General features: G+C 45.4%; 6 protein-coding genes and 2 long non-coding RNA genes across 14 annotated transcripts; 5 read left to right on the top strand and 3 right to left on the bottom strand.

Annotated features, from left to right (window-relative positions):
* The first annotated feature begins 3691 nt into the window (after positions 1-3691).
* MTHFD1 (methylenetetrahydrofolate dehydrogenase, cyclohydrolase and formyltetrahydrofolate synthetase 1) lies at positions 3692-47523 on the top strand. The gene is made up of 28 exons (XM_076345615.1): positions 3692-3850; positions 12546-12630; positions 15008-15067; positions 15765-15818; positions 16184-16320; positions 16459-16559; positions 16892-17028; positions 18435-18546; positions 23157-23284; positions 23941-24038; positions 24761-24934; positions 25463-25599; positions 25891-25937; positions 28033-28140; positions 28242-28316; positions 30106-30208; positions 31406-31482; positions 32442-32582; positions 35483-35551; positions 36095-36206; positions 36395-36534; positions 36969-37010; positions 38074-38174; positions 39122-39299; positions 40710-40817; positions 42044-42196; positions 46295-46403; positions 46579-47523. The coding sequence occupies exons 1-27, from the start codon at positions 3810-3812 to the stop codon at positions 46382-46384; spliced, it is 2808 nt and encodes a 935-aa protein (XP_076201730.1). The 5' UTR covers positions 3692-3809; the 3' UTR covers positions 46385-46403; positions 46579-47523.
* A 3213-nt stretch (positions 47524-50736) lies between these two features.
* Positions 50737-56482, top strand: AKAP5 (A-kinase anchoring protein 5). Of its 2 annotated transcripts, none has more exons than XM_076345612.1 (2): positions 50737-50779; positions 52044-56482. In XM_076345612.1, exon 2 carries the CDS (start codon positions 52694-52696, stop codon positions 54089-54091), a length of 1398 nt encoding a protein of 465 aa, XP_076201727.1. In that variant the 5' UTR covers positions 50737-50779; positions 52044-52693; the 3' UTR covers positions 54092-56482. The 2 variants fall into 2 exon arrangements, with proteins under 2 accessions (XP_076201727.1, XP_076201728.1); XM_076345613.1 differs by lacking the exon at positions 50737-50779 and adding an exon at positions 51288-51353.
* Positions 56483-64431: 7949 nt separating this feature from the next.
* Positions 64432-68265, bottom strand: ZBTB25 (zinc finger and BTB domain containing 25). Of its 2 annotated transcripts, none has more exons than XM_076345610.1 (3): positions 68206-68265; positions 67258-67437; positions 64432-66026 (listed from the first exon to the last, which is right to left on the bottom strand). In XM_076345610.1, exons 2-3 carry the CDS (start codon positions 67428-67430, stop codon positions 64889-64891), a joined length of 1311 nt encoding a protein of 436 aa, XP_076201725.1. In that variant the 5' UTR covers positions 67431-67437; positions 68206-68265; the 3' UTR covers positions 64432-64888. The 2 variants fall into 2 exon arrangements, with proteins under 2 accessions (XP_076201725.1, XP_076201726.1); XM_076345611.1 differs by lacking the exon at positions 68206-68265 and adding an exon at positions 67515-67797.
* Positions 68266-72035: 3770 nt separating this feature from the next.
* Positions 72036-85234, top strand: ZBTB1 (zinc finger and BTB domain containing 1). 2 transcript variants are annotated; one of them, XM_076345603.1, is made up of 2 exons: positions 72036-72113; positions 81965-85234. In XM_076345603.1, the coding sequence occupies exon 2, from the start codon at positions 81985-81987 to the stop codon at positions 84118-84120; it is 2136 nt and encodes a 711-aa protein (XP_076201718.1). In that variant the 5' UTR covers positions 72036-72113; positions 81965-81984; the 3' UTR covers positions 84121-85234. The 2 variants fall into 2 exon arrangements, with proteins under 2 accessions (XP_076201718.1, XP_076201719.1); XM_076345604.1 differs by lacking the exon at positions 72036-72113 and adding an exon at positions 72279-72342.
* On the bottom strand, positions 76438-101795 carry LOC143163759 (uncharacterized). Its single transcript, XR_012995959.1, has 5 exons — positions 101713-101795; positions 96789-96872; positions 93244-93340; positions 92437-92601; positions 76438-77398 (listed from the first exon to the last, which is right to left on the bottom strand). It is a non-coding gene; the product is annotated as an uncharacterized LOC143163759 (long non-coding RNA).
* A 1035-nt stretch (positions 101796-102830) lies between these two features.
* HSPA2 (heat shock protein family A (Hsp70) member 2) lies at positions 102831-105229 on the top strand. Its single transcript, XM_076345602.1, has one exon. It carries the CDS (start codon positions 102920-102922, stop codon positions 104822-104824), a length of 1905 nt encoding a protein of 634 aa, XP_076201717.1. The 5' UTR covers positions 102831-102919; the 3' UTR covers positions 104825-105229.
* A 218-nt stretch (positions 105230-105447) lies between these two features.
* PPP1R36 (protein phosphatase 1 regulatory subunit 36) lies at positions 105448-139408 on the top strand. 4 transcript variants are annotated; one of them, XM_076345606.1, is made up of 12 exons: positions 105448-105468; positions 111499-111625; positions 119067-119131; positions 120333-120413; positions 121097-121218; positions 121340-121406; positions 122323-122421; positions 126315-126455; positions 135168-135207; positions 136485-136681; positions 136769-136957; positions 138247-139408. In XM_076345606.1, the coding sequence occupies exons 2-12, from the start codon at positions 111560-111562 to the stop codon at positions 138485-138487; spliced, it is 1308 nt and encodes a 435-aa protein (XP_076201721.1). In that variant the 5' UTR covers positions 105448-105468; positions 111499-111559; the 3' UTR covers positions 138488-139408. The 4 variants fall into 4 exon arrangements, with proteins under 4 accessions (XP_076201721.1, XP_076201720.1, XP_076201723.1 ...); XM_076345605.1 differs by lacking the exon at positions 105448-105468 and adding an exon at positions 105587-105813; XM_076345608.1 differs by lacking the exons at positions 105448-105468; positions 126315-126455 and adding an exon at positions 105588-105813.
* On the bottom strand, positions 113335-114192 carry LOC143163760 (uncharacterized). The gene is made up of 2 exons (XR_012995960.1): positions 114023-114192; positions 113335-113695 (listed from the first exon to the last, which is right to left on the bottom strand). It is a non-coding gene; the product is annotated as an uncharacterized LOC143163760 (long non-coding RNA).
* Positions 139409-140071: the final 663 nt, after the last annotated feature.

Here is a 140071-nt window from a genome sequence, read left to right as displayed (position 1 = left end):
AGCAGGAAAGGTTCCCTGTAAGTGTTTGAAAAATCAAAGCCTAATACTGTTTTTCTGGTGTGCGCTTGCAAACAGGCTTTCTCAGAATCTCTTTTCTGACAAGGTTTATGAAGGTAATCGAAGTTTTCTGTTCCTCCTCCTTTACTGGAGGCAACGTCCTATCCTAACTGTCCCACCTAATGGGTGAAGCAAAGACTAATGTTCTTCCTTAGTTTGCTGGTTCGGGATCAGCTTCTCATAACAAATTGCAACTTCTGGGGCCCTGTGCCATCAGAGGCATAGCTGTTAGCTCATCAGTAACAATGAAAGTCTTTCTGGCGTGCACCTTGCAGCCTTCGTGGCTTTTTTAAAGAACAAGCTCCATGACTTTTGACATGTTGGGTAAGAGGGGGTGGATGCAAAGGTAAACAATCAAACTGTAGGAGTTGCCAAATCAAACCCAGGGATGCCTGGCAGGGAGGTGAGTGAGGCAGAACAACTGTTCTGGGGCAACACTCAGAGCAGAGAGGTGTCTCTTACTCTGAGACTTCAGCCTATCCTGAAGTAACTGGTTTTATCCTTCTTCATCCTAACAGCCATTAGAAAATAAGTCTGCTTTGGTACAAAGCAGACTATACTCAGAGCTGTCTGTTCTTATCATGGCATTGTTTTTTTTCTCATTCTTTTGCATCATTATGGTCAAAAGAATTGTATTGAAAGCATAAAACATTGATTGTTGCTGTCAACTTTGAAAACAATTTCACAATGTTTGTCTCCTTTGCCCCCATGTTTCTCTGAGATTTCCTACATGTGAATAGTAGCTTTAACTTTTTTACTGCATTTCGGGGCTGGATTTGGCTCTGATAGGAACTGAGCAGAAGGGTCTCTTCAGCCATTTCTCATCACATAATCCCTTTTCTGTTCCCCTCCCATCCCATTCCCAGTATTTCGACCTCAGGATGACAATTAAGAATGAATGTTAAAGAACATCTTCTTACATAAAGGTATGACACACACAACTTCTGAGTAACAATCTCAGTTTTAGTACCTGACTGCCACATGAGACAAGTTAGAAATACAAAAGAACTTCCTGCTATGAAAAAAGGAGGTTAGCAGGTCTGATTTTCTGGCACAAGCATTTAAAATTCATGAGCCTGCCCCTTCCCAGAAATGAGAATCTGGATCAAAAAGAATTAAATAATAAAAGAAGTTGTTTAGGGTTATTTTTATTTCCTTCCCTATTTTTTAGACTCTGCAATAAATTCAGGTCATTTTCAAAGTTTTACCTGTCATCATGAGACATCTTTTTTTCAGGAGCTGGGGCATTATTAAAACCAGCAAGTGACGTTAATGCTTACACACACATGCGAATCATGCCAGTTAGCAACTGGGTAGGAATCTACAGCTCCTGACGGCAATAGCTTCTTCTGCTCACTCTGCAGATAAGGTCATCTGAATATTTTTAAAGAAGGTGGCTTTCTTCTTTTTCTATTCCTGCCTGATATTTTTACACTATCATCCCGAGTGCCAAATCTTTTGTGGCAAAAGCTGTTGCTGAGAGTTTATCCTGTCCTTAACTGAAGGAGTCTGTCTTTTGCATTTTTTTTAAAACAGTTTGGTTTTTTTCCCCCAAGAGTTCATTCAGGCCTCAGATAAAGGCAACAGAAGAAACAAACAAGGCACAGAATTTTAAGCAGCCTAGAAAAATCCCTTCTTTCAGTTAATTGAGTAATCTCAGTTTTGATTGTATAATACTGCAACTGCCTGTTGGAACATTCCACGAAATACAAGGAATACATAATGAAAGACGAGAAAAATAAGTTCTTTCTAGCTTTTTTTATTTAACATATAAAAGCCTGAAAATGTCAAGTTTTCCCTCTTTTCCAAGTCACTTTTAAAGAGAAATTTCTGACCTTTAATCCTACAATTACAACACGTTGTTAACTTAAGGTGGTTTAACCGCTCACGGTAAGAAGCTCTCCTCTGAATAGAAAAGAAAGCAGAAAAGACATCACTTGTTAGGCTATGAAAGGAAACACAAAGAAAAGCATTATCCTCAGAGAAGTTTTGAACTATGTATGGTTTATACTGCCCTCCTAGAACACCAGAGAAGCAACCCTAAGGCTTCTGAGCTTCTGAAACAGAAGGGCCCATAAATTTCCATCCTCATAGTTTCGTGCCCTAGGCAGAAGCTGCGAGGCCTACACTTCTCCCTTCTCAAAATCTGACAGTTCCCAAAATCCCTTTGTGAACTGACTACTACTAGGGAGTAACAGGATTGAATGCTTTCTCAGCAAACTCTTTGGAATACGCACTTTCTTCTTCCAAACCTCTGCATTCTATGTAAAGCAAAAATCTACGTGAAAGCACTTCACACAGGCCTTTTACGTCTCAAATTCTCAGCAGGAACACTGCTGTTGTAGCATCTAACCCCTATTCTCCATAGCTTGTTAATTTGCAGTGGTGTTAGCCCGTTTCTTTGCTGTACTGCCACCACATGTGGCAGATGTGGCTAGGTCCCAAAACAGTAAGAGTACTGCTTTACTGCAGGCACAGGAACGTACTACTACTCCCCAACAGCAACCTAATGCTGTGGGTCCACCCCATCATCGATCCCAATTTGCCAGTTCCCTGCCCCTGATCTTTTTGTCACTGGTTTATTGAATTGCAGACCTGTTCTCTAACCACGTACTAGATACTAGCAGGAAAAACTGACAACTTCCTTAACTTCTCTGGGTCATGGCACTATCTTGCCTGAGCAAGTCTGCCCCAGCACCATGTAATTGCTTTTCCAATCTCCAACTCTGGCTGGACCCTAACCACTTATTTGCCATGTGTGACAAAACCACTGAAAGCTGACTCTCTCCACAAGGTCCTAAAACGTCTGTGCTGGCCTGCAGAGTAAGGAAAAGCCTTGGTTATGTAAGTAACAGTACACATGGAGGACTGCATGGATCCGAGTAGCTGCCTGACAGGAAACTACACCTTCATCAGTCCTAACGGGATTACTTACTTCAAGTACATCCCTTGGAGGCGACAATTAGGAACCTGTTTCTCACTCTTCACAACTCCTGTGAACTTTAGGCCACAATCCTGCCCTCATCTTCACCGCCCTTTTTCCACGCTGGCTAGCCAGCAGTTTGGTGACTTTATGTCAGACAAAGGTGTTGAAATCCTGAAGAATAAAAATTACTCTTAGCATAACCTCTGAGGAGTACCACAGTACTACTACTCCAGGACATGAAACACAGAGCTTATTCTTATACTAATTTGCAATTTTCGTCAAGATACGACCAGGAATTCACTGTGCAGAGCCCACCACCCGCAGACCGGCACTGCCAGCCCCTCCGGACCGGCGGGCAGCGTCCCACCGCCGCGCACTCCTCAGCCCCCAGCTCCGGAGGCAGATTTCGCCCTCCCCTCCCAGCGCCTGCAGCCGACCCTGCCGCCCAGGCCCCTTCTCCGCAGAGCAGGAAGCCGGGAAAGGCCGGGGCCGGGAGCGGCGCCTCTAAAGAGCTTTGGCGGCCATTTCGCCGCGCCGCTCAGCCCTGCTCCCCTCAGCGGCGGGCGGGTACAGGGCGCCTCACGGCGGCGGGAGGGGCAGGGGAGGAGACACGGCACCGCCGCCCCCGCGGGGGGAGCCCATAGCCGCCTCTCGGTGCTCCTCTCCTCCCTCCTCCGGGGCGGGGGCAGCGCTTGCGCGGTGGGGCCGGCGGCCCCGAAAGTTTGGGGCCACGTGGGGCGCGGAGTAGGGCAGTCGTGGGGGTAGCCCATCCCGCAGACGCTCCGGGAGTCCCGCCGCGTTCGGCCGCTGCCTCCCCGCCCTCGCCATGGCCCCCGCCGAGATCCTCAGCGGGAAGATAGTCTCCGCGTACGTACCCCGGGGCCGCCCGCCCGCCGTTCCCGCCATGCGCCTGGGCGCTGCGCGGGGCGGGGGTTTCCTCGGGCGGGGAATGTCTGTGGGGAGCCGCGGGGGTTTTTACCCCGCGGGATAGCCGCGATCGGGAAGGAAACCGGTGCGGCTGGCGGGCTGGGGGGAGCCCCGGGGGACCCAGCCCTGCTGGCCGGGGGAAGGGGGCTGTGGTGGCCTTTGCCCTGGCTCTGCCGGGACGAAGCAGGTTTGAAGACACCCTAAAGCTTTTTCACTACGTTGCATTCAAAGCTCACTTCTTCCTGGCTGGAAACGGTGCGAGTTATTAAATGAAGGTAGTATTAAAGATCTTCAGAAGAACCTAAAGTGCTGTCACGGCTGCGTTGCCCCCCATAAACCCAGCCAGTGTGTCTTCTTGGTGCAGCATCAGCCCTGCAGAGCAGCTTGTGATTGTTCAGCATCTCTGCGCCGAGATAAGTGCCCAGGCAGGTGTGAAATGGCTAGCTGACTTACAGGTTTTGTGTACTTCAGCGGTGCTGTTAGGATGCTTTACGAGCAGGAGTTGGGAACCAGTGCTTTAGCTGTGGTTTCCGTGTTCGTAATGTACAGGCATTGGTCACTCCTTTCTAAAGCAAGATAAATTAATCAATGTATTGGATAATGTCAAGATGAATGTTCACAGGTGTCCTGCCAAAGGTATTTGAAAGATTTGGCAGACCCTAAAGGAAAAGGTTGTCTTGTGCTTTTCAGGTTTTACTTAGCTGGCGAGCTCTGAGTATAGGTGACCCTGCATTGTGTCTTTTAGTTTGCTTATTTTTCCTATTGCTGCTATACATACATCTCCAGTAAGAAAGCTAAATGGATTTCTCTAACCTAGGAAAATGCAGTGTTTAGCAAAGGGTAAGACTTCTGTTATGTTCTGTGCAAACAGGGTTTGGTTAGGTAGGTTTGTTGGGTACCTCCTCTCTATATAACCAGGGAATTCGGACAGAAAGTATAAATTTGAAATGGTCTAAAGTAATCTCGGAAAAGTTGTTAGACCTGATCTTAGGTATTGCTATGTACGAGACATCTACATCTAACTGACAGTGGAGCATTTCTGAAAAGTAGGCCTAATATGTCTTGAATCTGAATATCCATGTTGAAAGGCTGCTTGCGTATTTTTTACCCGGTAATTTTTGGGCCAGTACCACTTCGGTATTGCAGTCTCTCAGTCTTGTGTGCTTCATTACATCTTACGCTTTTGGCAGTCTTGGAGCCAGCACATTCTGCAATGCCTATGTGTGGTGCTAGTGGTACTTAGTGACCTGTTGCAGGTTTCCTTTTCCTTTTTCTGGCATAGAAAGTGCCCCTGAAGTGTAGTAGGTCCTTTCAAGCTACATGTTATTGCAATTTTAGAGTGACTAGAAATCTGGAAAGATGCTAGCTTGGGTACAATGAGTCTGTTTTGGAGGTGTTCTGAGCATTCACCTTAAAACTTCTAGCTTCCTTGACAGTGTGTATTGCATTAGTTACTTTCTTTAAATTTATAGATACAGTGGTGAAGTTTTTTATTTGTTTGTTTTCTGTATTATAGTAGCAGCTGTTTTCAGAGATGAGGACCTTCATGATGTGAAAATGCCTGGGAAGGGGCATAAGCTTTTAATAGGCACATACAGGAGAAAGGATTGCTTAGTTTCCAGCACATCTCTAAGGTGTTTGGCTGAAGCCTGTCTTGGCTCCAAAGGCATCAAATCTTGACCTGAAGACAACACAAAATGGAAAAATAATTGCGGCTGTACAGCTGTCCTCCTTCAGTTCCTTTATTTCTGCTGTATTTATATCCAGTGTAGCAAAACCATCGTGTGCTCCACAGGAATGGGCCTTACCTAGTTCTGCTTTTTCCTAGTGGAGTACTTGAAGGAGGCATGAGGAAATGGGCTATCCACCCTGCAGACACCTGTCCCTTTCTTCCAGACCCTCTAGAGAAGTGCTGATCCAGAGGATTCTCATTGTCCAGAGTTCACCTCCAGGCCAAGAGTCTGGCAGCAGCAGAAGCAGCAACAGGCATGTGGTTTTGCTAGGAATTTTCAGCTGAATTGCCTGTTGTAGAAGGGGAGTGTTCCTGACTTTACACCAACTGCAAAATCTTTTCAGTTACTATCTTGTAGGGGGCGTTTCTTTGTTACTTTATCATTAAATTGAGAAAAGTGTTTGTTTGTAAGTCAGTCAAATATTAACAAATGAGGTGAATCAATCAAGTAGTGTTCCAGCTATGTAATTCTGGGTTTCTGTGTGTGTCTTAAATCAAAACTCGTAAGTATTGTGAACTTTCTTCTCCTGCCACCAAGCACTCCTTCCCCAAAGAGAGGTGAAAAAAATACCTAATTCAGAGTCATGCCAGTTATTTAAACAAAAATCAGGTAGATAGTGGCATTCTTATTTTTGTGAAACATGTAAAGAGAATAAATACTTTGAGAGAGAGAGAGAGAGCTTCCTTGTCTCTATAAATAAGGAAAACTTGATAAGGAGGTAAAGCTAGTTCACACCTAGAAAGTCTTGGAAGGCTCAGAAGAGGTACAAAATAGACATTTTCAGTGGCTTTGAATATTACCTGTGAGGATAGTAAATGTGGTTATGTTGTGCATGGGAAGGAGAACATACAGGGCAGCAGACATTGTTGTGTGTGTAGGATTTTGGTGTTTAAGTTAATGCTTCTGTGGCTAAGGCTGCTTATTTCAGTAGAAACCTGGACACTCTGTGAAAGATACTAGATGTTGGATATGCATCAATCTGAGCTGGCTAGTTATCTCTGAGTGGCTTTCCTCTACTTCTCTGAATGGCTGTTTAGTAATTCAGCCTTAGATTTTGCTGCAAGTTAAATTTGCCTCATTGTCAAATGAGTTGCAAAAGATGTGTTATTGTGTAACAACACAGTAAACAAATTACTAATAAGAGGCAGAGAAACAGTGCTTTAAGTATGCAGAATATGGAGGGTTGGAGGGAAGCAAAATACAGTATTCTCAACCTTTTTTTTTTTTTTTTTTGTTACTAGTATTCCTTTAAAATAAAGATACTCTGTTTCTGTGTCTGAAATGGATACTAAGAGCAAAACATTGTAGTGGCTCTTCTTTACAGCTTATGTCTGCTGCAGTGGGCGGTGTGTTCAGTCGTTACCATCTGAAGTAGCCCAGGTTTGGAAACCCCTGACTTGGCCTGAATTGGCTGATAGCACCAGGAGTGGACCAACATTCCTGGTGTGGATGAGTGGCTGATGAGTTGTGGTGGCAGGGAAGACTTAACACCACTCCCAGCCCCTAGGGATGGGCCAGGTAGTGCTTTGAGTTTAAAGTACTGTTAAAGTACTGGATATAGCGATGATCAGGCTCAGCTTATAACTGGAGGTAACAATGCAGTAAATCAACTATTCAGCTTTTTCAGGCTGGGCCTCAGAAGTTTTCTGGAGTTCCTGTTGAAACTCCAGCTAAATCTAGTCTGAACTGAAAAAACTCCAGCTAAATCTAGTCTGAACTGAAAAAATTCCCCGATCTGTGAGATCTCATTTAACAGATCCTACCCAGAATATTTCAGGCATGCACTGAAGGGTACCACACTGCAGATGTGCTAAGTTAAAGTGAACTGTGTGGTCCAGTACTGCTCAGTGCCACTGAGCAGCCCCAAATGTGAGCAAGAACCCCTTGTGTTAGGTGCTGTACAGACACAGAATTAAAAAAATGGGACCCTGCTCCAAAGAGGTTATAAGCTAGGAGAAGACATTGTCTGGTGGACAACAGGGCCACAGTGCTGTCATCTGTGCACATCAGTACCAGGTTACATGGAAAGGGGGAGTCCTAAGAGAAAGAACATGTAAGGGACTGCCATGTCCCCTTTGTGGAAGGAAGAAAACCTTAATATTACTCTTTGTGAAGACAAACTATTGTAAATATGGCCTAGAGTATTGTCTGAAGTGCTTGCAGCCCCATAAACCTGGTTTGAGTCCTTATCTATTTCTGTTATGTTGTCCTCCGATTAAATCACCTGATAGTTGGCGGTTGTATGTGGTAGCCATTTTGGCATGCGGACCTGATTGGTGTGATTGACGCAGCAAGGGAAGCTGGTCATGCCAGTTCATGGTATTGTAACTCATGTTTGAGGCAAACTCTTCTGTGTAAGTTTTAAAGACAGCTTTATGTGAAACTTAAACTCTGTTGTTCTGCTGGTCACATTTGAGGAGTTCCTCAAATGCTGTCTGTCCCATCTCCTATGGATGATTGCTTCTTCAGCTCAGCCATTTTGTGGCCCTCATTGGACTAGGGTTCTGGACATGACAAAAAAGCCTATAAAAAAGCAAAAGCATCTTCATGTATTTGTCTGGTCTGAAGAGTGCTCAGAGGAGTATTTGAGCTGACACAAGCAAAAGAGTGGTTAAAAAATGTGGGAGTGTGGAAGTCGTAGAAAGAAGCAGGCAGTTCCCCTATGAGATAATGACAGTGTGCCAGGATCATGCAGTGGTGGGGCAGGAGACTTGTGAACAGATTCCAGCGCTGTTCTCTAAACAGTGTCTTCTCTTAACTGGAGCCATCTGTTGAATTACTAGCAGTGTTCAGATAGACTTTCCCAAGGCAATTCCCATCCTGGTGCCACTCCATTGGGACAGCCAATTTGTGACTCTCCCGCCCCCCCAGGAGAGGCTCCTTTTTGTCTCTTCTTTGGGGTGCCAGTAGGATGTTCTGTGGCACGCTTGCTTGCAGCCTCTTCACAGTATTTGAAGATAAAGCAGTTGTCCTGCTAGCTAGGACATGGTGCCATGGAGGTTTGCAATGTGGAGAGACAAGCTTCCCCTTCTCCAGTTTCATTTCTTTTCTTCTCGTGGGGACAACAGAAAGTGAGCAGTGGCAGTGCTGCAGGCGCTAAGGAGGAATGGCTACAGGGACAACAGCCCTGAGCAAGATAGTGCAGGACCTGGGGAGGACCATCAGCCTTATACAGTCATTTCTGGAGGGCTGCAGCAAGAGCACTTCTGATGCACGTTTCTGAAACTTTTGGGAAATCTGTGATCGAGGCAGTAAGGCCAAACCCTCCTCTTTGGGGGCAGCCCTCTTCTAGACCATCTTTGTCTCTGAAGGAGGTATTTGCCAGGTCATATGTTTGGCAATATTCACATAGACCCAGGGCCCTATTACCCAGAGAAGGGACAGAAACGCAGCCTGGGGTCATCTTCAGTGTGGTGATGTGTATGCTTGCACCACAGCCACCCGAGCCATTGTGTGTACATAATCCCATAGGTGTAGTGGTGGGGTCTGCCTGAGGAGGCGCTAGCATGGGAGCTGTGCATCTCTCCATTTACAGCAGAGCTGGAGGAGTGTGGTTTGTCCTTTGTTGTTCTGGGAAATTCACTTAATAAATTTAAATTCAGCTCACTGTTGCAGCCTAGAGAAAGAAAGGCTAACAGGTTTTTTTACTCTTTGGAGCTGGCTTTTGTACTGTGTGCTTAGAGCCATGTACTGTCCTTAACCTGTGTGGACCCTGGACCCTTGTTTGCAGTGTGAGTTTGTTTGTGGAAGAGTGTGTGAGCACAAGAGGGGTCTTAGTGTCAGAGTGAAGGCTTTTGGAGGAATAGCCATGTACAATTGCAAATTTGTTTGAAGACTTAAAAGTGTTTTCATACAGCTAATAAAAAATGTTGTTGATTTATCAACATCAACTTTTATCTTTGTGAAGACCTGAAGTCCACAGTAGAATTCTACAAACTGTATCACTAAATAGCTGCTGGCTTGCAAAGTTTATTTAGTAATGTATTTGTAAGTCTGCAGAGTAAAAACAAGGATTTTTAATTTTTTTTCCTTAATTTTCTCTCAAACCTTTGCACCTGTGGCTTTTCTGGTAACTAGAGAGCAGTGGTAGTTAACACTAGGTGGCTGTCTAACAAGTGATTTCTTGAATTAAGGTTCCTAAAGCAAATCAGCTGTGACAGCACCACTTCATGTGCTTGTGCGTGTTACCTTTCTTCTGTAGCTGAAGGGAAAGTGAACTAGTGCTTAATTGCAGAAAATGACAGCAATATAATACATGAACAGTCATGGCTGCTGGGGGTGAAAGCACACCACAGCCCTGCTTCACAGAGGACAGAGGGAAACTAGACCCTTGGGTGGGCCTGGTTCTCCTTCACTGAGAAGACTGGATTAAAAGTAAAACCCAGATCTGAGACCCTTTCGAGTTGACTGTCCCTTATGAGGGCTTTACTGTGTCATAAATTCTGGTATGTTTCACATTTGTTTGCATTTCTTTTTGTTTGCAGGCCACAAACCAGTGCTGTGCCTTTCTTACTGGCACACTGGAGGCTGTTCTCAGAAATAGCTCCCTCAAAGAGCTGGCCTGCAGCACCTGCTCAAAGGCCACGCACAGTGGGTTTCTGATGCTCCTTGAGATCACTGCATTGTTCTTTCAGGCTGCTCGTGAGCTCAGGCCCTGTTGCATCTGCAGCTGTAGATTTGGTGCCTTCCCTAGGGGCTTACAGCTGGAGTGTAAGGAGAGGCAGTTGGTGCTTTGCCACCCAGCAGTTGAACTTTTGTCACTTCAGCATGAAGAATTGCTAGGACAAGGCTTGTTATGACACTGTTTTCTGAACTCATCAGCCAGTCTTAGCATCAAGTCTTTTACAGAGGTGATAGCTAAAGAAAGCCTAGGAACTTCTATTTCTTAAGTAAGGTTGAAAACAACCTCTTTTACCATAGCTTGTTAAGAGACTTTGAACAGCTTGGCCAGATGCAAACACCTATAAATACTCTGAACCCACTTCTCAGGTGCAGTGGAGTTCTGATTGCGTGATTTGGGATGCAGCAGGAGAGATGCATGATTTGGGACAGAGCAGGAGGCTGAGTCCCTTGAGATAGGACTTAGAACAGCCTCAGGGCTGCTTCTGGCTGGGCCAGCTGCAACTGTCCCCTGGGATCAGTGCTGCTGGGTTGCAGCAGAGCCATGTGCTGCTCCCATTTCCCTTTCTTCTTGCCTCTGGCATTTCTGATTCGGAGCTCACAGTTGCAGGGTAGAGTTGGCTTCACTGGTATCTGTCATCCTAGAATTTCCCTTTATGGCAGGAATCACAGCCTCCCAGCTGGCATCAGCTACTTACTCTGTCCCCGTACCCTTGATGTTCGTGTTTTTAATGAACTGGCACCAACAGCACATCCTCCAGTCTGGGAATTCTGGTTCCACTTGGGAAGTAGCAGACTTTGTGATACTGATTTGAGGGTAGGTGAGCACAAGGGCACCATCTGTGTTTTAAACAGTAGGGTGTTTGGAGCAGTGTAGATTTGCTAAGCGTGATGGTAGCACCTTCTCATCTGTTTGAGAATAGTGGGTGGGACACGGGCTGGAGATCACATGGAGGAGGACAGACCTGTCAAGCCTCTAGCGTCCTCTGAGGTTTGCTTACTCACTCAGATGCAAAAGCCAGGTATCTCCTACATTTGCACTGAAGTGCCACAGCCTCCTTCCAGCTCCCTGAGCCCATGAGATGGGCACGACTGGTCAGTTCTTTTCTCTGAATCCCGACTGCCTCTGGTGAGGAGACAGACCAGTGGTGTTGGGGCTGCACCCAGGCTTTTGGCAGAATTTCAAATTCGAAAGAGCAGTTGGGCCTGGCACCAGGACCTCTTCCCCACCACCTTCCCTGGTGAAGGATCATGCACATGAGGCTAGACAGTGATTGAGAAATTAGAGGAGTGCAAGGCTGGGGAGGGTGGTGACTGGCTTTTGAGCTGTCTGTGGCTAATTTATCAGTGATAGATACTAGTTATCTCTAAAACATGGCATAGTAAACTGGGTATGAGTTGACATCTGAGCTAGATTAACTAATCAGTGAATCCTCTCATGCTTCCATTTCAAAGTTTTGTTTTAATTATTGTATCCTTAAACTTGTCTTCACTGAAGAGTCGACCTGAGCTGTCTACCAGGGTTTAGCTAATTTTCCTCATTGCTTCACCTCTGTCCACCTCCCTTTCTCCTTCCTGCTCCCATGGAAAAATCTTTGCCTTGTTTGGAAGCCCTCAGGCTGGGGGCATTTTCCCACATGAGTGTTGGCAAGCGCAGAAGCAGACTGGGGGCAGGAAGGTGGGTGTAGGACTGCAGCCTACTCCGCCTAGGTTAGGCCAAGCAGACAGAAAATAGAAACACATAGTGTTGACCAACTGTAGAAGAGGTGGATCTTTGGGTACCTCCTGTTTGTTTAGCTATTTTCCAGAGTTTTACCACTGTAGGTTCATCATCCTTTACCAGGACAGCATGTGTGACAGTGTTGACTGGTGCCTGTGGAAGACAGGTAGATTTGATATGGCATATGTGGAAAGAGGATTTGCTTTTGAGTAGGGAGTTTGAAATCCCAGGAGTTTCCATGCCAAATTTTGTACTTTTTTTTTACCCTTGTATCTTTTGAGACCATGAAGAGGAGGGTAAATAAGCACAATGTGGACTTTAAAAAAAAAAAAAATAAAAAAAAAATTAAATAAGTTTGAATGAAAATTCCAAAGTGTCTTAATGATTTATGGACATCAATCTTATTTGGAGATTGCTGGGACTTGTGTACTCAGGGCATAAGTAAGTGTTTGCCAGTCTGCCCATCTGTCATCTTTTCAACTCCTGACTTATCACTGTATGAGAATTCAGTCTCTTGGTTAACTTCTACCTTGTTTGTTTTTTTTTTTTATCCCCTCTTCAGACAAGTGAGAGAGAGACTAAAGAAGCAAGTTGTTGAGATGAAAGAGAAATTTCCAGGCTTCAGACCAGGACTCGCAATTTTGCAGGTATTGTTTTCTTTAATGACAGCTACAGAAAATCTATGTTGCTTTGCAATGGTAAGTGCACAGCTGATGAGCTTCATCAAAGCTGCCTTGCAATGGTGATGTTTTATAAGGAATAGAAGAGCAGAGTTCCCTGTGGGATGGTAACACAGTTCTGTGATGTCTTTTCCCCAAGTACCGGGGCCCAGAAACATTTTGGGGGTTTTCGGTTGTTTCTTTTCTTCTTTCACCAGACCCTTGCAGTTCTCTGTTTGAGCATTATGTTTGTGAAATGGTGAAAGTAGGCTTCTGGCCTATTAAGAGGAAGCAGTGCTTGTAGACTCTATTCCAAGTCTCTGCATTTGTGTGAGTCCCAAAGCCTGTCAGCTTTTGAGATGTGTTTGTACCAGAAATCTTTGAAATGGGGTGTTTATTAAGGGATTTCATCTGCTGTTACATCAGAACATGGAGAGAGGCGGGGGGCAGGGGGGGAACCCAACCAAAAACACCTTTGGCCAAGAAGACTTTGAGTGCAGGGGATGAACAAAATCCCATTGCTGAATTTGATGTCTGTCAGAAGTGTGAGTAAGTGCTAGAGTCTACACAAAAACACTTGCGGAGGAAAAAAGCACTCATCAGTACAGGGTTTTAGCCTGTGTTTGGCAAAATTAAGGTGATTTTTTTTTTTTTCCTTGCAGCTATAAAAAATGCAAACTCTTTGTGCTTAGATCAGGTGACTAGCAGTAGCAAGTGTCATGTAACAGGAAGGAACTGTGTGTCCACAAAGGACTGATGGAATGCAAGTGGCTGCTTAGAGAAGTGGCTTCTGTCCTTATTCAATATTTTGGGTCCCTGAAGTGTTCTTGTTGCCTGTCTCTGGATTCCATTGCTAAGACCACTATAGTACACAAAGACCATGCTCCTCTTCAATGCCAGGAACAAATTTGTTTGTGGTTTGTTTGTTTTTTTTTTTTTTTCTGGTTTTCTTTTCTATTGGCTTTAAGAAGATCCTCTCTACAGAAGACTCGTCTTCAGGTGTTTAGAAGGGAGGAGGAAGGTCTTTTATTTAAAATTTACTAAGGATGCTTTGATGGAAGTTGCCGAACTGCTGGCCATGTAACCTGTCTTAAAAATTGCTGTCTTGTAGTGTTATTGGAATTTTTTCTCGGTTGGCCTGTGTTCTCTTCAATCCTGGGTTGTCTCAGAGTCCTTTACAACCTGTTTGCTTTTTGGCTCTTTGACACTTTTGTAAGCTACCAAACAGTCTGGACTTGGAGTTCATCTCCTAATGCTGATATTCTCAGCTGCCTATTTTTCAGTTAAGTCAGGATGATTAGCTGTTTCTGATATGTAGCACTCCACACAATATGTGCTCTTTTCTTGGGAGGTATCTGGTGTCCTCTGAGCTCAAACAATAAGTCAGTTAATCTTTATTTTTTGTCCTGTAGTCAGGAATGTCCTCTTTTGCACAATATACGTGGTTTGTTTGCTGACATCTCCTGATGACCGCTCTCTTCCTTCTTTTCTGCTCTGTATGAGGCATACCTTTTCCTAAATCCAGCAGATTTTAAAGGGGAGACAGCCCCTTTGTCTAACCCTAAGGAAGAAGAACCAGTGTATGCTGGGTGATCAGGTAATGCAGTCACCCCTGCAGCTTGTAATCTGTGTGAGAACCAGGTATAGCTACCAGGGAACGGGGTTTCAAGAATTTGCTTACCAGCTTTTCTTTATTTGCCCCTCATTTTCTTATGATTACAAGGAGCATTACCTTTAACAAAACATACTGGATGTTGCAAGCAGTCTTCTGAAATGCAGTTGTGCTGTAATCACCCGATACTGCCAAAAACTACAGGCATTTGTTCCACTTGCTGCTTTCTCTTTGTGCATCACTTTGTTCTTGTTCTGTTGGTTTTTCTTTGGCAGGAAAATTCTCAAGGTACAAAACAGCAGTGGAAGAAATCTCTCCATCAAGGCACATGTATGTGCATAAAATTAAGATTCCTGGGTATCAAAGCCCAACTTTTCTGAAAGCCTTAATCAGATAATTGGATGTTATCAGCACCTGCTGATCATGTTAATTAGCTAGCGATTTAACTTTCTCAGATGAGATGGCAGGCAGTATTTTCTGCTGTGGAGAACAATGTGTTTCTAAGGTTTTTCAACAGGTGTAAATAGTGTTTATGCAGGAGATCAGACAACTTGTCTTTAGCTGCCTCTTACTTGAAAGAACACTTTCCTGCTAGCTCCAGCTACTTATAGCCTCTATCAATGTGTTTTACAGTTATTCAAGAATACCTCTGTCTCCTTGGTGTAGCTCAAAGGAAGCCAAGGGTTAAGCCCATCTCAGCCTGTGAACGGGTCTCTATTCTGCAACGTGACTCAACTGTCTTTTCATCCTTAGGTTGGAAATAGGGATGATTCGAACCTCTACATTAATATGAAGCTGAAGGCTGCTGCTGAGGTAATGCCCAAACTCTTAGTATTTCTTTTTACCCTCCTATAGTAGGTCAAATCTGAATATGAAAAAAAAAGATGCAAATCAAATAGTTTTATCTAAGCCTTGCCTGTATTGGAGAAACCAGTGTTGGCCTGAATTCTTTGTTATAAGGAAGGTAACCTGACACGTAGCGAAGTGGGGTAACAACAGTGTGGGTTGGTGCCACTTTTTGTGTGATCATCTCCTAGATTACACGTGTCTGAAGTGCTGATGCTCTGTCTTTCCTGACCTGTGGCCATGTGCTTACCTTCCCTGAATGCCTTGTACCTGCAGTTGCCTTGCATCTCTCACCAAGTGGTACATTACACGCTACAGCAGGGCTGGGAATGTAGATGAGTCCCTGTTTCCCTAGGTGATAGCTGGCATCTTCTCTGCTGGCATTTCAAGGCAGTATGCTGTCAAGCCAAGATCTTGTTGTTCATGTCAAAAGGTGAATAGGACAGTTAAAGTACGGACCAATCTAAGTAGGCAAAGCGCTAATCTTTTTTCTTGTCTTCTGTTGATGATATTTCCAAATAATAAGACTGTAGCCACAGGAACAGGAGATAGACCTGGGAAATGTGACAGAATGTAGCTGTGACTGGGCTGGACTGAGAATAGCCAGATCAATCTCTGATGTCAATTCAGAAATCAGATAATTTGTTGGTATTCTCATTTGCAGATTGGGATCAGTGCCAATCACATAAAACTGCCAAACACAGCAACAGAAGCTGATGTAAGTAATATAGCCAATAATGAAAAATACATAATTTTGGTCTTGAGCTCAAGAGATGAACTTATATTTGCCCTCTCATTTTATAAAAGAAGACTGCTTGCCCATAGATATTAACTCATGAAAAAAGAAATGGAACCTGCTGAGATTTTATTTTTAAAAGAAAACTAAAGCATTACAAAGTAAAATTTAGAGACTTTAACAGGTATTTTTCTAAAAATAAAAAATGTGAGTCATTTATACTCTTGGGTAGAAAAACTAAACATATTGTATGTGTCTTTTAATCCAGACAGGATTGTGCTTTTTCCTTTGCATCAGTCATATTTCAGTTTATCAGCCATTAGGTTTTTGATCTTTACTTCTTGTAGGTCCTCAAGTGCATTGCCTCTTTGAATGGAGACCCTGCTGTTCATGGCTTTATAGTGCAGCTGCCACTTGACTCTGATAAACCCATCAGTACAGAAAAAATAACCAATGCTGTTGCACCTGAGAAGGATGTAGATGGGTAAACTGCTTCACCCCTGGAGAGCATGACAGCTACTCCAGAAAGAAACCTCTTTTTTTTTTTTTTTCTTTTCTTTTCTTTTGAATGGTGATCATGAGGCTGGGAATCTTACTTGGCCTTTATTCTTTCAAAATACAGCTTAAGTAGCATCAATGCTGGGAAACTCTCTAGAGGGGACCTTGGAGACTGCTTTATTCCCTGTACGCCAAAAGGATGCATGGAACTTATCAGGCAGACAGGTAAGGATGTTTCCATCCATTATTCATGAATGCGGTAGTCTTCAATAAGAGGAGAAATTGTGCACCTCGCAAGGCTATGCTTCGCATTGAAACTTTTGTTAAGATGCCACATTTCATCTCTGCCTTTTCAGATAGGAAAAGAGCTAGTTTTAAAGTGGTCCGTCCTTCCTCCCTTCCAATTCCCTAGCACACACAACCCAGAAGAAAAATAATATCTTGAAGTAGCAGAGCCAAACTTAAACTGACCAAAAGACTCCAGAGCTGTTTGAGTTAGTTTGTACTAGAATGCACAATGACCTATTTTTACTTTCTCCTAACTTTCTGTGGTGCAGGCATCCAGGTTGCAGGGAAAAGAGCTGTAGTGGTTGGTCGCAGTAAGATCGTTGGTGCTCCCATGCATGACCTGCTGCTGTGGAATCACGCAACAGTAACCACTTGCCATTCAAAGACCTCAACGCTGGCTGAGGAGGTAATGACAGGATGGATGCGTGAGGCTGTAATTATCTGCTGCAAGCCAGTGCTGCTGCTGCATATTGCTACTCAGTGTATTGCTACCCTAAGTCATTGGGTCTGGGTTGTCTTTCATCTGAAACGGTTTCCCAGTCCTGTTCATTGGATGGTTGTGTAAATACTTCTGCTGGAATAGGATCCTGATTATTTTTGGCCCTTAATTAGAGGCTTTTAATTATAACAATAAAATTATTATTTTTGTTTTCTTTGGGCAAGTGCTGAGAATTTAATCATCCCTTCCTAATCTCCAAGTAGTGGCCTGCAAGACAGCATATGTTTTTGTTTTTTCCCGAAAAGGCCAGGTGGTCTTTTGCTTTAATGGCTGTGAAATGCTAGACCAAATGTTTTCTCCAGGGTTTTTTTTTCCAGTCTATTTTCTATGGCTGGGAGTTGGTACCATTTTCCTCTTTAGCAGTGAGAGTGACAGAAATAGTGTGTTGCTGTGCTGCCACCTACTTGGATTTCGTAGAGCAATCAACACTACCAGGCTCTGTAGGCAAGTATTAAAGCTGAAAAGAGGGTAGGTGTATTTGAATATAACTCACAAGGAAGATCAGAAACACTGCAGTGCTTCACGCCATTAAGTTGCTGTTCAATAAGACTGTCATTAGGTTGATTAACAGTTGAAGTGCTAATTCTTAACGAAATCTTAAAAATAGTTAATCGCCCTTGAAGATTAAAAGAAAAAATTCCAAGGGATAGCAGCTTCCTAAGCAAACATGAATGAAGCAGTGCAAGAACTGACAACGAGCTTCAGTCAGAGTCTCTAGCACCAGCTTTGTGACCAGATCTGTGAAATTTACTGAGTACTGTCTGAAGGAATATTAGTGCTGAATTACAATCAGCTTTCCCTGGAGTTGCATGTTACACAGTCCTGGACTTAAAAACCACAAGGCAATGCTGCCACAAGCGCTGCTTAGAGTTCTGTGCAGGGGTTGTTTCTGGCTGCTGTCTGATGAGTGCTGAGTATATTCGTAGCATTGAAAAGAACAGCTGAATATGCAGGGATATTTGAAGGGAGTGAGATAAGAATATGCAGAAGGCTTTAATTTTATCTAAAAGTAGTCTGTGTGATCCACTTGGGAATCATGGAGGAGTTCAAAGGAGGTTGTGAAGTGTTGACTAGCAATAGTTCAGGGTAGGAGTGTGAAAATAGGCCATAATTTCTGGCTGCAGGAATTTGTGCTTGCCAAGGAACTGCTAGCTACCTTTAATTGTTGACGATGCCCTTCCACCCCTCCAATGGCAATGAGTGAGCACACAGTTTTACTGCAACTGAAGCTGATCTAAGTTGCTGCTGAAGCAGCCCTGCATTTTTCCACTGCCGGTGTGATACAGAGTTGTTTATTTGGTTTTTTTTCATAGGTTGGTAAAGCTGATATCCTGGTGGTTGCAGCTGGTAAAGCTGAAATGGTAAAAGGTGAATGGATCAAACCTGGTGCAATTGTAATAGACTGTGGAATTAACCATGTGCCAGGTGCGTGGGTAAGGTATAAAGAGTGGGGATGTGTTTATTTGTATATAAATGCAGTTACTAAGTAAGTACATGGATACTGTTTCCTTGGTGTTTCTAGTCAATGCAGACTTATTTCTCTTTTAAGCCTGTCTTAGGTAATGATAGCAACCTCTGAAGATGCCAGAATACAAAAAGGTTGGTTTGAAGTACTGCCCTAAAGCAGATCAGTGGCAGTTCTGTTTCTGTCTTCAATGAGGCTGATGATCAGTAGAGGAAAGAGGAGGCCTAGGAAATACTACAGCAGAATATCCATGTAATTTGCTGCAACTACATAGTGAAGTCTTGCTGCTGTTGTCACTTGTGAGTGTGCAGCTTTGCTGTCATTACTTTGCAGTTAGATCTGATTAAGCTGTTCTGTTTGAAATACATAAATGGCAAGCAGTCTCTTAAAGTAGCTGTGGATTTGTTGAATCACAACATTAACTTCTTAGGCTTGAATGGCTGTTGCCTTGAGACAAAGCAGCTTCTGCAAGAGTATTGGTGACAGTGGCTCTGGCATAGAATAAAGTGCTTGAACATAATGGATTTTAGGGTAGGGTTTCACTTAGCTACTGCTTCCTTACAAAGGAGGAACAGACAGTCTGGCAATTTCTGGTTTCATCTTATTTTAAATCCAAATTACAGATATTGAATGATATGGAAAATTAGTCACCATCCAACTATCTCTGTGCTACACCCACAAGGCTTTTAAAAGGTAGTTTTCATAATTAATCAGTCGTTTTGTTGCCATTATTTAATGGAATGTAAAGAAATTTCTGTTCAGCAGTCTTGTTCCTCAAAGATGACACTGGGTTGCATTTAAAAACATTAGTCCTCTGTCTAATTAAAATTAAAAAGTCATCTGCTGTTGCTGTTTGTTGCTTGATGTATTTGTGCCAAGTTACCCAAACTGAGGCAATTTGCCAAAACCCACAGGGTCGCTGCTGATTTGCATGAAGCAGAATGGCTTGGAGTCTCCCCCACTAACATGTTGCAAATAAAACTACCATTGTGTTTCTGACATATGATGGTATGACCTTTTTTCAGGCTTGATGTGAACTGCATCTCTGAGGGGACATCCCTGTTTCTTTGCAATTAGTCTGCCTTGGGCAGTGCACTGGGATCTGAGCTTCTTGTACACCCAGACTAGCCAGCATTGCATGGCAATATACTTAATGGCGTTGTGAGACTCAGTAATCGGGGCTTGATAGAGTACCGTGGAAATCGTCAGACTTCAAAATGATGGATGCCACAGACTTCTGTGGTTTTCTGAAGCTGTTGAGTTTTCCTGCCTCTTTCTTCCCTTCTGATTGGTTGCGAAAAAGCTTTCAGATGAATCTTTTGGGAAATCAGTGCCAGAATTGTGGGAATTGCAATGCTACAGAAAGAACAGCAGCTAGTTTGCCAGCTTCTCTAGCTACATCACTGTACAGATAGAATATTGCTGCTAGCTGTGATGGTGCTTTGAACGTGGCAGGGGGAGAAATATCATAGTTGCCATACATCTTACCATAGCTGTTAGTGTAGCCAGCTAGGTGCCCCCTAGGTGTACATGTGAGTTGCAGGTGGAGGACGTGGCAATCTCTGGATATGCCTATACTTTGCAACTCGGGGTGTCCTGTACAGGCAAATCCCAATACGATTTGACATACCAGGGCATTAACTTCATGCAGGCTTGCCAAGTTGGAGTTAAAAAAAGTTATAGCCATGTAGCACCATGCAAACGCAGCTGTTGTGCTTTCGAATGGAGGGTGGCCTGTATACTCCCAAGGCTGCCAGTTTGGAGGCTAGAATGGGCAGTTTAGGCACATCTGGCTTTGCGTTCATGTTTACTACAGCTGAACAGAATTTCTTCCAGGTCTCCAGGTAGAGAGAGAGGAAGAGAGGATCTCCTGAAACCTCTATTAGAGCAGACAAGTGTGTCTTATTCCCTTTCCAAACTGGATTGTATTTGTCTTTCTCTCCCCACTGCTGCAGTTGGAGGGCTACTCCAGCAAAAATTCTAAATGCTTTATTCCAGGCCTGTAGAAATTGCTCTGCTACAGGAAGGGAGAGCAGTGCAGGTAGAGGATATTCCCAGAGATGGCATAGTCTCTGGAGTGTCCCTTTCTGAGTCCTGGTGGAGGAAGCAACCCTGTTCAAAGTCCTTCTCTGCTATGGGATTTTGCAGCCCTAGCCAACAGGGAACCTTGAACAGTGGGATATGAGAGCAGCAAAGGAGGATCAGCCTCTGAGGATCTCGGTGCCATGCTCTTCAAACACCAGAGGAGCTAGAAAGATATAGAAAGCCTTGACTTGGCACTCTGTTTATATCTTCATGTACTGGGAATCAAGCTGGCATCACAGGCCTATAAGATCAGATTTTGTTGGATCCCTCATGAAACACCTTTCCTAGTGGTGTCCAGAAAAAGCAGTAGACTGCAAGCAGCTGGTCTCATGTTTTATAGATGAGGGTCATGTATGGTCTTGTGTGTTTGCAGTCATATATCTACCAGAAACGTGTTACAGTTGCATGTACATTGGCACAAGTTTGCTTGGAAGTCATGTGGATATTCCCAGCCCTTGTCTGGCGGAAGTAGGACTGTGAATTAGCTCCGATCCAGAAGCTGCACTCAGGCTCTCTCTCATGCAGCTGTCTCTGGAGATAGATGGAGATCATCATACCTGTTCATTCCATATGTGTAGCATGTCCTTAATTTCTTTGATCTCAAAGTCCTTGGATGCTCGCTCTCATGCGTTCCAGCTGGCTAGAGAACCTACTGGACCAAAGAAGACACAGGCACTGGGAATGGTTATAGTGTCACTGATACTCTCTGTAACTAGTTTGGTTTTTTTAAGAGTGGGATGATGAATATTGAGAAGGTGAAATTATGGGGAGAGCCGGAAAGCGTTGTACGTGAGCTTTCCTTCAAAAGAATATTTTAAAGGTAATTGAATAGCTCCTAAGTTGTGCTCTGCAGTGCTTGGCGTGAGGTGCGGGATGCAGAGGCAGGGACTGGAGGTTTGTTTGGCTTGTGCTCATCACTGCGTCTGTGTAACATGTTTGTGTGTGGAGTGCCTAATTCATCGCTTGTTTTCTTCATTCTTGGGCCTGGAGTCTTCCTGGCCGGGGTGGCTGGTAAGCCTGCTTGGTATCCTTGGAAGAAAATATGATTATGTTATTTGCCTTTTGCAACCTTAATTAAACTGATCTCTAGACTGGAAGGACAGATTGGTCTGCAGTTCAGGCAGCAAAGCTGACAGTGGCTGCTGTGATGTTGTTCAAGCTTTGAGCTTTAGGGAGAAGAAGTGTTGCTTAAAACACAAACACAGCAAAACATCCAAGCTGCTAATTGTCAGTAACAATGCAGCTGAAAATTAGTGTTGGCAGGAGCTGCTTTTGCTCCCTCTTTAGTTTTAACATAATCAGCTGTTTCGGAGTTTGGTTTCTCTTCCTCTCCTCCCCCTCACCAAATGTATGTTAAAGTTATTGATTGTGTTCTGATCAAACATACACTTACTGTATCCAATATAATATTTCAATGTAACAACGTTAAAATCTATCTTCAGGTTTTTCACACTGCTTAAGTTCCCTAGAGTCCTCATATCTGAAATGAGGATCTGCCACTCTAGGAGAAACTTAAATTTTCTTTTTTTGATATGCTGTGTCTATAATCAGCGAGTTCCTTAGATGATTGTGCTAGTTTTACTAATGCATTTTGTCTTTTTCTCTCCTTATGTGTGAGCTTAAAGGTCACCACTGGAAAAAAGTGCTATATCTGTTTCTGAATTGTCAGGTCATGTAGTGCAGCAGGATATAGCAATTTCTTTTGCCAGGGAGAAAGGAGATTATTCTACTGGAGCTCTCTTAAGCCACCTATGAGGTTTGTTTTGACAAGACTCTGATCTCTGTGAACTGCAGTATTTACAGGTCCATCATTAGAACGGCAACGAGTAATTGAAAAGCTCAGCACTTTCTGTCTTCATTTTCTGTAAATGCAGGTGATTTTATTCAATAGTAAGGCCTAGATGTCCTCCAAAATGGAACAGAGCAAATGTAAACCTGGGTTTTTGGAACAAGTCAGCCATGTTTCTTCTCTCGCTTCTACTAGACCATTGATATATATCTCCTTCAAATTGGAAACTGTACTAATCCTTCAGAGCAATACAGCAGGAGCTGTGAGAGGATGTTTCAGGTGACATCTCTATTGTATGTCCCATTTGTGTTTTATTATTGCACAGATGTAAGACTTGGTCTGTGTTTTGGTCCCCCTGCATTTGTTTTGGAGTCATCTTCAGACTGCCCTGTGGGCCACGTGCCATGAGAAAATACTTGCATGCTCAAGGAAAGGGGGAATCTATCTGGCTGAGGATAAATGGCACTTAATGGGAAGATATGTTGCATGAGCTGTTGACGCTCTGAGTGAAACATGATGATAACAGCTTCATCTTGTGATGTTGTTTTTAACTTTTTATCTTCCTTTACAGCTTCCTGGGTACTCAGCTTCTGTTTTGTTTACTCCAACAGAGGAAAAGACTTCAATTTAGTCAGTGCTGCCTCCTCTGTTTTGGTGAAATGTGATGTGTAACTTACTTTTTCCTTAAATCCCCAGACAGCACAAAGGCCAGTGGAAAAAGAGTTGTAGGAGATGTGGCGTACAGTACAGCAAAGGAAAAAGCTTCCTACATCACCCCAGTTCCTGGTGGCGTTGGGCCTATGACTGTGGCCATGTTAATGCAGGTATGTGGGCAGACTGTGAGACTGGTGGTCATCTCCTCTACGTTTGCCTTTGGGGTATGTTGCTGCTGACCATCATCACGCTACCAAGGCTGGTGCTTCCTTCTTGCTCTTACAGAGGTTTAGTTGGATTTCCAACTTCTAGCCCAAACAGTTTGGATTCAGTTAACTGAGGAAGAAGGTGGACCTTAAGGAAATGTTAGGACAGAGGTTTTTTGGTTGGGTTGGGGGGGGGGGGGGGGGGGCGGGTTTGAGTGTGGTCCCTCAAAACAGTGAGAAATGGGCTTGTCTTACAATGGCTGTAATTCTAAAACTATCTGTAGGGTGATTGGATAAAAAGGAGTGTAACAGTATAAGCCAGCTCCCTTTGTTTCCTGCTTTGCTTAATAAACCCCACTGACACAGAACACCCCAAAAGATCCAGCACACTGGAAGATAGATAGGTAGATGGATAGATAGATATGGTGGGGTTTTTTTCTTTTTAAGAAAACTATGAGCAGAGTATCATTTTGGATTGTTAGCAAATGCTTTAATCAAAGCACTTTGTGTTAATCCCAAACTGAGACAGGTGGGAGGGGAAAACCTTTCTGAGTCTCTTTGTTAACCAGCATGGTTCATACAGTGGTGGTTGCTATAATGCATTCTCGTGCTTATTTTAGAGCACAGTGGAGAGTGCGCAGCGTTTTCTGGAGAAGTTCCAGCCTGGAAAATGGAACATCCAATATAACCAGCTTACCCTAAAGGTGCCTGTTCCAAGGTAATGCTTTCAGATGAAGCCACTGGCAGTATTCATGCAGTATAGCATTCACTTCTGTTCCCAAGCTTTGTGTAATATGGGGCATACATGTATGTAGACTGTAGCTGGCATTGAAGTTTGGAGAGAAGTAGAGAGAAAGCACTGTGAGGCCTTCCTAAGGGAGCAGAGCTAACCTGCAGTGGTGCTGTGACATATGTTGAAGTGTAAGCTTGGGTCATCCTGATAGTACTAAGGCATAAACATGGACTTCCACAGACTCTTTAGGACAACTAGATAGTTGTTGATTCAGCAAATAGCGAGACACTTGTATTTTGGAAAATTTTCAATCTGACACGGCAAAAACCTAGCATCTTGAAGTAGGAGTTGTTGGTGTCAAGTCCCCAAGGAGCAGTTGAAAATATACAAAATACCATAAGGGAGCATAACACGCTGCCTACAAAAAGGCATTCTTGGGGTAGGAGGAGTCGGGGGGGGGGGGGGGGGGGGGTGTGTGCTGGTTTTTTTGTTTGGTGGTTTTTTTTTTTTTTTAAAAAAAAAGGCAACTCTGAGGATGTGTCTATTCTAATGTAGCCAATATCAGTGGGATTGATTCATTTAACTAGGAGGGGTTAAATCTTCCCTTTTAAAATATAGATTAGATGTTTGTAGTTTATGCCATCCGGAAGCAGGGAATTTGTGAGATGTCTTTGACTTATAAATTGACCTTGCGCTCTTTCTTTAAGTGATATTGAAATATCGCAGTCTTGCATACTCAAGCCCATTGATCAAGTTGCAAAAGAAGTTGGCCTGCTCCCTGATGAAGTGGAGCTCTACGGCCAAACTAAAGCCAAAGTTCATCTGTCAGCTCTGAAACGGCTGAAGAACCAGCCAGATGGCAAATACATTGTTGTTACTGGGTAGGTACTTCCTTAACTGAGGCATCACTTACATGATGTCAAGGTGAATAGAAATTTTATTAGCATGGCTTGTTGTTGTATTGTCTTTTGGTAAGGTGACTGTATGGAGTGTTCTGGGTTTTAGTAAATCACCCTGTGAAAATCTAGTGGTTTGGGAAATAGATTTATCTCTTGTGGCAAATAGTGGGAATGTAGTTTAACATTTCTGTCCTTGAGATGAATTATTTTGGTCCGCAGGTCAGGGTTATGAAGGGCAGACTGGATCGTAGTCAAAGTTCTCCTAGTCTAGTAGCCTGCCTTCAACAGTAACTAGCAAGTTGTTTCAGAGGACAGTCTTCGACAGTTATGTGATAATTTGCTAATATCATTCTAGTTTCGAACTGATGAAGATTAGCTGAAGTATGAGCCAATCCAGAATTTGAATTTGCGTTAACTGCAATCACTGGGTGACTGTTTTATCCCTGTAAGTGTTTCGAGTCTCACCCACTGCAAGGGTTTAATTGTGTCTGTTCTGCTTTTTCACTGCAGGATAACTCCTACTCCCCTGGGAGAGGGGAAAAGCACCACTACTGTTGGTCTTGTTCAAGCCTTAGGAGCACACCTTCACCAGAATGTCTTTGCTTGTGTTCGGCAGCCTTCTCAGGGGCCAACCTTTGGTATAAAAGGTATGAGCTGTTCTGTTGCTTGCAGTTGGACTAAACGGGGAAAGATGTCATTCAGAGATTTTATTCTGCTACATTGTAGTTTTACATAATTCTCAGTTACAATTGCATTTCTTAAAAGAAAAGAAAAACCTTGGGTAAGTTCTTCAGTGTTGTCTTCAAGTGCTGTGCTGGGATTTAAACTATGCTGCTTGACAGTAGCTGCCTTCTTAAAGCCATTAAGCAAGCACATGTAATACCACTCTGGGCTAGAGAGACCTTTATTTGCATTATTTGACTATTGTCTCTCTGTAGGTGGAGCTGCAGGTGGTGGCTATTGTCAAGTTATCCCCATGGAAGAGGTAATTCTTTATACAAAGCCTCATTGCACATATAACTCAGACCTTGAAGAGATACTACAGTCAGATAACTTACAAAATCTTTTTTGTTTATGGCCCAGCATAGCACTACCAAGAACTGGATGCTTCATTTCAGCAAAGCTTTTTTTTTTGTTTAAAAAAAAACCACAAAACAAACATCTTTGGTTGTTTCAGAAGGGTGCCTGCATGGTCAGGGAAATTCATAGAACTGGGAATTCCCAGTTCCTCTGTTCCCTTCCCTTCTTTGCCCTGAATTGCTGTATACCTTTGAGCAAAGTACATCCTGTGCCTCTTTTTCCCAGCACTGAAATGAAGAAGATAATGACTTAATACGTTTTGGAAGCATATTAAGTAGTTCTGTCAGCAGCGGTGGTCACCGACTCTTTCTGTGAGCTATTTTGGTGTACTTGTGTTTTAGATTACTAACATGAAATGGGAAAAGGGAAGTTGGGAATCGGTAATGCCAAGACCTCAGCCTGTGGGGGACTGGCACTGCAGCATATTTCTGATGTGACTTGGCAACAAGTAAAATCCTGTGTCTGGGGGCAGGGAATTGAAAGGCACGTGTAGCACGTGCTCTCATGCTTCTTTCAACTCTCAAAGTAATTGCCTGTAGAATTCTACCTTTGTCTTGTGCACTATAGATTGACACAGGGCAATTTTAGAAAGAAAAGCAGAAATGATCAAAAGGGCTGTTCATTCCAATTGATGCAGCAAGTCCATAAAAGATAAAAATGTTAAGGAGGCAGAATGTTGATTTTAGTCAGGTGCCAAGGACATGTGTGAATGATAGATGTGATAGGAAGAATAATCTCCTCCTCTTTGGGAGTGTTAATAAGACGAGCCAAAATACTTGACTGTGTGCAGCAGCGGGAAACAGCCCCACTCTTGGAACCAAACTGGCTGAAAGGACTTTCTTTAAGTATGACCTACGTGGTATGAATACACATACTTTTGTGGGGGTGTTTTAATCAGTGCATGTCTCATAAAATTGAAGTATCTGGAGTCACTAGTTACAGTAATGACCTTGATACATCATTTGATATTTCTGCATGCAACTTTTATCCTACAAAAAGATTAGCAAGTGAAAAACTTTAGAGTTCATACTGCAGAACCAAGGTAGTAATAATTGCTTCTTGTTGCATGTATGTAGAATGAGGCAACAATTAGCATTTACTAATTCGGATTTATAATCAGTGTGTGACTAGCTGCATTCTGCTTTTAGCTATCTAGTTTTTAAGACCACAGTAGCAAGGCTTCAGCAAAATGGTATTGTAAGGTCTTCTGTCATATCACCTCTTCTAATGTCCCCTTTTCATCTTCCTCCTTTGCTGCTCTGCTACAGAGGAAAAGGATTGTTTTAACCACACCTTTTATTCCCCTGTCATAATGCAGGTTTGTCACTTAAGCTGTATGTCCCAAGCCATTTGTCAGTATAGGTACAGTGCAGCCAGATGACTCATGTAGACAAATCCCCTCAAACTATCTTTTAATGAGATAGAACCAAGAAAACTACTAGCAGTGTCACTGTGTAGTACGTGGTCTACAAGTTCTGCCTACGATACTGTGTGTTTGAGTGGTTAGCTTATGCAGAGCTCTGTGCAACCACAGCTCTACTGCTAGCACTACACAAGGTTGCTAGTTTCAATTTAGCTCAGATATCTTTGTGGGAGCAGCAGCAGCTTCAGCTAATATATGTGTGAAACCTGTTGTGCAAATAATGAGTGGGTCAGAAGGAAGGTGAAGGAGGAGCAATGCAGATGTGCCATACCATGGTCTTCTCAGGTGTCAATGAGCCTGTGACAACTGTTCTTGTGGAAAAAAAAAAACAAAACCTTTTTATTTGGAAGCTTCATTCTGGAAGTTTGTAAAATGACATAAATGTGGGGGAGGCATTTTTCTGTTTTGGAGAAAATCTTTCCTCTCTTCCACATACTATACTGAGCAATCTCTCTCCCTCCACCCTCACCCACTTTAACATTGCTATTAATACTTCTCTTTCCATCTGTCTACGATGAATTGAAATAAATGAAAATTGCAGCAGGATGAGGTAACTGATATGTTTTATCTCCTCTAGTTTAACCTTCACCTCACCGGTGACATCCATGCTATCACTGCAGCCAACAACCTGGTCGCTGCTGCAGTCGACGCACGTATATTCCATGAGCTAACTCAGACTGACCAGGTATGATCCTTTCTTATGATGTATTTGAGCCCAGCCCACTTTGGCCAGGATGTTTTGGGTGTGCCAGCAGTGCTAATTAACTACCTGTTTCATTTTGCAAGGCTCTCTACAACCGTTTGGTGCCTTCTGTCAATGGTGTTAGGAAGTTCTCAGACATTCAGATCCGAAGACTACAGGTAAGTTCACTGGTTTCGCATTGGTTTCTGGTTCTGTTCCATTTACTCATCCTTTACGTAGGCAGAGCTGGGTTACAGAAACCCTCATGTTGTCCTCTAGGTCATTCTGCTGGCATTTACTTTTTACATAAAGTGTGCAGAAGTGTGGTAGCCCTTCTTACAGCACAGAAAACAGTGAGATGCAGCCCCAAGGGGAAGAATCATTGATGTAACTCTCTTTATCATATGCTGTATGAGTAACAGAGTGGGAAGAGGCAAAGGGATTAGTGCCCTTTATTAACAGTGTCAATTCAGTGTCCTTAAAGCAGTTTAAGAAAGGACCAGAATCAGTCTCTGTACCTCACACCTAGATGATGTATAGCTAGAGATGAATAGTTCCCATGTGACAGCTATATAGATAATGCAGCACAAAAAAAGGCAATTTATAATATTCAGCAAAAAGAGAACATAGAGAATTTTTTGTCTTATCCAGATTGAGAAAACAGAGAAAAATGGAAAAAATACCTGTCCCCTACATTGCCCACTCCTTATCTCTCCAAAAAAGAATTCCCAGTTAGATGAGTAGCCCTGTCATTGAGTGGCAGTCCCTGAGCAGACCACAACTCCTCTGATCCTCAGAAATTAATGTGAGCTAGCATGTGTCCCTGACTTCTGCAAAAATGAGGATTAACAGAGGAATAGTTTTGCACTGGGCTTGGACCTTCTGGCTAGGAGGACAGCCTGGGGCTTGCTAAGCTCATTCAAAGTACAAACCTGTTTGTACAGTATTCAGGCTGGATCAGTTGCCCATTTGGAAGTCAGCAGCAATAGTCAGACTACTTAGGAAGCTAAAACTCCGATTTATTAATTGGCTATGCCTCAACCATTAGAGAATGTGTGGTTTGCTTCCACTGCTGAGCAAAGAAGCTGTGTCATACTGCTTGGTGTTCCTGACGGACTGCTGAAGGAACTCTACCCTAACCACTCTTATTAACGGTTATTAAATGTTGAGATGTGAACGAGATGCTAATACTCCAGAAAAATGATATCTTTTTTTGATTGTTTGTTTATTTCTGTTTCTAAATGATGTGCTTGAAGAGGAAGAGAACAGACTTTCTTCTTCCCTGCTGTTCTTCAGGAGAAAAATACGACTTAGCTGTCTAGTTAATTAAAAAAAGCTTGCTTGTTCATAAATCAACTCAATCGTTTTCCTCATTCCTAAGCTTGCGCTTGTATCAGGCTTCTTGAGATAATTCTTCTCTCAATTAAGCAACTTGGCAAACTGCCCATCCTCTCAGTATGTTCAAGATCAGCTTTCTGGGATGCTGACAGCCTTGTGACTGAATTGTTTAATTCCTCCTTTGTGCTGCTTAACCAGCATGCTGAAAGCAGTGTCTTAAATACGTATGGCTGTGTGCAGTGACCCTAGGCAAACTAATGAGAAATGGATGTAAGCATGTGAGACTAATGATTAGAACAAGGCGTGTAAGGAATTGCAGAGCTTGCTCTCTTACTCTTTCTGTAGATGCCTTGCGCAAAGCTTGGTGACAACCTGCCCTAATGAGCTCTATTGTTTGCCTTGCCCTTTACTAGCTGGCCAGCAGCAAGCTCTGCTTCCAGATACACACTGATACGGATCATCTTACGTTGTTGTAGGGTCTAGGAGAAGGGGCACCAAAAAGGCAACCCCTCCTTATTTCTGAATTTGCAGATGCTGCTGCCGAAGGCTCATTGCTCTAGTGAAAGGTTCATTTCTGTGAATCTTTTCATTATACCTTTTTTTTCTTTTATTTGTCCTTTCTTCCCATAGAAATTGGGTATTAACAAAACTGATCCTACAGCTTTGACAAAGGAAGAAGTAAACTTATTTGTGAGATTGGACATTGACCCAGGCACCATAACATGGCAAAGAGGTACAAGAGCTATTAAATGAAAGAATTGTTAAGAAACAAAATGTGCGTCAAAAGAAAGGTTTGCAAGTGCAGCAGGAACTGTGGTTCCTGGGAAAATGGGAAAGAGGGCAGGGCTGGCCTCTCCTTCTGAGTGTTTGGTGGGATAGAGGCCTGCAGCTGGGATCCCATTTCTAAAGGGTCTGACGCAGGGGCTTGAATCTGCTCTGAATTCACAAAGATTAAGACTTCACTAATTGGTGCAAGTTTGTGTTTCTGGATTTGTCAGTCACTGAGAGAGTTGAGTTTGGCAACTGTAACCAACAGCCTTTTTACCTGACTGAGAAAGCTCTGTGAGCAAGGAGAGGGTTCTGCTCTGGGATTAAACTCAGTTTTAATCTGCCCACTTGCTCTGTTGGGGAGTGACAGCAAATAAAGGCCAGATTTTTAAAAGGTTTTTAAAGATACCTGAAGGTAAGATCATTCTCTGGTCTGGCAGATTTAATATTTCACTAGCAAAAGAAATTTCAAATATGGACATGTTTTCCTGATTTAGATCCCGAGAGTGAGTATTGTTTTTTCTTCTTTTTATTAAAACACAGTGTGAAACGTATTCTCCAAAATTTGCTTCATAACCTGTAATGGGGCTAAAGTAGTCTGCCTCATGGGAAATATTTTATAAAATACTTAGAATTTTTCAAGCATGTAGTAAGAAACAGCAAATTTAAGCCAGCATTTTATAGTTTGTGTTTCCAAGGTAATTTGAGTTAATGGGGCTGTGTGAAACTAGTCTCACTAAAATGGTAGAATCTGACCATTTTATCACATAACTTATAAAATGATAATTTTTTCTTTGGGGTTGTAATAATTTCCTGATTTCACATTGACTAATGATGGTGAAAAAGCAATTGGAATAATACTAGCAGCTCTGCTTTTCAGAGAGGCTTTGGACTTGTGGTTAATGCACGCGAAGGGAGGTAGACTCCCTCTGGATGCAGTGCAGGGTCTGCATGTGGCTGTGAGTATCTTAACTTAAAGGTTGCAGTTCAGTTTTGGGGAAGAATCACATTGAGTAGCACTCACCATTCTTTAGGAGAGGATGGTATCTCAAACTGCCATTCTCTCTTCCTAGGTGATCTAGCTGAGTGTTTGTAATAGGGCATAGATGTGACTTATGACTTGCAACGTGACTTCTCATCTTTCTCTCTGCATTCCTCACAGTACTGGATACAAATGACAGGTTCCTTAGGAAAATCACTATTGGACAGTCTCCAACAGAAAAAGGCTTCTCACGAATGGTAATTGTTCCCTTTTCTTGCATGTTTTAAAAAGTATTTTGAAAAATGTGGTACTAAAGCAAGTTTCTGTAACTCCAGATATTTCCATCTTTTACCAGTACCTTGTTAAAGAGAAAGCAGAGAGTCCCTTCAACCAAGCAGTTAAATTTGCTACCGGTGCAGTGTTTAGTTCTATTGTCTGTTCCCTCCTTCCCTGTTCTCTCCTGAATGTTGGCTTCCCAAACTGGGATGACTGTGGCATGATAACAGTGGTACACAAGTGCCCTCTGTAAATGTGATGCATGGCAATGGCTAATCTTCACCACTGCAGATGCTTTGTGTGGGATGTATCTGGCCAAAACTAGACACAATATCTGAGCTTGTTGTCTAGATTCATTATATAATCAATAGAGTAAAATAGGCAATCTATGCTGTGACTCCTCTCATCCCTTAAGTAACTGTCAAATTAATAGTTCAAATGAATTGTGCTCAGAAAAGCCTCTTGCTATTGACTTGAAATGTCCCTAGAGTGCTTAGCTTTGATGGAGGTGTCTGCGTTATGTCAGATGAATTCTACCCTTCATTTCCTATAGAATCTGATTTTTTTTTTTTTGTCATTTACTGTACTGTTTAGTGATAGTCAGATGAGTTAGTAAGCTCAGTCTTCAAAAATATAATTTGTTAGTGTTAAGTGTTCTTACATGAATCACTAATGTATGTGCCAGGGGAGAGTCATGTAATAGCAATGGAATAAGTAGTTTTTACTTAATTTTGCAGAAAAAAAAATCCAGTTTAAAATGGCCAAATTAAATGAAGCATGTTCTGAGAGTAATGCTTTGGATTTCTTTTGTATTTGTATGTCTGTATTTTTATTTTTTTTTATGATGGTGATGATTAGCCTTGTTTCAAGAATTTAACGGAGGTAAGGAGTGTTGCTAGGGAATCTTGATGAGTTCACATTCTTTATTCATCTCTTGCAGGCTCAATTTGACATCACGGTGAGCAGTGAAATCATGGCAGTTCTAGCACTCTCTGATGGGTTGGATGATATGAAAAAGCGACTGGGCAGAATGGTAGTAGCTTCTAGCAAGAGAGGAGAACCAGTTACAGCAGATGACCTTGTAAGAGAGTCATTCAGTTCTTAAATGCTTTTTCCTATTACTTCTGAAGGTCCTTGGATTGAAAAGCACAGAGACAGTTCTGTACAGAAAAGTCCTTAGCATATAGAAGATCAAAGATGAAATCTTAGCCCCTGGAGTTAATGAGTTTTTTACTTCAGTGTGGCTAGCACCTTACCCAGAGAGTGTGTGTGTGCATGTGACCTGGGCATGGAAAAAGAGTCCTGTGTGATGTGCTGTGTGTCAAGTTGAAGCTAGCACCATAGGAATTAATGGGGAAATACATGGTGGCTTCTAGATAAAAGCATATTTACGAATCGGAAGAACTCAAAATGCATCCTGCTGGCCATCCTGTTTCTCAGGCTCCCTGGAGTGAGGAAAACATTGAGCAGGAACAAAGCCTCATGCAATTTTAATTACAGATGATGAAATATCTTATTCTGGGAGGCTGTGAATGCTATAAAAGCCAAACCCTTTGCAAAAAGTGCAAGGTCTCTGTAAGGCAGCCTTTGACAAGGGACACAAATCCTTTATTTCCACTGCATGAAATGCTGAATGTAGTAGCACTGGTGATGTCTATTGCCGGTACATAAAGCAGTCCTAAGCAGCAGTTGCAAGCTGCAGCCCTGTCTTGCAGCTGTCCATACAATAATTATTACTACAGTTCTTGGCATGTTTGTGGAGTGTGTCAACTAGCGCTCTCACAAATGGTGCTTCAGCGTGGTTTCAGGGGAATAGCCTGTGCCCCAGACACTTCTTCCAATAAATGTTTTGAAGATGGCAACCCTGTTTGGAGACAGGAAGGGAACTGAGCCCTGTATGTGAACTGTGCCCTGCCACTTGGCCTCAAGACAGAACAGGCTCAGGACTGTTGCACTCGTCAATAGAGATATGATATTGGTGCTTACTGCTGTCCTGTATAGAAGGTATTTCACAGCCTGCTTTGCAAAAGACAAGAGTATTACAAATTTGCATGATGTGGTGTTAATGAGGTTTGTCTTGCATTTTCTGAATGAACATTTCCAGTGGGATAGAAGAATCTGCAGGGTGGGTATCCTGACCTGTGTTTCCAGCAAGGTGGGACACAGCACTAAGGCTTACCTAGCTCTTGCTATCTTGATGTGGGTGTTTTTGTTTTCTTGTGTGTTTGGGGGACTTTTTTGGTTTGTTCTACTTCCTCCCAGGATAAACCTAAGCAACAGTAGATCAGCAATGTGGCCTGACTCTGGCCTTGCAGGACAAGGGCTAGACTGGGAACCATTTATCTGTAAATGTTCTTATGTGAGACGTTTGTTGGGAATGAGGGCGGGCATGTGCCAAAGTTCTGTAGGCAGCTTTGAGATGTTAATTCCTACTGCTAGCATGCTGCCAGTTTAACCTTAACTACCTGAGTTACACCCTGCTCTGGAAAACAGGAGTCTCTCCTGCCTGCCCATCAGCAGTGGAGGCAGATGGTGCTTGGGTAGGGAGTTGCTTTGAGTTTTATGCAGAGTCCAGGTGATAGAAGTCTTTCATCTCAAGATTTTTTTACCTTTTTTTTTTTTAAATCTAATTATATTTAATTTTGTCCATTGCAACTGCAGAATGGAGGATGGTATCAGACCTGTCCAACAGGTTCTCTTGAATGTTATATGTTTGCACTGATGGCAGCCATTGGCTTGCATCATTAGGACTGTGTTACATACTCCTCATGCAGGCAGAAACGTGGTGATTACAGAGACCAGACTGACACAATAAGATGTCTGGGTCCTTCTGCTGTGATATAATCAATGTCATGAGTGTGCTACCACGAAGCACAAAGAAACTGGGAAGAAATGTGGAATCAAAAACTGACTACAGGTTTTTAGAGATGGGATGTATTGAAGTGCCGTTGAGTGACACAGGCCTGAAATGTCTCCATGGAAATGTTGCTCTGTAGTTTTCATTATTCTGGAGATGACTGAAGTTTAAAACTTATCCATTAAATGTTAAATAAGCTTTCATGTGGCAAGATTGAAACTAATGAAACAGAGCAGTGAATGTCTAAAAAAAAAAAAATCTTTCATATAATTGAGTGCTGCAATCCAATTGAAATTAAAAGGGAAGAAAAAGAAATCATGGTTCAAAGTTTTCATAACTGCTGTGAATGTTTGGCTCAGTACCCATGATAGCAATTCTAGTTACTTTTACAAGTGCTGGGTAACAACCAGTTTGGTTTCCACTGGACTGTGTCAGTCACAAGGATGACCAAACCCTCATTTTCTCTTCCCAAAGCAGATGTGGATGAAATCACAAGCTTTCACTTTGCAGGAAGCAGAATTGCAGCAGGGTATTATTGCTGCACCTCAGAGAAAACGTGGGCTCCAGTGTTTGCCCTTCATGATGTCAGCCTGGTCTTTCTCACGAGCACAGGGGTTCACTTTAAAAGATATTTCCGCACAAGAGACTTGGGCAGGATGTAGCAGCTTGTTATGACATTTTAAGGCCAGTGGAGCCTAGTTGCTGAAATGAGGAAGGAAAAAAGTCCAAGACAAATCTACCTGCAAAACCTAAGAACACTGCTTTGTGCCACTGAATAGGCTACAGTAAATCATATGTACCTAAGGGTTACTCTCTCGCTGCTATTGTTTACTAACCTTGTTACAGCATTGAAACAGCAATTGTTCTTTATGCCTTCAATACAAAGTGATGGCCAAGCAAGGTCACAACCAAGAGGCTGCCCCCAGCAGAAATCACAGATCCTCTTACAAGAACGTAAAGGTCATTATTCTGCTTTGCCCTGGTTAGAGTTAGTTATATCTAGAGCAACTGCTGGTTCTGGTCCTGAAAGCTCACCAGGACAAAAGCAGAGCCTTGACACTGCATAGGAACTGTCTCAAGGTCTCAGTACATCTGGAAACTGATTGCCCTTTTTTTTCTTTTAGGGAGTGACTGGTGCTCTGGCTGTCTTGATGAAAGATGCTGTTAAACCAAACCTCATGCAGACACTAGAGGTGAGCACAGATGATTTGCTGTACCTGCATTCTTAGAGCCAAGAAGCAACCGGTTTAGTTTATTCATCACAATCGGCATGGGATTACTCGGCTTAGAGTTGGAGGTCTATTGTGGTTTCCTACCTAAGGTTCAGGGCTAGGGGAGAAGGCTAGCTTCTTTCTAGGTCTGCCATTGGCATGTGGGATGACCCCGAGGAAATGCACCAAACTTTGCCGTGTCTCTGTTCTGTTGTCTTTAATGCCAGGAAGTGTTTTGGGAATCTAAATGGTGTGGATGCAGGAGAATGGCAAAGAGTTGCTGGGATTTAGCCATCCTTTTCCTAAGTGGATTAATATCTCCACTTGTGCAGATTATTATAATCCTGTTTGCCCTGTAGTCTGTATTACGGATAACAAATGTTTGATCAGGAGGCTTTAAGATCTGTCTTCTAAAAGAGTTTTTCTTTACCTTCAAGTACTGTAGTACTTAGCTCCTGAAGTGCCGCAGATTTGCTAAATTGTACCCTCTGATTCTCTTTCTCTCCCACACACCCCCTTTTCTAGGGAACACCAGTGTTTGTTCATGCTGGACCTTTTGCCAATATTGCACATGGGAATTCTTCAGTGTTGGCAGACAAAATAGCACTGAAGCTTGTGGGTAAAGAGGGATTTGTCGGTAAGTGTGTGGGGTGGTTTTTTGTTTGCTGTTTGTTTGTTTGTTTTGCAGGGAGGGATCTGCCTTTTTTGTTGTGACTGTCTTTGGTTTTTTTGTCTTGGAAGAAGCTTCTGATTTATATAATCAGAGCATGATTTCTCCACCCAGCAACCTCTCACAAGCTTCTTTTCTTTTAATTCCTACTCTAGTTACAGAAGCAGGATTTGGTGCAGACATAGGCATGGAGAAATTCTTTAATATTAAGTGCCGCTATTCCGGTCTCCGGCCTCATGTGGTGGTGTTGGTTGCTACTGTCCGAGCTCTGAAAATGCATGGAGGAGGGCCTGCAGTAAGTACTAGGCAAGGTTTTCTTTAGGCTTGAGGGGCTGTTACTGTTGTTCTGATCCAGTCACTTAAAGCCCTGTAGGGTTTGATCTGCTTGTAATTGTCTTGAGATTTGCAGTTGTAAGAGGAATCCATATGTCCCTGTTGCTTGTAAGCTGCTTCATTGTAGTATGTTACAGGTACATACCTGCTTGTTTTATTGTCCTAATGAAGTGCTTGTATGCTGGGGCACTTGTGATACTACCACAGTCATTTGTTGTATTGTGAGTGCATCTTGCAGTCTTTTATTCTTCCTTTTTTTTTTTCTTAGAAAAAAGGATCAGCCTGGAGTAGAATGTTGTAACTTGAAGCCATTTAATAAGAATCAAGCACAAATTGCTGTCATGGATAAAAATCTTGTGGAGTTCCATGTTTTTTCTTTTTTCTTTTTTTTCCCAGGTCACTGCTGGGGTACCTTTACCAAAGGAGTACATGGAAGAGGTAACCTTCTTTAGCTGTTGTGACAGTTGACCAACTAACTGCGGTCGTGATGCGATATTGTCATGCAGTGCATGCCTGGATAGCTAGTGTGTCATCTCTTTTTAGCTGCCAGGGAAATGCTTCCTCATACAACCTGTAATGTTCAGGGGCTTTTTTGGTGTGGTTTTTTTTTTTTTTAATGATGTTACTTTGGCTCTGCTCTTTCAAGCATTTATTGTACTTGACCTAGCCAGTATTCAGAGCCTTTTCGTTTCTCCTGAGCTCGTGCAATTGTCTGTGCACTCAATTTTTCATAGTAATATCTACTCTGTGTCCCCTGACCCTCTCAGTATAGAGTAATTGCTTGGCTGAAATATTGTCTCTGAAAATATTCAGAGTGCCTCTCTAATTACTCTCTTCTTAGCAGCAGCAGTTTTTGTTTTTATTCCCCCCTCCTCCTTTGCAGGCAGAGAGGAAAGTGAACTAAAGTCTCAGCTTCTATCCTTGTGCCTTGAATGGTTGTGTACACTTGGCTAATTGGTCTGGCTCTCTATATTGCTGCAGCTTTTTCACTTGTGGAGCTTCTGTATGGATTATCCTTTGCATAGGAAGGGATGAAATGTCTGTATTTCCATGAATAGTCTCTGATGCTGCAAAATGTAAATATGTGTAAACTGAAAGCTGTTGCCACAGGCTTCAAACAAGTGTCATGAAATTCACTGCTAATGATATTTAATGCATAAAGAGGAATGCGTCAGAGAGGAAACTGAGGCTTTACTGTGAGGAGTTAATGAGCACGGGTATTAACTTACTAAGAATAACAAAAAAATGATAAAAAGTAATTTCTCTTACCTTGGCTTGGCAGCTGAAACCAGTGATCATTAGAAGTAGTCATTCTTTTTCCTGTCTTCCATCCAAGAGCATGCACTGGTCTGGACTGTTCAGAAAGCAGCACTAGGGATTTGCCTTTATTGTTTCATTCCTGTTTTGACATTTTTATCATTAGCTGTGGACATAGTGGATTTGGAACAAAAGTTTCACTGCCCTGATAAAACGTGCTTTTTGCTTGCTGTCTTCTTTACAGAATCTTCAACTGTTGGCAAAAGGCTGTAGTAACCTAAACAAGCAAATCCAAAATGCACGGATGTTTGGTGTCCCAGTAGTAGTGGCTGTCAATGCTTTCAAGTAAGTGAGCGGGGACATAGAAGTCATGCATGGGAATAAAATTGTGGCACTTTATATGCTATGTTTAACACAAACTCTTGTTTTCAGTACTGTCAATGTACTGTTTTGCAGCATTTTGCATTGTTGGAAGATGCTGAATAAATAGGGGAGCTCTGCTTAGTCCTTTCAAATGCATTGCTTAGTTTAAATTAGCTCAGGATTTTATGATCAGTGACTATTACCTGCCATCACTTAGACCCTGACTGGCCAAATTACTGTGGACAAAAGGTGCCTGTGACTATGTGGAATCTAAGCTTATAATAGATGGTGAGGTGCCTGTGCTGTCGACCACACTGTTCAGTGGTCTGCTGTATGGAATAATTGTGTCCCTCTAAGAAGCATTTTGGGCTCTGCATGTTGTACTGCACAGGAAATAGAATCTGTGTGTGGTCTTTTTATGCAAGCAGAAGGGCTTTGAACTGGTGTGTTAAAGCTGATGCCAGCTAAGGATTCTTCATCTGAAGTAAATGCATATTGGCTGATTTAGAGCAGTTACGGTTTTTAGCTTGTTGTGTGCATGTGAGAGAGAGAGAGAGAGAGAGATCTATCACCTCTAAATCAGCAATACTAACACCTTTTTGAGTTTGCTTCTGAAAACAGGAGTTGCATTGCCGATACAGGACAGATACAACAGGAAGTCTGGAACGCTGCTCTGTCAGTAGTCACGGGTTTCTGCACATAGTTCCAGAGCTACCTGTTGCTGTCTGTTCCTCTGTGGAGTAGCTTCCTTCACCAAGGTGGAGAAGGCTGTGGTGGCTAGCCCCTCAGCAGCTTCCTCGTGGCTGGATTCTGTAATTTCTTTAGACAGCTTTTGGATGTTGTCAACAAGAGTGAAAAATGGTTAGAACAAACAGTTAATTTACTGTGTGTGCATTCTGGTACAAATGCACGAACTTTTCTCCTTGCAGAACAGATACAAAGGCTGAACTGGCCCTTGTAGTACAACTGGCAAAGGAAGCAGGAGCATTCGAAGCTGTGGAGTGCACTCACTGGGCAGAGGGAGGTAAAGGAGCGGTTGCACTGGCCCAAGCTGTTCAGAGAGCATCGCAGACACCCAGCAACTTCAGGTTCCTCTATAATGCGGAGGTAAGAACTTGCAGTATTACAGAGGTACTTTGTAAGGTGGAGATCAGTTGGTTTCACTAGCTTAAGTTGCTGAAGGCTGTCTGGAAGGCTGCTCTGAGAAACTGAGAAATGTTATGTTTTAGAACATAACACTTATTCCACCAGTCTCAAAGACCTAGTTACTCCGTTCTTGTTCTTCTGACTACCAAGTGAAATATTGTTTACTTTTGACACTGAAGGATGCTGCTGTGACTCTGCTAGAGATGACAAACAGGTTTCTACCATGGCGCCTATGTTCCAGGGTAGCGGGAAGTTTACTTGAACTTGAGACATGCATTCCTGTCTGCATGGACTGGAACAAGCCTGACCAAACCTGTTACCTTACCGCGGAGCTTCTGGGTGCACTTGTTGCTCAGGATGGGAATCTATCCAACAGGCTATGGAACAGAACTTGTCCATTTTTAACTTTTTTTCTTCTCTGCAAGTAAGGCTTATGGAGTCACACTACAAGTCAGGGTGGAAGAGTGTGTGTGTATTTCTAATAACTTTGTACTTAAGCAAATTTGACAGATGACTTGGAGGTAATGAATCATAGAATACCAGGTTGGAAGGGATCTCAAGGATCATCTGGTCCAACCTTTCTTGGCAAAAGCACGGTCTAGACAAGATGGCGCAGCACCCTGTCCAGCCGAATCTTAAGTGTCCCATGTTGGGGAATCCACCACTTCCCTGGGGAGATTATGCCAATGGCTGATCGTTCTCATTGTGAAAAATTTTCTTCTTGTGTCCAATTGGAATCTCCCCAGGAGTAACTTGTACCCATTACCCCTCATCTTTTCCATGAAGTCACTGTTAGTTCCCAGGTTATGACCTGAATCCTCCTTTAATAGCAAGCACCTATTCAAGAACCTAATGAGGTACAGAGCTATGTCATTATATCTATTTTAGCTCTTTAACAGATGCTTTCAATTTTTCTTCTTTAACCTGTTTTATTTGTGCTTTATTTAACCATTAACTTGCATTCCCTCAGATTATTTTTGTCTGCTTTTTGACTTAGACTTGAGAAACAATAAAGATGTCTCTTTTGCAGCAAGGGTAATTAACATGCAAGCACAGCTTATAAGAAATAACTGGTTTGTATCTTTTTGTTTCTGACTGTAGTAAACTAGCTTTGCCCTCTTGCCAAGAGAAACAACTGCAACAAGATAAATGAAACCTGTTCTGAAAACCCTCAAATTACTGTATAGCTACAGCTATATATATATGTATACAGCTATACAATTACTGTATGTTCTACAGCAAATGGGAATAGCTCTTGTATCTGCAGGTGGGCACTGCACAACACGTATGAAGGATTGTGAAGCTGCTGTGATGTTATGGCTCTTTGCAGTTTGGCCACACTGACTTGCCTGTCCTTTTTTTTTTTTCTAGCTCCCTGTTATAGACAAGATTAGGCTTATTGCACAGCAGATCTATGGGGCAAGTGACATTGAGCTACTTCCAGAAGCACAGGAGAAAGTCACCGTCTACACTAAGCAAGTGAGTTTTCCACGTCACCTGATACCAGTGGTGCTTTTCATTTAAAATATTCGTATTGAACAGTGGTGTTCAAACTGTGCGTGAAGGGAATCATCACTCAAATCATGTCCTTGTGCAGGACTCATTGGGTGCTGCTATGGCAGAGGAAGAGAAGGTGGTATGGGGAGGGAGAAACTGGCCCTGGCTTCTAGTGGAGAAGACGGAACTCATCTGGCCCAGTAGCACGTCTATGATAGTGTATGGGGAGAGAAGAGCAGGAGGATTCAGTGATCTTTCTCAACTGTACTCTCCAATCCTTCAGAAACTTGGGAATTAGGGAACTGCAAGTGGTCAGACTGGTGCTAAATAGTCTCTGATAATTTTTTTTTAACCTTGTTCCACTGAGTTGTCTAATCAGTTTTTGAACCCATATGGATTTTTGGCAGTGGCAATTATGTTGGGGAAAGAGTTCAACAGGTGATACAATACTTCTTGTGGAAAAAAGTCTACTTTTATAAGTTTTGAACCTGGCATCTGGTTGTTGAATTAGATGCTTTCTGGTTGTTGTGTTGCTTTTACTCTTCTCCAGCATGACGTTCTTGTGAATTTACCTGCTCCTGCATTAATGAAGGTCTGTAAAGGGCTTTGAAGAGAAGAGCAATGTGAGAACTAGCCATTCTTTGTTTACAGTGTGCTTGAATTTGCTTTTGCAGTCCGTTTACTATGGGCATATATAGTTTCTCACTTTCATGTTTCTTGTATATTCCTTTACAAGTCTATCAAAATACCATAGCTATGTAATTGCTACTTCCTCACGACCTGCAATTATATTGATCAAACATTTCTAATTAACTGACCTCAGCTGAACAAGAACTTTAGTTCTGAGCTGTTTAAATTAACGTTTTGGGAAGAGAGTAGAAAGTAAGTCGGCTATCAAGGTTGTGTATCTTCCATACCATTAATTTTTTCCTCAGTTGGATGTGCTGGGGGCCATGGTGGTTCTTTCCTTAATACTTAATACTTAGCGGGGAGAGACTTTGAGAGAAAAGGAATGGGGATGCAGAATGGTCAACAGATCTGATAGGCTGTGGATGAAGCAGTTGGTGAGGAGTAAACTGTCCCAATAAAATGTCTGATGTCTGCAGAGAATGGCAGAATAGAGCAATTACTTGTGTACAGGAAAGGTTACTGGTTTTTCACTTAGTTCTCTCTTCTTTCTCTCTCTCTCTTTTCATTGCCTTTCCCAGGGATTTGGAAACCTGCCAATCTGCATGGCTAAAACTCACTTATCATTGTCTCATGACCCTGAACGAAAAGGAGCACCTACAGGTTTTATTCTGCCAATCCGAGACATTCGGGCCAGTGTTGGTGCTGGATTCCTGTATCCGCTAGTAGGAACGGTACGTGATTGAGTGAAACCCTCAAGTGTGGGGCAAGGAAAAAACTTCATGTGCATTCCAGTAAGCAGTTACAAAAGGTATCTTAAATTAGGGGAGTCCTTGTCATTTACAGGTGGTTTTAACAGTCCAGTGTATTAGATGCCTTTTAATAGCTTTTTTCAGGGGGGGAGAGGGAAGCTAAAATAGACCATCTGACCATTTGAATACTTGGCAAGCCCCCAGTGTACCCCTCAGGTCCCACATCTCTGTCTTCCTGGATTTTGAGGAAAGGCTGAGCTCTGTAGTTAATGAATTCTGGGAACTGCAGTCTGTTAGAAGGGATGGGAGAAATCCTTGGCCCACCTGATTGCCATTGTGACTTTGCATTCCTGATGAAAGCACTTTGCACTATTGCAGGTGAGGTCTGTACACCTGCAGATCAGGGTAGAACAAGACAACTCCTCCAAAGCTTACAAAGCAACTTCTGATGAGAAATCTCCAGAGTGAAGCTGACCTGTACTGTTAGTCATTTGTCAGTCTCCCCTCCCATTTGGTTCTCAGGGGTTTGCTGACCATCTGTTTGCTGTTCAGCCTGCATCAGTTCCAACAATTCATTTCACTGTGCCCTTGAGTTCTTAGTTTGTGTTCTTTGACTTGACTGGCATAATGTCAGCTGAGAGGAGAGAGAGCAGCTACAATGGAAACAGGATCCTGGAATAGCTTTGATATGAATTGCCTGGCTGAAAGAGGAGCTACCTGCAAAATGAGCTGACGTTCAGGTTTGCATCCAAAGAAAGAATGTTAGGATGAAAGGATCCACTGGAAATCTTATCTGGGAAATCTCTTCTGGGCAAATGTTAAGTAACTTGTTAGATTATTTTAGGGGATGGAGCAGTTGGAGCAAGCAGCTCTGTCTTTTTTTTTTTTGTGGACCTGAACCTTTTTCTGAAGTCTTCATGGCAACTTGTTTTGTTTTAATAAGCTTTCCAAAGCATTAAGGGTGCATGGCTTAGATGATGAAATTTGCTGATTTATGAGTTGGATTGCTTCTTCCTTCAAATGCTAGCTAGAGCCAAATATTGGATATCTTTTTTAATTCTTAAAAAAAAAAAAAGGAAAAAAAAGAGGTAGGTAAGGGTTTCCAGAGTACCCAACGTAAATAAAATAACCGCATCCTGATTAAAGTCTGGCTCATCCATCTTTAAAAAGAGTAATGTGTGTTTTGGGATAAAATGAAAGATAGCATGCTTGTTCCTGTTATTAATGACATTTTTTTGCAAGCCAAGATTTAATCAAACAATGATTTACTTTATTTATTTTTTTATAAGCACTGGAGAAGGAAAGGGTACACAGCATTAATGAGCTACACAAGAGAAAGATGTTTTCAGACATTAAAGCTAACATTTTTGGCTCTTTCTGATGTCTGCAGTTTCTATGAAGTTGGACTCTTTCCTTTCTGCTCCCTTCCCAGATTCCCAATGTTTTCTTGGACATGTAGTAAATCATGGTGTTAATTCTACCAGAATTAACAATAAGTCTTCTGGTTAGGGACCTGAAGATCACTCTTCTGTGATGTCTACAAAGCCAAGGAAGGGATGTCCTTTTGAGAAGCAATCCAGGGCATTTTGAATCAGATGACTATTTTAAACCCATTCAGGAGGAGGTGTGTTACCCTCAGAATAAATTTTTGGCAGCAGCCATTGAACTGTGAGCTGAAAACGCAGCAAATATGTAACTCTATGCAGAAGGTTTTATGAGAAATTTGAGGTGAAATTAATCACCGTGCATGTGTATTCTTGTTATCTGAAGTTAATCACAGAGGTATGTCACATTTTATTTTTTCTCAGCTTCTGAGTTTTGGGGTTTTTCCCTTTCTGGCTCAAAGTTGAAGCTGTTGTACTTTAATGAAATACTTTGAGGCTTTAAAAGAAATATAATTTCAAAGATTATCTAGATTTAACTTTGAGCATGAAAGGTAATGAAAGTGAAATAAATCGTTGGACTCAAATTGGTTGGATTTCTTTTCTGGTGCTGCTGATGAACTGAAAACAAATTATTTATTCGGCTCTGCTTTTTTAGTTCCTAAATGGCATTTTTTTGGAAGTTCCACAAGTGCAATAAATAATACATTCTTAGTTGGTATTGGTTTTATTTGAAATCTTGCAAGGGGATTGATAATATCCATGTGGTCTAATTTTTTCATGTAAGTAAATAGTGTGAATTGCCCTGTGTTCTTTTTCAGCACATGTGGTATTGAAGGGGAGGAGGATAATGGAGGAAAAGTTCATTTCTTCAGCTCTGAAAAAAACTGAGTGCATTAAGCATTGTAGACACTTGTACAGACAATTAGTAGCCTGGATGGAAATTATCCTGTACTGCATAAAAATTCAGGGTTTAAGCAGACTGTCTTTAAGAAATAGATAGTGGAGTAGCCACTGTGGACTGCCCTGTGGATAGGAGAGGAGGAAAATTGACCGTTCTTTTCAAAATAGAAAGTGCAAGAAATAGTAGTCAGACCTATCTTCAGCAATATGGCACCTCCTACCCTGTTGAATGTCACTGTCTCAGCTCCTGCTGTGGCCCTCTGAATCTGTAGGTGGAGATCTGCAAAGCTCTAGGATTCTTCAGTGATAGGTAAATAAATAGGAAGTGTCTTGCTCTGCATGACCGGAGACTGGCAGTGACTATGGTGAGAACAGGAAAACCCTTCCAGGCATTTTGTATCTCTTAATACCTTGGCTCTTGAGAGCAAAGTATTCACACAACTAAACATAAAGACAAGGAATGAGGGTCTTCTCTGGAGTCCCCCTGTTCTCTGTCTGGGAAAGCAGTGGCTCTGACAAAAAACTAGTGCAGTCCTAGAATTCATTACAAAGAGTAGACTTGAAGTGATTTTTACCTCCACATAAGCCATGCAAGACCTGCAGTGGTACGGTACATATGGGACTGGTGATAGCACTTGTAAATGGCTTAGGAAAATGGGATGGGACTCCAAAAGCTCCCTGAACAGTTTTGAGAACTGCAGAAAACGCCTAACCAATAGAGCTTTGCCTCCTTGCTGCTTAGCTTATTATCAAAAGGAAGATTGGGAGGTAATTTGATTAGTGTGCAAAATAACTTGCTCGGGGAGAAAATACCAGGCTGCCAAAGAGATCTTTAATCTAATGGAGACAGGCATAACAATACTGATTGTGAAAGCTGAGGCTGGATGGTGCAGATAGAAAATGAGACCTTGAATTTTTTATTAAAGGGGTTAATGACCACTGGCACGAACTACCAAGCATGGTCACAAGTTGCCCACCTTTGTAGAGCATCCATGTTTAGCCTACATGTGCTGCTGGGCTAAACGCTGAGTTAGGGAAGGGGAAATCCTGTCAGCTGCATTAGTAAATCAGGCCAAGTGTAGTTCCCACCGGCCGTGCATTCTGCAGCTCTGAAACTGGGTACTCGGCAGTGGGACAACTGGAGAGGACTGGCCTGAGGCTGGCGTAGTGCTGGCAGTTTCAGTTCTGCCACTGCACAGCCCTTCTGGCTTGAACACCTTGGAAATGTTCCAGTCAGGAGAACTGACTTCTCCATCTCTATTTAAGCTTTATCCAAAAAACCAAACTATTTAAACTCTCTTCTCAACAGTAATTATTCCTAATTATTTAATACTTCTAGTTCTAGACTCTTACAGAATTGTAATCAACTGAGACTTTATAGTCGGCAAAGTTGTATTAAAACATGTATCCTCATTTTAATAACCAGGAAACTGCCACAAGTAATTATTGTCTCGCCACAGCAAAGTCCACGAATGCTCCTCTAAGAGTTAACAGGTCAGCTGGATATCTAAGTACTTTGCCAAATCTTGGGCTTAGTCACTGGCAGAGGCAGAAGCCAAACTAAATCCTCATCGTAAAAAAAAAAACAAAAACCCCAGATCTATCTACTGAGCCAGGAGTTCCTGATTCTCACGGTATGCTTCAAAATGCTACGTGACCATCATCCAACTAGTATGTACATATGCAAGGAGCTGCATCGGCTGCTGCCATCGTAGTCTTCAGCAGTGATTTAGTATTACCTCTTCTGCACGAAACTACGCTGCTTCCATTTTAACATTTATCTTTTGTTGTCCAGATGAGCACTATGCCAGGACTTCCTACAAGACCCTGTTTCTATGATATAGACTTGGACCCAGTGTCAGGAGAAGTAAATGGGCTCTTTTGAAAGGAATTATTAACCCAAGGTAGGTGCTTTCTTGAAGGCTTTCAATATTTGGGCTTTATTTCTTATCTTGAGATAATGGAGTTAAGCCAATCTCATATTATGCCATATGTTTCCAAATGACATTTGATTATAATTCAGCCTGAAAGTTGCCTGCAGTACTATATAATAGTAATTAAATTTATTTTTCTTTTTAGCTCCCAGAAGAACACCTGATGAGTCATGTAAACAGAACTATGGCCTGATTTTTTTTATTTTTTTTTTTAAGTCAAACAAGATATGACTGAGAATATAGTGCAAGAAGTGACTGGAAGGAGGAGTCCTAAAGAATCAACCACTTATTTTAATCTGTAATAATTTTTAAACTGCTGTGTCCCAAGCTAGTTGATACTGAGCATATAAAGCATTCTTCCTCTACAAACCTCCTGCTGCATAATTGTAGCTGAAGCAGAATACAGAAGCTTGAGTTTCGTGACCTCTCTTGATTTGGTGACATGATTTTAATAATTAAAAATCCTAAAGCTGGAGCTGTTTGAAACAGTCTTGGGACTTAATTGTCTTAACCATAGGGTTTTTGTAGCATATATTATCTTTGAAAGTCTTGTACACTGCATACTCCTATTTGCCATACCGAATTCTATATTCCACTTCTCGAACTATGGGAGAAACCGCTGTGCTCTGAAACTGCACTGATGTCATTTAAAAGAGGGAGCAAGGAGGAATCCCCTTTGCTTCTCATCTCTCTCCAGAAGTGCTTACCCTGGCTTCTGCTGTGAATTATTCCTGCAGGCACCTGAGCCACATCAAATTTCCCTTTTAGAAAGCCCAGCTGTGACTACCATATTCTACTATTAATGGAAATCAACCCTCTGGATATCGGATCTGTAGGGACTGGATCTCTGGCCCGTATATGTGGCTTCTACCAAATGTGTCTTTTGAACCATTTTATGCTCAACAATAAGTATAGTTACACTGTTGACGAGCCTTGTTTCCTAAGGTATCTTTTTGGTGAAAGACAATGTGAGTAGTGATAAAGTCATTTGTAGCAGGTTTTGTCAGCAGGCCAAAAATCATTTTGTAACATGAAAATATAGTTGCTGCCAATTTTTTAACTAATACAAATAAACTGGTAAATATTTCAAGTGCTTTCTGGGTTTTAATGTATGCACCGAGATTATTGAAGTAGAACTTACTTCTGTGATTAACTGTTCGCAGCAGCAATCCTAGTATTGACAAGTAGAAGTGATTATTGCAGTAATAAGTTGCCTGCAATGCACCACTGCGTGTGCACGTTCAATCGTGTTTCCTTTCCTAGGTGCTGTGTGTCATCTGTAGGAAATAAACTACTTGAATTATTCCGTGAATTTGAGACACTTGCAGTTGACTGCAAAAGATCTGAATTAAGACTTGCGAGGCCCATCTGCTTGCATCAGAACTGAATCTAAAAACATTCCGATTTTGGTGAGAACTCGGAGAATCGGGATGTAGGTGTGCACCAATGTAAGGGTGCATCTGTAGTACACAGATACTGTGTGTGTATATATATGGAGAGAGAGAGATCTATATCTCTCAAGTTATTCAGTAGGGGAGAATAATTATATAAAAATTACCTGGTTGTCACAGAAGCAAAGACAGAATAGCTTAAATTGTCGTAAGAGCATTTGAGATGCATTCACAGCCTCCTAAAATTTTCTTTTCGATGGTATTCAGCTGAGGATTTATCAGCAGCCAGGTCTGCCAGAGCACGCACAGGCCACTTGCAGGGGGTCAGAAGGGGTGTTCCCCCGTTGCTGTCCCAGACCCCATGCCTGGCTGCAGGTGCCTCTTCACCTGTGGCACCTCGGCCAAGCCTTCCCTTGCAGCATCAGCTCTGGCAACCTGCTTCCAAGTCTGCTGTCAGTTCCTACATTTAATTTTCCCTGCTACACTGGTTTCCTGCGAGTGCTCTGTGTTCCACCTTCATTTTTTGCTTATGAAAGATGGGATAAGTGCAAATTTATGCAAAGATTAGCCTCCTTTTAGTTTAGCGTGAGATCATAGACGTGTGCTTGAGAGAGATGGTTCAAGAGGTTGCTAGCCCACCTCCTGCAGTGAGGCAAAGCGGTGGCTCAGGCATGCAACTGCTGAAGGGTTTGCTGTGCACCGGGAGAACTGGAGGCAACAAAGCATAAGGGCCAACAAATAGCCCCAAGCATCTCTATAGGTTAGTGGGGAAGCTTTTCTAACCTGCACTTTAAACCTAGTGGGATGTGAGCTCTCCAGCGTCCCTACTCTAGGTCTTGCAGGACAGATTCATAAATAAGTTGTTTTTTCTTAACTCTCTCCTTTGCAATTAAGTGTGCCAGATAGTTCTTGCCTTATCAAATAGGACACAAAGGACACTTAATCTCTTCTAACTAAATATTGCAAGGCTGTCTTCTCTTCCCGTTGCTTAGAGGAAAAAACTAATTGCGTATGAATTTGTTCTGTGGGCTATTTGTGGGCCCAGAGCCCTTAGCTGGTGTTACGGCCATCCGTTCCCCTAGCTGTGCTCTAATGAGAGTCTGGCATCACATCATGTAAGAAATCACACAGATTTGGGGGGGGAGACAAACAAAAAAGGAGAAAGCGTTGCTTGGCTGGCTTGCCGCACATCACCTGCACTTCAGTGTGGGCCCAGAAAGAAAACCAGAGCCTACAGCTGGGCCAGGATCTTCTTTCAAGCTTATCCATCTTCTGACCAGACCCTCTGCTTGCCGCGGACCCTGTTATTTATCTCCCTTGCACCGTAGCCTTCGGTGCTGCCATCTTCCCCCGGCGCGGCAGGAATAATTGAATTCCACGCGAGGTGTTTCTGAATGGGATTGATGAGAACCTGCCTCCTTCACGCCACCCCCGAGGCAGCGCATACACATTAGCCATCCTCGTTACCGCTGCCTGCTTTCCTCCCTCCTTGCCTCCGACTGTGACGAGGGGAAAATCTCCTGCACTGAGGAGCCTTGCTCGGCTTTAATGTGGAAGTGGATTGTAATTAGAACCCACCTCCCACCCCGGGGAGAGAAGCCATTTCCAAATGAAGATGATTATCCTGAGTGAATGTGAGCAAACGCATCTCACAGGGGAGCTTTTAAAAAGGCAATTCCTTGTGGTTGCTTGATCCACTTTTCTGCCCTACTGGCTGACATTTCAGCCAAAAGAACCCATTTTGCACCTTATTTTCCATGAAGAAGCTAGGGAGGGGGGAGGCCATGTGCATTTTTCTAAGGCTGGCCTACAGTGGAAGCCACTTGGAGGTTCAAAGTATGCTGCTGCGCCTGGTTTCTTATGTGCAAACATGCTGTGGAGCAGTTAATGTCCTTAAAACATTAGTGGGCGTCAGTCAGCTCCCTGTGGAGATGAATGAATGGGACATTCAGGCACCTCGAACTATAGTTCCATGTAGTTTGTCGGCTGCACTTGGTAGTCCTTTTTCCGGAGGCCCTACTATCAATCATAACAGCTGGAGATGCAATTTTTTTTAAGTCAGATCTTCAGCCGCTTTGGAGAAAAAAGGCTCATATGAAAGAGGCACTTTCTCCAGTATTTTGGGCAAGGATTAGTTTAAACCCAAGAACTGGCTGTCCTTACCACCACCTCTGAAGGTGTAGCTCCTGCAGTGACCCAAACAGTGTGTGCTTAAAGCTGCAAAGGTTTCAGGTGGGACAAAAAAAAACAGCTGCCAAGAGTGAGACCCCCTTCCTTCCCACACAGCCAGGCAAACGCCGGATCCGCAAATGCCGGCGGTCCCTTCCTCCCGGGCGTGCGTCCGCTCTCTTGGAGTGCCTCTTGCTGCCGTTGGGATCCAAATTGAAAACCACAGCTCAGTTCTTAGGAAGACCTTTGCCTTGAGCATTGTTTGCGGTTTGCGTGTCTGCTGCTCCCGTGCACAACCTGGGAGGGGAAGAAAGGTTACTCTGCGAGAGAGAGGGAGAGGGATCCTGCCTTTCCAGAAGGGAGGGATGCTACCCCACAGGCAGGGAGAGATGCTGCCCCGCAAGAAGTGGGGGTGCTATCCCATAGGAGAGAGGGACGCTACCTTGCAAAAAGAAAGGGATGCTGATCTGCAAACAGGGAGAGATGCTTTCCTGTAGGAGGAGGGACGCTGCCCCGCATGCGGGGCTGGGCCGGGGTCCCGGAGCCCCCTCCCCGGCCCCACGCTATCCGGAGGCTGCCAGCGGGTACCCGCAGAGCCGCCCCGGGGCCGGGGGGCGGGCTGAGGGCCGGGGGCGGCGGCGGCGGGCCGCCTCGGCGGGGGGCGGGGGGCTGTCGGCAGCGCCCTCCCCGCCGGCCCGGGGGGCGCGGCTGCAGCGGGAGGCGGCGGCAGCGCAGCCGCGCGGAGCGGCGCGGAGCGGCGCGGGGCCGGGCCGGGCCGGGCCGCAGGTGAGGGCGCGGGGGGCGCGGGGGGCGCGGGGCCGGGCGGCGGGGGCGGGCACCGCCTCGGAGGGGTCGGCGGGGGAGGCGACACGCGCGGAGCTCCTGGGCCGGCCTCTGCAGCCGCCGTCGCTGCCCGAGGAGCCCCCCCCGTCCCCTCGGAGAGGTTCGGCTTGCGGGGGGTGCCCCTTGCCCGAGGCGGGGGGGACTCGTGGGGGAGCGGCGGTGCCGGGCGGCTCCTGCTCCCGCTGGCGGCACCCGCGAACGCCCCCAAAACTTCCCGGGCTGCGGAGGCTGCGGGGGAGCCGGGCTCCGGGCTCCGCTCGGGGCACCGGCAGCTGCGGGCTTCTCTCTCTCACACGCGCCTCTGTCAGCCTAGCTCATTCCCCCCTTAAAAAATTAAATGAAAATTTAAAAAAATAAAATAATTAAAAAACCCCCACCAGATCTTCTCCGCGGGGGAGCGCGCCCCGCCGGAGCCCCCGTTTTAATCATCTTACTACTTAAAAACAGAGTACAAAATACCGTGTAAAGGATTGCCTGGAGTCACTGAGCCAGTCCCGGAGAAGTTGGTCTGTTTGCGGTAACACGTTTTTGCGTCTTTATATCCAAAACTGTTCTGATGATGTTTTGAGGCAGCGCTTTTTTTTTTTTTTTAAAGGGTGACATGTAGCTGACAACATCATATATTTGATGAACACACGTGGTGTTAATTGAGGTTGCCATGGAAGGCATGCACGTAGTATAAATAAGCTCCCTTCTCGCCATGTGATTTCACTTATGTATTCCACAAGCCTCCTTTTTGTATTCTGTGTTTTTGCATATTGTCGTATGGTGCATTAAGGATAAAAATATCTGCTGTCTCAGGATGTAATTTCCCTAGCTGGAACTATGAGTGCATATGGAGCAGCGGGGAAAAGATTTAGCTAACTGTAGGAGAAGAAAATATATATGCGCGCGTGTGTGTGTGTATTATATATTTGCCGTTATATGGGCAATTAAAAAAAAAATCCCCTTTTACCACACAAAATAGCAAAACCCTGTTTTCTGTGGTGGAATATCACTGGGTTTACATCTTGGTGGCCTTATTTTGCCTTTGGATATGGATGCTAATTACTGGAATAAACTGCTATGGTGCATCCAGAGGTAGAACTGCTTTTCCAGCCCTGGTCTGCCTTCCAAAATGAAATATTCTTTTAAAAAAATATACTTTTAAATACTTTTTTTAAAAAAATTGCTCTACGGGTCTTATCGTTTGTTTGTTGTGTTACAGATAAAAGATGGAAGTGTTGGCCATGCTTCGCAGCAAACCTCACGTAACCTGCGAGGGGAACCGAAGCAGGAGGCAAAGCTGAGACAAAGCAGCCTCTGACCTTGTCACTGGGGGGCAGAAAACAGCCACTGGCTGCCGCTGGTTGTACTGGTGCTTCAGTCAAGCTCCCTGTGCAATGCGGAATTGCAGACGGCTCAGGAAGCGCAAGTTCTTTCCAGGTCCGTGGGGTGAATAAAAATTGTTAACTCTTGGCTTGATTTGTCATCCTTTGGGGGAAAAAAAAGTAATGTCAGACTGGCAATTAAATAGTCGTGTTGTTAGACCGAGCGCAACTTGAAGTGGGTTGTCCCGGAGGTGAGAGTGACTCTGGCCAGCAAAGCCAAGGAGAGCCTGTTCAAGTCCACGTCTACCCGGGATTCCTTGGAGAGGTGATAAAGTGAGTAATAAGACAAAGTGGGAGTTATAAAGCGGATGCGATATCTTCAGCAGAACTTCTCTTCGCTGCCACATCCACTTGTTAAAAAGCAACTAACGTTATTTTTAAAGCAATTTGAGGAAAAAATGCACTTTGAGCATCTCTGCAGTTCTTGTGTCTGATGCATTAATCAAGAAAACCAGTAATATAACACAAACAAAGGAGAGGAGCTAATATGGCGAAGGCAGCTAAGGAAATTCAAATGGAGAACCCAAGAGAGGTAGAGACTCACAGCACAGGGACCATGTGCTCCCCGTCGGAGGAACAGGCAGAAAAACCCTCCATGCTCTGTTTTAAGAAGCGGAAGAAGTCCTGTAAGAAGGGGCTGACCGTGAAGGATGCGTGCGAAGGAGCCTCGGAGGAGAAAAGCCAATGTGTCAGTGCTGACCAAGGGGAGGCGAAAGTTTCTAATCAATCGCGATCCTCCAAAGGAGCCTGGGCAGCCATCAAAAATCTCGCAAGACCTCGGAGAAGGCAAAAATCCTCCTCGCGGAAGAAGGTGCCCTCCGATTCCCAAGTGCAGCTGGAGATGGATGCTGAGGAGGGCTGCACGCAAGGCTTCCCAAAGAAACGGGCGAGCTCTGGGGTGAAGATGCCCTGCGTACGGTTCTCCAGAGGCAAGAAAAAACCCAGCCCCTCTGAAGCAGTGGAGGAGTCGGAGGACAGTGTTCGGGCAAATGAAGTGATGGGCATTTTGAATAAAGCTAGTGAAGAGCCAGAGGATTTGGCCCCGACAGACAAGTCTGAATCCTTCAGCCCAGTCTCTGCGGAGGAGGACCAGGATACGGCGAAGGAAGGCACCGACTCTGTTGGGAAGAGCGAGCCCTTGACAGAGCCCACATCTGATGCAGAGGAACATACGGAGTGCACCGCTAAGTCAGAGATAACCGATTCAGAGGCAGTTAATGAAACAGCCCAGGAAAAACTGCAGGAGGGGAGCCTACCCCAAACCACGGTCCACACAGAAGGCAGAGAAGTTGCTCCCGAAGCGCCCGTTTCCAAGGATCAACTCGACAGCACCCCTGAAACCACCGAGCTGCAGGAAATCCCTAATATCTGCAAAGAGCTGCCTGAAGGGGATGAATCAGAAAAGAGCATAAGTCTTCCTGAGGAGTGCAAAGCCGAAGAGACTGTAATGGATTTCAGTCAGTCGGCATTTAAAGATGATGCAGCGAGCGTGCAGGGCTGCTCCAGCCATCAGGTGACATTAGAAGCAAACGCCAGTGCCGGCGTCAGCATTGTCATCACCGTCACCGAAGCCGAGGACGCTGACGACACAGACTCTGACCAGGCCTATGAACCGTCCCCGGTTTTGCACCGAAATAAGCAAAAAGGGAATAAAAAATCAAGCGGGAGCTTTGATTTTGGTAAAAAAGAGGGCCCCGAGGCGAGCAGCGGTCCCCAGGCGGAGGAGAAAGGTCCAGGCGACCAGGGGCACAGAACTGGGGAGCAGTATGAATTGCTCCTCATAGAAACCGCGTCTTCCCTCGTGAAGGCGGCCATTCAGTCATCCATAGAGCAGCTGGTCAACGAAATGGCCCTGGAACAGAATAAACACAACAGTTTTCTGTGATGGCAGTGATGCCCCCAAAATAAAGAGTACAGGGAGTGATTTAAAGCTCCATTTGGCCTGCGGGGGGGAGAGCTTGAAGGGCTCCCAGGGCCGAGGTGTAGTTAATTCTGCATGCCTGTTCAGTTGTGTGTCTATGTGAAACGGATCCTGGGACGTGGGGCAGACCCTGCTACGTACAGCATGTCCCCCGGGGCTGGAGCTTCAAACAGCACCATCGACCGCAGCTGTGGAAAAATGAAGGTGTTGCAGCGACTGTATTTTCATTTATTGGCATCTTTATGTCGAGGCCACGTTTCTGCTGTCATTCATGCCAGGTTTCCCTGCTGTTCATGCTGTAGATCTGTATGTACCCTGTGTTAAGTGAAAGGTCCCGAGAGGCGGCGAGTGCCTGACCCGCTGCTGGGCTGGATTCGGGGCACATCGGACACGGCTGGAGGTTTGTCCTGGGGTTCAGCAGAAATGAGGGAGGGTGAAGTGACTGCAATGTTAACACGAAGACGTCAATGCCAGACAGGCTCAGGCCGGTGTTTAGCATTGCAAACAGGTACTCGCTATGTACAGGTGCCAGAAACCGCGGTCACCCCTGCTGTCGCGTCGCATGAAGCCGGATGGTTGCAGCGAGCGGTGTTTTTCATTCGGCCTCTTCCCCTGTCACAAGCAGCCTGTGCATTTCCAGACATGTTAAAGCACAGCATCAGCCGCTCGCCTTGCTGACCCCAGGCTGCGCAAATGCCAAGAAAACGACAGCGCTTCATTTGCCGGGGGGCCCGTTCTCACATCGTTAAGCTCAACGGGCAAAATTCCCGGCAGCATCGGTGACGCGGGCTGGGCGGGAGCGTGCCTGCTGCGGGCAGCCCCTCTCCTTCCTTCGCCTTGCTTCGTCCCAGTCACAATGTCATGGTGAAGCTGTCCTCGGATGTAGCATCTTTTTGATATATGGCATGTGATATAAATAGCAGTGAGCTGCATGCGTGTTAGCAGTCAACTGTTGCCTCGGTGTTGACATAGTTTGGGTAGCTGCGATGTGCTGCCGGCGCTGGAATTGCTTTGACTGGGGAAGAGATTTGGTGCGAGTGCTGCCGGCACCCTGGGTGCTGGCGGCAGCCTGTCCTGCACAGCTCCTCCCTCGCTGCAAAGCCTGCCTGACTTCAGCGAGCCCGGGCATCCCTGGGAAATGTGCATTACGCCCGGCTCGCTGCTGCCAGGCTCTGGCTGGCTCCAGCATGCCACGTAGCTTGCTCTGAAACACGCAGGGAAATGCCGGAGTGATCTTACCAAAGTCCTCAGGGAAAAAATCTAGACATGAGGGCCTGGGGACACGGCCGTAAAATATCCGGACAGGCAATCGCCGTCAAAACCCACAAACTTCCCTGCTCCAACAGGGTTTGCACCAGTGTAGCGTGTGTGTGCGAGCATCGCCTCTAACTACCAGCTCTCCAAGAGAAAGGGACCTTTTAATAATTTGGGATTGCATCTGCACGGCTGGGATTTACGTACAGCTGCGGGCAACTCAGCCTGCTCTTCTGAGAAAATTCTCCTGCGTATTTCTCAGCTGATACAGAAATAGCAGCCTCGCTTGGCAGTTGCTCACTGACCATAGGCGGTACACTGAGACTTCCCTTCTCAGCATGGGATTTGCATTCCTGTTAAAATACAAGGGCTGTAAACTTTCCTAGTACCTGGTGCGCAACCACATTTTAAACTTTGATAAAGCATCTCCGTTGTTACGAGAGGACTGTGAGCAGTGAGCACCACAGCTTGTTTCTGTGCAAGTAAAACTTAAGAAAAATCAGAGGATGTTAAAAAAAAGTGTCTTCTTTTTCTGTGAATTTATTTAGTAAGTTATCAGATACCAATAATTCAGTGTGTACAATTTTAATGGCTTTGTACTTCATACTGGTCCTTCCAGGTATTTTGCCATAGTTTTGAAAGGGACTTTTTAAGGACTTTTATAGGTACCTTTGGAGCTGCTGCAGCACCCTGAGAAGATGCTGGAGGTTGCTTATGGGATTACACCGGGCACCGCGGCAGGACAGTGCTAAGCGAAGGGCCGCAGCATCTCTGTGGGGCCCTGCTGGTGTCAGCTGCGGAGGAGGATGTCCGGACTCTAGTAAAGAAACACAAAATGACCCCGCAGAGCCAGGTTGTCATCTCCTGTCAGCCCGCTGAGCAGTTTTGGGAGGATTTAATGTATTTCAGTATTGCCTTTTAGGCAAAACAGGTCTTCAAAAGAGGAGGAGAATGGCAGAAATGCTTTGGTCCAGCCTGGCCTCTGCGACCGTTGCTCCGCATCCAGGGTTGTGTTTGCATCCTTTCTGTAGCTGGTTTTTCCCTCGGTTATAGCTGTATTTATAACTGATGATTATTTCATTAAAGTTGAATGTACCTGTTGTTTTCTTGCCTTGTGATTGAGTGGGCAGCTATGGAGAGATTTTATATACGAAAGGATAAACTCACAGTGGCGCTCCGTTGTGTCCAGCTTTTTCAGGCAGCCATACAGTGAGCGGAAAGAAATCTTAACGTTGTTAACAGACCTGAAATCTTTGGAGGCTTGCTCCTCCCGTGCTCTTTTTTATAAGGTTTCCCTGCGGTTGCTGGCCAGTCGTTTCCATTCGCAGAGTCCTGGCTGCCCAGGGACCTCTGTAAGGGTATTTGTGAAGGATCACAAATCTCCAGTGGCTAAGACAAGACGTCCTGCTGCCCGACAGTTAAATTCGCTATCGGATGCTCCGTACTGCCAGAGGAAAATGAGGCTCTGCAGGCTGACCGGGGTCAAACCCCGCCGCACGTGGAGTGGCTCGGCTCTTGCCGATCCATGCGGGTGGTTTGGTTTTCTCTGCGAGCTGCTGTTCGTGCTTTCTGCTCCCAAGGCTCCGGGCTGCTCTTTCCAGGCATTGTTTGGTGCTGAGGGGGTTCGCGGAGGGGCCGGCACCTCAGGAGCGGGAGCAGCAAGTTCGGTGCTTCGGCACTTTCTGTTATGGCTCAAATGGACCCCACACCCTAATTTTTTTTTTTGCGTAACATCTTTCATGTAATTTCTCGAGGTACTTTATAACATACAGAAAATATGAAAAAAAAAAGTTATGTTTTTAATAGTCTTAATGCTATTTATTCTTTCAGGTTTACAGAACAAAATATAGACTTGTAACAGCCGCTAATGACTTAATTAAGGCTCTCTACTCCTTCATTATGATTAGAGAGTTGAACATTAACAAAACATTTATTCTTTTGGAGAAGGAATGATGGATTTACTATTGCGAAGGAGTACTGGGCCAGGAAACCTGTGAGGACGTGACTGCTCGGTTGTGCCAGAGCACCAAAGGGCGGCCTGGTTTTAGGACCACGGTCCTCACCGACAGCTGAAATAAACTGGAATAATACATACATTGCTTTCTTATGGCCTCATTCAGATTGCTTTTGGGCCATCCGGCTCCTCATCCAGGAGTTCGTTGCTTGCTGCCCCTCTGAATTATGGAAGTGGTTGCTTTGCAGCAGCATCTTAATCAATTATTTGGTTCTTCTGCTCACCCCACGGCCTGTGCTGCTGCTTTTCTCCCAGATGTTTCCAGCGCTCTCCTCAGTGAGGACAATTTGGCTTTATATTCGTCCCCTATCCCTGCTTTGCCATGTCATTTTGAACATTTTCATTTCCCACAGCTTTTTTGTATTAGTAGCAAAGAAAAGAGTGTTTAAATAGTATGACTTGTGCCCAGGAAGGCTTCCAGGGAGATAAAAAGCTTTTCTGTTATGTCAACACTGAGTCCAGCAGAAAACAAGTGTATCTGCTGAAAAGTTCCTTGTGGGAATTGCTGGTAGACAATGATGGCACGAACGAATATTGCATTTTCTTTCCTGCCCTGGGATGCCGAAAGTGCATTAGAAATGCGCAGGCTGCTCAGGGCCAGACCTCCAGCTGCGGAAGGTCACTGCAGCTCCGCACGCTTCAAAGGACCGAACCTACAGCAGCCAGGAATCTAGCGTTTGAGTTTAAGATGCTGTCCCTGCATAAATGATGGACATTTTCATATGTGTGCTTATGTATAAAAATGAAAATCTAAGCGTTGATTTCACAAATGCATATAAGAAATTGAGTAAACTCATGAAATGCATGTGAAGCCTGGTCTGTGCTTGGGATGGACGAATGGAAGCTGGACCCTGCTGATGGACCCACATGTTAGGGGCAGTGAAACCCTAATATTGCCTGTCTTATAGATACAGGGTTTCAACGTGAGTAACTCAAAACGATGAAATGCTCCAAGAGGACAAATTGATTTAAATAATTTGCTTTAATATTATTTTACATCTGCAGTTTTACTTCCCAGAGAAATGGTTCTTGTTAGCTCTTGTTGGGTGGTATTAAAATAATGAAATATTTTAATTTGCAACCAGATAAAATCTTTCCATTAAATGTGATTTTTTTTAAAAAACTAAGCAGAGGATGTTATTTCTTATACAGTTATTTAAGCAACAATATAGGTTAACATTTTTTTAGGAGGCACAACTTTCACATTTTTTTCTTTTTGCAGAGAATTGTGAAGGGCGCAGTTCTTCCATGCTAAACGGCGGGATTTTCCTGCAATGGGGTGAAAGTCCTTTTAGCTGGAAAGCAGATAATGCTTTAAACCCATCATTTTAAAGTAGGTTTTGTTACATAAAAACTGACAAACATGCTGGATACAAAAGGGGGGGGAGACGTTAAGAAAACACGTTTTGCAATTCAGATTGCTAAGATGAAAGTATCATCTGCAGCTAGAGCTGACTGGCAGTCACCCCGTCGGTCTGTAAGTCAGACCTAGCAGAGATCATCCTTTCAAACCTCTTTACTCTGGAAGAGGAGACACCCCCCCGCCAAGGTGGGTGCCCCAGCAGGGTCCCTTCTGCAGGTACCCGTGTCCTTTCAGGTGGTGCTTTTCCAGCACCAAGTCCTTGCGGGTGCACAGACACACCGAGCATCACTTTGCCGTTGTCCCAGAGAGCAAATTTTAATCTTGAGAGGGATGTCAGCTCTGCGATCTGACGACAGTCATTCATGTCACGTTTGCTCTCGCTGTTTGCCATTTTAATGAAGACACGAGGCTGAGGTGCCGATGCATCAAGGCTCAGTGCCGTGACAGCTCCGTGTGATGTGAGACTGGTGAGATGGCAGCTGGGTGGGAAGCGCAAGTACTCCGACTCCTACAGTGCCTCTGAGCATCCCCACTGGGGAGGAGGAGCGATACATCCCCTTGCTCCTGCCAGCAGCCTCAGCCGCTTGCTTTCTGCCTGCCAAAAGCTCCCCCAGACTGCCGCTGCACAAAGGCGTCGGGCGTTGTCATTGCAGCGCGGGCGGACGCTGCGCCGCGCTTCATCGCAGCCCAGACAGCCTGCAACCAAATTTGCATTTAGTTTGCTAGCCAGAGCAAGGCAGGGAAGGCCGAAGCGCTGAAAGCCTCTCGTCCCGAATCTCCCTGAAGTTTGTAGAGCAGCTGCGAGCCTGCGGGCACGACGCAGCGGGCTGGGGGACCGGCTGGCTCGCCAGCGCCGGGTCCGCAGGCGTGTGCAACAGGCACAACAGGAATGCACACCTGCACCCTGCTCATTAAAGCGATGAGTAAGCGGCTCACAACCGCACCGCCGGGATAAACAGAGGCTGGTAGGGGGTGCTCGGCCCCTAATGACAGGCTTCGGCGCCTGCTCTGCTGGGTCCGGCATTGCTGCAGGGTGGCGGAGGCGACCGCTGCCGGAGCGGGTCCCTCCTGGGATGGCTGTGAGGAAAGGGAGTTGTTGCTGATCCACACCCGGCATGGCGGTGCTTTTGGCCGGAGCTTGGTGGGGCTGCACATCCGGCGCTGGCAGCGGCCCCATGGAGGCCTGGCTCAGCAGCTGACGCCGTGCTTCTGCCTCCAGTGAGGTTTCTTCCCCTGCATCACCCCTGATGGCTCGCGGCCCTGGTTTCCCTGCCCCGGTGCCTATAGCTGGCTTTACATCCTGCAACCGGTGGATTGCAAATCCAGCGCCAGGAGGGACAGAGGGCTTTACACAACGTTTTCTTATGCCATTTGCCCCAGTAACAGGAGGGTTAACATGGACTAAAATTTGCCCAACTGCCACTGGAAGCCTTTAGCAGCATTGCCCTATGCATCCTGGGAGGGTAAAGCCACGCACAGGCTGCCACGCTGCCCAGAGCCCTGCAAAGCTTCCCAGGGGCATCTCAGCTCAGGTGAAAACCAGCCTAATTGAGCAGACAAGGTTTTGAGCTTTGCTGCGCCTTTGTTCTGCGGGTGCAGTGTCTGGTTTAGAATAATTAATGGAAACATTTCCTCTCTTAGGCTGCTTTTGAAGTTGTGTCATTACTTTTTCTTAATGAAACATGCAAATCCTGTAAATGCTGCGATTGCATCTTGGGGAATTCAGTCCTGACACAGCTCCGGTTGTAAATATCTGACTGGAATGTGATTTAGGGCAGCTCCATCCTCATTACCTTTTTCCTCCTGATTTCTTATTGCTCAGAATATATTTTCCTAGTGCTGGACTGCTGGGAAGCCCACTCAGTAGCAGTCCTTTTTGGCATGCCATGGCAAGAAGGGGAAAGAAAAGGCTGGGTTTTATTAAACAGCGAAGCTGAAGATGATTGCAGCGGTATGGCACGACCTGCTGTTGGCAGATTGCCGTGGGAGGGCTTTGACAAGCCGAGAAGAAACCTCCCGCCTTGGCCACTGATAGCTCACGGTCCCTTTCAATGATGCTGAATTGCATATGCTGAGATCACTTTTCACTGCACTCCCGAAGGCTTCGCTTACACGGGATTTATACCTTCTGCCTCCAAAATAGTAGAAAACTATTCAGTATCAGCATTACACTCCTTCTAGAAAGCTCGTGATCGATAGTAGTATTTCATGGTTTTATTTTTAACTGCAATGCTCGCTGCGTCAGGTTTACATCCTGACAGCAATTTTTTTCCCCTTTTTAACTTTCTCAGTGTGCACAAATGCCCCAACCCCTCTGGTGAGGGGCACTGCACCCACGGACGGGCTATCAGCCTTTCCGCACCCCCTGCATGCTGCTGCCGCCTGATTTTGCAGTGATTTGACAGACGACATGTGAGCAAAGAGCCTGCCCGAACGGCTGGTGTAGCCAGATGGCTGAAGACACATGTTGTATGTAACCGCAGCCTGTGCAGAAGGTAAAATGAGCTGGAGGGTTTTTTTATCCTGCGTGGAGACAGGGCGAGCACGGCCCGGCCATCGGCATCACCTCCTGGACAGCCAGCAGGCAAGTGCCAGCATCGCTCTCCCCCAGCCGCCCAAAAATTCAAGGTGGAAGAGGTAAAATCCAAACATTTGCAGGTGAACATTGAGAGGGGACGAGTTACCTTTTAAGGACAACTTGTGCAAGTAACAGGCATCGAAGTCTCGCTCCTCTGGCACCGGTAATGCAGGAGAAGTTCAGCCTAACGCTTTCATTGCACAAGTGCTACCAAATGGCATCTCCAGCCAGCACTGCAGGTGGGGAAAAGCAAGTTTCTCAGTAAAATAACTAGACCCCATGCTGCAGGGGGGGATAAATACCCTTTATTCCACACCCTTTTCACAGCACAGGGCAAAGCTCTGAGGATCCCCTGGAGCTTTTAGACTTCCAGCCTTCAAATATCACCACCCTGGGGCTTTCTTTGCCTAAGCCCATGTGCAACCAATCGCAGATATCTGGAAGGAATCACCAGTATCATTATTCTGCAGACTGTGACAAATTCTTTTATGTTTTCATGAAAAAAAACCCATAAGAAATGAATATTTGCCAAGCCCAGCTGTGCAAGTCAGGCAGATTTTCAAGCATGCACCGGCATAAAGGTTAAGCACTCGCTAATTCAAGTGTCTTCTACATACAGCAATAAAACTTCTTACGATGTATCCAGGAGCAGCTGCTGCCCTTGCTTAGCAAACGTAACTGTCTTCTAAAATTATTTTCTATTCATAAGACTTAGAGAGAATGATGTTTTCAAGTTAACGTAACTCAGAGCTGACGACTTCTGTCTCTGAAGCTTTTTTTACTGTTTTAATTATAACAGCACTAACACTTGCAGTAGAAAACTGCTGAAAATGCATTTCTTGTATTGCAAATGATGCAAAAAATGCCTTTCGCAGATGTTTGATGTCACAGATGTTCAGTACCGCAAAGCTTAACCAAAGTACACCCTAAAAAGGGTGTGACGATAAAAAAAAAAAATCGCTTACACTCGTAACTTTTCAAAGCCATACTGGACACGGACATGAACACAGTGCTGATTTCAGTATGATTTCAGCTTTACTGATGTATTTGCAGTCAGTACAACGGAGTCACTCCTACAACACATACACACGTATAGCTGATAGACATTTGGATCTTCTACCCGAGTTCATAGTTTTTATTAAAGCTCCCTTTTAATGGCCAAGCGAACAAAACAATCCTGCCCACAAACCTGAAGAGGAGCAGCATGTCCCAGAGACGCCTTCGGGCACTGCTGCTTGCTGTCCCCCCTGCTGTCCCCAATACTGAGGTCTATTACCACTGCCCGGTTATCTTTGCAGAGACATCAAGGGCCGTTTGACTTTCAATATCAATTAGTTCAGTCAGGTTAGGCATCTAGTCGAAGTTCCAAGGTGCTCATCTACTGACTGAATAGTCTGAAAACTCACTTTTAGCTCTTCTCTACAGCTATACCCAACCCAGCAGACACTCCTCTCTGTTCTTATATTAAGTGTAGGAACACAGGTGAAGCAAGCAGCACCGGGAGAAGCCAGCCGACCCAGGAAAGTGTCGCGCACAAATAGGGAATGACTATAAAATACCATTTTATTTTTTTTTTTTAACCATCATGCAGAAATAGAGGTCAGTGGAAGCTGGAGGGCATTTGCCCCAGTTATAAGCAGTCTGTGCTGGATGTGATTTAGCTGATGCTATTAGCCCAGGAGAGACCCAGAAGGCTCTCTTCTATGAAATGCTCCATGAGAATCGCTCTGTGCTCAGATGCAGCATTTGCAGGCCTGGATTTCGGCAGGATTTTGTTTATTTGCTTGTTTTAAAGAAAGGCTTTTTAAGCAGAGTTAAAGTGCATTCACACCAGAGCAGCTTTAATGGGTACACACAGCAAGAGGAACACTCAGCCTAGCAGGCAGGCACACACCAAACCGCAGCGTGCATTTTGTAACATCATCCGGGCAGGCTCAGAGGCTGTTTGTTTTTCCCCTTTGTCTTAAAACACAATTTGGCAGCCCTTGGTGGCCAATCCATCCCCTGGACTGTGCAGCTCCCTGCCCAGGAGAAGCAGCAGCTGCCCTTACAAAGACCTCAGACGGTCTTTTAATTCGGCAGCGATTTAATTGCAGCTCTTACTCCAGGACAGTTTCAAAGAAGACGGCTCAAGGGTCCTGACTACAAAGAGCTTTGGAGCGGGCATTTTGACAATAAACTGTTCTCACCATTGTTCAGGCTCCCCCTTTCCAAAGGCAATGACTCAACTCCACCAGGACTGGCAGGGAGCCTCCAGCTTCTCAAAAACTGGGTAATGAGATTACGGGAGCAGCTCGCAAGGCTTTTGCTCTTCGCTGCAAAAGAAACCTCTGCTCTGTAAGAACTTTGTGTGCTTCTTTGGGGCCTTCTGATTAAGAGCATCTCTTGAGGGATGGGTTGGAGACCGTCCGGTAGGAAGCCCAGGGTATCTCAGGTGAAAAACTGGAGGGACAAAATACGAATCCAAGAGGAACATGTAGTTTTAAACCCCTCTTGGATAATAAGTTATTACTCTTCAGATACCAAGTAATGATAAATGAAAGGCAAAAAGCTTGCGTTTTACCATTTTATGGTGGCTCCACAAGCAGAGAAATAACATTATATATTTGCTAAGAGCAAATATACAGATTGTAATATTTAAGAATGTGTTTGCTCCGAGCTGTTTACAGAGTCAGAAATCATCTTCACTGAGAAAATCCGTGTGTGGTATTTAATCCTGTAAAGACTTAGGTTAGGATGTGCCTCCTCTCTGAGAGGAGAGGACACTTCTTTGCAGCTTTCATTCCTCCTTGCACAGAAGATGGTCCAATAATGGGACGTGGTCCTAGAGGGGCATCAAAATTTGTCTCTGCTCATGCAGTAGCGGTTGACGAGGGAGGAGTAGGAATGAGGAAAAACACAAGCAAACCCCTTGAGTCTAAAAGTAAATTTAAAAGATTGTACTGATGAGGACTCCAGGGCTTGTCAAAGTGAAGGTTGCCACCCCTACTTCAACACCGCCAGTTCCCTTGAAAAGACCAGCCTTATGGCTCCCGCATGTATTTATGCTGAGATTTACTAACCGCAGTTATACAACACGAACTTCAGGACTCATCTCCTTGAGATATTTATTTTAATTAAAAACAAACTGTTTGGGAAACACAATACATATTTCCCTCTACATTTCCCTCCATCTAGTTTCAGAAGAGCAATTCTACGGGATACAAACAGTCCTAGGCACCGCGCAGCGTATTAGACGATGTTTAAACCTCACACCCAGCAATACAGTCTTAACTCTAGTAAAGCAGAGCAGGAAAAAGTTTGCATTTACGAAAAATGTAACTGAGTTACATGGAGGCTTCCAAGAAGGACTTAGATGGGAATTAGCTTGAGTTTAAAAGTTAGAGAAGTAAAAAAGCAAGTACACAAATCAAAGTACACAGTTCTTCACAGTTATCTCAGAGGCAATGGGAATGGTGGTTGAAGAAAATCAGCTCCAGAGAGCAGCTTCTCACTAGGTGGAAAATGCCAAAATATCCAGTTTCAGCACCTAAAGGCTACACAGGGGGAGAACTACTCTACCAGGATCGTATCAACGCTTTCTTGGATGAGATCTGACTCCAGTATACATTCGTCTAAGTGGTCTTGGGATAAACTGGAGCTCTTCCCCACGCTCTCACTGTCACAGTAAGGACGAAACCTGGGGGTCGCGGGGCTCTCCAGCCGCTGGCAGCGGCTGTACTTGTGCTGTTTCCCTCTGTGCGTGTACATGTGTTCGAGCAGCTGGCTCTTCCGGAAAAACGTGCGGCCACAGACGGTGCAACTGATTTTTCTTTTTCTCGAGAAAGAAAAGTTACAGTTCAACTCTACCGGTTCGTGGTCCTTGGAGATGAGGGAGAGCTGGCCGATCTGCAGAGGCTCCAGGTCGCTGCAGCTCGGATGCTCCAGCTGATGCTCATCCTCCTTGAGGAGGAAGGCCCCCAGCCGGTGGCCATCCCCAGCCTCCCTGTCCTCAGCCAGAGGCTGCACCTCCCCCAGGTCGCTGCTCTCCAGGATGGAGGCCGGCACGCCGAATGGCAGCGAGCCCGAGACGTGGGTGTGCAAGTGCTCCCGCAGCCCCCCCCGGGAGTCGAAACGCTCCCCGCAGTAGTGACACAAGTGCACCTTGAGGCTGGCCTTAGCAAAGATGGGGCTTGCTACCTCCGGAGAAGGAGGGGTGCAGCTCTGGGACACCACAGGCTCCGAGTCACACCTCTCCTGCTTTATGGAGACCGAGAGCTTTGGACGCTCTTCTGCCGGCTTGGCGAGAGCAGGGGGCTGAGCGGAGGGGCGAGCGACCTGCTGGTCAAGGGAGCTGTCGTCCAGGCCAATGGCCAGAGAGAGCTGCAGCTGCGGGTGATCGCCCTGGGCAGCAGACCTGCTGCCCGCCTTGGGCAGACTCTCCTTCACTCCCAGGCGTTCCTTCGCCGGTTTGTGTGTGGTCGAGATCTGGATCCCGTACAAGTTTGAAGACTGGACCGGCTCTGGGGAGAATACTTGGTTCATCTCGATCGCGATATGGGAGAGGTGGTCCGCGTGGAGAAAGCGGATGCCCTCCTCCAGTCGGCTCTGGCTGACGGTCTGCTTTGGCCCTTTCCCGGTGTACATGATATGCAACAAGTAACTAAATATGTCAGGCTGGATGTCTGTAGGCTGAATCTTTATGCATTCGCTGAAACAAGACAGATGATTAAGTACATACAGGGCTCCAAATTACAGTCCTGATCCATTACCTGCCCATTCATTTGCTCCGCCGTTTGCTGTTAGAGCGTGTGTGCTGCTGCCTGCCTCCCAGTTCACGATGAGCAGCGCTCCCCACCAAGACCTGCAGAAGTGCATGTGCCCTGTTTGCACAGCAAAGTGCCTGAGCGTGTGTTTATCCCTGTGATTATAAAGACCATGAGCACAACCGCAGCCAGGAACGGTGAGAGTGGCCAGCTCCCGGTCAGCCCGTCACTCGCACCATAGGCAATTGCCGCCGCACGGCACCGCAGCGATGCCATGCAAGCTACACGTCGCCAGTGTGTGCCACTCCAATAATACAAGGCAAAGAATATTTGTGTGTTTAAGTAATAAATTCAGCTGCCGCTACGGTGTAATCTTTATGAGCTTTGCACTTAAGTGTCAGTAAACAACATCTATCAGAAAGGAAGTTAACTGATCTTCTCACTTCCAGCCGAAGGGCTACGCGGCTGATCGCTAACGATTACCCTGCAAAGGTGCTGGGGGCCACGACCCTCAAAAAGGAAGGAGAATGGAGAAGGGTTTAATCGATTACAAGCAGCAAGCTCCAGCTCAGAGGCGAGATTAGACCTTGGCACCACCATTGTTATACCTGCAGAACCACTCCTGACCTGGCCGGGTGAAGCATCTGAACAGCAGCTTGAAATAAATCGATGATCTCAGTCTCGGCCCTTATCTGCAAGAGTCTGAAGCGCAGAACTGCGATAAGGCTATGGCTTCTCGATTGCTTCAAGCCCACGGATCCTGCCAGAAGGGACAGTCCCACCCAGCAAGCTTGCCTACAAGCTAATGCAAAGCAATGGACACACTGCGTGTGGGCAGGAGGTACCTGTACATCCCTAGATTGCCAATCTGTGAGGTCTCACTGCAGGAGGACTGTAGTACTTACATGTTTATTTTCTCTGGTCGCCCAAAGGTCTCATCTTCAAAATGCGGGGCCCGATGTTTGCATATGCTGACTAAAAGGGTGGTTTTAAAGGACAGCACATTCTGGACTGGGAATGTTTAGAAAGCAGAGGCGTGTGCTGGGCTAGGAAAATAATCTCAGGCCATCTAACATCCCCATTTATGCTTTTAGACTAGAATACCTTTAGAAAGGGGAAAAAGCAGAAAGTTGAACAGAGCCATTAAAAGGTAGGAGGAGAGCTGCGTGTCCTTACCTTGTCTGATGAATAAATATCATCTTAAAATAGTTTGAAAAAGCAGCGAGCACCGCTCTGTGGGCTTTGAAGTAAACATCTCCAATGGCAACTGTGCAGTCACACAGAAAGCCAAACTCCCGCTGCATGTTCAGCTGCTGGAGGAGGAGGACGCTGTGGCCGGTCGTATCCATGGCGTGCCTGAGAGCAAGAGAACAAGATGTTCATCTCATGGAGAAATCACAGAGCTCCCAAAGCCTCAAATGTGGGTTTCTCACCACTGAAATGAGACAGGCGCCCGGCACGGAGCACGGCCTCGCAGAGCCTCTTCCCTCTTCCAGGCGCTCCCTGCACCCCGATTTAATAATTTCTCCTACCGATACCACCGCCAGTGCCCAAACCCACGCTCAATGGGCTCAAAGCCTACCCGGGACTTTTCGGTGTGCCAGCCACAAGCAAAGCTGTTTCTCCTACAAATTTACTACGCTCCGTGGTGTATCGGCACTAACTTTAAAACACCGCTCGCGTTTTTGCTCTGACCTCGGGTCGTGCTTTCCACTGCACCACTAACCGCGCTGGCCACCGCTCCCGGCCCTCCCCGTCCCCGGAGCCGCCGTAGCGGAGGCGCAGGGAGCGGAGCGAAGGAGCAGCGGGGCTGGCGGCGGCGGCGAGCCAGACGGCTGCCGCTCACAGAGGGAGCCCTGTGCCGCCCAACAAAGCCCCTATTGTGTCGGGCTCAGCCGCCCTTACCCCGCGCCGCCCCGCCTCGCCTCGCCACCGGCTCCTTTGCAAATAAATGCTGATATTTGCTATTGTTCCAGCTGCAAATTATGGGGCGGGAAGGGGGGGGGGTGGGGGGGTGAGCAGCCGGGGGAGGCGGTGAGCGCAGCCTCCCCTGGGAGCGTAACCAGCGCCCTGCCCTCCCGGCCCGGCCCCCCGCGGCTCCCCCGCGCCCGCGCAGCCGCTTACCCGCGCGGAAGCGCAGCGCTGAGCCCGGCTCGGCACCGCCCGCCCCCGCTGCCAGCCCGGCGGATGGGGTGGGCGCTGCCCCCCCCGCGCTTCCTGCCGCTGCCGGGGCGGGCCGGGCCGGGCCGGGCCAGGCTGGCCGGGCCGCCCCCGCCGCGCCCCTTCGCCTGGAAAAAGTGAGCGCGGCCCCTTGCGCGGTTGCTGCGCGGCTGCCGGCGGCGCTCACCGCGCTGCGCGCCCGCAGCCCGAGGGAGGGACCGTGCTCACCCCCGAGAGGGGATTTTTTTTTGGGGGGGGGGGGGGTTGCCTCGGGACTGCCAGAGCTCTCGCCCTGGGCGGGGGGACTTTGCTTCTTAAATCACCCTGTGACAGAGTATCATCTGCTGAGCAGCTCAGCTCTTGGTACAAGTGGTTTTTTGTTGTTTTGGTTTGGCTTTTCTTAACAGAAAAAACCCCTAACAGGCGCCTCCCCGGTCTGCCTGCTGACGAAAATGGACGTGAAGATACGACCCGGCTTTTGCACCGATGCCTGCGGCCTAAGTGCTTTTTTTAACTACCGGTGAATCCTGTGGGCGCACCGTTTCTCTCTCGGGCCTCCTCCAATCTCTTACTAACTTTTAAACCGCGGGTTATTTTGGGCAAGAGCTGCGGCAGCTGGGTGCAGCGGGGCCCGGCTGAGGAGGGGGTGCCGGCAGGCGGTGCCGCCCCCACCCGTGACCTCCCGCCTTCCGGCAGCTCCTCCTGGAGGGTCCCGAGCCGCAGCCTGCGCTTTGGTGTTCAGTACAATCTTTGAGGCGTGTTTCCCATGAATTTTATCGAATTGCTTTCTGAACCTGTTTAAACTTCCAGTCCCTGCAGCCTCCTGCTGCCGCCAGGTTAATTTGGTGTCCGCAGGTTGTTTTTTTGGCTGGAAAAGGCAGCAAAAATCACTGTTTGTGTGCTTCCGTCATGTTTTTGGTGCAGTTTCAGAGATGTATCACGCCCGCCTCCTCCGTGGCGTCTCTCCCGGCTCAGGGCCTCTGCAGAAGACATTTGGTGCCTTGGGTCATCCCTCTTGGTTTTCTCTCAGCATTTGATACTTCGCAGTTCATTTTCCTATTGCGTTCCCATAATTGCGATTTTTTTTTTTTTTTTTTTTTAATTGGGCTGTTCCTGAATCTTTAGGGCAAATAATGTCCCTGGCCCCCCAGAATCCAGCAGTTTATGGGGCTGTTTCCATCGGTGCCTCGAGGTGGCCTGAGCCTGGACAGAGGATGGAGATGGGCTAAAAGAAGACAAAGCGTAGGCTCCGAAGCATTTTGTTCCATGCAGTGTTTGCTGCTTATGCCACTGACCAGTACAGCTTTCTCTTTTCCATTGCTCTATGTTTTATTTCTTCTATTTTAAATAAAAAGTTCACAGGGCTCGGGGACCGTCTTTCCCTCCTGTGTTTGTGCAGCAGGAGGATTGAGTCGATGGAGCTATAATCCTGCTGCTCCTATAAATATCGGTAGCCGCTTTTCTTCCCCAAAAAGGCTGGCAGTGGGTGGCTCAAGGTTTTGTACTCCGTTCTGGGTTATTTAACATATTTATTAACCCGTGTACAGAGTGAGTCGCTATTTGCAGATGGCCTGTTATTTATTTGAATGATTAATTATTTACACGTTATTTAGGTTGACTCTGGTCCAAAGAGGACTTTGAAGAGCTTCAGAGAAACTGGAGCCAAAATGATGGAAGCGATGATGAGAAATGAAATTTGGTGTTTCGCTATAAAACACAGGCGATGATATCATACGCCTCAGCAGATACAAAGTGATACAGCCTGTGCTGCCGATGGCTCAGAGGAGAGCAGGACATAATCACAGCTATCTTCACGAGTGCTTCTGCTCGCTCCTCCTCCATGGCCGGAAAATAATAATTAAAAAAAAATAAATTAGAAAGGCAAGTGTGGTGGGAGGGCACCGAGAGAATGGGGACTGTGAAAAAGGGGGACTGCCTTGTGCCCCATCTTACCGGAGGTGGCAGAAGCTCCTGGCATGATGCACGTGGGAGGGCTGGGACGGAGCGAGAGGCTGCACAAGCCCCGCATGGGCGCTCTTTGCTTGTGTTGCCCTGAGATGTGTAAGGAGCTGGAGAGAAGACGACTCTTGAACCATGAGAAAAAACAACTTTTCAGTGTGATTTGAAAACCACGACCGTGTCGGCTTATGGAGGCCATTTACTTAACTTCCTATAAAACAGGAAAACCTACGAAGAAGTTGTGCTGCGGGGGTCCCTCCACCTTTGGCGGGGGCTGGTGCCTTACAGCCACGGAGGTTTTTTTCCCTTGGCCCTGCTACAGGCATCACGCCCCTGAGCCAAGGCTGCAGCACAGCGAGGGGGGATACAAGGGGGTTTTTTGAGACACATTTTGAAAGCTCCACTTTTATTCCGTAGTGGTTAGAAAATCCCCAGACAGACCCAGGAGGAGGGGGTGATGTCCCATTTGGAAACTAGGATTCTGTTAATTGGGTTTGTCCTCTGCTTTCACAGTGGAGGGATGCTTCAGGAAAACCTTGGGGGTTATTGAAGCAGGGATTGATGCTGGTACATTTTAACATCATGGCATTTTATTTTGTTGCTTTTTTTGTTACTTTTGTCATTTTCAATTTTGTAATCAAATCTTTTAACTTTGCTACAATTAAATTTTCGCCTTCGGCTTGTCTGGAGCCAAGGGACCCGGGATAGTTGCAGCAAACATAGAAACTATGGTGTCTCTAGAAACTGTGTCCAAATGAAGGGGCTATGCAGGTTAAACACTTCCAATGCTTGCTCTGAATGACAAATGTCACTTTGGGGGTGGAAAAGTCAAGTGGCAAGAGCGGGAGGAAAGCCTGACCTGGCTTATGTTTTCTCGCAGCCCCGTGGCAGGTAGCAGAGGGGCCGCCCGCAGCTTCAGGAAATCCCATTTGCTCACACGGGCCAGTTTAAGAGGAGCTGGATGTTGTTAGACACGAGAGGTCCGGAGAGTGATGGGAAGAGGGCCTGGGAAAGCGCCTAGAAAGTTAAAAAAAAAAAAAAGTGGTGTCCTCAGGATCTGTGATACAGCACGGCAGTGGCAGCCAGCCCCTGTGCTCCCTGCATCGTCGTAAAACTCCAAGAGGGAAGGCGGTGATACTAACGTGTGAAATCGCATCAAAAAGGAAATACTTTCTCATGCAACTTGCAGTTGTTTTTCTTGCAGCTTGCAATTAAACTGTCACACGCAGGAGGCCGTAAGGCTGCGGGTACAAAACTCAAACGCAGGACATCCACATGGGTGACCGAGACTTCCCCATTACCACCAGTCACGGCTGGTTTGAGGGAAAAGGAGAGGACACCCCTTTCTGTGGGGCGAGACCTGCTGCACGGGGAAGGGGTGGATTTCCATCCGCCTCTCCGGCTCCGCGGGGGCCGGGAGAGGAGCGGGACGGGACAGCCCGGCAGCGAGGGTCCCGGGCGGGCGCCCACCGGCGGACGATGCCCCGCTCCAGGTTCCCCCTCTGCGCGCCGGGGGGCTTCACCGGCGGGGGGGGGGGGGGGCAGCGGAGGGGCCGGGCTTGCGGCACATGGGGAGGGGGCGCCGCCAGCGCCAGCCCGGGCCGCGCCGCGGCGGCCCCGCCACCTCCCCGGCGGCATGGGAGGAGAGGGGAGCGCGGCAGGGAGCCGCCCGCCGGGCCCCGGCATTGGCGGCGGCGCAGCAGCGCTGGCAGCGGCGGGGCCGGGAGCCGCCGGCCGCCGAGGGGAGGGGTCCGGCTCCGTGCGGTCGCGGCAGAGCCGGCGCTGCGGCAGCAGCAGGCGCGGCGGGGCGGAAGTCCTTTGTTGCAGCCGCGGCGGCAGCAGCAGCGGCAGCGGCGGCGGGAGCGGCGCAGGCAGCTCCCCCTCGGCGGCCGCCGCCTCTCCCCGCGCCGCGGGTAAGCGGGGCCGCGCGCCCCTCCGCGCCGTCCCCGGGGGCCGCCGCCGGGCGCTGGGGAGGGGGGAGGCGGGAGGCGGTGCGCGGCGCGGCGCGGCGGCCGCAGCTCCGCCGGCGGCGGGAGGTGGGAAGTGCCGAGCGGCGCCGGCCGCGGCATGGCCCGGCCCGGCGCGGCGCGGCGCGGCGCGGGGCGGCCCGCCATAGTGGCGCGGGGGGAGCGGCGCTGCCAGGTAGGGGCTTTCCAGCCGCCGTCGGTCCCTGGCGAGCGGCCGCCGCGGTGACCTTGCGCCCGGCGGCCTGGCGCGGCGCGGCTCGGCGCCGCCCGGGCTGCGCGGGGGCCGAGCGGCGGCGCCGCGGCGGCGGGTCCGGCGCGGTTCTCCCGGGGCGCTGCGCGGGGGCCGCGGCGGGCGCGCTCCACCTGCGGGGCGGGTAGGGGAGGCGGGCGCGGCGCCCGGCGGCGGGGCCCTGCGGAAGCGGGCGCGGGGCGGGCGGGGGGATGCTGCGCCGCTCGGCGGGGCGCCGGCGCTGAAAAACGAGAAGCGGCCTAGGGAGGTGCAGAGGCGTGAGGCGAGGAAGGGCACCGCGCTGTCCTGTTTACTCCGGGGCTTGAAGTCACGTTAAACGTCTGGAGTGCCGTTATCGCCGCCTAGCCCCGTCCCCCCCGCCAGCAGGCCGGCGGATCCGAGCGCTGCGTTTTCTTTCTTTTTTTCTTAAAAAAAAAAAAAAAACCCAACCTCAAAACTTCGAGTGAGTTGCAGTAGTTTAGTGAAAAACTGAGCTGCAGCCTGGAGGGAATGCTCCACCCTGCCAGGCAGGAGACTTGGGTTTCACTCGGAGCTGGCAGTGCCTTGGAGGCGGCTGGAAAGGAAGGGGAGTAGTTTTGTCACATAAAAACAAGCCCTGTGTTGCTCTGGGAGCGGTGTCGAAAGTCTCGTTCCTCAAAGGACTCCTCGCATAGAAAGGTAGTAAAAAGAGTAGAGGAAAGGGGACTGAAAGCGCTGTGGGTTTGGGGCTGGGGTTTTATGCCTTTCTTTTTTTTTCAGGATTTTTTGTAACTCAGATTCTCAAGTTTGGCCTGTTTGTCGGCTGATAGATGAGTGCCGGTTCCTCTTGACACGTAGGCATGAGTAAACGGATAGCATGGGTTGGATGCTGTTTAATATTTGGGTATTTACTGCCAGATTATGTCATTTGCTTGCATTATTTCCCTTGCACTAAAGTATCGCAAGGTACAGCACATACTGCAAAACTATCCAGGGCTGCAACAGTGTGGTGTTCCTTAGGCATTTAATTACATTAAACAAACATTCCTTTAATTAAAGGTGTTTGTTTAACATTCCTCATTGCAGCTCTTGGAAAAACCCACACAGCAGCCGGGAGCAGGGGGGATGCGGGCTTCTCATTTTTACCGAATTACAACTTAAGCTTTCATGGCGAGCGGGGGAGAGGCGTTGAGACCATATGGCCGTGGGGAAAACCGGCCAAACGCGAATGGTTGCAGCGCTGGCAGAGATTTTCCTAGGCAGCAGCCTAGCAAGTTGACAGGATTGTGGAGAGATTTTTGGGTGGCTGGCCAGAAAACCCGAGGAGTAACAAGTCGCGTTAGTTGCACTCTGCTGCTGTTTGAGGTAGCAGGGAGCCAGCAGGCACCGGGGTGAGGGGGGAGGAGTTGAGTGGATGAGGGGTGGCTGCAGGAGGGTGTAGGTAATGAAGACGTGTTGGTGCTGCGTAGGAAGCTCAGACAAGTAATAGAAGCCCCTTCTTCCTGGTAGCCGGAAAGTTTTGTGTGGAATAAGATCACAGGCTTAACAGATGCTTCAGCTCTGCTTGCACAAGTCTTTTCTTCGGTGTTGTCACTGGCACAGGAATTTGCAGCAGTTACGTTGAGAGTGCTCATATCAACTAGTGATTTGGGTTTTTAGATGCTTTCTTACTTGAATGTGTGAGGTTAATTGCTTCTTTCACCGATTTCCATTGTTGCTGACAGTGGAGAGCCCTGGAAGTCTGGGATGGACAAAGCCTTAGGAGTTACTTATCTGCTGTATGGAAACAAAATAGCTGCTCAGAATTGAGATAATGAAAGTTTCCTGATAAAAATCTGGGTGTCTTTCTCTTAGTTGTTACAGCTGGACCTCTCACTAGAGTCCTTCCGGACCTCAGATGCACGTAGCGTGAGAAGCCCCATGTGCATTTTTCAGTTTGACCAGTGGTTCCCCAGCGGTTGGGTTATCCTGCCCTGCCTCTGCTTGGGCACGGTAAAAACCATCACCCAAAGAGTTCTGCTGCAGACACAGCGCGTGGGCCCAAGAGCTGACATAATTTGCATGAAGACCATTTATATCCTCAAATTTGTCTGGTAATTTTTTCTTTGTGCGTGTTGTGCCATTGCAAAACTCTCTAGAATTAGCTGGCTGTTGCCTTTTTTCCTATATTAAACCTGTTCGATTGGATGGAGACCTTAGCGGCTTTATTTTTTTTGATGTGCTGCAAGTAAAATGTGAAGCATTTAAGATCAGAAAGAGTCAGCAAAATCTGTAGTCTGACCTGTGTGTCACAAGTTACCGTGCTTCATTCATGTGCATCCAGCAAGTTGTTATGCCAAAGTACGACACTTGTATTTAGGATGCTTTCCTGGAAGGCACACGTGTCTTCATTTGAGGGTCTCAAGAGATGGCTAAACCACCAAGATGCCTCTTGAAGTTGAAAGTTAGGGTAACTCGGAGAGCCTAGATAAAAAGGCTCATCTTTCTGCTACAAGGCATAAATGGGGTGTCATAATTTTTTTCCCCACTAATTGTTTCCTTTAAATATATCATTACCATGTTGCCTGACAACTTTTTACAACTGTAAAGGTGTCAGATGAAAGATAACTGTGACTTCCTAGAGTAATCCTTTGTGGCTAGCAAGTTACTTTAAAAGAGTGCATAAGCTCTCTCTAGTACTTTTACTCCATAGATCTGATCTAAAGTTGTTTGAAGTTGAGATGGGGCTTTAGTGCAAACTCTGTGTTCTTAATTTATTCACTCATGCTTTTCTGACACCTTGTTCCTTGTCTTTCGAGGAGTGTTCTTACCTAAGAACATGTAATACATCTTAACTAATTCTCAATTAGCAGCTGAGAAACATAACTTGCTAAATTTTGACGTCTGTTTCTCATTTGCGGACATGGATGCTGAATCAGTGGAGGAGGAATCAGCCTGCTGGGGAGGGGATCGAGTGGCTCCGACAGCTCGTGGTTGGGGGCTTTGGAGCATCTTACCTTTCCCTGGCTCAGATCCAGCCCAGGTGTCAGCTAAAACTTGTTTCTATACGTTGCCCACAAGTCTGTTTAAAATGAGTTGATTCAGCCATCAGGATGTGTCTGAAGATGAGTATCTACATCATTGGAAACGGCTTCACAACTAGCACGCCTGAAGGCAGCTGATTGGAAGGGCTATGGGAGGAGGATAAATTATACCTTCAGTCCTTCGGAGCCCGAATAATGGAGCTTAATTAGATTTTCCCTGGCAGTACGTGGAATTCCAATAATTGTTTTAATTCATGATCGAGGCTATGCTTGCAATGTAAGCTGCATCTTATCCACCCCTGCTGTTGAGGTGGACGGTGGTCACCTGGCCCCAAGTTCTTTGCCGTTTTTGCAATGTTTGTGTAAACTGAGGCACTTTCTTGGACTCTACAGTACAAGAGCAATCTCAGTGGCTTCCTCTTGAGTATGTCTAGATAAAAGTCGTAGCCTGTCGACAGCCCCATGGCCAATGCACTAGCCGAACGCCTAAGCTTCTCAGGCATCACGCAGAGAATTTAGACATGTCATGTAGGATTTTCTCCTGAGCATCCAGATGCTGTCATTTAGGAATCCAGACTCTTTGGTGGATCTGACCCACAGAGGCAAAATAACTCTTTAGGGAGGAGAGTTCTTGGGGATCCGTGCCAGGGTGGGATATGGTGTCAGACTGCAATGGGGAATTTGCTTTCTGCTGCCCACGCGCTTGTTTCTTTGGATAACTGGGCGTTGTTTTCTTGAGGTTTTCCAGTCTCGTTTTCTATTAGCACCAAATTCTCCACTCATTTATTATACTTTTGTCCAGCCTGCTCTTGGTTTCCAAAGAAAAGCAGCCAATAACTGAGCATGTAAGCGCTCCGTTTTTGCCTGCTCAGCAGTGGAAATGCTGGGTTTTGAAAACCGCCTACTAATTTTAGGAGCTGAAAGGCTCCTAAATTCTGAACCTTGTGGTACGTCTTTTTTAAAGACAGAGAAGTTCGCAAAAGAACTTTACCAGTTCTTTGCTTCGGGACTTTTTTTACTCCTTTAGTTTTAAAACATCGCAGAAAATTTTAAATGTGAGGACATGACAAAAAGCATGGAGCTATAGTAAATACCTGTTCTTTCTTGTTAGCAGACTTATAAACAATGTATTTGGTTAGTGTAATAAGTGCAACTTACCTTCTTCCTGGTAACATCAGAATAGTAATAGTATCTGAGCGGTGACTCAAAGGAAAAAATCTGGTGGCCGACAAACAGCTTGAATCAAAGTGTGGCAGTGTAAAAACATTTACTAGGAAAATAAAATGCATATGGAGACTTTGAGTTTGCAAATCGGAGTGAAATTACCTGATTCAAGTATCTTCACTTTTTGTTTTCATATCAGATGCATTTCTAGCGTATTTTTTCAGAACACCTCTGCATTGTTCAGTATTGCTTACGACGTGGCCCATTGCTGTGTTGGCTGCACAAATCGATCATTGCTGAAGATGGAGTTACTTGCGTTCCTCGTGGACTTTGCTGTGATGTTCGTGACTACAGCATTTGGGTGCTTCACAAAGGCAGTGTGCTAGTCCATCGGGCAAGTGGCTGGCATTTCTCCTCTTTTTGAAATAGAAAAGAGTCAGAGAGGATCAGAAATACTTAAAAATGTTGGACTGACAAACTTGCCTGTGTAGAGCTTTAATTTTCCAAGATACTTGGTGATTAATACATACAGAGGATAGCTCCCGTTGGCCTCAGTTGCTGCCGATGGTGTTTCCCTGTGTGAAGAAATTGGACATCCAACAAAAGCAAGCTAGACTTACTGGGAGAAAAAAAAAAAAAAAAAAGGTTGAAATGACCTGTCCTGGCACTGATGGCGATGGGATTCTGTTCTCCAAGGCAGTGTTCGCTGCTGTGAGATTCTCCTTTTTGTCCCCCCATTCTCATTCACTTCACATCTTCCAAATGCTGTGCCGAATGAGCAGGGGTCTTGCGTTGTTGCTGCTCAGATCCATCCCTGGACAGATGCGGAGGATGCACTGAGTAAGGAAGGGAGCCTTTGGTAAGAGGCAGGCTGGAAGACTGTACTACAGTATATACATAAATGGCAGTTGAATTAATCCTGCATTAATTATGGCATTTCTTGTATATACACTTAACTTTGAAACCTTGGTTTTTCTGTAAAAAAGACCTGGTTTTATTCCAGTGCCTGCTTTTTTTCCAAAGCAAACTTCAAAAATAATTTGCAACATTGAACCACCCACATGGGTGATAAATGCACATCTCTGCCATTTTAGTAATTAAAGTAACAAAATAATGGTAAACGGTCATTTTCTGAGAGCTTGCTTTTGATGGGAAGGAGTTTGTCAGCAAGCCCGTGATATCTGCTGATGGCAAAGGGATGACAGAATTGGGAATTCGGGGTTCAATTCCAGCTCTGATGGGGTGAATGCTATAATTGTTTTCCACCCATTCCCCAGCAAAAGCATGTCTATTTTTTTTACCCCTTCTGTCCTAGCCCCTGCAGCTTGGCTCTTCTCAGCCCCTTGCCCAAGCACATTCCCTCCACCATTTAGACCCTCATTGCACCCATTTTTGATTCCCACTGCTGCTTCCTAATCCCAGTCCCCTCCTCTTGGCTCAGCACTCCACTCCCAGCCTGCCTCTTCCCTGCCCTCCCGATTTCCAGAGGTTTTCCCTCCCTTACAGTTCCCAATCTCCCTGCGTGTTCACTAAGTCCGCTCCTGGGTCTGGCTCTCATCAGCCAGAACTGGGTGTCCTTTCCATCCAGCTGCCAGGAGGGATGCTAAAAACCCAGCAGCGAGTCATGGTGCGGAGCAATCTCCAGCAAGCCCTGCTGCCAGTTCTTGACTTTGTGGGAGGTGGCACATAGAATCACAGAATAGTTTGGGTTGGAAGGGCCCTCTAAAGGTCATCTAGTCCAACCCCCCTGCCGTGGGCAGGGACAGCTTCAACTAGATCAGGTTGCTCAGAGCCCCGTCCAACCTGACCTGGAATGTTTCCAGGGATGGGGCATCCACCACCTCTCTGGGCAACCTGGGCCAGTGCTTCACCACCCTCAGCGTAAAAAATTTCTTCCTTATATCTAGCCTGAATCTAACCCTCTTGTAGTTTGAAACCATGGCAGAGCTGTGCGTGGAAGGTGGGTTTCACCCCATGTGGGATGGCGCAGGCATCCCAAAGGAGCTGCAGGAGGATGAAATGTTCTCAGTGAGGCTGTAATCTGGGATTTTAGTAACTAACAAAAGTCTTAAGTGTGAACAAACTGATAATTTTTATCTTCTCCCCCTCAAGCTTATAGCTTGGACGAATTCAGGCAGATTTTTATATTGTGACAACATGCTATCCAAGACATAGCACTTTCTCTCATATGAAGTCTCTCTTCAAAGATTTTGAAGAGAAACTTATTTTATTTTTAAAAGAAAAGGTAATAATCTACATACATGAAAGCTTTTTCTTAGCCTCATCTTTGGAATTGTTTTGGCTGAAATTTTCGGGGGGGGGGGGGGGGGGGGGAGGGAATCAGTCCAAAGCAGACAATTCAGAAGGAAAGTTTTGCCTTTGCTGGTTGAAATGTGTCAAAGTTTTAAATAGCCCAACACAGGCTCTCATAGTGGGAAGTGTTGGCAGCTGTAAATATATAGTTACGTACAGCAGGTTAATACAGCATCCAGAGAGAGGATGCCAGTACCTTCATTAACATAAATAACTTCAAACACTCTCTATTTTAATACCTACGTGTAGCACTATCACGATAGAGGCCAGGTATGTATCTGAGCACCTTGCCATCCTGGTCAAGTGACCTCATGCTCGGGCTGTTATTTTCCAGACTGGTGGTAGGAGGTAGGCATTGCCAGTGGGTCACTGTTGTGTATCATGACAGTGCTGAAAGCTCTGCAAGAGGTCCCCTGTCAAAAAGGGAAATATATTTCACCTTTTTCAAAGAAAGAGGACACTTGGAAACGGTGAGTTTGTGTGCTGTTACTCCAGTGGCAGCCAGATCATTCCCACCGTGTAGAAATGCCCCAGTCTGTGGTTGTGTGCAGGTAGTTTGTGACCTTCTTTTTCGGTACGGACGTGCTGCTTGTACTGCTCTTCTGCTATTGGAAGATACGATGGAGTACTTTCAGTGTACAAAAAAAAATTTAAATGAAAAAATTAAAAACTTGCCACTTTATGAGGATGAGATTAAAACCCGCTGTCCTCAGCCTTTTCTCATCTTGATGGCAGTTCACACCAAGAGGCCAGTGGTGCCTTAGACTGCATCTTCTCACTTTCTTGTTGGTTTTCACTCTTACAATGTGGAAGTTGAAGTCAATTCTCTGTCATTATGCAGCTGCTGTTCTTAATACTTGATACAGTATACTGAATTATATTTAAGTATCTAATGAATTACCTCAAATCTAAAACACGTTAGCACTTGGAAGAATATGAAGTGCCCTTTTATTATTACTTGATGTTGAGAGCTTTGCTATTTTTCACAGAAACATCTGAACTCACTTAGATGACATGACTTAGACAATAATCAATCTTCTGTGGAAAAGACATGAAGTTGTTTCAGAGATTCTGCTACTTTCAAAGCCACCCTTTTGTGAGTTAGTAAGAAAGCTATTAAATTGATTCCATGTAACAAGTTGTACTTCTGCAGTGGACATCACTGGGCCAAACTGGTCAGAGAATTATTATGGCAGGGTGCTCGCCTTGAGTTTTGGGTTTGGAGGATTGGGCTGAGAGGAGAGGAGCAGCTGCCATTCAGATGCTCATCATCAGTGTAGTTCAACCCAAATCTCAAGGTTCCTGTTGCCAGACAAGGTCTTGTGGTGGTGGTGATCCGTAAGTACCGCTGTATGAATTGGCAGTAGGGAATATTGCTGGGCGTGGTGAGCGTGTTCTGGACTTGAGACCTTGAACATGTTTCTTCCATGGCAGTCCTTCATGGAGTGAAGCAGAACGGTGAGTTAATGTTAGGTTTGCTACTTAACAAGCCAGGCAACACCTACGACTTGCGAATTCAACACTAATTGTGGAATTTAATTTCTCCATGCGTTTCCCAGCCTCTAGGAGATGTAAGCTGGCAGGGGAATAAGAAGAAATAGGGAGCATTTTTGTGTGTATTTTGTTTAAATTTTGGACAGTTGAAAGAATGGTTGCAAATCAATCCATGCATTTCATTGAGTCATAAAATGCTATTTAATATATGTTGTTTGCTAGCCCGTACTTTATTTGTACAAATCTCTTACAGTTGTTTGCATTGTTTGCGATAACCTTTAAAAATGTTAAGAATGCTTGTTATTGCTTTAGGTTTTTCATTTCAATTAGGGTGTTCTTTATACCTTCTTTTGGTTTCTTGCCTCCCTCTCTGTGCAGTTAGTACAGATTATGTATATCAGTAAAGGTTTTCCAAAGTGAGTAGTGACTAGCTGTTGGATCTGGCCATACTTGGTTTATCTTTATAAAGCATACATGCTTTATCTTCTGTAAATCAAATGCACACCTCCTGTGTACAATACATTTTTCTGGATGTTTTTGTTAACATAAACCAATATGTTTTCTTCCTCTTTTCTCTTGAGGACAAATTAGTCCTTTCACTTACAGCAACTTTCAGCACTCACAGACCTTTCCCTCTAGTCTTTGTCGAGGCTTCATTTCACTGTGGTTCCACCTCTGGCTTGCTAGCTTTCACAGTTTTCCATTGCTGAGTTTTTCTTTGTCCGGTCTCCCATCTACGTGTTTTGGTTATATTACAGCACTCTGAATGAGTGGTTTTGAGAGCAGTTGGAGGCACAGCGTGCACCACTTCCTGCCTCTCTGCAGTCCGTGCGGCTGTCATGCAGCTAGCCTGGTCACCATCTGCAGCGGGCTTGTACGTGGGACGTGCCATCACAGCCGGGCTGCCGTGTGCTTCTGAGAATGCACTTGAGTTTGCAGTTCCTGGTTCGCAAGACGCCTTGCAGATAAGGTTGAGACTGTCCCGGAGCTGCTCTGAATAGCAAAAAGTGCATGGACGTAGCTTGTGCAGATGCTCCATTGATGTAGTTTCTTCGTTTCCCTTAATGGGGAGGGAAAGACCAGTTTGAGCCTGGCCTGGTTTCCAGCATGTGTTGCATCATATGCCCGTTGGACTTACAGGTGAAAAAGGCAAGTTGAGACTGAAGAGTGGTTTCTTACAGTCAGCTTACCTTGTATAGGTGTTGTCCTGGAGCCATCTTACAGAAGTCTACCCTGTGAAGTTTTTGAAGTTCTGCATTCAGAATTCATATCTGAAAATCTTGGCTGTAGGACTTTGAGATATATTTGCTAATTTATATTCTAGCAGCGTTGGTCTGATTGACATGTGTAGTGGTTATGTTTATTAGTTTACTAGTCTTGTAAGTCTAGTGGTGAGAACATGGAATTATGGATGTTTTCACTGGCATCAATATTCGTAGTAGTTACCAGCAAAGATCTCCAGACAGGAAGCGGTACCACAAACAGTGTGAGAATAGGAAGATGTAGAGGAGAAAAAGATGGCAGTTCCTCCCTATGTTTAAGTACGTTTTGCTTTTTGTGCTCATGATTTAACAGATGTCGTCTTCTTTATGCAGGGCTGTAATTGAAGTACAAGATGGCAAGAACCAGCCACAGCAACTATGTCCTTCAGCAGCTAAACAACCAAAGAGAGTGGGGCTTTCTGTGCGACTGCTGTATCGCTATCGATGATATTTATTTTCAAGCGCATAAAGCAGTTCTTGCTGCGTGCAGCTCCTATTTTAGGATGTTTTTTATGAACCATCAACACACTACAGCCCAGCTGAATCTAAGCAACATGAAGATTAGCGCTGAATGCTTTGATCTTATTTTACAGTTCATGTATTTAGGAAAAATTATGACAGCCCCTGCCAATTTTGAGCAATTTAAAGTGGCCATGAACTATTTACAGCTATATAATGTACCTGAATGTCTGGAAGATATACAGGATACAGACTCATCTAGTTTAAAATGTTCATCTTCTGCTTCTAGCACCCAGAATAGTAAAATGATATTTGGCGTGAGAATGTATGAAGACACGCTTGCTAGAAATGGCAGCGAAGGAAACAGGTGGGGCATGGAGCCGCCAAGTTCAACAGTAAATACATCCCATAACAAAGAGCCTGATGAAGAAGCTTTGCAGCTAAGCAGCTTCCCCGAACAACTGTTTGATGTCTGCAAAAAAAGCACCACGTCCAAATTCTCTCACACAAAAGAGCGCGTGTCCCACTCGCGCCGTTTTGGAAGAAGCTTCACCTGCGACAGCTGCGGATTTAGTTTTAGCTGTGAAAAGCTACTGGATGAGCACGTGTTAACGTGCACTAACAGGCATTCTTACCAAAGTGCCAGGTACTACAGTGCGGAAAAAATAGACTTTAACGAAAAGGACTCTGCTTCTAAAATAATCTCCACACAAACAGAAAAATACAAGGGGGACTCAAGCCAAGCTGCGGACGATTCTTCATCTCCCGTGTCAAACATCACAAGCAGAAAAAGCAGCACGGTTGCCTCCGAGACATCAGGTGAAGAAGGAAGTAGAGCCTCTGAGAGGAAGAGGATTATCATCAAGATGGAACCAGAGGACAATCCTGCAGACGAGCTGAAGGATTTTAATATTATTAAGGTGACAGATAAAGACTGCAATGAGTCCTCCGACAATGACGACCTAGATGATGAACAGGAAGAGCCGCTTTACAGATACTATGTTGAGGAAGAGATCAGAGAGAAGAGAAATGCTCGGAAGACTTTAAAACCCCGTTTATCCATGGATGAGGATGAAAGAAAGTGTGTGAAAAGTCCGCGGCACCTTAACAGGAAGGCTCCTTCAGTGCAGGAAGATGTGGAGAACGCTCCCTGTGAACTTTGTGGGCTAACAATCACCGAGGAAGATTTGTCCTCTCATTATTTATCCAAACACATAGAAAATATATGTGCTTGTGGCAAGTGTGGTCAAATACTGGTCAAAGGCAAGCAGTTACAGGACCACGCGCAGACCTGTGGAGAACCCCAGGATCTGACCATGAATGGTATCAGAAATTCTGAGGAGAAAATGGACTTAGAAGAAAACCCCGAGGAGCAGTCAGAAATAAGGGACATGATGTTTGCAGAGATGCTAGAGGACTTCAGGGACAGTCATTTCCAAATGAACAGCCTTCAAAAAAAACAGTTATACAAGCATTCTGCCTGTCCTTTCCGATGCCCTAATTGCGGTCAGCGTTTTGAAACTGAAAGCCTAGTGGTTGAACATATGTCAAACTGCCTGGAGCAAGATCTGTTCAAGAACTCCATGATGGAAGAGAACGAGAGGGATCACAGACGTAAGCATTTCTGCAATCTTTGTGGGAAAGGATTTTATCAGCGTTGCCACTTGCGGGAACACTATACTGTTCATACCAAGGAAAAACAGTTTGTTTGTCAGACATGTGGGAAGCAGTTCTTAAGAGAGCGCCAGTTGCGGCTCCACAATGATATGCACAAAGGCATGGCCAGGTATGTCTGTTCCATTTGTGATCAAGGAAACTTCCGAAAACATGACCATGTACGGCATATGATATCTCACTTATCAGCTGGAGAGACTATATGCCAGGTCTGCTTTCAGATATTCCCAAATAATGAGCAACTGGAGCAGCACATGGATGTTCATCTGTATACATGTGGAGTATGTGGAGCAAAATTTAATTTGAGGAAAGATATGAGATCTCACTATAATGCCAAGCATTTGAAAAGAACATAAGCGTAAACATACTGTTAAAGCATTAAGTTGTCAGCAGAGAGAACACCAAAGCAAGGCATACAGTATAGTAGACAAAAATTGAAAAAAAAAAAAAAAATTGAAAAAAAGTCTCTTTTTTATTATTTTTTTTTTTTAAGACCCTTCTAACTATAGGTGTCTATTTAGGCTCATTAAGTATATAGCTTTGGAAAGCATCATGTGTTTAATTATTACATTTTCACTGTTTCCTAATATCAGTTTCTGTTCTTAATTTTATTGTTTTACTAAGTAGATATACAAATCATTATTTTTAAACTGTAGATTAAAAGCACAATGTTACCCCTTCACTGACTGCTATTAAACAGTTCTCGGATCCATGTCCGTAAGATGAGTGCTTTAATATTTCCATGTGTTGTTTCTTCATGTGAAAATTTTAGATCACAGCAATTAACGTGCAAGAGCTTAATTGTTCATAATCCCCAAATTAATTTTCAAAATGAAAAAAAAAAAAACCAACAATGCCAAGAAATAATCCTTTGCTATCTGACTCTGCTGTAAGGGCAGAGCTGGCTGTCCTGGTCCTCTGCTTCTTGGCTTTGTTGGAATGTGCATCCCAGGGGTGAGAGCACGTAGGCTCAGTTAAACCTTGCAGACTTGGACTGGTGTGCGCAAAGGGAAAGGGAGTTAATGACTGTCGGGATAACCAAGGAGTTCCCAGCAGAGTGGTCATTTTCCAGACTTGAAGTCCTAGCAGAACTGTACAACTGACGTTGGCCTTTCGTTTTCTGTCTGTACCTACGTGGGTACATATAACCTGCTTACTCTAATATGCAAGGGAAGAGTGGCAGTGGTGGATTGCTAGGAATGCAGAATGGCCGTGTGCATTGAAGACTGCATTTCTCCGCCTAGCTGCAAATGGTGCCTTGCTGCTTGTGTTGGAAAGTTAAAAGTGGGATGGGTGTGAAGATAGTCCCGTTGCTTGGGCGGGGAGGGGAAGGGGGAGTGTGGCTCATGTGAACCTTAGTTTTTTTGTTTCTTGTTTTCATGATACTTTCTGAATGTTCTGTTTTTCGACAAGAATATAACAAGAAAAGACTGCAGAGTTTGCTTAATAAATGTAAAGACATTTTATGCCTTTTAAGATTCCTTTCTGATTCTAGTATAGCCCTAATCTGCGTAGCTTGTCTCTTAATTTAATTGAATTTAAAAATCCTACTAAGTACCAGCTGACATCAATTCAGTGAGGCAGTTTGGCCTTTGACAGAACGACTGGCTTTGACTCTTAGGCACCAGCTGTCTAAATGTTTGTTAAGTGCATGATTTTTAATGGGGGAGGAAAGGATCCTAATACATAATGGTGGAGAAAACTGTTGAAAAATAAAACCTAGCAGTATTTTCTCCCAGCAGATCTCACTTTATCAAAGAGGGTAGTAATGCTGTTTCCCACTGAGCTGTGGAGGGAGGAAAGCAATTTAGATCAGTGATTAAAACAGTTGGACTAGATGATCATTGTAGGTCACTTCCAACTGAAATATTCTATTCTATTACCTCGTGCGCCAGTGGTGGGGTTGAGAATAGGAGCCAGGAGCTGAGTGAGGGTCTAGTCCAAGGCTTTCACGTGCTTGTCGCTGTTGGAGTCGAGTTTTGATCCCTTGTTGTTTCTTGGGGATTACAAGGGGTATCGAGCTTTAATGTTAGACTATTTAGAGAAATTAATACAGTTCAGAATCTCCACCATAACTATTTAAATTAGTATGAATTGCCTTGCATTTATTCAGTTTTAAATGTGCATTAGAATTTCTCTTGGTTGGTAGACGTGTGCGTTTTTGCAGTGATGGAGAAGGACCCCGCCACCAGACCTCAGTCCTGAGCCGGCAGCTGGCTCCCCGGGCACTGAGTGCTTCGGGTGCAGTTCGGGCCTTTAGCATTTTGCTGTAATTGCTCAGTGCTATGTTTTCCTGTATGATGCTGAAGCCAGCCAAGTCCTGAATAACACTGGGGCCACAAAGACCAGGGACATCAACGCACTCCAGCATTTCAGTTAATTCAGAGCTTCCCCCTTCTTAGGATTTATTCCACATTCTCCATCCCAACCCAGACTGAAGCTCAGTGTGTAAGAGTTCAAAGAATAAGCGGGATGTGTATTTTAACACTCTTTAGCACTGGAATCAGTGCTAAGGTGATTATAAGACTCTTCAAAAGACAAAATATTTATTATAATGATCGTCTTAGAGATGAAGTAGTTAGTCAAGTGCTGTAGTGGAAGAGTTGGGGGGGTTAATACACTGCACACAGCAATTCTCTGACATGCAGGTTATCCCTTACGGTATCAGCTATGGCTGGACTGGGAAAAGCAGCCAAGGGAAGTGAGGGAGAACTGGAGGGTGCGGGGGGAGCTGGCAGAAAAGTCTCGTGGCGCTGGGGAAGTGGGAAGGCTGAGTGGGAGAGGAGGGATGGATGAAGGCTGGGAGGGCAGGATTAGAGCTGTGCAGTAGGAAGCAAATCCCAAGGGTGGCATGGAGGGGGAGGCTGAAGGAGTGGATGAAACATCCTGTAGATGCCTGTGAGACCGGAGTGAGAATGACTCAGCTTGGCTGGGAGAGCTGTCGGCCCGGGTGATTAGCTCACTACGGCACAAACTCGGAGTTTGGACTGCGTACCAAGTACAGCCAGCCCCTATGCTGGAAGGACTGCAGTGGCACAGCAAAGCCACTTTAATTTATTAAAGACCTTGTTGAAAAGGAGGAGGTGACCTCTGCGAACTAAGAGATCATTCCTGAATACAGTGAAGGGCTAAGGGTGATTTATGGAGACTCCTGCTCAGGGTCAGGAGCCCTTGTTTACAATGTATTGGTCTGAACTTGACCCAAAAACGTTTCACAAAAAAAAGTTACTTCCTAGTGTAAGTAGGCCTGCCAACTACAGAAGTTAAATGGAGGAACTGGGAATGATGGTATTTATCTGTACTATCTTAACTTCATAAACACCCTGGAATACCTTTGTTTTTCAATTATAAGTTGTGTTGTAGTAGCCTTTCAAAGGAAAGTTTGTTAAACCTTTCCAACTGAACTTGAATTAATGTTTTTTCCTGTTCTTGTGAAACAAAACCCAGTGCCTTGGAGTTCACGTGTATGAATGTCCAGGCTAAGGCTCAAAAAGAGCATGAATTGCACTGCAGGAGAGCTTAAGAGTGGATCTACTTGTATGTAGGCAGAGAAAACCAGAATGACTGAAGTAGCCTGAAAAGTGATCAAGGGGAGTATAGGAGAACACATCAAAGGTACTAAGGCATAAACAAGACAGCCTGGCTTGCAAGTAGATGGGGAGACTGTTTATGGTGACATGTAAAAGCATGCAGGGGAACGGCATGGCACTATTGAAGAAAAGGCCTGGAGTGACAGGAGGAATTTGGCTGCTGTGAATGGGGAGAAGGGGTGGGTGCCGAGGCTGGTCACTCCTGGGGACAGGGGTGTTCTCCCCAGAATGGGACAACATCTGCAGGAGAGTGAAATGATGGTGTTTTGGTGCTCCTACCACGATAAAAATTACTTACTGTGGAGACAGAATGAAAGCAGACCTAAAAAAAAACCAACTGCAGTTACGATATCCTAGAAGTCTTGCTGTTACTTGAAAGATAGTGAAGGGGAAGCAAAAATACTTCATTTAGAGTTCTGTTTAACAAATTTGTACTTCTCAGTCATCATAATATAGTTCCTTTGCATCTCCTTACTGTGCTACGTGGATTGTTAGAGTGTAAAAGCACTTAAGGACCTTTGAGAGTGGAGGTGTAAGCGTATCACATTGCACAAGGCATAGCCAGAAAGAAAAAGACTTGCTGGATGTTCTGACTTATATTTTTAAGTGATTTGCTATTCTTATTTTTGGAGGACCTCTCTCTGTTCTGTTGTTTTCCTCGTTTTGGCAGTGGTGTGGGCTGCGACTCTGAAAATAATTTATAAGTAGCCAGCCTAGCCCTTAGCTTTCAGGATTTACTGAAAGTTAGAAAGAGGGAATTCATGAAGACCCAGAATGAGCTTTAAAATATCACAAAAGCTGTTGTGCTTCTTTTTCAGTTTCAGAGGAGATGTTTCAAATGTTAAAAAATATATATATACTTGTAAATGCTTATTGGCAACTTGTTAATTGAAAGAGTATTTACATTTGTGTATAACGATATTTGTAGCCAGCAGGTCTTGGAGAAATCTTGATTTGAATAGATTAGAATATCACAGAATTCTAAGAATTTATGCTTTTATTAAGGGACTTCTCTATTTAATATTTTCAGTTAATGGAGAAAATACAATTCAGCATATTTTTTATTCAAAGCTGAAGACAGAAAATGTACTACCCTGGAGAATATATTAAAAATATATTGTTATAAAAGTGAATACTTTGACTACACTATTGTATTTGAACACACTAGTCCTAAACCACCAAGAGTATCTCAGCTATTGGTGAGGATGTAAGTTTGCTCCTGAAGGCAGTGCCACCTTGAGCCCTGGCAGCCCCTTCCTCTTCCCCACCTAGTTTCAGCTCTCATATCCCGTGTGTGCCACCCTCTCCATTGTCAAAAAGCACATATTTATGTAGCTTCACAATGAACTGAATCAAACAACGGGCTGCTTTTTATTCCCTGTGGGGCTGGTTTTTGGCTGGACCAGTTCCCTGCTGTGTTTCCCTCTCCGGCTCCATGTCAGATCTTGTGCTAGCACAATAGAAGGGGTGGCACGAGGGGAGAAATGAGTGGCTGGGAAGGGGGCTCGTTTGCTTAAACGAGCTGTGCCAGAACTCAAAGCATGTCCCGAGCTTAACTCGGTCTCTGTCTCCCCCAAGCATCCTCGTGGAAGCTGAACTCTTACATTCATCTCCTATTTCCTGATAAGGAAAAAAGGCAGCCCAGCTTCTTACATACAAATGAGACACATCTATGCTATCTGCCCTCTTTATGAGAACTGGAAACCTTCCTGCGTTCGGCTCACCCCTCAAATATGCTCTGGAGCTTTCTTAGCCTTTCTTGAAACAGAGTACGTAGCGCTCCCCGCCACTGAGTTCGTGTGGTTGGCCTGGCCCGAGGCCAGGAATGAGCTGGGCCCCTTGGCCGGCCGAACACCAGGAATGGCTCCCACCTTCCTCTGGTCTTTGTGCCCTCCAGCTGTGGGCCCAGGTGCAGCTGTGCTGCCCACATGCTTGGCCCACGTGCACATCTGGGCCCCCACTCTCCTGCTGCCCTGTGCCCCTCGCTGCACACAACGTGCCCTTTTCTGGGTGTCGCGGTAAGGGGAGACAGTCATCTCATTTTTTGGTCTAATATTGAAAGCTTGGGATAATTCCTTGCGTAAGTTAAGGAGATGCTGGCAGTATCTGTTGCTATCCCCGTGTGCCTGCTTCTGATTTTTAAGTGCTTCCTAATCTGAAAGGGTTAAAAATCGAATATTCTGACTTCCCTAATTCTCAGTTGGTTTGATGCTTGTCACAGACTTAAAGACCTACAAGATAAAGCATGACTAATTTGACTTCATAAAGTCTGCTGAAGGCGAGAAATTAGGAACATGTTTTTAAAAGCTGACATTTCTGTAGTTCTCGGCTATAAACCAGTTTTCTGTGTTTTCTTCCAACTTCCAAAAAACTCCTAAAATATTGCTGTGCAGTGTATTCTTGAGATGTGCTAGTAGGCTGAGATTTTGAAAGGGGAAGATGCCAAAAAACAGGACATATTTTATAAATTAAGTGTCTTCTGCCACTTTTGCAGTCACTTCTACAATTCTGGAATTAATTGTGATTTTATTTTTTCATGCAGAAAGACAAATCTTAATTTGTTACAGGGCAACAGAACTCATGACTCAGGAGTCAGTTCATCATGACTATAAATATTCAGCCCTGAAACAAACAGCCCACGTTCCTTTTCATGTACTTGAATGACCAGTGCCAACTTTACAAGAGAAATGCTATCGGATCTTTCTTCGGGTCATTTTTGCCCTCAAATGTCTTGTAGGTGTTTGGTTTTTTTTTTATTTAAGTCATAGGAAAACAATATTGTGCATCATGCTTTTAGAGAAACTGTTTTCAGTAATTTGTGCACATTCCCTATATAAAAGTAGTTGAAAATATGTTTTTAAAGTTTCGTATTAATGTTTTAAGGGAACATAACAAAATTATGAGATGAGAAATCAGCAGATAGTCCAAGGCTAGATTTTTGACTGTCTATTTGTTTTGTGTAGCTAGCGTGGCACACCTCACCCCAAGAATGTAGAATTTCAGAAGTGGTCAGTATCTTTGATTCTCTTGCAAGAAAATGAAAAGGTTTAATCCTTTCCTGTGCCTTCTGGCATACTAAAACTATAGTAAATCTTCCTGCAGCTACAACCACAAAAACAATGCTGCATCTAGCATTTCCTATGGGAGAAAAAAACCCGAGCCCTTTCAGAGCTGTTCAAGAACTTCCCTCTCTGACGAAGTCCCGATGCTGCTATTGTTTTTACTTGAACTCGACTGTGAGTTGCATCAATGAGATTTTGGAGTATAGGTTTTTTTTGGTTGCAAATAAGAGAGGATCTCAGATAAGTATGTCTTGTGGTTCTGTAGACATCCCAAGAGTCCTGACAGAGAATGAGAGGAGAGCATTCCTTAAAGGTCTCCAAATCCTGGAAGCTGTGTGGATTGTGGGAAATCCACTGGAAATCAGGACTGTCTGCAGATCCTTGGTTTCTCAACCTGTCTGTCAGGCAAAGTGCCACCACTGTCAGCAACTGCCAAGGTCTCTGCAGCAGCAGCATTGCCAACATGAAAGATGCAAAAATCAGTCTTTCCCCATCTCTTCTCCCCCATCTCCCCTCATGACAAGGTTGCAGTTTTAAAAATTCATCTCTTTGGCTTTTCTATTTGCCTTCTGTTTTTTGAAATGGGAAGATGTGCTTTCTGCCTGTTTTAAAGCAATGACTAGGGCTAAGAACTTGCCTTTTTTTAATAGTTCTCACAAGTTCAATTGAACCTATGCAACTCAGTAATACCTATTCACTCCTTTTTTAGGTAACCATCCCACTACATTGGGGATGGTCACCAGAGGGACTTCTGCTTCTGACTCCCCAGAAAATGAATGGGAGAAATAATATAATGTCCTTCTCTCTATGGCAAAAGCCCCAAGACCATGAAAGTTTGTGGAAATGCAGAAACGCTGGCTAAAAATAGAGTTTGCTGAATACCATAGATCACTGTTGGTTTTGGCAGTAGATACACCAGACTCCTGGTATCGGTTACACTCCTTCCTTTTACACAAGTCACCGTTAGAGCATTCATTCAGGATGCTAAAGATGGTGCCTCTGTTTCCTCCCTGCCTATGGGGTTCCTACTGGTATCTCCCAGTAGAGAGTCCCAACTACCAAACTACTGAGGTTCTGGTTTCTAGCCATGGGGTATTTAATTATTTATACAAAGTGGAAACATTTTAAGAGATGAAATCTAGAATAGCCCTCCTTCAGGAAAAGGATAGATACAGTAGTATTGCAGAAGGAGGAAATACAGAGTAGGATCCTTTGGAACTGATGAAGAAACCGTCTTAGTACGTCCCACAGCCCAGGAGAGAGCTCGGATCTCTGAGCTGTATTGCTATCAGGTAGATTAAATATAATTTGTGTACACTTACATACGCTGTAAAACATGAAACTGGCACAGTCTGTATGCCTGGAACTATGAGGATTAGCCCCACCTAGTCTGCTTTCAGACGGGGTTGTGTTTCACTTAGATTTTACTGGCTGTTGCTAACATGGTCAGTTCTGCCAGAAAAGGCAGAGGTCCCGATGAACAGTAACTTAAAAACTGAAAAATAAGTCAATTAAGACAGAAGAAATCTTACAGTAATTGTTACAGTTCTTTTGGCTTTAGTTTGGTGTGCAAAGAGTTAAATAGTTCAAAGGCCGTTTCCTTTGGAGAATGTTTATTTGATCAAGTTCAGTGTGGCTTAGACCCCAAATAGAAATACTAGCTTCAAACAGAGCCCTACTATGAAAGTAGGAATAGTCTCTGGCCTTCCAGACCTCACAGGCTATGTTGGTTTGTTACACAGAGTCAAAACAAAGATGTCCCTTAAAACACATATACATTAAGTCAGTGTATTTCACACACCACAATCTTTTATCTCAGATCTGCTTTTCTCCCCAGTTGTTGGGGCTGTGCCAAAGTCACTGAGATCCTGATGAACTATAGACTTTTCAGTAAAAAGCGTATATGGTATGATTGGACCATCCAAGCTACTTAGATCATTAGAGAACAGGCTTTGAGCGCTACTGCTCCTATTTACTAAGCTTGAAGCATACATCCTTCGGCTTTTGGAACAGTGCTTACCTTTGTGTCTTGATTCCCTTTACATTGCAGAAAGCAGGGTGAGGAAGAACCCAGTGGGTGCTTCTCTTTTAAATGGAGCCTGGAAGATCTTGTTAGCTGGGGGTTGCTGGTTTTTTGTTTTTTCAGGTCTCAGCTGGCTGAATCTTCAGACTTCTAATAAATGCGCTAAGCATTAAAAAAGCGTTATTAATACATGATGAGATATGCCAAGTTCAACCACTTAATGTAACAGTCAAACCCATGCAGATGCTATTAGTACAGGAACCTGATATCATGCCAGATCTGGAGAGTGATCTTTGATCTATCTCCAGATCCTCCTTTTATTTGTAAACATCCAGCTAATCGCAGACTTCCTCTGACTTTTATGAGGTGAAAGAAACTGCATCCTTCGTAACAATCTCTGAAGTGCTTTAACTTTGCAGATGTTCATGGATTTGTGTGATGGGGAGGTATGAGCTCCATCTGGTGGCTAACTGGAAACATGCATATTTCTATTTTAAAAGCTCAAACGTTTCTACAGTAGAGCAGAGTTTACTGTGTGAAGAGTGAAGCAGATCCCCTTGCAGCTGTGCATTCCTAAAGCAACTTCTGTTTTTAGGGTAGCCAGAGGATTTTAGAGTCTGGGAGGAGGGCACAACATTTTACCTCTAATCTAGCTTACGGTGGGCTAAAAGCTATTACCAATGCCAGCAGTTCTCTGGTGTTCAGAGTTCTGTACGTACACCACACCACCACAGTTGGCACTGATTAACAGTATTTTTGCAATCTCATCGGAAAAATGTAATTTAATATTCACAGGCAACCCACCTTCCCGCACTCAGAGGTAGTCCCACACAGCATAGTCGGTGTATTTGAGGGTGGTGGTGTAAAGAAGCTCAGTCATGCCGCGTGAGCTGTGTATGATCTGCAAATAACAGAGATCTTTGACTGTAAAATGCAGGCCGGCATCTTAATAAACAGCAATGTTAAACACTGATGTTGCCTGGGGAAAAATAATGTTCACATGCATACTGTAGTTAGACTACCTTTTTTTTCCTCCTTTGTTAGTTTACAAACAAAAAAAGGCATTTCCTGACCTTTGAGCTAGTCAAATAAGAGCTACTTTGAGATAACAGCATCAGGCCAATGAATTCCTCTCCAAGATTCGAAGAATGTATTAGGTAGACACATGGACTTGCTGCCAGAACCAGCAGTACTCTGAAGCTAGCAGTTTGCCAAAGACCTGCTTCCCCATCTTCACATCGCCCTCCCGGCATGAAACAAAAGCCATTTGTCCCAGATTGCTTTTTTGCCCACCATCAAGTATGTGACATAGCACAGAGGGCAGATATAATATACAGGCAATTCTGGGCCTGGCATATGCTGTGAGGGCCTGGCCTCCTGGCCAGTGCATCTATAATGCGCACTGAAGTGTGGAGCACCACTGTCAAGGCTTTCCTCTCAAAGGTGTGCCAGGAAATTCAGCCCTGAGCTGGCCTTGAGGATGCTCTAGCAGGTAAGTAATGCAGACAGCTGATAAACCCGGCTTCACGTGCAGCCTTGAAGCCTTTCCTGCTCTGCAGGGTAGACACAACCACCTGGTCCAGGGCTGCCATAGTGTGCATAGAAACATCAAGTGTAAATTAGGCAGAAGGGGGACAATCGTATACTTTGTACATGTGATTTACATATCCAGAGAAAGAAGTCAGTGTACCAAGAAAAAAACCCCTGAGGATTGTCTTTAAAAGTTACATCCACGTTTCCCATTTCTTGACTGTTCGTATGGGATACAAAGCTGCTCATATTTGTCAGAAATTAGTTTGGTCGAAAGAGACTTACAGGAATTGTAAATATTTATATCATTTATCTGCATTTAACCTAAAATAAGCATTTGGAGAGGGGGGTTAAGTAAATATGTAATGGTTACCTCTGAGTTAGGCAAGGGAAAAAAGAAAACAAAAACAAACAGAGGCAAATATGAAGCAGTAAGAAGTATTCCAGGGTGGGGGTGTTCCAAGCTATGAGAAGTCCAGGCTGAGGGGAAATAATACTCGTGCAATTTTTTGAGCATGCACTAAGCCAAGCCATAAACCACTGCTGGAAAGTAACACATACAGTATCAAAAATAACTTCTGGGAGGCTTGGGAAGTGAAGTTTTTCTTCAGCAAATCTTTAGCTGTTTTGAAAATGGAAGGCAAAGGAGAAAGAAACAAACAAAAGTTTCTGAAACAATATCAAAACATTGTTTAAGTTGTGTTTTGGTGGGGTAGGGGTTGAAGGAAGTGAACCGTATGGCTTTTAAACAGAGTTCCTGGCTGTGGTGGGTGCTCTGGAGGATGGGTGTTTAGAGCACAACCACACCATAGTGAGGTGGGAGGGACCACATCGTGCTAGCAAATACAGTACTGGAGTGTGGGCTTCTGACTTTTAATATTTTTCTTGCATTTCTTTTCTGCATGGCAGTAGTGAAATAGGGACTTCTAAGCTTCTGAACAACTGAGAGAACCAGGTTTGAAGAAGACATGAGGAAGAACTGGTCGGCAAAAGATTTCATAAAAACTCAGAACCGCGTGTGCCAGATCTGAATTGGCACCACCTTTGCTTTTTTGACATACTGCAGCAGTTGCAAAAGGCACCAAAGCAGTCAAATTAGAACATGCAGTAAAAGTTGTTTTGGACTCTTCTCTGTATTATAAAACTTACTTCCTTGTGACTATTATTTACACCTGTTAAAAACAAATTTGAAGTCTCCTTTCATGGAGCAGACAGCCAAAAGGGGCAGATGCCAGGTGTCAAGGGCTGCACTGAAATGAGTTTGCAGAATTTGCTATTCACGTGTTGGAGTGCTCCTTTTCTGAAATGAGGCTTCTTAGAGTTTCTGTCAAAAACTGTTTAGATTTTATAGTTCAAACATCAGAAGTGTATACTCGTGAACTAAAACTTATGTATTTTCAGACAGTTAAAATGCTAAACTATCAAGTGTTAAAAAGGAGAAAAAAAATTAATATCTGGAGTACAAGGTGAGAAAAAAATCTTAAAAACTGAGGACAGAGGGTCCCTGAGGAAGGACAGGATGGTGAGAAAGATCCAGCTGACCTGATTCCCCCTGCTGCCATGATCATCATTTGCAAGCTGAAGAGGATTTTCCATGGAGCACAGTGCTTGTATGTGGAGAGTAAAGAAATGGTGCTCTGGTCTTATTACAAGAATGGTGAAAAATTTTTACCAACAAGGAGATGAGTAAATGTGAAATAATCTTCACAGGGCACAGGGTGCACCTTGTTCTGGATCTAAGCCTTGCAAAAGCTGGCTTGAAGAGGAGAATCAGGCATTCATGTTCAGATTTGAGCATTTTAGGAATCCTAATGTTTCCAGCTAAATTAATGGGGGGAAAAACCTAACCAAAAAACCACAAAACCAAGTAAATGTTTCAAATTAGGGCCAGCACGGATTAAAAAAACAGTAATTTCTTTTGCTTCCCCCAGACAACAGTGGATCAGATTGAGACATGTAAGCAGACTAAACATGCTGATCTATATTCTGCTGTAGTTACGCATCTTACTAATTCTACTCATGACTATAAAAGGATGTTTCATTGTTCAGTATAACTGTTATCTCAAGAAGAGTCTGTCTATAATTTTATTTATAATTGGCATTTTCATTACTGTTGTTATGAAGTGTGTAAAATATTGTCTGTATTGCAGCTTGTATAGGGCATGTGTCTGTGCTTGCTTTACTCTTTTTGAGTTTATAAAGTTGCTACGCAAATGCAAGAAAAGATGTTCAGATATCTTTGAATGTGGTTGCTTAATCTAATTACATAGCCCCAAACATTTAAGCATATAGATGTTGAAGGTATCGGCTCTATTAACACATAACACCTTAAACATTAATATAGGCATTTTAAAAGCCTTCAGTGCAATACTGGAATGCCGACACTTCTGTCCCAGTGGCTGTGCTGGAGCAAAGGGGAAGACGGTGAGTATCTGGGCAAAGCCAGATACCACTGGGAACTCCGCAGGGAGAAGGCACAATATAGCTGGGAGATCTAACAGAAAATGGGATGTCCTTTCCATAGAGAACAGGAGGGACCTTCACGGTAGGACCACCACAAAGCAGAGGAGAGAAGGGAAATATGTTTATAGCATCCCCTAAAGATAGGCCTTCAACAGTATACCAAGCGCAGGGCATCTAGAACAGGCTGTGACTGTTCTGTAACTTAGCAATTATTTGTAGTCTACGTAGAGTACCAGTGAAGACATTCCAGGTTAGTTTTCATCATCTTTAAAGCTTATTCTGTGCTTTGATACAGTATCTTTAATAAAATATTCTTACAAATCTGCTTATTATTCTCATTTAATTCCATCTTATACCTGAATTAATAACAGTCCCGGCAACACAGTGAAGTTCCAGTTACCACCTGCTTCATCTGTTCCTGCATTTTTCCCATTCACCTGCTAAGAATGACAAGAGGGAAAACTGAGATGAGTAAAAATCAAACAATCATAGGAATGAGAAAGTAAGAGAAATTTATAGCACTGCTACAGTTCAATTATTATAAAAATTCTTCACACTAAGCATTCAAGTGAATCTGAGAGATTAATCAAATTATTTTGATCTCTGAGTGTGAAGTATTGGTCTTTGCCTGTGTTTACAGTACACCATTTCCCTTGTTTAAGACATCATCATCTTCCAGCTTTACAATTACTGCCAATAATTACAGTATGTTGTTTAACCCCATTCACAGCAGTTCTAGACAAAATTATCTGTTTTCATTTATTCACCCCCTGGACCATATAGAGTATCTTTTTAATATCTTCAAACAAGACCAAGCAGAGTTCGACTTCAAGTATACTAGAAGATAATACCAGAATTCAAAATAATCCTGGCAAGGTGCAGACATGATCTGAAAACTTAAGATGTTATTTAATAGGAACAAGTGCAAGCTGAAATCATTAGCTGTGTAAGTAAAGGAACAGCTGCTTAATTTCCATTTAAAAGAATCGATGTGTTATTTTGGATCAAATTCTGAAAATGAGTCTGCAACATCATGCTGTTGCAAATAAAGGTAAAATTATGAACATTCAGACATTATGAAATGTCTAAACTGAAGTATAATCTGCTCCTTCAGAACTGCTAAGGCGTGAGCTAGTAACGTCTCCAGTTTTGATCACAGCACTTGAAAAATAAGATACAAGTTGCATGCAGAGAATCCAGGAGAAAGCAATGAGAATATCTAGAAGCTGAGAAAACTATGCCTTTGAGCACAGATTGAATGATTTTAGGTCATCTTACAGAAGAGATGGTAGAAGGGAAACACGATGATTTTCATATATATAAAAGCTGGTTGCAAAGAGAAATGGAATAACGTTTTCTCATATCCACATTCGATGATAGGAATAGAAATAATTGCCTTAAATTGCAAGAAAGGAGATTTTGGTTAGACACAAAATGAGACTAAATGACCTATCGAGGTCCTTTTCTGATCTGATTCTATGATTACTTGCAAACTATCTGCTTTAAAGTCCCTTATTTATTACTGTCAGTAGAGCTGGCACTGGCTGCAAGAAAAGGAGGCTGCAGTTACAGGAAAGTAAAGAACTGACTGCCTAAAATGCACAGCTCACCAGTTTATCTTGTTAGCACTGGTGATACTGACCTCAGCTTTTAATCATGCCTCAGCAAACTGTCAGAAGCCTATGTAAATAAATGTGCTTTAAAACCACTTAATTATAAAATAATCATTCCTTGAAACACCAAGCATTAGTTTAATCAGTGTTGACAACTTCCATGATTTTATTGAGTCTAATCAATCTGAGGCAGCCTGTTTTTAGTTGTAAGATGGTGTAATCAGCTATTTTATTTATTAAATTAACTCTGCAAATTACATGGATAATCCTAAAAGTGTAATCTGAACATATGCTAAAGATTAAAAAGCCAGAAGGTGAATAAAGCCACGTGTGTTTTTTAAGCTCATAATTTTAAACAAGGTTTATAATTTTAGGAGATCTGACTCATGATTTTTGAACTTCTGGTTTGGCAATACCAAATTACTGTGCCCTATATTCTGTTGCTCTGAGTATTTCCGTATTACTGATCATGCATTTTCGTAATTGCCAAAAACATGTTATACTGATTTGCAGAACATTATTTTGTTATTCACAAAAACAAAGGAACATTTATTTAAGAAAGATCATGTATTGCGGTTGCCTTTGAAATTAACAAGGAGCATCTGTGTGCAAAAAGTGGAAGTATATAAAAACAAAATAACACAAAAAAGTTACATAGTTCCCCCTACAGACACTACGATTTTTAACACAACAGCACCTTGTCAGAAGAATCTGTTGTCATTTCATACACTGGTAGGTCTTGTCTGAACTCCAATTACGAGACATATATTCACAAATATAAACAAGATGAAGAATTTCAGTGATGGAAAGGTATTATGACAAAGTATTATTCGTTCTTAGAACAGCTGTTGCTTAGACTTTTCTGAACTGATTGCTGTATTATAAAATAATTCATTTACCCTCACCAATACAATTTGATTTATGCCATTTTCTGGATATTTTACTAGGGAAATGGATGTGAGGGAAATGGGTATCAGAATTTAAAGTCTAAGATCTTCTGATTGTCAAACCTGAACAGACCATTGCATTTCAACTTTATCATTTTAATGATCCAAGTGGCTGATGTCTGATTGAATTGTAACTTGTGTTCACTCCTATTTTTATACTACATTGCCTTATGAAATACGCGGGGAAAAACATCTTCCTTTTGCTGAGATAAAGAAAAGGGTTGAGTTCTCAGTTCTGCTCCAGATACTGAGCTCTTGCTTCACTGAAGAAATCTAAATATCATCTTCATTTCTGGCTGGGTGGTGTAGTGGAGAATAGCCTACAGCGTATTACATAATGCTGCCGAACAGGAGACATGGGTGCATTATTGATCCTAAACACAAATAAATGGATCAGAAAGAGGCCTGCTACTTCCAGAGGCGCCGACTTGCTGTTCTGGAAGTTGCTATGAAAATAGGGCTCACAGATTCAGGATGGGGGAATAACAGCGAATGTTTTGTTAAAGGGAAAATCAAATGTGCTGAAGTCCTCACCATAAAGCTCACTCTTTAATTTCTAAGCCAGTCTGTTTGGCTCACCTATAACATGACTGCATATGAAGCAACATAAAAGAAAATCATGTGGCTCTTCCCATATGAGAGGATGACCGCATAGATGAGCTGGTTCACAAATTGTGCTGCAAGTCTTAGAGAACTGCTGACAAAAAGCAGGCTTGTAATAGCTCTGCTGAGAAGAGAGAATAAGTCTAATGAGGTTTTAGAGGTTGCTCCCTCTAGTTAGACTGGACTTTCTCTAAGGATGTCGGTAAGAGATGAGAGATGATGGCAAAAACATCACGTGAACTTCCGATTAGGAACAAAAGCTTAAAAAGCAGCTCAGACCTATACATATCGTTGTACAAGAAGAAAACAGTGCCTGCGTGCTCAACTGGAAAAGAAACGCTTCTGCAACAGGCTAAATGAAATATTTGGTAGCCTGAGTCTACGGACCTTTTGATTTTTCCTGAGAATGACGAGTGTGTCATTTATACCATCAGCATTAAAATGGTATGTTCATACATTCCTCCAAGATCTTTTCCCCAAATTTACTATAGCAAAACAACAATTCAAATGATGAAATAAATAGGACTGAGGGAGTACTACCAGGGTAAGCAGTAATCCAGTCAAAGCAAACACCTCTTTAGCAGGTTATCAGCACATCTGGGTATCAGCACAACCCTGTCAGGGCCATACTAGTTATTGGGCCAAGGAAACCCCAAACAAGTTTTGTCTGGAGCTGTTGTACATATTTTGTGCCTGGGCTGGTAAAACATATAGCTAAAAGCTTTGGGCCAAATTAATGAAATGTCACTTCTAAATCTGATAAAACCTGTTTGATTACAGCTACACTTAAATGAGATATCAAACTAATTTGCTGCAAAGACTGCTTATTGTGCTCATCAATATTGTTGTGTTATTTCTTAGTCCGTTTGTTCTCTCCATCTCTTGTTTCTGTACGTATGTTTTTGAGGCAGGAATCCTCTTTTTACTCTGAAATAACAGGGTCTGAGTTTGTACTGCAGCTATCAAAACAGGGTTCTCATGCATTACTAGTGCTCTTAAGGGACAATCCTCACAAGGATACAAATAATATTTAACATCAACTTTTCAGCTGAAACGGAATTTATCAACCAACCCTCCTTGTATTGCTCTGGCATTTCTCCCTGCTCCATATGATACAATCAGCTGAACGAAGTAGCAGTGAATTACAGGAAGAGATAGTTCAGTGATGAATCAGTCACTGGTCTAACTACAAGAGAAACCGACACCCTTCCCATCAAAGAAATATGCATACGGTATATACAGAGCAGCTCCTGTTGGAGGTAGGGAGAGCTGATAGTTTCCATTTTCCATTGACTTCTTTCGGATTTCTCCAAGGTCAGAACCCGTGTAAAAAAAGACCAGGATCCGCGGAAGAATAATAGTTATTGAAGCATGTACAATATTTACTGTCAGAAATTGAAGCTCTTCCATCTCAAAACTACATACATACATACTATGTCCCACACAAGAGGTGGGATCCTCATGTCTTGTAAAAAGGCTTTGAAAAATACACTAACTGAAACAAGGCTGTTTTTGAACGGGAGTTATTGAGTATCTGTAATAACTGCATGAACACAAATCATTCTGGGAAAAGCTGTAACAGATTTTCTCTGAGGGCTGCTATAGCATAATGCTGAAGGCTGGGGACAAAATTAATGAAAGATGATTTAAGCATATAGCATATTTAATCCTTCTCTCACGTAACACGTAAAGTCTACGGGTAGCAGACTTTTAGCCACACTTTTAAAGTAGCTATTGAAAAGGAGCTACTCACTAAGCCTCCAAGGAAAAAAGATCCCAGCATGGTATTTTGCTCTCCTTACTAGAACGGGAATATTTTGAAGTTTGTCTCAAAGTAAGGAGGAATCATTTGGAGGAACCACAGCATATTTTCATGTTTAATATATTTTCATCAAAGCACTTTCCTAGCTCCGAGTTAATAGCTTCATAGCTTTTGCTAAATGTAGGCGTGACGACATTTTACATTAGCACAACAGACAAAAATTTGGAGGCGTTTCAGGAATGGTCACCACGCAGAAGCACGCAGCAACAGGGCTCCCCAAACCCCTAACTACTTCTTTCAGAGGGGAAAGCCAGACGCCGTGCCCTGCCTCCTGATACCGGGGCAGGCTACCTACCACCTCAGCAGCAACAGCGGCAGTGACAACAGGCTCCTGCGGTTCAGGGCGGCCGGGCGAGAGGAGAAGCCGCCCTCGCTGCCCCCGAGAGGGGATGTGCGCAAGGAGGGCTGTCAGCCTGCCAAGTTCAGCCGAAATAAGGCTAAAAACTGCCTCAGCCTTTGCTCGCCGCGGGACTTTCCCTCTGACACTGAGGGAGGGCGCGAAGCCACTCGCGCTGCCGAGCGTTTTCCTGAGGCTGGCGGCACCTCAGCCCCCGCCGGGGGTCGCCGCGGGGCGGGGGCGGGGCGGGGGGGGGGGGGGGGGCTCGGCTCGGCGGCCGTTTCGCCCTGACAAGACGGCGGCAGGCTGGAAGGAGGGGGGTGGGGGGTGGGTGGGGTGCGGGTGGGTGGGTGTTGAATTTCTGCCGCCTTGCGACCAAATAAGGGTAAATTCCCCACCAGCTGGCGGCTGGCTGGGAGATGACACGCAGCGTCGGGCTGAACTTTCAGGAATTACAAACACTGGGAGGCGAGCGCGGGGCGCGGCCCCGCTCCCTCCTCGCCCCCCGCGCCCTGAAGGCCGCCGCTCGCGGGCTACGTGCCGCCACGGCCCGGGCGGGAAAGGGGCGGGGGGGGGGGGGAAGTTGGGCGCGCGCCCAGCGCCCCTTGGGAACGCGAGGCGAGTCGCACAGCGACCACCCAGCCCAGTTCAGCCCGCCCCGCCGCGGCGGCCCTCGCCCCGCCCCTCACCCGACTGCCCGATCTCCATTGGATAACGCTGACGTCAATCCCCGACCTCGCATCTAACGTCCACTGGAACTTTCTAGCAGAGTTTCGGGGCGGGGCGAATGCGAAGCGCGAGTGGTGATTGGTCGAGGGCGGTGGCGCACGCTGCAAGCCGAGACGGATCGAGAAAAACCAGGAAGAAGTACGGTCTGGCCGCCGTACAGCGGGAAGGGTTGGGCTGATGGGTGGGCGCCACGGTTCTGATTGGCCAGGAGGTCGGGGGCGGGTGCTCTTCGGCGAGTCACGGAGGCGATTGGCCAGTAGCGGCGGGCGGGCGTCTAGATTGGCCAGCAGGGTTCTGGCAGGTTCCAGAAGGCGGCTGAGCCGGCTATAAAGGGGGCGCCGGCGGGGCCGTGACGGTACATCGCGCCGCGGAGAGCAGCCGGAGCGGGCGGCGGGAGAGGCGACCGCGAGTGAGCTGATTAGAGGAACCTGTCGTCATGTCTGGCAAAGGGCCGGCAATCGGCATCGACTTGGGCACCACGTACTCCTGCGTGGGTGTCTTTCAGCATGGCAAAGTGGAGATCATCGCCAACGACCAGGGCAACCGCACCACACCCAGCTATGTGGCCTTCACCGATACAGAGCGCCTCATCGGTGACGCTGCCAAGAACCAGGTGGCGATGAACCCTACCAACACCATCTTTGATGCCAAGCGTCTCATCGGCCGCAAGTATGATGACCCCACGGTGCAGTCTGACATGAAGCACTGGCCCTTCCGTGTGGTGAACGAGGGTGGCAAGCCCAAGGTGCAAGTGGAGTACAAGGGTGAGATGAAGACCTTCTTCCCAGAGGAGATCAGCTCCATGGTCCTTACCAAGATGAAGGAGATCGCTGAGGCCTATCTGGGGCGCAAGGTGCAGAATGCTGTCATCACGGTGCCTGCTTACTTCAATGACTCCCAGCGCCAGGCCACCAAAGATGCTGGCACCATCACTGGCCTTAACGTGATGCGTATTATCAACGAGCCCACAGCAGCTGCTATAGCCTATGGCTTGGACAAGAAGGGTACCCGGGCTGGAGAGAAGAACGTGCTCATCTTTGACTTGGGAGGGGGCACTTTCGATGTGTCCATCCTTACCATTGAGGATGGCATCTTTGAGGTGAAGTCCACAGCTGGTGACACCCATCTGGGTGGGGAGGACTTTGACAACCGCATGGTGAACCATTTTGTGGAAGAATTCAAGCGTAAGCACAAGCGTGACATTGCTGGCAACAAGAGAGCGGTGAGGCGACTGCGTACGGCTTGTGAGAGGGCGAAGCGCACTCTCAGCTCTTCCACGCAAGCTAGCATTGAGATTGACTCCCTTTACGAGGGCATTGACTTCTACACCTCCATTACTCGTGCCCGCTTTGAGGAGCTCAATGCTGATCTCTTCCGTGGCACCCTGGAGCCAGTGGAGAAGGCTCTGCGCGATGCCAAGCTAGACAAGGGCCAGATCCAGGAGATCGTGCTGGTGGGTGGCTCTACCCGTATCCCCAAGATCCAAAAGCTGCTACAGGACTTCTTCAACGGCAAAGAGCTCAACAAGAGCATCAACCCTGATGAGGCTGTTGCTTATGGCGCTGCTGTGCAAGCAGCTATCCTCATGGGAGACAAGTCTGAGAACGTGCAGGATCTGCTGCTGTTGGATGTCACCCCTCTGTCCTTGGGCATCGAGACAGCTGGTGGAGTGATGACCGCTCTCATCAAGCGCAACACCACCATTCCCACCAAACAAACTCAGACCTTCACCACCTACTCGGACAACCAGAGCAGCGTCCTGGTCCAGGTGTACGAGGGTGAGAGGGCTATGACGAAGGACAACAACTTGCTGGGCAAATTTGACCTTACGGGCATCCCCCCGGCACCCCGCGGAGTCCCCCAGATCGAGGTCACTTTTGACATCGATGCCAATGGTATCCTGAACGTCAGCGCTGTGGACAAGAGCACGGGTAAGGAGAACAAGATCACCATCACCAACGACAAGGGTCGCCTTAGCAAGGATGACATTGACCGTATGGTGCAAGAAGCGGAGAAATACAAAGCGGAGGATGAAGCTAACCGAGATCGGGTGGCAGCCAAGAACTCCCTCGAGTCCTACACTTACAACATGAAGCAGACAGTGGAGGACGATAAACTGAAGGGAAAGATCAGTGACCAGGACAAGCAGAAAGTGCTCGACAAGTGCCGGGAGGTGGTCTCTTGGCTCGATCGCAACCAGATGGCCGAGAAGGAAGAGTACGAGCACAAGCAGAAAGAGCTGGAGAAACTCTGCAACCCGATTGTCACAAAATTGTACCAGGGAGCTGGAGGGGCCGGGGCGGGTGGCTCCGGCGGCCCGACCATCGAAGAAGTAGATTAAAGAGGACTGAAGGTATAGACTGGTTTATGGACAGTCACTCCATTCTTTGCTTTGTATTTTTTTTTTTCTAACGTTTAAGGAAAACGTCCTTGCCGATAACAGAGTTTATTCTGTTGGGTGTGTATAAAGGCAGATCTGTCAGCTTGGTTTTGATAAAAGGGAAGGCACGTCCTGCTTTATAAGGTTAGTAATAGACAAGTTTTGTTAATTCAGATACAGCTGTTTGTACTCTGGATGTTTGTCTCTGTTCAAGTGTCTCTTCTGCAGTAACCACTCGACTGTTGCAGTTGACAAGTTTCAAGTTATGCATGAAAATCTTGACAGAAGATTAAAAAAAAAAAAACAACCCGCCAAATTCGGCTTCTGGAAATTTTGGTAATAAATAAAACGTATTTAAAGCATAAACCTATCCTCCTCCTCTCTGTGAAGGGGCGGTGGGTGGGTGGGTGGGTGGGTGTGAGGAAGCCCCTCCCGGCGGTGCCCGCGGCCCCCCAGCGCTGCGCGCCCCCCGCCCCCCCCGGACCGTGCCCCGCCGCGGGGTGGGTGCCGGCAGGCCGCTGAGCCGGGGCGGCGGCTGCCCGGGGCCGCCGGGCTCCGGGAGGGGCGGCCAGCGCCCCCAGAAAGGCGGTTTGAGCAGAAAAGGGGTAAGGCGGCGGCCGCGGGCCCGGTATCGGCTCGGGGCGGCGGCTCGCCCGAAGGGGGCCCGGCCCGGGGAGCGGCCGGCTTCCCCCGCGGGGCGCTGGGGCGGGGAAGGGTGCGCTGGTGTCGCAGACCCCAAACCTCCGCGGCCGGAGCCGGTGTGAGCGCGACCCCCGGCACCGCCACGGCGGGGAAAAGTTTCCCCCGAGCTGGGGGTGTTGTTTTCGGGCAGGACCTGCTCTTCCTCCGTAACTTGCGGCGTGGGCTGCGGCGCCCGGCCCGGCCGCTCCGGCGGTGGGAACGCGGGGCGGCTTGTCGCGTTCCTGTCACCGAAATAAAACAGCGTGGAAGTAAGTGCAACAAAAATAGCCCTGCTTGGCAGGCGGCGGGGTCTGATAAAATAGAGGCCGGTTTGTGGCCAGCTATATAAATTGCTGAGTTATTCTCGGGTTGCTTGTGCGCAAGCTGAGCTTTCCATATGTTGCTGAATGTGGGGTTTTTTTTCCCCTCCTAAGACGATCGAAAGTACAGCTGCCAAGGGGCCCCGAGAGCCGGGAGCGCTGAGTAAGGAGCCGGGATGCTGAACTTGATAGAATAGGCAAAATTTGTAGTGGTTAAACGTGTCTGGCTTTACCACAAACCCTCTCCGGAGCTCGGCATTTGTTTCAGAAAGCAAAAAACCGCGGTGTTTGGAGTCCGAGGAGCTGCGAGTTAATTAGCCGTAATGGAGGCGCCTGATGACATGCACGTTTCGGACTGGCTTGTCCTTTAAGGGAAAAAAACCGCAGAGCAGCGGGGGAATGGTCCGCCGCGTTCTTGTTTGGCCGCTCCTCAGTAGGTGGGAGCGTTGGCGTGCTGGGGAGCGGGGCAGGCGCTGCCCCGCTGGCTCTCTCTGCTGCGAGGAACTGGTAGGACCCCGAGTCCTTAAGCTTGCAGGTGATGTGTATAAAAAAAAATCTTTTGTAACGAGAGGGCAGGCAAAAATAAACTGGTTTGGTATTTAATAATCGGCGGAGCTGCGAACCCCCGGTTTGCTCCGTGGATTTCTCTCGGCTGGTTTGCCAGGGCACTGACTGCGGGTTTCTCTTCGCTGGCTGCAGAAAGGGGTTACGGTCGCCGCTGGGGAACGCGAGGCTTGTAAAAAGCTTGTTTGATCAGCTGTTGTCGCAAATGATTCAAAACCACTTCAGGTTTATCGAACGGTTCCTAGGTAAATGGCAGTGCCATCACAGTGAGACCGGAGAAGTCGATTACAGCAACTTCAGCATCTGCTGAGCGCTTCAGTGAAGTCTCGAAAGGCTGTAATCAGGCTGGGTGCTTTGGGTGTTTATGTGCACGGTATTTTCCTGGCAATCAGCCTCTTGATTTCCAGGCTGTAACGTATATAGGACCCCTGAGAATGAGACGATACCATGACCTTTTAATATTTTTTTTTCTAGGAACTAACAGGTAAATACGTTTATGAATAGCAGTAGATTATCTCTAAGTGAAAAGTTGTTGCTGCAAACCGTAATACTTTGTCAGATAGGCTCTTCCCAACCGAAATCCCACTGCTACAGGACGACGATAAGGATTAGGTAGCACCCGTGTTCATTGTAAATGCAGGTTAACTATTTTTTCTATTAACCGGCTGGTAATTGCCCTTGCCACATAGTTTCCTTTACTTTTCAGCCCTTGGTGTGCATTCCTCAGCATCGCTTCCCAGTTATTAAATGCAATTTTTTGTTGTTTTCTCCAAACGTCTATTTAAGTGTATTGCAGAGCTAACGTAGCCAAACACGCACAGCAGATAGTTTGTCACACGCCTGCGCTGTCATCTGTCCTTTCCCTCACCTCGGCCACTGCTGCTCCGTGCCCCTTTCTGCAGTGGGACAGGCAGGGAGTAACAGAGACCACAGAAGTGAAGTACCCGTCCAGATGGTTAAAGTACCCCGGGGCTGAGGACACGAACAGGTTAACACTGGAGTAATTGTATTTTTCCCCCCCGCCCCCCCATGAAAGGGATATTTTTTAGTCTGGACACACCTAGACTGTGGGGGCGATATGTAGAGGATGAGAAACTTCTGCTGACTTACATGACTGGAAAAAGATTTGAAGTCTTGAGGCACAAAGTAGCCTTTCAAATATGTGAACAGCCCCCCAAAATGCAAGAGGCAGAAAACTTGAAGGGCTCAGAGCTAGAGTCTTTGTGTTCATTCACTTAGTTCATAAAACAAAGAATAACTTCAAGTTGATTTTCAGTATATTGTACTTACTGTAGAGTGAAACTCTGATCCTGTTTAAGTTAGTGGAAACTTCCTACTGACTCCAGTGGGTCTACATATTTCCCCCCAGTTTCTTAAAGTCATAAATAAATGTCAGAGGGGAAGGTGCTGTTCTTCATTTGCAAATAGGCGTATTTGGTGTGTACATGTAGTTCTGGGGAGTAGTTGCACGTTTCAAATGAATTTGGCAAAGCTAGGAAAATAATCTTGTCTAAAATCTGCAGTTTCATTGCTTCCACACTCAGCGTGTCTCCTCCTCTGTACTGTTCTGACTCACAGGGAAAGCCACCTCCTTCTGTCAAAATCACGGGCCTGGGTTTCTGAACTTTGCTTATTCTTAAACAGGGCTCTGCGAAAGACCAAGCCCATAGGAAGCATATAAAGTGGTTATAACTTTGTAGCACTTGTGTAACTACAGTGTTAACTTTTCATGGCTCCTTATATTTGCTGATCAAGTTTATATGGATGGTATTATTTTATATAGAGGAACACCCGTAGCATTAACACTGAAGAATTTAATTAAATTAAATTAAAACCCTTAAGCACCTTAACACCTCACTCATGGTACAGCCAGGTGTGTAGCAATGCAAAGCAATCACTCCTGTGTGCAATGCAGGTCGCCCTGCAATTCCCCGCCGTCGCTTTGCAGGGGAGAGGGAAGAGCCTAAAAAAGACAAAGCCGAAAGCATTACTAAAATAACGTGCCATGTGAGAGCCCCCGGAGGGAGCTGAGGACGAGAGCTGTCTGAGGGCAACCCACTCAGGAGCTGGAAAGCTGAGACGTGCTTGGACAGGCTGCGTCCACCCAGCCGGCCGGGTGAGTCAGCCCCATGCCCTGCCGCCTCCAGAGCGTCTGTTTGAAGTTCTGCACAGAGGACTTAGCAGACACGCTGCAGCCCTGCTCATCCCCTTGTGATACCATCTTAAAGACAGGAATGAATATATCCCGGCTTCCTTTTATCTCTCGGGAGACACTGCGTAGCGCCCTGTAGGCTGGGCAGCCTTTCTCTTGGGAGCTGCCTGTCATTTATTTGAAAGGTTCTCCTTGAAGGTTTGGGGCACTGTGGGGCGCAGCCAAGGAGAGACAGCTCTGAAGGAGATGTGGCATCTCAGGACAGCACCATAAATTTTGTCTTCCCCATCGCGAGCCACTCCCACAGATACATACGAGGAACAGGAAGAAAAGGGAAAAATGTTCAGGGAGTTCGCATTTCCAGTCTTGGCACTTATGTTAAATGCAAGGCATCACGTTAAAAAGCATGCACTTACACCCAGCATGCATACTTAATTTTAAAGTTCTTTTTTTTTGTCTTGTCAGTGTGTTGCAATGTAATAGCATTTCAAGCTCTACTTATTTAAAAGGTGTTCCACATTTCTCCTCCTTTGCCCTGTGCCTGGCATGAGTTTCCCTTACTGTGTCCCTTTAGAAAGTGCACGGTGGTCTAATCTCTGCCTACGTCAGGGACACTGTACCTTGGCACATGGGAATCCTGTGATATTAAACCAGCAAAGCATGAGGATGCTCTTACAGCAGCAAAATTATGTCTAGTTGTTCATCACAGGAAAGTTATCACCCCTCCCTACCCCACAGCGAAACAAGTTATGCTAGTAAAGCTTCTTTAGCACTCCTATGTGGGTCAGGTATCACATCCCTCCGCCACTCTCATCCTCATATTTATGCAGGCAGAAGCCTATAGCATAGACCTGCCTTTACAATAGATTTTGCTTGCAGCAGCGTGGTGATTATATAGTTGGGCAGGCCAGCATTTCCAGATGCAACAACATATTTCACTTCCACATATGAAACAGCAGTATTAAAAACCCCCTGATCCACCCTTCCATGACCCATTTGCCTTTACTCTCTCCTGCATCAGTAGGGTGGAGACATAGACAAGCTGGTTCCTCTTGTCATCCCAATAACAGCACCAGCCAGGAATTTCAGAGAGGGGATAAATTTCCCTCTAAGAGCCAACACATTTTTGCTAGTCTTTCTTTTAAGGAAAATCAAGATCAGTATAGGAAATTTTTGTTCTTTTTCCATTGCCGAAGATACTCTCTCCCACCATTCAGGAATTGGTACTTGTGTGTTGGCCTGTACACAAGTTGACAGGTCACTGTTGCATCCTGGACCAAGAAGCGTGAGGTCATTCTTGCTCATGCTTAGGTAGCAGTTAGCAGCACCTGTACCCTGTCTGTTGGAGCAGCTAAAAATGTCACTGCTGCAAATGATTGCAGTTAAAAATCTGTTTTGAATAGAATTAAGGAGACAAAAACACTTCCAAAAGTGCTAATGCTATGTATTTCAGCAAGACTCTACAGAAAACCCCATGGGTTTAGGGGCCTTGGTTGCCTTGCTATTCACTGACAAGCATCATGAAATATTTTCTAACTATCAATCCCTCTAAGAGCTGTTGCACGGTTGAACTGACAGTCTAGCGATCACATGTCATCGCTGAAAGCAGCATTTCTTTTTGCTAGGCTCTGTCTAAAAATGTAAACATATTTCTTTCAAAACCACGTTTATTTCTCATTTGGCAGACTCCTCATTTTCCTGCTGCAGACCTCATTCGCAACGTGTTTGCGAATGTACTAACACAGCCTGGTTAAAGACAACCGATGCTAGCAAGTCCTTAGTCCTATCCCCGGCACTACAGGTGGAAGATAACGAAACTAAAAATTCTAAGCTAAAAAGTCTCTGTAGTAAACTAAAACCTAAAAATAAAGTTCTCTGCAATAATTACCTTCAAAGCTCACAGAATTGAACAGAGAAGATCTTGTCTATAGTACATCTATATTAAATTTTCACTTTTTCTTTCCTAATTCTATAGCAGGGAGATGGTTATTATATCCTGCAGAAGAACTAGAAACTAGGCTATGACATTTTTATTAAGCTCCATAGATTTCTGAGCATCTCAGATACAGAATCAAAATCAAAATTTTGAAAATGCCTATTGAGTATGAGGTACATTTAAATACTTCTTCCTTTCTGTTAGAGGCATGTTAATAACAAAAGGTTGATTGTTAGGAGCACAAGGCAAATGCCTAGCTGCATGAAAATAGCTGACAACTGCTAATGTTCAATAATCTTATCTGATAAAACCACGCAGAGGGAGTAATTGCATGAGGATTTCAGTAAAGAATGTGCAGCTGGTTTTTCTGGCTTTCCAAAAGCAGCCTGCGTTCCCGTAAGTGGTGCTAGGCAATCATTGCCTCCTGACTTCCCTTGGACCTTCGGTCTGGACTCAGTAGCTAATTCTGCCTTTGCCTATCAAACGCCTTTAGCCAGTTTGCCTCTGTGGATGTAGTCACCACTGAACGCGGCAGGTAGCCAGGCCACAGGGCTCTGAATCTGGGGCAAGGCTGGTGCTGGTGTCCCAGGAAGATGAGGACGTGAGGTGGACACGCTATCTCTCCAGAAGTTACAGTGCAGCTATCTAACTACCCTTTGCTTTGGATGATCCAAGGAATGGGACTGAAATGCAGCAGTGGTGGTACGTGAAAACAGTGCAAATTGCTGAAAACAAGGAATTAGGAGCTTCAGTTTTGCACAAATCTGAAGTGAAAAACCACACCAGTGTCCACAGTATTATGCCTAAGGACATTATTTGTTCCATTCATATAGCATGATCCTGTTTTTAATGAGCAGGCAGAAGTACTTGGCAGGTAAATGGCATAGTCATGGATGAAGTATTAGCTACTGTGAAATTCAGTTCTGTACTTGTGTGTCTAATACAAACAGTAGTGCGCACACACAGAGTCTCATATTCCTAGAGAAACCGGCGCTGACATTTAACTGCCCCTGGGAAAAGAGGAGGAAGTTAATACGGTGGGTATGGAAGATAGAGACTTGACACAGCAAGAAGAAACAAGAGGCAGAAAAGAGGTGAATGACTGGATGGTGAGTCAGTGATATTCTTGTTGAGTTTATGCATGTGTTTATTTTCTGGGTGTGATATCTGAATTAAACATTAGATATACCTAAAGAATGGATACGTATGTGTACTGTTGAGTGTTCTCAGTTACTGGGACGCACATGGACACACAAACACCACAAGAAACAACATTAAAAGAAGCCTATTAAGGCTGCAAGGTCACTTGTTCAGAATTATGACCATCAGAGCAAGTCTATTTCTTCTTTCTTTGTGCTTATGCATCATAACCCAGTTTTTAATTACACAGTAACAGGTTTTTTAAATTTTTTTCGTCTGTAGGGCACCTGCCTCGGTCAGTGCACACAATGGGCAGCGTATACTCTAAGAAAATAATATTTCCCAGTTCAATATACACCTTGTTTACTGTGTGCTGTCCTGCCCCAGCTCTGGAGAGGAATTATCCCTTAGGATGTTGCCTGTGGATCTCATCACTGTTGCATCTTGAGCGCTTCACAACATTAAACATTTAGTTTTCACCCCTGAGATGTGCATAATTCCCACAGAGAGAAGGTGATAAAACAAAATACCTAAAGCCAAACACTATCTGTCTATTATGGGGTCTTCTACTGGAAATGCCAAGGAACTGGTTTTTCAGACAGATTAGTATTATACTCTTCTTGGACTGTTCAAAGTAGAGTTCCCGTTGGCTTCAGTGACAGCTGTGGGTACCTAGTCCTGCATTTCAGACTTCCATGAAGCCAGGCTGTTCGCTCAGCGAGAAAAGAGCATGCAAATAATGGTCATTAGGGTTAAATGCGGGTTGGAGTGATTTGCCTGGCATTCTGTGACTGAAGCCCATATGGAAATCAGTTTCCCACGTAGCCTTCAACTGCCTCAGCCATTACGCCTTATTTTCACTTCTTGTAATCTTCTGGCTCACTCATTTTATAGCTTCCAACTCTTGCAACAGCTGAAGCAGTGATCCAACAGACACTATTCTCCTTTGCTACACAACGCCAGGCTTTTAATTTTTTTTTGTCCAGACTGATACCCATTTGGGCCATCAGCACAGGCGGGATGTTTGGTGCTCACCTCTGCACCCTCAGCTTGTGAAATACTTGGGTTGAACTGATCTCTAGCAAGCACTTGGTTAAGGGTAGTACAGTGCTGCATCTGAGCATCCCAAGTCTCCTGCTCTGGTAACTCAGTCAGTCTCGGGGTTGTCTGTTAGGACAGTCTGTTGGCTGTCCTGGCCCCTCTGCTTGGCCAGAGCCAATTCTGTCCCACTCTCCACAAATCCCTGTCAGATTTTCTTCATTTTCCCCTAGTTACCTGTCTGCTGCACTGATTCCCAGGCCTTCCCTGCCTGCCTAGCCAGCTCTGTCTTTAGCTCTCAGTCCCAGTCTTTACGCTCACAGTTGTTCTCCCTGTAGATAGTTCTCACTCTTAGTTTCTCCCCATCTTTGATCTGGGCTTTTTGTACCAATTTGCTCCCAACTCTAGTACAGCTGAAGGCTCGTCTCCCCTGCCTGCTGCACCACGAACGCTAACACAGGTGGCCCTGGCTATCTGCAACACATCCTTTACTTTTCCCAGTTCTTTTGGCACGACATTTACTGGAGTGTGGTGGTTTAACTTCAGCCGGCAACTAAGCACCACACAGCTGCCCGCTCACTCTCCCCTCCGGTGGGATGGGGAAGAGAATCGGAAGGGTAAAAGTGAGAAAACTCGTGGGTTGAGATAAAGACAGTCTAATAGGTAAAGCAAAAGCCGTGCATGCAAGCAAAGCAAAACAAGGGATTCATTCACTCCTTCCCATCGGCAGGCAGGTGTTCAGCCATCTCCAGGAAAGCAGGGCTCCATCACGCGTAACGGTGACTTGGGAAGACAAACGCCATCACTCCAAACGTCCCCCCTTCCTTCTTCTTCCCCCAGCTTTATATGCTGAGCATGACGTCATATGGTGTGGGATATCCCTTTGGTCAGTTGGGGTCAGCTGTCCCGGCTGTGTCCCCTCCCAGCTTCTTGTGCACCCCCAACCTGCTCGCTGGTGGGGTGGGGTGAGAAGCAGAAAAGGCCTTGATCCTGTGTCAGCACTGTTCAGCAGTAACGAAAACATCCCTGTGTTATCAACACCGTTTCCAGCACAAATCCAAAACATAGCCCCATCCTAGCTACTGTGAAGAGAATTAACTCTATCCCAGCCAAAACCAGCAAATTCTCCACCCCTTACTCCATACCATTTACATCATGCTCAGGTCCCACACTATCCAATACATCCTCATTAACCACCACCCCCCTTCCCATCCTTTGATATAACCCACAGATACCATTCCCTTAGTCTTTGGACAACCTCTGTGAAATGTCTGTAAAATGTCCACAAAGGGCCACAAAATGTCCACTGAGTTCATTTAGTCCATGACCTTGGGCTCCATCTGTTATGGCGGTCACTCAGGCCAGGAGAGGTGGTGTGTTGTGTGGAGTTACTGGGCACCAAAGCCAGCTCAGGTCGGGTCACTGCTGCACTTGCACCGCTTCTTGTAAGGCTTCTCCTCCATTGGTTCAGGTGGTTCCTGCTATAGTAATTCCCATAACAGGCAACTCAGATCCCGGGTTACAACCATTTAAAGGTATTTCCATTACAATCTCCACCCCTGGTCCCTTTGGACCAGACCATAGGGTTTAACATTGCAATGAACTCCTCCCCTTGCCCCTGCTCCAGCTTGGACTTACCCACAGACTGCAGTCCCTTAGGGGTGTGCCTGCTCCAAGTGGAGCCTTATCTATGAGCCACAGTCTCTCCAGGGGTGTACCTGCTGTGGCATAGACTTATCCACAGCCACAGTCGCTTTGAGGAGCACCTGTTCCAGCGTGGCCTTCTCCATGGGCCACAATGCCTTCAGAGATACACCTGCTCCAGCGTGGCCTTCTCCATGGGCCACAATGCCTTCAGAGATACACCTGCTCCAGCGTGGCCTTACCCACAGCCACAGTCCCTTCAGAAGTAAACCTGCTCCAACATGGCCTTACCATGGCTGCAGTCCCTCCAGGGGAGTACCTGCTCTGTCGTGGGCTTACCCATGGCCACACGCTTTGAGGTGCTCCAGCATGACCTCATGCACAGCCACTGATGCTTCAAGGTGTACCTGCTGCAGCGTGGACTTATCCACAGCCACAGATGCTTTGAGGTGTACCTTCTCCAGCGTGGACTTATCCTTGGACCACAATCCCTTCAGAGGTATACCTGCTGTGGCACAGACATAACCATGGCCACAGATGCTTCGAGATGTACCTGCTCTGGTGTGGGCTTATCCACAGCCACAGATGCTTCGGGGTGTCCTGCTCCCGTGTGGACTCATCCACAGGTCACAGTCCCTTCGACTTGAGTTCACGCTGGAGTTCCAGCCTGTCCAGTACAGCAGCACAGAAACAGCAGCGAGGCCCTGGCCATCTGCCAGCCCAGGCGCATGGCCATTGCTGTTATCAAAATGTTCCCAGGCACAGCAGAGTAAGGTGATCAGCAGTACAGCAGCACAGCAAGCAGCGAAAGCAAAAAGCAGCCACTAATGAGCACTGGACTCTCATATACAGTAAGGCAAGCAAGCCCCGTGGCAAGCACAGGAGCCTGCCGATTAATAGCTAAAGAGCAATAACAACTATAAATTCAATATCTAGCACATTCCAATCAAACCTGTCATTATCTCGAACCCTTTGAGCCCCACGTTGGGCGCCAAAAAGGACTGTTGTGGTTTAACCCCAGCCGGCAACTAGGCACCACACAGCCGCTCACTCACTCTCCCCTCCGGTGGGATGAGGGGAAGGGAATTGGGAAGGTAAAAGTGAGAAAACTCATGGGTTGAGATAAAGACAGTTTAATAGGCAAAGCAAAAGCCGCGCACGCAAGCAAAGCAAAACAAGGAATTCACTTACTCCTTCCCATGGGCAGGCAGGTGTTCAGCCATCTCCAGGAAAGCAGGGCTCCATCACGCGTAACGGTGACTTGGGAAGACAAACGCCATCACTCCGAATGTTCCCCCCTTCCTTCTTCTTTCCCCAGCTTTATATGCTGAGCATGACGTCATATGGTGTGGGATATCCCTTTGGTCAGTTGGGGTCAGCTGTCCCGGCTGTGCCCCCTCCCAGCTTCTTGTGCACCCCCAACCTGCTCGCTGGTGGGGTGGGGTGAGAGGCAGAAAAGGCCTTGACTCTGTGTCAGCACTGCTCAGCAGTAACAAAAACATCCCTGTGTTATCAACACCGTTTCCAGCACAAATCCAAAACATAGCCCCATCCTAGCTACTGTGAAGAGAATTAACTCTATCCCAGCCAAAACCAGCACATGGAGCCAAGATGGGCCGATGGTCTCCTGAGGCTGATGACAGCCCCGCTCTATAAAAATGAGTTGATTAGCCATCAGTTCCATACCTCCTTCTTTCCCCTGATGGGGAGCCTATTTCTATAGTGCTGCCTGGCTGCCATGGGTGAGATTTGAGGTTGTTCCCAACCCTGCTTCTCTCATCCTCTTAAATATGTAACTTGGCTGCCAAGTCATGGATATGTACTTGGCAGCCTGCAATAGCAACTGGAAACACAACGTACACAGTATGATTGTGGAAAAAAAAAGATGGCTGTACAGCCAGAGCTGACTTTTCGGGCTGATCTGAGATTCTTGCTTAGCTATCCATGGACTGATTGTGTTTGCATGGATAAACCTTTACAGAGTACCTACAGGAGAAAAGATGCCGTGTTTGGAAGGCTATGGAAATGGGGGGAAGTTAGGGACAGGTTGTTTTATGGAAATTTTCTTTCCCCATATTGTATTGTCCATGTGTTCTTCCATGTGGTCATGAACATCTCAGTGCTGCTTTCAGGAATATTTTCCCTAGTTAGAAACTATTGCAGAAATGAATGATGCCATCTTTAAGAGCTGAAAGGATAGGAAATGTTCCTTCTGTCTTACTGAACTGACCTGTCTAAAAGTCTTAGGTCAGGTATTTTCATCTCTTCAAAGTACACACTGGCCTAGTGCAGCTGTACTAGCAAAGTTTGTGGCTGGTTTTCACCTTATAGGTGACCTGATCTGTTGAGAGGTGTGGTCCTCCCCGTCCTCTTATCTTTATCTGCATCTCCGCTGGCCCTTCTCTGACTCCACCATGAACTGATGTAAAATGCTTCTCATTTATTTTTGCCGGATTACTATTTCTGACAGTTTAGGGAGCCGCCTTGCTGTGGGGACAGAGAAGATAAAGAATCAACACAAAGATGAATGATAGGAAAACTTTGATGGGAGCAAGAATGCCTCTTCCATCAACAACTAGCTATTAGGCTGGCTTATCTGTAACGCAAAACCTCATCCTTCATGGGGACTTGACTTCTATTGCCAAAAAGTGCTATTGTCAATTTTGGGTGCGATCTAAACAGTACCAGTTATACGCAACACTGTTCCTCTGTGAATGACTAGTATGAGAGATTTTCTGCTTGCAAAAACAATGCTTCACAATATCCCAAAGATCAAAACCCCTCCCTCAAAATCATGCCCTTAAGTGACCTGCCTTAACGTACGGGAATTATTTCCAGGGGCAACTTGCAAATCTTGAGCTGATTGCTCGCATAGGGAACGAGGTCAACGTCACAGGAGACTTGTGACCTGATAGATACACTTTTAAATCTTGTAAAGTCCCAAGCTAAAGTATGTTTAACATTCAGAGTGCTGTACAGGCATCAGTGCCCATAACAGAGGTACTGGGTGCAGCTGCCTTCGCTGCTGCCAGTCCTGGGCCAGCAACCAGGAAAACCTCTGCAGCTCCCGACCGCCAAAGAACACAGCAAGTCCAAATGAGTGGCTGCGGAGGTGGTATTGCATGGAAAACACTTAATTTCCCTATTTGGAATAAAATGTTACCCAGGGAAGCTGTTTAGCAGAGCTGGGAAGGAGCAGAGCACACAGACCATGAGTCCCAGTCCACAGCGCAGGCTGGAGGGGTATTTGCGTGCTGGGATCTGCGGTTCCTAGGGGACAGCAGGCTGTCACCAGGATACTGCCGTAAACAGTGCCTGCCTTATCCCCTGCGCTCCTGGCGGTGTCCCAGGCAAGCACCATGCTATCTGTGAGTCTCCTCACCTTTCCCAGCTCCATCTTGTTGCTGCTGTTCATGTTTGCCTCTGCAGCAGATCCCGGGGGCCATGGGAGGCCCCATGGGGCGGGCAGGGCAGGGACCTGTCCCACTGCCCCAGCCAGGGAGCAGGGTGGCCGGGGACAGTCGTTCAGCCATTTGTATTAGCGAGAAGCAGCTGAGATGTATTTTGAAGACACAGGAGTGGTATTTTCTCCTTCCTGTGATGCGTTGGTAGGCCTTGCTCTGCCATACTACCACCTTTTCTATTTTTCTATATTTTTCTATTTTTTTTTCATGGTTCATAATCCCTTGTGTGTAACATAAAGGCATAGCATTTGCATGGCCTTTTTCATCTGAGAGTTGTAAACCGGTATTAGAAAGCTGGAACTGAAGACTAGTACAGACAGGTTGAAATAACCACTTTTTGTCAAAGGATTAGAGCCATGGTTTCCTAATGATGAATTAGGAAATTCCTAATTCATCTCTGTGGTCTAACCATCGCATGGGCTGCTGGCTGCTGACGTGAAATTATTCTGGTGTCCCGTATCCAGCGCTCTACTACCAAATTAGATTGAGCAAGGATTTGTGAGAGCCTTGTGGCTGGCTGGCTGAATGGTACCCGGCAAAAAGTCACAGAAAGCCTTGAAGTTTCACTCGGGTCAAATTTGTAGGCAGAAGGATTTCAGCAATAAGAGTCACTTTGCTTTAAAGGTGACCTGCAAATACTAGTTAAGGGTTTGCAAGTCTCTCTTGTTAATTAAGAAAGGACTAATAGATGTTATTTATTTCCAGGGGATTTTTTTTGTATGGATTTTTTTTAAATATATAGATACCGTAAAATGCTGTTACTAGTAGTTTTGTCCAGTGTCCCCTGAAAGGTCTATCTGGTGTTTATTTAAAGTTCTCAGAATATCAGGAAAGTGCCTAACATATTCCATTTTTAAACAAAGGTTTCCTTTCTCCTGATACTTAGTCTCTGCAATTACGTAAATATTCTAGAAAAAAATAAATGAAAGCAATGTGTTGTTTAATGCATGGCTCCATTTGATTTCTCAGTCTTTATTGATTCACTGGCAATCAAAGAACTAATGTTCCATAGCAAAATTTCAATTATTTATTCATAATCTGAAAAACATAAAAAAGGACATGTTTTTCTTTCTTATGCTGGCAACCTCTAATCTCAGGGAACTTCTGTTCAAATAACTCATCCACAAACAACATCTGGATGAAAAGCAGACTGAAGAAAGATAGAAAGTGGCCCATATGCCCAGTGCTTGCATTATAAATACTTTGTTGGGCTGCGAACTTGAGCACAGATTTATGACGTACTCTATCTGCTGTTTTCTTGCAGACGATAAAACTAACTCCAGGCGTGTGGTACTGGAAAGATGATACTAACACGCTTGAATTTGCAAGGTAAATGAATAATGTTTAGTTTCAAATTATGCAGGTTTAGATCTTGATACAGCAGTTCCAAGTAAGGTAAAGTCAGAGTCTAATATTCTTTTGCCTGACCATCAACTTTTTTTTTTTTTAATTACTTTTTATTTTTGATTGAGACTGGAGCTCCTTAACTGTTGCTCTGTGGCATTTATCCCATCATGTTAATGGAGAAAATCAGAAATACGCATGTACTCCACACTGCTCTCAAGCTGAACCCACTACAGAGGGACGGCTAAAAGCGTGTGGCGAGTCCTGCCACGTGTCAGAAATGTGCACCATGCACGGGAGCAGCAGTGCTGGACGCGAGGGCCAAATGCCACACCAGGTGGAGGTCCACAGACTGATGTTCCCTGTTGCCGGTGCTACATATGACCCTGTGCAATGGTGAGCACTGGAGGAGTGCAGACCTTTAGGGAAACCACAGCTCTGCAGGGGACAAAGTGCACGTAACTGTGCTTTGAATTTCTGTGGCAGTTGTGGATTAAGACTTCATCATTTAAACTATTGGGGCAAAAAAACCCAATGCCCAAACTGTATCCCCCCTGCTCTCTCCTCAAGTGCAGGGCAGGGAGCGTGGTGGAGCGTGGTGGCGGTGGGTCAGTCACACGCTCTCTGCTGCTGCCTCCCTGCCCTGCCGGGCATTTTCCAAGCCTTTGTCACAGTGGAGCCAAGCTGCTCACCTCTCCCTTGGTCACACGGCTACTGCAGGTGCCTTTCATGGTCTATGTCTCAGCAGCTCCGGCCAACTTCTCTGCTGGGTTTGGGAACGCTGCTGACTCTGCCTGGTAGCTCTCCAGGGAGAGGAGTGAGCTCCCCAGTGACCTCTGCCTGTCTCTGCCCTCAGTGATGCCAAAGAAAAGCTCTGGAACTGAGCAGTTTACATTTAAAATCTTCCTAAAGCCACCTGAGACACTGATTGCTTGAAGGGTTTACATGGCACAGTGCGTATGGTGGCAGGAGACAGAGCAGGAAGACCCGGGGAAGACCCTTTACTCTTTGCTTCTGTGTTCTTGAAAGCAATGTCTCACATGGACCTCACCACAACCCAGATGTTTTCTTAGTGTCAGTCAGAGGCCAGAACAGATATGCCTTTGTATTATGGGATGTTGACCTCTTTGCACTGCTGGTAGTAATTTAAATTCATACTACTGCATGCTCATACTCTGTATTTCAGCTCCAATCCAGCAGCTGAGGAAAACCTTAAGGAAGGAAAAAATCTTCACTTTCAGGAAATGCGTGTCAAGACGTTAAAGAGGTATTTCAATTCGACTAGCCTAGCTCAAAAAGAAGCAAGATCATTTGGGTGGGACTATCTTCATCCATTGTCAGAGGATCATGTCTGAACAAAACACGTGAGACAGGAAGCCAGCTGTCATTTCAACAGGGTGGATGAGTGGTCTGAACATAAAAACAGAGCCAGACATGCCTGGTGTTGAATGCTAGCTCAGGCACTAGCATGGTATGACTTTGGTAAAGTCATTCAGCATCTTTGTTGCTGTTTCCAGATCGTTCAGAATGAAGTAATAATTCTCATCTACCCTAAAGAGTATTATGAGGTAATTAATTCATCTGTGTAAGGCACTTCAAAGATTAAAGTATTATTATTAATAATTTCATAAATTCACAACATGGTATAGCTGACTTTCATCCATTACTTAAAACCTCTTTGATCTAAATAATATAGTCACAATTTATTATATTAGCAACTAAAAGAACAACTTCAGACGCAACCTTAGAGGTGAAATGTCCTATTTCTCTCAACAACCCCAGCCTGTTTTGTGGTTATAATAGTTGAAAGTTAGTTCAGGATACCTGCCAAACACATTTCACTGCCTGTCCCTTTGAAACTGAGTGCAATGAAGAGAGTAGATAATCTTAATGTTCTCAGACTGGAATTAACACAGTGTCCTTAAATGTTACGTATTGGTCAACCACTAGCATCTTCCAGGATGATTGCAGTGCAGCGCTCCCTGAAAGAAGGCTGGCTGACGCAGAAGGAAAATTGCATAGGCTGTCAAAGTGGGTACAACATGAATATGTGACGTTGGATGATGTCAAATGTGAGTAATTGCTGGTACTTTGTATCAGCAAGGCATCGCCCATACAAGTTCAAAAGCTATTTCTACTAACACTAGCAATTTTTTTGAGGAAATACTGTTTTTCTCCTCTGTATGTTTTCAGATGCTGCTTTGCTTTTGAAAGAAACAAATGAGTCACATCACATGCTATCATTTGCAGCAGTTATGAGGTATGTCATTTCGAGTTTGTTTCAAGAATTATGTGTGTGTAGCTGGTAGTGGAGGGACCAGGGGGTGTGAGAAGTAGACTATGACATATCAGAGGTTTAAAATCTCTCATCTGTGAGGTTCTGTGGGAAACAATACCAAATGCATGTTGTCCTCGACATGTGCAGAGAAATAATCCTATCACCTGTTTGAAAGCCTTCCACTCTGTTACCTAAAGGAAGACAAGAACTTGGGCCTAAATATCCAAAGGTTGTTACCCATTTTACTCTAAGTTAAATTCCATGTTAGCCAGCGCATCCCCAACACTGCGTGCACCAGGAGTGCTAACGTGACTGGGAATCTGGGCTGCCTTCCGCTGCTGCTGCTGTTCCCGTCAGAGCTACAGGGCTCATTATTTGCTGCTGTCACTTATCAGCATTACTTCTCTATAGGCTAAAAGTGAGGAGGCAGCAGGCGGAGCATTATATCTCAGAGGCATATCCATGAGATCACCAGGGCCATACAGTGGCTGCACTGCCTTTGACTTAGGAATGTATCTGTAGACCTTGTTGAACTTTAGCCATACTGTCCTTTCAGAAGGGGAGGGGTGTCCGAGTTGTCCCCCTTTTCCTTTGAATGTGAATGCCACTCTTCCAGCATGTTCAGTGCAGAAAACATGCTTCTCGAAGTGTGTCTGGTAATATCCAATTCAATCCACTCTTCAGCGTGTTTACTGGACCCTGTTAGTAATTCTCTAAAAGCCTTCAAAGTCTTAGTGTGGGGTGGAGTGCTTGCTACGAATAGGTCTCAACCCTATAGCTAATATTTGGTATAATGCAGGCCCTTGAGCAGAGACTTTGTTCTTTTTCATAATGGTCTGGAGGTGTCTATACCTGCAAATCTGCAGACTTCACAGTGACCTTTCTACCTTCCATTTAGGAATGAGAAACTAGATGAGTTCCTCATGGCCCTGCTCTTCTACCTATCTTTTTACCTGGAAAAATTTGCCCTGGAAAAGAAGTACAGATCCTTGATTTCGTGAGTATGAGACTTTAGGGGTGTAAGTACACAGAGCTTGCCCCAGCAAATCTGGAATCACAGGGCAGTCTTTTGGGTCAGAATCAGTGGGATTCTGCATATGAGCAAGGACTGCTTGCTATACTGGCCCAGTCTATATATGGAATACTAAGGAGAAGAACCCCTTGGTCTCACCGTTTATGTCTCCTGTCCCCTTGTCCTCTGTGCTCTCCAGGACACAGGCTCCTCTGACTATGTAGAGAGACAGATTTTCTGGGAGGGTTTGAACCCCGTTTTGCCCCAGCCTTGCCCTGAGCGGCATGCACTGCTGTTCACATGGCATGGCATCACCGTAGTCTCCCTTTCAAGGTGGTGGCTGGATCCAGTCCTGCTGCAATGGGGTCGCCAAATAATTTGGCTCTTCAAGGTGATGCTGCAATTTGAATAAATCATTACTACTACCACCACCGTTAAACCTATGTGAGTGCCCTGAATTGAATTATTATCCCTTAATGCCATTTCCCAGCAATAACATTAGCATCCAGTCTTTTCTGCTTGCAATACAGAGCACCAAATAGTTGCAACTGAATCTGCTGGGTGTTAATTTGTGCTGTGGGTCACATTGCTTTAAGACTTCATTTCTAAACACTTTGCAAAGCAGGTTCAGATGACTCTTAGGTGCTAGAAACATGTTACAACATGAGGAATATATGCTAGGAAAGCAGTTCCCAAGTAAGGGTGTGTGACCACACTTGCAACCTTGCAGAGTGAAGTGGGGATGCCAGGGGAATAGTTTAGGAGCTGCTGTGTTAGAGGGTTATACGCCTTGAGAGAAAGCATTACAGAGTTACAAACTATTATTGTAATAAACTTCAATGATTTTCTGGAGTCTGTAATAGTCTCTGAGAATTGATTGACCATCTTCTTAAAACACCTAATGATTACTTACTTCACAATTCATGAAGCCTTGATATAAAGAGGGGCTGATTTATCTGGATTGAAGAAAAGACTGTTGGAGGATTGCTGGCCTTAAGGAATTGATTTGTTCTACATCCAAGGTGTTTCCTTCATTGTGCAAGGAATAATTCATAAATAAAGAAAACCATCAGCGTAGTTTCATACACAAAGGTCATAGATTCAGTTGAAGTGCTCTGGGCTGCAGTTTACAAAATGACCCCCTCACTTTTTGCTGGTAAAGGACAAGGAGGCCACTCCGTGGGCCATGACATCTCAGAATGGCTCATATCATCTACTGGTGTGGCAAATACAGATACAGAGTCAAACAAAGAGGAGTGTGGACCTATTGCAATACAGGGTTATGTTTCCCGGATCAAGGGGGCTCTGGGTAGTAGGTATCAGCTATAAGCACTGGATAAACCCTGCCAGGAGAGACTTTTCAGTGTGTTCTGGCATGCAGTGCTCTCAAAGCGACCCCTGCCTTTTGGTGGAAAACATGTTGACACTCCGCTTCCCAAAGGGATATTCTACAATACTGTTTTATTTAGATTCGTTACCTCCCCTGAAGGGAAGTGACTTGCTTGTCAGGATTACCTGCGTGCAGCGTAACATCAGAGGAGCTTAAAGGGACACCATGCAGAAGCAGGGAGTCAGGGTATTGATCTTCTGAAGTATAAATACAGGGAAGGAAAGTGAAATGACAAAAGGCAATTTTAGGTCCTATTTAATGTTGAACTTCATCCTTAATTGTTCTAGCATCTTAGCTGACTTGGAGGAGCAGGGAGATACTAATCACGGTGTGAGGAGCTTTCTGACATTGCATCTTCTTTCCCCGTTCAAGACCTCCTATTTCCTCTGTTACCCACCTGGTCTAATTCCAAACTTGGTATGTGCTATATTTCAAATCAAATGTAGCAAGAACTGTCTTTTCCCTCCTGTGGAGTAAAGTTCTGGAATGGACTTCCACTAGGAAGTAGTGGGGGTAAGCAAGAAAACTACTTTTTTCTGAAGGTGGAGCTCCATGAGCTTGAGAAGGGGATTTTATAACTACATAATAGAATCATAATGACATAAAATTACACTTGTGATAAGAATCCTTGGGTTTGCGATATGCTGATGCATTTGAGAGAATGTGAAAGAAGATTGCATAGCCATCTGTTTTCCTATATCTATCCCACATAAATCCCATGCTCAGGGCTGTTGCTAGTGGCCTGCTTAGGAAGAAAACTCCCTCCCCCTTCCTCCAAGACGTAATTTAGTTTCAGAGGCTTTTTTGCTTTCCTATGTAGTACTGGCTCTGTGCCACAAGTAGAGACAGACTGGAGGCAAGACATGCCAGTACCATTTCCTGTGTCTCGTTAGTGACACCTATTAATTTGCTCCCAGTTGATCTGACAGACAGATTATTTGGAGACTGGGCTTGGTGACCCACCTAGTCCTTTATCAGCCTGATGTTCCTGTATGACAGACACATCCAATGGCTGTGCAGTCCTTGAGCTGCTCTTCTTGTAGACCCCATGTGATAACCTAGTAACACGGAAAACAATGCTCGTTATTCCTGCTCCTAGTTGGTGTGTTTTGGGGTTCCTCCCATTTGGGCTGCCTATGAGAGATGCCTAACTAATCTGCTGGGACTACTGTCGTCCACAGGGAGCCAGGCCTGATGGTCTGAATAGCTCCTCAACTGTCTTGAACCTAGACCGTGTAGAAGTATCAGTGTCCACAGTGCCTCAAGAGAACGTCTAAGACCGTCCTGGCTTCAGAAGTCATTGCTTCTGTGCATTAAACTATCTTTGGAAAAGAAAGTATTGGAAGGGGTTCCTATCAGAGAACGTCAGGATGAATATGGGCATCTTTGCCTTCTTGTGACTTTGTCTTTTGTTGATGCTATGCTGATTCGTTGTAAATCCAAGCCTGAGGATTTCCTGGCTTCTTCTAGGTTCAGGAAGATCTTGTAACTAACTTCAAAAACAACCAACCAGTTTTCCAAAGCAGCGGGCATGAGGCATTCCCCCACCAGAGACGGCTTGGGAGTATTCACCTCTGAAATATGTGACTCTAAGAACAAAAACTCAGTAGTGGTGGTTGAGACATGAATGGAACAAGGGCTATTATTTCTGTCCTGCATTTTCTTTCCCCTTTAGTTTCTGTCTGTTTCTGCTTCCAATCCTTTCATGTCTTTTGAGGAAAATCTGCTGAATTTTATTAGCAATTATCCTTGAGAAGCCCAGAGTAATTGTCCTAATTTATTAAAGGTGGGTTGTATAGGAAGCTTTAGAGCTGGAGGCCATCAGGGATAGGACAGATAAAACCAACTCTCCTGAGTGTGAAAGGAGGCTGGTAACTTTTAGGCCAGCAGCACTCCCAGGCACCGGCAGACAGTTGGGTGGATTACAGGGGAAGCAGAGGAAATAGAAAGCTCTTTGGTTTGGCATTTCCTTAGTGTTTGATCTGAATTGGCTTAAAATACAGGCTTGCGGTGTCAGCCGTTCCTGTTTAGAGGCAGTCCCAAAGCACTTCATGTGTCTTTTTGAAGAGGAGTAAGTGCTGTCTCTGAATGAGCCAGACCCGCCGCTCCAGGCTGCCCGCCCGGAGATATCTAAATGCCCCTCCAGGGCTTTTATGCAGGCTGCAAAAAGGGTTCATAAGCTATGCAGGATCAAAGACGGCAACCTGACGGGGCTGTGAGCATGCAGCTTATAAGTTGCGTGGGGCAAGAAAGACTGTCTGGGCCCAAGCCCCAGGCCTTGTGGCCCCACCGGCATTGCCAAGCTGCGCTGGAAGCGTCTGAGCCCAGCCTTGCTGCAGAGGTGTCCCCTGACGGTGGTGTCACGCAGAGCGTTGGTTTATGTGCCTGAAAATCATGCTTACTTCTCAGGAGCAGTCACTCTTTCTAGCATCCCTTCTGTCCAGAGCACCTTCCCTGAAAACTTTTTTTCCCTTTTTGTTTTAAACAGGACTATGGTATTTTTAGAGAAGAAAGAAATGGATGATGTGTTGGCGAAGTTAGCGGTGGCCAGGATTCACCTTGCCAAGGTGTACTGTAACCTCATCCTTGGACGAGGCATGGCACAGCAGCACCACATGCCTAGTGGAAAGTAAGCCAATCCCTTCTGGGGGCTCTCGCTATGTCAAGGGCCACTGCAGCCCAGAGCCAAGGCCTCTGTTGAGTGCCACAAGTGAATGCCCAGGGTAATAAATGTCTTGTGAGTCAAGGAGTCGCAGAGGGCTAAGGGACCATGAGACACAGAAGTGTCCTGATCTCCCTGCAGCTCTATCTCATCTCATAACCGGCTCCAAAAGTATTTCTGGTGAGTTGTTGCCAACTGATTTGGCCACAATGAGTTGCAGCAGAGCTCTGGATACCAGACTGGAAAGCTCTAGCCCTGGTATGCGGAAGCCTTGCTAGATATACAGAGCAGGAAACTTTAATGGGTTCAACGTGAAAGTCAGCAGGGCAAAAATCAGTGCCAGCCCTGGATCTTACTCCTGCCACTTTCGCTTAACTAAATCTTGAAAGCAAATGGTTATGTACCTGCTGGTTGCCACTGATCCCTGCATAAATTTCCTCTTATGCCAAGTCTGAGATGATAGCATAAGACTAGTCTAGCAAGTGAAGGAGACCATGTTCCTGAAGGGCAGCAAGTGAAGGGAGTAGAGACGAGAAGAGGTTGTGCTTGGGCATCGGAAGTGTTGGACTCCTACCTCCGAGGGGGGAAGATGGTGCATGGCGTTTTCAGAGTGGTGGAGACCAACTGCTCTTTAGATGAGGTGGTCCCAGCGATGAACTGAAAGGGGAGAGAAACCCATAGTGGGAATTAAAAAAGAAACTGAATAAGGTAGGAGAGCATGGGAGGGTGTTTGAAAAGGGAGAGAAACCAAGGGAATTATGAGGACAAGAAAAGGGGAGATTTAACAGATGAAGGTGGTGTGGTTTAACCCTGGTCAGCAACTAAGCACCTCAGAAAATGGTTAGTGGAAGGAGAACGTAATGACAGAGAGATCACACACCATGTTACTGTTAGGGACTCTTTCCTCAGCCGTGTATGTTCCTACACAATGTTTCCTTTCCCTGGCAGTAGAAAGGAGCTGGCAGTCCCCACCTAGCACCCCAGTCCCATGGGATCTTCTCAGAGCAGTTTCTGGCAAATTTTTTCAGTCAGTTGGTGTGAAACTGCTGCCAGTCCCCCAGAGGAGTCACAAACATTCACCTGCCTTCCTGCAACACAGCTCTGGGCAACCTTCCCCAACCCCTCCTGGCTGGGGTGGGGGAACCTGGGTTTCCTTCTAATCAAGAGGAGAAGGTAACCTGTGAAATGATGGAGTCAAAGGGGAACTGAAATTGCTGTCCCAACAGGGCTTTCATTTTAGTGTGCCCCATCCCACAAGGTGCTGGACCCTGAGAGTTAAGAATGTGTTCCCTCTGCATCCTGGCACATCGGCACTTCACCAGGCACTCCTGGGAGCAGCCTTCTGTGCCAAATCCCTGCTTCCAGATTCCTGCTGAGCGGAGGCATCCTCTTAACCTTCTTGCTGGTTGGACAGGGAGGGTCATGACAGCATTTCATGATTTCTGTTGGGTGGCCCTAATGTCTGCACTTATGAGACTCAATTGGAGGAACTTACTGCAGAAAGTGACTTGAATCCAAGAACTGGATGCAGCTGGATAACACAGCCTGTCGTATACCCAGCTAGTTAGCTCTGCCGCCTCTTCACTCACTCATATTGTCTGGTGGATGGGAATATGCAAGATTGAGGCAAGAAAGGTCTAGTGGGAAGAAACCAGCAGCAGGGGAGTGAGAGCAGAGAGCTGAAACAAGAAACTGTGTTCTTTAATATTTCCATCACAGTGGGGGTTAGAAGCTGGCAGTGGGTTGGGATGTCGGTGTCTGGGCCATAAGAATACAAAGGCTAGAAAAGAGCTGTGTCTTAAATCCTTCATGATGTAAGGTGCTGTATGAAGAGAGACCTCACAGAGTTAGTCATAGCAGGGTGGCGGTAGCTGACTACAGCTGACTTCAGAGTTAGGCTAATGCTGAGCGTGTTGTAATATATGGCACTTCCCATACCATACTGCAATTATATAAATACAATCTTTTCCAGGCTGACTCAGTTTAGCCTTAAATGTTATCTGGATCCTCCCAGACCATTATATGAACTGCCAAAACCAAGAGCTAAGGGACAGAACTGATTAACACTCGTAATTATAAAAGATGGTTAGGAATTTTTTGAGCATACATGTTTTTGGATGGGAAAGGTCCTTCATCAAAATGGAAACTGTGGTGAGGGTTACTTTTGATGATTTTTTTTTACCCTGAAAAATGTTCAGATTAAAAAGCTGAGAAACTATTGATAATGTACCACCCCCAGTTTTACTATATTTTCTTATAACCCACCTATGGGTTCATGATGCTGTTGAAGCTTTTGCTTTTCACTCTAATTCACCATAGCAACATTTTAATGAAATCTTATACTATGTTGGTAAACTGCTTTCCCTTCCAGGTCTGCCAAATGTCTATGTGTTCATATGAAATTATTGATTCTTCATGTAAAGGTTTTCTCTGAAATTTTAAAAAGGGAGGCTTAGGTGGAGAACATCTTCATCTTAACAATGTACATGATTTGTAAAATGCAGCATTAAAATCCTATCTTGATACTATCCCAGACTGGAATTTGAGAGAGTTCCTCCAGACCTGTTATTTGTGTATGTTAGCATTAGTCCTTTTGTGCCTCCAACGCCGAGGAAGGAATAGGCGTGTCTGGCTTTCTCCTTTTAAGTTGGTGGGGGTTGTGCAACCTTTTTGTGGTGCCAGTTTCCTTATGGGCATTTGTCATAATGGGAAAAATACGGAGTGTTCCCAAAGCTGCATGCATCAATGGCGCAAACACAGGCGAGCCAGCCCCTACTGATCCTTGAAGCTGGCTTGATGCATGGGCAATTAGAGTCACGGCTGCGGTGGAGGAAGCTGCTAAATGGCACAGGAAGCATTTCTTCCCCATGTGCCCCTGTGCACAACAGTAGTTCTTGTAGATGTCTGAAGCCACTACCATCTTGCACCCAATCCCCACGCTTACGTGCACTGTCTGCCCTTGGCTGTGCTGTCCTCCTCTTTTATGCATGAACTCATCCCGTCCCCCTCACAGCTCTGAGAAATCAGTATTACTAGATTACTAGAAGGCATGATGCTTTTTGCTCACTCTTTCACGTTTCTTACAAGTCCCGTCCTGAAGCTTGTTGCAAGTTTGATGTTTTCCTGACCCTTTCTGTATTTTCCTAGGTAATTAGCAACTGTGCCCTAGACATGGGAGGTGCCTCCTAGTTCAACACTTACTTTAGGAAACTTTACTTCAAGCAGGTCTCTTAGCTTAATACCTCACCTGAGGGAAGAAAACACTGGAAGAAAGAAGGGTGGAGACCCCTGGCCTTATTTGACTCTAATTATTAGTGTTATTTTCTGTTGCTGGCCTCCACGTAGTTTTCTCTGCTAAACTAGGGACTAGTTCTGAGACACTGCACAATCTGTATAATGTTAAAAGGTGAAGCTGGGTTTCACATTTAGGTTTAAGAAGCTGGGGTCACTTTAGGTTTCTCCACTCTGGTATTCTGAAGACAAAATACTGTGCTTTACCAGCATTCATAAGGAATCAAAAGCATCAGAGTTCTTCTGGGAGTTCTGCTTTGGCAAACAGCCGTGCCACGCTTGCAGAGTCAAGCTTCTTTTCCCTTGCACAATATGTGAAGTGTCAGCACGGTTGGTGGGAGCCAGGTAGGGAGATACATGGTCTTCTTTATCAAAAAATCAATAAATAAAAGTCAGAAGATTTGCCGACCAGACGCACTCTCTAGAGAGGTGTGCTGCTTACCAGGGACTTGCATCAGGGGTGTCACCGAGAGGCTACCAAGCCTCGTACAGTCCACTGACTACTATCTGCTGCTGCTGTTTCACGTGGGCACCAGTGACACAGCCAGGAGCAGTCTGAGGACTATCAAGAAGGACTACAGAGCCCTGGGAGTGGCGGTAAGGGACTCGGGAGTGTAGGTAGTTTTTTCATCAATCCTGCCGGTCAAAGAGAAGGGGTTTGAAAGCGCCAGTCGAATCCGGTGAATCAACAAATGGTTACGGGACTGGTGCCACAGCCAGGGGTTCGGCTACTTAGACCATGGGGCTCGCTTTGAGAAACCTGGTCTACTGGGGGCTGACGGGGTCCATCTGTCAGAGAAGGGGAAGAGCATCTTCGGTCATAGGCTTGCCAAGCTGGAGAAGAGGGCTTTAAACTAGAGATGCTGGGGGAGGGGAACCTCAATCCATCCCACTCCTACCAGTTTGATGCCAGGGCCAGCAATAGATGCCCAGAGCCTGGAGAAGGATCACAGGTCAGCAGGAGAGCGCCTGAAGAGCAGCACAAAGGAACTCCAGCCAGTGAGACAGCTTCATCGGGGGCCCAACTTAAATGCCTCTATGCAAATGCACGTGGCATGGGGAATAAACAAGAGGAGTTAGAGACATGCACACACCTGCAGGCCTATGACCTTATTGGCATCACGGAGACATGGTGGGGTGCCTCCTATGATTGGAGTGTTGGGATGGAGGGATACAGGCTCTTTAGGAAGGACAGGCAGGGGAGACGAGGAGGGGGTGTCGCCCTCTATGTCAATGGCCAGCTGGAGTGCAGGGAGCTCTGCCTGGGGATGGATGAGGAGCTTATGGGTCAGAATTAAAGGGAAGGCAGGGACAGGTGACATTACGGTGGGGGTCTGCTACAGGCCACCTGACCAGGAAGACCGAGTGGATGAGGCCCTCTATAGACAGATAGGAGTAGCCTCACGCTCACAAGCCCTGGTCCTCATGGGGGACTTCAACCACCCTGACATCTGTTGCAGCGACAACACGGCAGGGCATAAGCAATCTGAGAGGTTCCTGGAATGAGTCAATGATAACTTCCTTCTCCAAGTGGTAGAGGAGCCAACAAGGAGAGGTGCTCTGCTGGACCTTGTTCTCACCAACAAGGAGGGGCTGGTGGGGAATGTGAAGCTCAAGGCCAGCCTGGGCTGCAGCAACCATGAAATGGTGGAGTTCAAGATCCTTAGGGCACCGAGGAGGGCGCACAGCAAGCTCACTACCCTGGACTTCAGGAGAGCAGACTTTGGCCTCTTCAGGGATCTGCTTGGCAGAGTGCCATGGAACAAAGCCCTGGAGGGAAGAGGGGCCCAAGAAAGCTGGGTAATATTCAAGGATCACCTCCTCCAAGCTCAGGAGCGATGCATCCCAACAAAGAGGAAGTCAGGCAAAAACGCCAGGAGGCCTGCATGGATGAACAAGGAGCTCCTGGACAAACTCAAACACAAAAAGGAAGCCTACAGAGGGTGGAAGCAAGGACAGGTAGCCTGGGAGAAATACAGAGAAATTGTCCAAGCAGCCAGGGATCAGGTTAGGAAAGCTAAAGCCCTGATAGAATTAAATCTGGCCAGGGACGTCAAGGGCAACAAGAAAAGATTCTATAGGTACGTCGGGGATAAAAGGAAGATGAGGGAAAATGTGGGCCCTCTCCGGAATGAAATGGGAGACCTGGTTACCCGGGACACAGAGAAGGCGGAGGTACTCAATGACTTTTTTGACTCGGTCTTCACTGGCAAGTCCTCGAGCCTCACCGCCCAAGCCGCAGAAGGCAAAGGCGGGGACTGGGAGAATGAAGAGCCGCCCACTGTGGGAGCATATCAGGTTCGAGACCATCTAAGGCACCTGAAGGTGTACAAGTGCATGGGACCCGATGAGATCCATCCACAGGTCCTGAAGGAACTGGTGGATGAAGTTGCTAAGCCACTATCCATCATATTTGAGAAGTCATGGCAGTCTGGTGAAGTTCCCACTGACTGGAAAAGGGGAAACATAACCCCCATTTTTAAAAAGGGAAAAAAGGAAGACCCAGGGAACTACAGGCCAGTCAGTCTCAGCTCTGTGCCTGGGAAGATCATGGAACAGATCCTCCTGGAAGCTATGCTAAGGCACATGGAGGACAGGGAGGTGATTTGAGACAGCCAGCATGGCTTCACCAAGGGCGAGTCCCTCCTGACCAACCTAGTGGCCTTCTATGATGGAGTGACTGCATCAGTGGACATGGGAAGGGCTACAGATGTCGTCTATCTGGACCTCTGTAAGGCCTTTGACATGATCCCCCACAACATCCTTCTCTCTAAACTGGAGAGGTATGGATTTGATGGGTGGACTGCCCGGTGGGTGAGGAATTGGTTAGATGGTCGCATCCAGAGGGTAGTGGTCAACGGCTCAATGTCCAGATGGAGATCGGTGACGAGTGGCATCCCGCAGGGGTCCGTATTGGGACCGGTACTGTTTAATATCTTCATCAATGACACAGGCAGTGGGATCGAGTGCACCCTCAGCCAGTTTGCAGATGACACCAAGCTGAGTGGTGCGGTCGACACACCAGAGGGACAGGATGCCATCCAGAGGGACCTGGACAAGCTCGAGAAGTGGACCTGTGTGAACCTCATGAGGTTCAACAATGCCAAGTGCAAGGTCCTGCACCTGGGTCGGGGCAACCCCCAGTATCAATAGAGGCTGGGGGATGAAGGGATTGAGAGCAGCCCTGCCGAGAAGGACTTGGGGGTACTGGTGGATGAAAAGCTGGACATGAGCCAGCAATGTGCGCTCGCAGCCCAGAAGGCCAATCGTATCCTGGGCTGCATCAAAAGAAGCGTGGCCAGCAGGTTGAGGGAGGGGATTCTGCCCCTCTACTCTGCTCTGGTGAGACCCCACCTGGAGTACTGTGTCCAGCTCTGGAGCCCTCAGTACAGGAAAGACACGGACCTGTTGGAGCAGGTCCAGAGGAGGGCCACAAAAATGCTCAGGGGGATGGAACACCTCTCCTGTGAAGAAAGGCTGAGAGAGTTGGGGTTGTTCAGCCTAGAGAAGAGAAGGCTTTGGGGAGACCTTATTGCAGCCTGTCAGTACTTAAAGGGGATTATAAAAAAGATGGGGACAGACTTTTTAGCAGGGCCTGTTGCAACAGGACAAGAGGGAATGGCTTTAAACTAAAGGGGGGGAGATTCAGACTAGATAAAAGGAAGACATTTTTTACGCTGAGGGTGGTGAAGCACTGGCACAGGTTGCCCAGAGAGGTGGTGGATGCCCCATCCCTGGAAACATTCCAGGTCAGGTTGGACAGGGCTCTGCACAACCTGATTTAGTTGAAGATGTCCCTGCCCATGGCAGGGGGGTTGGACTAGGTGACCTTTAGAGGTCCCTTCCAACCCAAACTATTCTATGATTCTATGATTCTAAGATGGTAAATAGAGCTATAGGGCTGAAAGGTATTACCTTCATGGTCTGCTCTGCATTGATATTTCTGGGGTGATGGCAGCTGGGGATACCCTAGATGTGTGGAACACTTGATGTTATCAGGAGGATAAGGGACATGTCAGGAGTTGGTGAGTTGATGCGGAGACAGGCTTTCCTGTGCATCTGGCAGGACCAAGCCAGATCTGTGGGGATCTGTAGGCTAGCAGGGAAAATTTGCTTTCGTTTCCATGAGGGTGAGTTGTGCCATCTCCAGGAGAACTGAGCGGCTGCTGGGATGTGTGCATCACCCTCCGCTTTAATGGCCGTTTCCATGATGGACAGTCATTTGGCTTTGTGTGAGAATCCCCAGGCTCAAGTGGGTGGCGAGAGCATCTCTCAGGCTTCCACTGGGCAAACTGCTGCTTCTTTAACAAAGGCCCTTTGTCATTCTTGGGCATCTTTTACATTTCTTCTTGGAGATAAATCAGGCATCTCCTTCCTGGTTTTCAAGTTTATTGTTTCAGCATTGGCCTGGCTTTGTGCCCTCGGTAACTCTGCTTGTTGCTCTTCCAGTGATGTCAGGAAGAGTTTTTTTATTGACTTCAGTGGGAACTGGATTAGATCTGCGCTGACCACTTTTGAGAGGCCCATGCAGAGAGCTCAGTCTAGATAGCAGAGCAGGGGAGCCTTGCCTGCTCATCACATCCAGCTTTGTTCTTTGTCAAATTTAATTAACTGAGCCATACAATATTTTGCATTTTCTCCTTCTGAAGCAATGCAGAAGTCCTGCCTTTCTCTTGGACAGTGGGTCTCCGCATGCTAGTGTCCTGGTTTCGGCAGGGACAGAGTTAATTTCCTTCCTAGTAGCTGGTACAGTGTTTTGGATTTAGGATGAGAACAAAGTTGATAACACACCGATGTTTTAGTTGTTGCTAGGTAATGCTTACACTAGCCAAGGACTTTTCAGCTTCCCATGCTCTCCCGACTGAGAAGGCTGGAGGTGCACAAGAAGCTGGGAGGGGGCACAGCCAAACTGGCCAAAGGGACATTCCATACCATGTGACGTCATGCTCAGTACATAAACTGGGGAAAGCTGGCCGGGGGGGCCGCTGCTCGGGGACTGGCTGGGCATTGGTCGGCGGGTGGTGAGCAATTGTACTGTGCATCACTTGTTTTGTGTATTATTATTATTATCATATAATTATTATCATCATTTTATTTCAATTATTAAACTGTTTTTATCTCAACCCACGAGTTTTTCTCACTTGTGCTCTTCCAATTCTCTCCCCCATCCCACCGGGTGGGGGGGAGTGAGCAAGCGGCTGCGTGGTGCTTAGTTGCCGACTGAGATTAAACCACGACAGCTAGTAATGAGGATCTACCAGCAACAACTTTATTGCCCTGGTGAAATGCCAGCTTGGCATAGCCCCATGAGTCATATTCAATGCTCTGTTCAGAGAACTGAAAGGACAACTGCTGCTGTTAATTTTGTGCTCTTGTTTACTGTCTTAGGAGAAGAACATCGATGCAGAAAGATCGGAGCTTCTTTGAGGTAAGAAAGACACAAAGATAAATGGAGAGTGTGACTGTCAGCCCAGAGCATGTCCCTCCCCTGGACATCCAAATGCTCCTTTCCTTTTTGGTTCCCCCAGTAGTTTACTTGTAGGGCAGAGTACCTAGATGAAATTTTACCTCTAGGGCCTAGATGTCCCTGTAAAATACTATCTCTTTGCCCTTCAGCCCAAGCCTTTTCCACTTGGAGCCCTCAGCCGGGGAATTTCATTCCCTCTGTGGCTCTCGGACTCCAGGCAGTTTTCACCACAGCCTGAGGTCCCTCTGGGAAGTATGGTCTATAGATTTCTTCTCATCATTGGCCTCATAGTTTTATTTCTGTAGGTAAGAAATTTTACAGCCTTCTTTTATTTCCATTGCCCTTGGTGACCTTTCTAGATGCCAATAAGCTCTTCTGGCCTGCAGCATACAGCTCCATCAGCCATTTATGAGACTCACTATGTAGCAGGGCTTCAGCAAATTAATACGAAACAGCTGGGCCCAAATTATACTTTGTACTTCATAAACTGGGAAGCCTTTCCTTGAAAGAGGAGAACTGTGGATTCAATTCCAAGGATACACAGCAGTCCCGGTGATGCCATCTTTTCAAGAACAGACTTAGACATTCGATTTATTGGGAGTTGATTCAGCTTATGCTAGGGATCACAAATGTAAAATAGGAGTGAAAAGCTAGATTTTGGTTTTTTAATCAGCAAGCAGACATGCGGAGGTGAGATGCGATGAGTTCATATTTGGTAGTAATATTTTCTGTGACCATAATAGCATCATTCGGGGTGGGAATCATCTTGTCTACCTGCGGCTGCCCAAACAACAGCTGTCCAGTCAGACCGTGCCCTTCGGCTGCCTTGGCAGTCAATGCAGAAAAGAGAAGCTCAGTCAGAGGGTGAATTGTTGTCTCTTGAGATAGATGCATGTGATAGGAATCCCCACAGAATGACTCATCCCATCGGTCTCTTTCCATTGATTATTGAGGGAAACTGGGTGGTCATCTCAGGTTATTGCCTTAGTTTCTAGCAGCAAGGCTAAGCCAAATTGGTCAGAGTTGAGCAAGATGAAATCCATCTGAGCTAACTCTGTTTCTAGCCTGTCTGCATACCTTTAAAAAACCAGTCCTTTCAAATCTTCACTGATGTATGGTGAAGTTTGATGCCAAATGGTTGCTGGCATTTTAGTGGAGTCATGCCAACCTCCACTCTGGGATGCAGTGGGACTCTGGGCCTTTTCCCAATGAAAAGGGGATCTGTGTTTTCAATTTAGGGCTTCTACAACTACTGCAGCTATGTGGCTTGGCTCGTGTTCAGACGGAAGCACTTCCAAGTGATTCGGGAAGAAATCGGCAGGCTTCTTTTCTCCAACATGTTCAATCCTGCCTTAAGAGACAGGAGCAATGTTGACTTGCAGAAAGCAGGAGACTGGACTGCTGATGCAAATACAGTGCAATTGCCATATCTGAGGTACACATTTGACACACAGGTGAGTCCTTAGGGAACTTGTCCTGTCCAAATACACTGAGGTAACACCTGCATTTGTTTTCTTTCAAGAAAAGTCCATGCCAAGCATCCTTCCATAAACAGCATGGTTCACCAGCGCTCGCCAGTGCTCAGCACGCTGCTGCCCTTACCGAAGGACAGTGCTCAATACCTCTCCCAGAACCACTACTGTCGGGGCAGAGACCCTCGACCCTGCAGGTGTGACGGACTGCCGGACTTCTCAGAATTGTTCACTACCAAGTAAGGGGCTATTTCTCTGCATAAATAGATCTGGTAGTGCTATGAGGAAGGATGTCGGACAGCTAGCTCTTCCTCACAGGGAGAGGGGCCATTGGACTGAGAATTTGGTCTACACGGGAGTTAGAGAGGAAGAGGAGTGAAGGCAAGACAGGCATGAGTGAGCCTGAAACTTGCAGAGGTAGTACTCTTGGTTAACTGATGGCAAAGTTACTGTCCATCGTACTGTTTTGTTAAAACTCAACAAGTTTTCTGGGGAAAGGAAATATGCTTTAACATAAATTTGAACAGAAATTAATCAAAACCTCTCAAAATCAAAATAGGATGTTTGGTTTTTTTCCCTCTCATGATTCATTCCAATTTCGTATTTCTTCTTGACTGTTAGTTTTTAACAGTGTTCTGATCAGACGTTACTGATGTACTTTATTCTGACAAAGTCATTTTGTTACTACATTGTACTTTTAAAATATAATTTCAATTGTAACAGAAATAGAACCTTTTCTTCTGATTCATGATAAAATAAAAATTTTTCAAGCCTGGGTACGCCATATGAGGGGAATTCCATTTTCCATCCAGCCATGGTTAACCAAAGTATTGCTACAGTACTTTTTTATGTAATAACTCATGTAAACAGGACCATTGTAAATCAGTTTTGCTCTGTTGATTTGCTCTGTTGAAGTATATCTAAGGCTCCCTGTAAGACTTTCCCACATAAGTCTTCTTTTTCGGCCTGCAAATTAGAATTTGAGAATTGCCTTAATTTGTCTGGATCTTCCAGAGTTCTGGCAATCTAATGAATGCTACAGCACTGTACATGCGAAATCTTTGGACGTATCTACAACACGTGACCAGCAAGTCCAGTATTTCTTGAGAGTGTGAGATTTGCTACAAATGCACATGTAATTGTTTTGCGCATGCTTTGGAAGCTGGGCGCATCCTGAGCATCTTGGCTTTATAGCTTATGCACCAGGTCATGTAATTCGTATGCAACAGGGCCAACCTTTCCAGGAAGCGCTGAGCTTCACTTGGACGCATGCAGTTCATGTTGTGTGCATGCACACTCCAGACAGGAACATGACGTGGTGTGCAAGGTGCTGAGGGTATAAGAATGGTTATTCGGTTTTCCCTGGGGGAGAGCAGATATGCTCTGCATAATGTGTTATGTACAGTCCAGCTAAAGGAGGCAAGGTTCCTTGCTGGTTTACCTAGGAAACATTACAAATCTGTCCCCCTTTCTTCTGTTTTCCTTTGCTTCATTGTGTCAAGCAGATTAACACGATGTTTCCTAACAGGGTGGGCATCATTGGAGCTCATTGTAGCGAGTTAAAATCTTTGATGAGCATGCCTGACGGGGCGATGGAGGAGGAGGAGGAAGAGGAAGAACAAGAACAAGGAAGAATAAAGAGTGGTTTCTCCATCCTGACAAATGACCTCAGTTTGCCACCTCTGAGAAGTCCCCAAAACAGGCTTAGCAGTCAGAGCGCTGTGCTCTCAAGAGGAATGGCAGAAGGTGACTGTAATCAGAGCAACTAGCAGAAGTGGTATCTTCTCATGTTGAGTGGCATGGTTTCACATTGCTAAGTAAATCACTTTGAAATTGCAGCTCAAGAAGCCTAATTCATTTGTCAGAGGTGGGGTAGTTTAGCACGCAAGGGCCTGGACTGGGTGACTGGACACCTGGACTGTCATCCCTGGTTCTGTCACTAACTATTTTTCCTTCATCTTAATGCCTTCATTGCACCATTTCTGAGAAGATTATTTTACTGGCTTAATTTGGGAAGTGCTTTGACACTTGCAGATGAACATGATTCTTGATTTTAATGTCAACCCTCTTTTTCTAAAGGGTTAGCAAAGCAACCAGGAGACATGACTTACTACAGTCTAAAAGTTGCTGAAATTTTGCTTTTGAAGGAAGTTACTCTGGAATCTTTAATATATTGTGTTTACTTCTTTTTTTATTTCCATCATCTCTCATTTTGTTCTCAGATATAGCTAGCCTAATTTACAACTCATTGTGAAATAAGTATAGCAAAGAGAAATGCTGTTATTTAAAATATCTACGTCTTCATTTCTTTTTATCTTTTTAATGTTTTTTTAAAAATTATTTTTATAATTGATTTTACATGATTGGGAAAGCAGATCTTAGATGTTCAAACTAAAATATGCAGCTGGGATGTCAGTATCTTGAAACAAAATGAATTCATGGTAAGAAATGGTGTCATTTTACCTATAAGACTATCTGTACATGCTAATCAGGAGGAAAATTTAGGATGAAACCCTGACTTTGTCATAGTCAATAAGAATAAATGGAAAAATAATGGATGATTAAACAGTGGAAGAAAATCAGAGAGGTAATATTTTTGTCATTGTTAAGAGGAGAAATTTGACACGTTAGTGCTGATTTGGAAGTTTTTCAGCAAAATATATCTATGCTGGATAAAAATAATACAATTTTCCCTTGCAATGTGTAGTTGTTTTTAAAAGGATAAAATTTTGCAGCACAATTATGATGAGAAATTTTCTTCTTCTGGAGTAACCAATAGTCTGGGGACTAGATCACTTCTGTGGGATGGCCCTGCACTGCCTTATTGAGACAGACACTTGAACTACAGATTCACAGCTATTATTTAGTCTCTTCACTTAGACTGGCACATAGTATATTAACATCTAAGTAGCATTGTGGCCGAGGCTTGTTTTCCATGTGTCAGGTGAGTCCTTTTACCATTGGATGAGGCTGTTGTGGCCTGCAGTTTCTCTCTCAAGCCTTTCATTAGACATCTGTTCTGGTACAGAGCAAAAATATTTAAAAATAACCTCTTAGAATTTTGTGGGGTGGAAACATATATTCTCTCCCAAAGGAGAAGAAATATAAAAGATATATTTAGAACTGTATGTGAGACTGCTGTATCTTCCTCATATACGTGATGTGGAATGGTACACTCTTTATTCAAAATCAACATTTCTAGGTTATACATTAATTTTGGGCAGGCAGGTTAGTGCTCATATGGTCTGAAAAATGGTGACGAGACCTTGAGCCGGTGCTTTAGTTGCAGGTTTCCTGAGAGCTTGGCTGGGCTCAAGCATGTGCAACTGTCTTTCCCGGCTGCATGGGTGACT

The sequence above is a fragment of the Aptenodytes patagonicus genome, chromosome 7 (genome assembly GCF_965638725.1).
Source record: "Aptenodytes patagonicus chromosome 7, bAptPat1.pri.cur, whole genome shotgun sequence".
Classification (NCBI taxonomy): Eukaryota; Metazoa; Chordata; class Aves; order Sphenisciformes; family Spheniscidae; genus Aptenodytes; species Aptenodytes patagonicus.
This window is presented reverse-complemented; position numbering and strand designations above follow the sequence as displayed.

Bases quoted from the DNA above. Each gene is read 5' to 3' on its own strand.
- MTHFD1 (XM_076345615.1), top strand. From the start codon at position 3,810: ATGGCCCCCGCCGAGATCCTCAGCGGGAAGATAGTCTCCGC. The intron at 25,938-28,032 runs GTAATTCTTTAT...TATCTCCTCTAG, and splicing joins AAGTTATCCCCATGGAAGAG to TTTAACCTTCACCTCACCGG. The intron at 28,141-28,241 runs GTATGATCCTTT...TCATTTTGCAAG, and splicing joins AGCTAACTCAGACTGACCAG to GCTCTCTACAACCGTTTGGT.
- AKAP5 (XM_076345612.1), top strand. From the start codon at position 52,694: ATGGCGAAGGCAGCTAAGGAAATTCAAATGGAGAACCCAAGAGAGGTA.
- ZBTB25 (XM_076345610.1), bottom strand. From the start codon at position 67,430: ATGGATACGACCGGCCACAGCGTCCTCCTCCTCCAGCAGCTGAACATG. The intron at 66,027-67,257 runs GTAAGGACACGC...GTCTTGTTTCAG, and splicing joins ATATTTATTCATCAGACAAG to CGAATGCATAAAGATTCAGC.
- ZBTB1 (XM_076345603.1), top strand. From the start codon at position 81,985: ATGGCAAGAACCAGCCACAGCAACTATGTCCTTCAGCAGCTAAACAAC.
- HSPA2 (XM_076345602.1), top strand. From the start codon at position 102,920: ATGTCTGGCAAAGGGCCGGCAATCGGCATCGACTTGGGCACCACGTAC.
- PPP1R36 (XM_076345606.1), top strand. From the start codon at position 111,560: ATGGAAGATAGAGACTTGACACAGCAAGAAGAAACAAGAGGCAGAAAA. The intron at 120,414-121,096 runs GTATTTCAATTC...GTCAACCACTAG, and splicing joins CGTGTCAAGACGTTAAAGAG to CATCTTCCAGGATGATTGCA. The intron at 136,958-138,246 runs GTAAGGGGCTAT...GTTTCCTAACAG, and splicing joins TCAGAATTGTTCACTACCAA to GGTGGGCATCATTGGAGCTC.